The sequence below is a fragment of the Nerophis lumbriciformis genome, linkage group LG26 (genome assembly GCF_033978685.3).
Source record: "Nerophis lumbriciformis linkage group LG26, RoL_Nlum_v2.1, whole genome shotgun sequence".
NCBI classification, from domain to species: Eukaryota; Metazoa; Chordata; class Actinopteri; order Syngnathiformes; family Syngnathidae; genus Nerophis; species Nerophis lumbriciformis.
In genome coordinates, this window is record NC_084573.2 from 22,450,001 (window position 1) to 22,580,000 (window position 130,000).

Here is a 130,000-nt window from a genome sequence, read left to right on the forward strand (position 1 = left end):
GGCCAGCTCTAGTGTTAATTTGATATTGCCTCAAGGGCCAAATGAAATTACACGGCGGGCCAAATAAGGCCCGCGGTCCAGAGTTTGACACCCATGGTATAGAGGAAGTCTAAAGTCACTTTAATGGGAGACTATTGTCAAAATATGTCAAGTCTCTTCTCATATCAATCACACACATCTGGCTTCACAATAATAGCGCTATGCTTCACATCCAGTTTAACCAACAAAAAGACGAAAAATCGTCTTACAATACGATCATGCTTTGTCAAAGATGTTTTGTAATGTTATTCTGTGATACTTCTACCTAAATAAATATTTTCTGGCAGACTGAAAAATCACCTGAGAGTCATACCAAAAACTACAAAAATGGGACTCATTGCCTCCCTGCTTGGCACTCAGCATCAAGGGTTGGAATTGGGGGTTAAATCACCAAAAATGATTCCCGGGTGCGGCCACCGCTGCTGCCCACTGCTCCCCTCACCTCCCGGGGGGTGATCAAGGGTGATGGGTCAAATGCAGAGAATCATTTTGCCACACCTAGTGTGTGTGTGACAATCATTACTACTTTAATTTAAAAATGTATTGTAACAGCGGCGGCAATATGAAAGAGGCCAGCTGTCTTTGAACAAGTCAGCCTTTTATTTATGTTCACAAATAGCACTGTCGGACTAAATAAGCAAAAGTGTGACATACACACACGACGGCTCCTCGCACACTTTCTCATCTTCTTCTTCGCTCGCACTGAGAGGAGGTCTAATACTGCCACTGCCCTCTACAGCCCACATCGGGTAATTACAATTCACAACACAATATTCCCATCGCTAAAGTATGTTCATTGATAACCTGTTCTTATTGATAGTCCACAACTACAGAATGTTTAGCAGGCTGCATATTACATTTTATTAGTAAATAGAGAAGGTTAAACCACTGTCATGCAGAGATATGAATACCATTAACGTGTACAACATATAATTTAAAGAATATTAAAAGCAATTATTCAGGTAGAAATATGAAAGATTAAATAAGCAAACATCTTTGACAATCAAACCTTGATCGCAACAATACACATTTTGTGTTAATAATGCGAGAAACTGGTATCTAAACAGTGTTGCACCCCATCTTAATGCAAGTGCTCCTATAGCAGGAATACAAATTGCGTATTCCTACTCAATACAAAATCCAGCAAGACATCAACGCACTGCAGGGTTGTTGTTTTTTAAATTCGCTTTAAAAGCGTGTTTGTCCTTTTTGTGTTGAGCTGTTTAAAAAAAGCATCATGTTTTTTGTTCTTTTTTAAACATTTCAATAAAGCAAACTAATCGTCCATTCATGGTATTAAAACTTGAAAATGATTTGTCTAGGGTACACTTATTAATGATTAAAAATTATAATTATCTGCGATTAATCCCGACTAATTTTGAGATAATTATAAACAAAGTGCAAATATTGCAGTGTATATATATATATATATATATATATATATATATATATATATATATATATATATATATATATATATTAGGGCTATCAGGTGATTACTTTAATCTAATTAATCACCCTCTAATTCTGTGATTAATCATGATTAATCAGTTTTTTTTCCTTGCCAAAATAAAAAATGATTGATAAAAATATCCTAATATTTGGATACAAATACAATTTGGTACTCAGAATGTCATACAGAAACAGTTTCTAAATGTTTTACTGAACTGCAAGTCATTAATTTGCTCAAAAGTTGGTGACAGTAAGTACAGTAAGTAATTAAGTGCACATTTTTTTGTCGTAAATACAAATATTTCCTGCTTAACTTAACAGAATGAAAAAAATAAAATGTCTTTAACAGAGGCATGTCCTGCTTAACTTTAAACTGAATGAATTTAATGTGCAGCTTTATGATAGAGCAGGTCTGCAACTTTCAGCACTATGAAAACTACTGTGACAAAAATGAGAGGTGAGATATTTGTTTCGTTAATATGACTGTCAACTTTGAAATTGGGCTTTATTTATGAAGGAGTTCTCTCAGTGAGAGTATTGTCCTCCTGCTATGTTGTGTAATGTATCATTAAATAAAATAATCACACACACACTCTCATAACTCATTAAAGTGGAATAAATGACACGCCACATACCGCTCTTCACCTAGCGAAGGGAGCAAACTGCATGTATAATATCCTCATTAAATGACCACGTGTGCTTGACCTGGGACCAACTGCACTCAGTAACAAAACAAACACTCACATAAATATTGCGATTATTGCACCCATAGCAGAACACTTGTATTTTAACTTTTATACACTATAGTTATCTGCTGCACTGACAAGATGCCTGCTCGGTGCGTGTTGGCGACTGTGGCGAAACTGCACAGTCAAAACTGGCGCGTGACGTCACAATTTACCTTTTTCTTTTACAGGGCGCACCAACCCGGAACATGAAAACAAAATAATTGGCTCCGTTGGCCACTTAATAAAAATACTGGACAAAGTACAAAGTGTGTCCCTTGACAGCTCAATACGTAACGTGTACTTTTATTTCTAAATATGGGACGATTTCTTTTTTAAGGGATCCCAAACTTCCGCCATCTTAGTCACGTCCTTTGTGTCCTTGAGCAGACTTCACCCTTGCCTTTGATGGGTCGTGGTTAGGGCCTTGCATGGCAACTCCTGCCAACAGTGTGTGAATGTGTGTGTGAATAGTGTCAAAGCTCTGGAGTACCTTGAAGGTACAAAAGTGCTATAAAAGTACAACCCATTTACCATTTATATAAACAGTATACACATACAGTATTTACATGTATATACACATACACACGCACACATATATACATGCACACATATATACACATACATATATATATTAAAAATAACTATGGCAATATACAGTATATTTTGAAATATACAAGCTAAATAAAATTGTAAAAGTTGATTGGCTCACCGCATTGCTTTAAATATTGCGGCTTCATCACATCAAAGATGTTTTTGTTTTGTTTTTTTACAGCATATTTTTGCCATAGATTAAGCATTTCAATCATAATATGACTAACAATATCAATACGACAGTAGTATTGGCCATTTGAAGAGACAAAACCAATCAGATCACGCTGTTCAGTTTTGTGGCCAGTGATTGACTCAGTCTCAGGCAGCATTACTATATTGGATTTAAAGTGTGTAAAGGTGACTAAAGGGTGTTATTTTTGGCAATAGGGCTCTCATAATGTTGAAAATGTATTTAAAAATATATTTCTTTATGCTGTAGCTTTGAAAATATTTGATTAATAATAGTTCTTACTTCATAGAATTTAATTTATCATGGTAATGTCTGAAACCAATTAACAGCGATAAACGACAAATTACTCTACACTACAGTTCTACAGTTTTTACAGTGGGCACCTTTAAATGTGTCACGGTCTGTTTCATTGCAGCCATTTGCTAAAATGAAAAAAAGTTAATTTTATTTATCATTAATGTACACTTAGCACCCCATCTTGAAAAAAAAAAACAGAAATGTACTCCTTTTTGCAAATTTATCAATAAAGAAAATATAAAATATCACATTGTCATAAGTATGCAGACCATTTGCTCAGTATTGAAAAGCACCCTTTTAAACTCATACAGTCATGACTCTTCTTGAAAATGATGCAACAAGCTTTTCACACCTGGATTTGGGGATCCTCAACCGTTCTTCCTCGCATATTCTCCAATTCTGTCAGGTTGGATGGTGAATGTTGGTGGATAGCCATTTTCAGGTTTCTCCAGAGATGCTTAATTGGGTTTAGGTCTGGGCTCTGGCTGGGCCAGTCAAGAATGGTCACAGAGTTGTTCCAAAGCCACTGTTATTTCAGCTGTGTGCTTAGGGTCATTATTTTGAAGGTGAACCTACAGCCCAGTCTGAGGTCCTGAACACTCTGGAAGAGGTTTTCTTCCAGGACATCTCTTCATGTGGCCACCTGGGAGTCCTTCATGTGTTCTTTGGCAAAGACTATGCAGGCTTTCATATGTCTTACACTGATGAGAGACTTCCGTCAGGTCACTCTTGTCATTAAAGCCCCGACTGGTTGAGGTCTGCAGTGATAGTTGACTTTGTCTCTACTGCGTCTCCGGAGCTGGGCCACAGTGGTTCTTCTTTATCTCTCTCAGCAAGGCTTTTCTCCCTCAATTGCTCAGTTTGGCTGGACGGCCAGGTCTAGGAAGAGTTGTGGTCGTTCCAAACTTCTTCCATTTAAGGATTATGGAGGCCACGGTGCTCTTAGGAACCGTGAGTGCTTTTGTAATCTTGGCCAGATCTGTGCCTTGCCACAATCTTGTCTCCGAGCTCCTTGGGCAATTCCTTCGACCTCATGATTGTCATTTGCTCTGACATGCACTTGTAAGGTCTTTCAGTATATAGACAGGTGTGTACCTTTCCTAATCAAGTCCAATTAGTTTAATTGAACACAGCTGGACTCCAATGCAGGAGCAGAAGCATCTCAAAGAGAATAAGATGAAATGGACAGCATGTTAGTTAAATATGAGCAAAGGGTCTGAATACATGTGGCCATGTAATATTTCAGTTTTTCTTTTTGATAAATTTGCCAACATTTCTACATTTCTGTTTTATTGTTTCTGTCAAGACAGCTGAGTGTACATTAATGAAAAATAAAATTCAGCAAATGGCTACAATAGGGATGTCCGATAATATCGGACTGCCGATATAAATGCTTTAAAATGTAATATTGGAAATTATCGGTATCGGTTTCAAAAAGTAAAATGTATGACTTTTTAAAACGCCGCTTTGTACACGGACGTAGGGAGAGGTACAGAGCGCCAATAAACCTTAAAGGCACTGCCTTTGCGTGCCGGCCCAGTCACATAATATCTACGGCTTTTCACACAAAAAGGGTGAATGCAAAGCATACTTGGTCAACAGCCATACAGGTCACACTGAGGGTGGCCGTATAAACAACTTTAACACTGTTACAAATATGCGCCACACTGTGAACCCACACCAAACAAGAATGACAAACACATTTCGTGAGAACATCCGCACCGTAACACAACATAAACACAACAGAACAAATACCCAGAACCCCTTGCAGCACTAACTCTTCCGGGACGCTACAATATACACCCCCCGCTACCCTCTCCCCCTTCAACCCCGCCCACCTCAACCTCCTCATGCTCTCTCAGGGAGAGCATGTCCCAAATTCCAAGCTGCTGTTTTGAGGCATGTCAAAAAAAATAATGCACTTTGTGACTTCAATAATAAATATGGCAGTGCCATGTTGGCATTTTTTTCCATAACTTGAGTTGATTTATTTTAGAAAACCTTGTTACATTGTTTAATGCATCCAGCGGGGCATCACAACAAAATTTGGCATAATAATGTGTTAATTCCACGACTGTATATATCGTATCAGTTGATATCGGAATCGGTAATTAAGAGTTGGACAATATCGGGATATCGGCAAAAAAGCCATTATCGGACATCTCTAGGCTACAATGAAACAGAGTGAAAACTTTAAAGGGGTCCAAATACTTTCCGTACCCACTGTATGTGAGACAAGAACATGCATCCTTCTCTTTTCTGTGCGTTGTTATTGTAAATAGTGGGAAAACTGCTAGCAATAGGTGGCTAACAATGCAGGTAATGGGGATTGTCCTATTTCCCCTATGAAGCCTTCTAAAAAACAAAAAACCTCCAACATTTTGTAAGTAATTTGTAACAAGCAAATTTATAACAACATGTATTATTTCTATTATTTTTTTCATTTGAATCATTACCGTAACTTCTTTCCTGCAGGGCGCTTTGATTTCACAGAGGTTGACTCTGTGAACAACAGCATCAAGAGCGTGTTTTGTATTTGCTACCACTGATCATAGCAGACTTTGTGAGAAATGACGATGGCAACTAGTTTGGGATAAATATGGATCCAGAACTTTATCTTTTTAGCCTGAATATGCGGCGGATGAGTTGCAGGTTATAGATGCCGAGCGGGCAAGGAACATTGAAGCAGACGGGTGCTGAGAGAGTCAGGACAGCAGCAGGGGATACATGTGGAGCTTTGTTTGGTATCTGGCAAAGAGGACATGCTCTACTCCAGGAGACAACGAATGAAGACATTTTTGTGCTAACAAAATGTAGAAACCTTTTCCCCCACATACCCAAAACCAACTAGAAAAGACAACTGAGGCCTGCTGGACCAGATGAACAACTGTCCATCGAGTAAGTCACCATATTGTTATGATACATGGAGCACATAGTCCTTGATATCCCAGCTATATACACAGCCGAGATAGCCATGTACAAACAAAACATGAAACTTGGGCTAATACTTTACAGATAGTTTGGTTGTCTATTCGTAGTAGTTCATAGGATTGTTCTTGTTTCTCAGTCAGTCCTATTGCATTGTATTGTGAGTGAGGAGCAAGGCGCTGTGTTGCTATGCAAGAAGAGTCAGTGTTAGCTCCTACAACTTGGTTATTATGCAGGTCACGACATGTAAATGGAGCGTTGGTTGTGTTTTTTTAGAGGGCTTTATAGGCGAAATAGGGCAATCCCCATAACTGCATTGTTAGCTGCCTCTTGCTAGCAGTTTTTCACTATTTAGAACACAGACAAGAGAAAGACATACTGTATGTGTTCTTGTCTCACATAAGGGCTGTGAATGGCAGGCAAAATTCCAAAAAAGTGCAACTCCCCTTTGACGCTCGACCCTAAACAAAATAAATAAATGATGAAATAATATTTACTTGACTTGAAACTTACTATCTAATGCACAGGTGTCAAACTCAAGGCCAGGCCCGCCACCTCATTCTATGTGGCCCATGAAACCCTGGAAAAAATGGGTTTCAATAAAATACTTTTTTTTTTTACTAAATGCATTCATTCTTTAAATTTTGACAGAAAAAAAAAACATAATATTATCTGATCATGCCAATTATGTTATTTACTGTTTTGCAAAACAATTTTTGTGGGATAAAAACAGTTAAATACCTGCTTGTTACCTTTATTTATACTTTTAAAGCAAGTTATACATTAAAAAAAATCTAATAATCAAATGCATATGCATTTCGATTAATCATAATTAATCACAGGTTATTACCCGCATGCATAATGTATTTTTATTTTTTTTAAACGGCCCTCTGAAAGCAGCCATTACTGCAATGCGGCCCTCAATAAAAATGAGTTTGACACCCCTGATCTATTGAAAACACAGAAGGTAATCAATGTACAGTAGAGTATACTGATTTACTTGCAGACCAATGATTGCATGAATGGTAACTGAAAAGCCGACCATGTCAGTCCAAGAAAATGTGCAGGAAGGCGTGCCTTAAACAGAAATCAAAATATAGCACAACAGAAGATAAAAAAATACCCAAGTATCCAATCTGATTAATGTCCTCCGTGTGCTACTCACAGCCAGTAAGGGGAATATTTGAAGCATATGAGTGAATTGCTATGAGATGCTGTGATTTCTCAAAAAATATTAAACTTATAGCCCTTCTGTGTTTCCTTCTTTGTCATTATAGCTCTCATCATTCACACAAGTACATATTTTATTCATTGGTGGAATTGTAAACTACAGCTGAACAAAAAGGAGCTCAGCTCAAGTCTGACCTCTACTTTCCTCTGAGCTCGTTAGCTCAACGGGAATTGCCTTTGACTGTTGGAGCCAAGAGTGCAAGAAAACATTGTTATTTGAAGAGCAGCTTAGTTAACACTGCTCCATAATCAAAAGTTTTGTTGGAGACTAAATCAACGTAATGTTCAAAAGACTCAAACTTTGCCTGTTTACACATGCAGTGAGCACATTACTGGTCATTACCATCCCCACCCAGCCACAGCGCAGAGATACAGACCATTATACCAAACTATCGTGGTGCAATTCAGTGTTGGAATTTAATGTTGCTCATTAGCCACTGTGCTGATTACGAGGTCACTCCTGTTAAAAATAGCACTAAATATGGCTTTTTTCATAAATTAAGAGTTCCTAGATATCTCAATGTTATGACTGTGATATGCTTCAGTCAAAATAACCCAAGGATCAAGAATTAGACTACACTTAAAACCCCCTCCAAAACAGACCTGTTTTTTCCAGGTCAGTTCCGTCTCAGCAAATGAACCACTCATCTACTGCAGGAGCAGTCAGACTCTTCAAGGGGTGAGTGATCTGTAAGCACATGAGTGATCAATCAATGTTTATTTATATAGCCCTAAATCACGAGTGTCTCAAAGGGCTGCACAAGCCACAACGACATCCTCGGTTCAGATCCCACATCAGGGCATGGAAAAACTCAACCCAATGGAACAATGAGAAACCTTGGAGAGGACCGCAGATGTGGGGACCCCCCCCCCAGGGCGACCGGTGCAATTGACGTCGAGTGGATCTAGCATAATATTGTGAGAGTCCAGTCCATAGTGGATCTAGCATAATAGTGAGAGTCCAGTCCATAGTGGATCTAACATAATAGTGAGAGTCCAGTCCATATTGGATATAACATAATAGTGAAAGTCCAGTCCATAGTGGATCTAACATAATAGTGAGAGTCCAGTCCATAGTGAGGCCAGCAGGAGACCATCCCGAGCGGAGACAGGTCAGCAGCGCAGAAACGTCTCCAACCGATGCACAGGCGAGCGGTCCACCCCGGGTCCCGACTTTGGACAGCCAGCGCTTCATCCGTGGCCACCGAACCTGTGCCCCCCCCCCTCCACGAGGGAGAGGGGGTCAGAGCAGAAAAGAAACGGCAGATCAACTGGTCTAAAAGGGGGGTCTATTTTGGGACTTAAATGCTTCTACTGAGGTAGCATCTCTAACTGTTACAGGGAGGGCATTCCAGAGTACTGGAGCCCGAATAGAAAACGCTCCATAGCCCGCAGACTTTTTTGGGGTTCTGGGAATCACTAATAAGTGATGAGCGCTTTGTGAACGTAGTTTAAAAGGCATAAACGTTCCACTCAGAAACAAAGGGAAATAATTAGCCCTGAAATCAGGACATTACAGACAGATTAAGTTCTAGACCCCCAATAGGAACTACCCTGGAGGTGGGAGGAAGCAGAGTACCCAGAGTCACGGGGAGAACACAAACAGAAAGAGGCACCAGCACTAACCACTGCCTCACTGTGCTGCCTGCCTGTCAACATCCATCCATCCATTTTCTACCGCTTGTCCCTTTTGGGTTCGCGGGGGGTGCTGGAGCCTATCTCAGCTGCATTCGGGCGGAAGGCGGGCTACACCCTGGACAAGTCGCCATATTTGGAGATAATAATAGGAAATAGACTTATTGTCTACTCAGCAATGCCATTTTATAGCTGATCGATGCCTTGAAGGTGTGATTGAAGCCAGCAAACACCAAAAGGAATTTGATTAATTTGGTGTTGGCTGGCAAATATTTTAGTTTATTTTTTAAATTGGCATTTTTTACAGAAGATATCGATTATTAAAATAGAGATGTGCCGATCAATCATGCAATTTTCGTGAAAAAGTAAGCCATTGCCAATTACCAGAATGCCTTTTAATACTGATTATAAACACCAATCCCCCATTTACTTTTAGCGGCTCGCGGCTAATTATGTGTCTTTACACACAGAGTGGAGCAGCTCCACTAAGCTAACTATTATCACTCCCATTACAACAAATAAACTGCATTTCTTAGTATCTCAAGTATTGTATCATTATCAGGTACCATGATCACTGGAAGACGAGGCTAGACATGTTACACACCGAGAACAGGCCAGAGGCAGGCATGCTAATACTTAGGCTAACCACTAAGCTAGCTTTAAACAACAGCAAGAAATAGGCGCTTAGTAAATTTCAGTGTAGATGGAACCGCATTACCGCAGAAAGTAAGCAGATATTAACAAGTAGATTAGTAGGAGATAGAGAAAGGATAATATAACAACATCTGCTGGTGTGTCAGCATTGTCGCAGTCAGTACACAACAAGCAAAAGGACTGCGGAACGATCCATAAATTGGTGGTGTCGATACTAAGGGTAGTATCAGTATATGATCGATATTAGAGTGAATAAGTTGATATTTTGGTTTGCTCAAAATCTTTTTCTTTTTTTTTATTTGTGAATGCTTAAACATTCAGGGAATAATTCCCTGGATACAGGAGGACTGAGAGGGCAAAAACCAAATTATTTAAAAAAGTAGTAGATAGTAACGTATTTTCCGGACTATAAGCGGCTACTATTTTTCCTAAGCTTTGAACCCTGCAGTTTATACAAATGTGCGGCTAATCTATGAATTTTGTTTTGTTATTGGCTAAATTATGGAATGGAATAAACAGATAAATCAAACAATGTACAAAAATGTATGACATTGTTTAAACTCAAAGTGTTTACAAAGTACAAGGATGAAGAATCCTGATAAACATCTTGAACCTTATTAAAAAAGAACAAATCTTACTAATCTCATGAGGATGAATAAAGACATCAATGACTTTTCCGTTTTGTGTGATCAGCGTTTTCATTGCCATGTTACAGGCACCGTTTGGAAACAATTAAAGGTGCCATATGTAATAATTTCATGTCAAGTCATCATTAAATGGCCCTGATATGTCAAAAGGCCTTACTAAATCATGTTCTTTTCAAATACCTTTATAACTGATAACGGTAGTTTAGCTTGGATATGCTCTTCGTAGCTGAGATAGGCTCCAGCGACCCCCGTGACCCCCGTGACCCCAAGCGGTAGAAAATGGATGGATGGATGGATAGATGCTCATTTCAAAATCAGATTTACAGCCCCGAAACATTGTTATTGTTTTCATTTCAATGTCCCGCCCTCTACCGTTTGACCAACTAGAAAGTCAGTGAGTGTGTCACATCCATGTTTCCAGTTACACACGCTACTGCCACTGGTAAAGTTGCTAAACATGTCAGACCTTAGTAAATCTAAAAGGCGTCGTTACGATTCTCAACTTACTCATGACAAAGCCTGGAACAAAACGAGAATTTGTATCGGGGATGCCTTTGAAAGATGGAGTCAATTGAAGGCGGAGAATATTTTTTCATCTGACGCCAAACTTGCTCATTTCCTTCTTGATAGGTAAATCAGGCATGTATGTTTTCTTATTACTTGAAATAAATGGAAATGGACATTTCGTATGTAAACGATATTGTCCAATACAGTCTATGATCTTGTAGTATGTTCGTGCAACGAATGCTTAGGAGCGAAGCACCATCACACTAGTGTAATGCTTAGCCTATATGTCGATGTGTCATTGACCAGGCGAGCATGCTAACGGGGGAAATATATGCCCGTTAACCTGTATGTCAATGTGTCGTCCAACTGACAGGGCAAAATATCTATTGGACAAATAAAAGCTATGTGGATATGAGTAGTGTCAGTGCCTATTTCGTTCTCAATATGCTGATACACTGAAGAAATGCGTTCCAACTTTAGCACGGCTAATTGCGGTTTCTGGTACTGTATGTGCATCAGGCACATATGGGGTGGTATTTGCTTGGCACAATATAATGCATTCCATGTAATGATTTTCTACTTAGTGTATCGACATGGTAGTAGGCTATATGATTTATGCTTAATTAGTTTTTTGCGTAAAGTGGGTTGACTCATAGAATTGCACTGAAAGATGGTGTTGTGCGTACATGGAAGAGAACGCAGTGCGTCAGGTTGGATGCAACATGGGAGTTATGCTGAACGAAATGTAATTTTACTTTTGACCTTGGCTTGCCATCAAAGTAGGCCTATGCGATATATAATATATTATATATTATTATATATAGTTATTTCGATGCTGGTCCGTGCGGTCAAACTAGACATTTTAGCAGGGTAATGCCAACAATCTGTCCCGACTCCCGACGAAAATATTGCTGCCTAACTTTACAAATACATTTGGCTAATGGACATCAGTAAAATGTGTCATAATTACGTAGTAAACCATCTTGCAAGAAGCATAAACAAGAGAAACCTACAGCGTAAGACTTGTCGATTGCCATTTGAAGTTCCTTGGAGTAGGATTTGGATTCGGCTGCATATCTGGCAACCTCAGTCATGGCAAGTGAGAGGGTACTACAGTATTTTGACCATGATTACAGTACCATTTCTGGCCACATTACTACATATTGCACCTTTAAGTTATGTTAATAAACATTTACAAAACCTTTCTATGTAAATATTTCATTTCACAACGTGTTGGAACATATCTGCGGCTTCTAGTCAGGCGAGGCTAAACCATTTTTTTCCTTCTAAAATATAGTGGGTGCAGCTTTTAAACCGGTGCGGCTTATAGTCCAAAAAATAAGGGAGTTTGTGCTTTTAGTCAGTTTTTGTCTACTATTGCCTTTTTTGATCGAATGTTTTAATGTAATAAAAGATAAACTAGTTTTAATAGGTTGTTGTTGATAGTTACACTGTCAAATGCATTCGACATAAATACATTTAAATATTTATAGTTAATACATGTGATCGATATCAGAATTGGCAGCATAAAACCCTGATCGGAACATCCCTAATATTAATAATGATATCCTATATATACAGTAAATATATAATAATTATATCTATGAACAAACTTTTTCCAAATGCATTTTCTAGCATATGGATCATTCCTGGACGAACCTTCACAACTCTGCTGTGCTTCGAAGTGTGGACGTTCGGCGTGCTAAAAGTAGGTTCTGTTGTCTAGATTCTATATTGTGAAAAGTGGTACAGATTTATAGTTGTGAGCTGTATCATGTGCCACACGTACTGTATAGTAAAACAGCACAGTAAATGACTGTCCCCGTGGTAACAGCCGATAGTACACGCAAAAAACTTGCACCAATTTTGCACTCGTTATCGATTGCGCATGCAGTCCTGACAGATCACCTGCAACACGCTCACAAATAGTACACACAATTTTATAGTGTGCGCACACTATTGAGCGTGTTATCTGGGATCTTAAAAGATCAGACCTATTTTCTGACATCGGCAGGTAACGTACAAAATTACCTGGTTCCATAATTTCACACTTGATTGTTGAGCAGGTACTCAAGAGACCCAATAATGCTCATACAAGCAATTCAAAAAGGCATTTTTTTCCTAATTCTGCCATAGCGGCAATCTGCAAGTTTCTGCTGATTTTCAGGCCAGAAAATATGATGTAAGGAAAATAAAAATAATTTCAGCGGTAGTGTGGACAAAATGTACCATTTAGGAGCTGCAGTGCCACTCTCTGCTGCTTCAGTTCCCCTCTCCACACTTGCTCTCTGCCACTAGTCAGCATGTGTGTCTAAATGAGCATTTTCATCCTGGTAATCTTCCCCCGAACAAGGACTACTACCTCACCTACCAAGATAATCACTCCAAATTACGATACGCTCATTTTTCACCTCTCAAAATCCAATTTTGATGATTTCATTTTGTGGGTGCACAATCTATCGCTGCTTCAGAAGCTCATTTGACGTTGCCGGGTAATGGACCCCCGTCTTTACGTGTGCACCCTCTCACACACACACACACACACACACACACACACACACACACACACACACACACACACACACACAAACAAGCAGCAAAGTGCAAATTGTGCTTAACATTTTGACTATGGCTTTTTCATCTTGTCATTTGCTTCACATAGGGACTGTTTGCTGTAATTTCCTTTTTTTAAATTGAGATTTTAACCTTTGGCTTTGCATGATGAGCTAGAATTAATTGTGCAATTTATTTTCAAGTTGTTCTGTAATTTTTCTTGATAAACAATGGCATAGGTTTTATTTTGAAAATCCATGACTCATTTGTCTTTATCGTGCTGACTGGAAATTTTATTTTATGGAAGTCATAAAGCAGACTAACAGTGAGTTGTATATCTAAGCAATACAAAATCATTGTAAAGTAATTATAGGGCAACATTTTGGTGCATTCTAAATGTAGTTCATTTGGTCCAGTTAAATCTGGGATGAGGTTAAACAGGGTTTCTGCGGGTATTAACAAATCTAATTTAATGCCATTTTAACGCAACTTAAAACAAATGTAATGCCCATGTCACTGCAGATCGTTGGTATATATAGTCTAAAGCATACAATTGTCTTTAAAGACAAAATAGTAAGCATTTGACAATGATAATGTTGAATAGTCAATTAACTGGCCAAATGAATCACTAATGTAAGTATAATATATAATAACAATGCAAGTAACCCTTTCAAACGCAATAAACATATGTTTCATTACTGTTGTATTTTTTGTATAGGCCCGAGCAGGGGCAATGCAGAGCACTGCAAGGGCCCTATTGCAATTGCTGTTTTTTCTAATGTTTGGACACCGTTTTAAGGCCCTTAACATGTACAAAAAGTCCCCATATTTTGCAGGTGCGTCAGGTGTGTTGAAAAATGTTATATTTTTGTGATCCCAAAACGAAATTTCAAGATTAGTTCTCTAGCGCCACCTTTAAAATTAGAAAAAATTAGCCCCTCCTACCAGTTTCAAGTATTGACAAAGTCGCAGGAGACGCCTATCATGCAGGACGCACATCAAAGTCTCAGGAACCCATACCTGAAAACAAACAGAAAGTTGGCCATCTTGGTTTTCGTCTTCCATTTTTCAACGAGAACAAGGCGTCGTACTTTAACGATCACATCCTAAGGGACTTTGACCAAATGAGTCGCGGTTAATATTACAGATACTACACATATAGGCGATGATAAATTGCGAACACATTTTCCCTACGCCATAAGATGTGGGCGTGGTATGGCGCCAAACTTGGCTCTGTTGGTTACACTTTAATGAACTGCTCCAAGGGACTTTGGCCAAATGAGTCGCAGTTAAAATTACAGACATTACACAAAGAGGTGATGATAAACTGTGAACACATTTTGCCAATGTCATAAGATGTGGGCATGGCATGGCGCCAAACATTGCTCCAATGATACACCACAAAACACAAAACGTTAATAACTCGGCCACACAAATTCAGATCTTGATCTTATTTAGTAGAAATGATGACCTGAAGTGCCTGATTGGTCAGTACCTGTTTCTACCTTCTCGTTGTGGGTGGAGCCTAGCGACGAAAACCGCCCCACGCATTCACCAACCTGTCATTTCTACACTTTAGCTGATCAAAGACGGATACTAAATTGATGGATAATGATAAATTGCAAAAACATTTCACACGTTCAGCTCTTGATCCTAATTGCAAAAAATGATGACAGTATGAGGTGGCTTTATTTTATTGTATTTTATTAGGGCCCGAGCAGCGGCGCAAGCTCCGGAGGGGCGTTGCAGAGCACTGCAAGGGCCCTATTGAAAGTGCTGTGTGTTTGAACTCCTTTTTGAGGCCCTTAACATGCACAAAAAGTCCCCATACTTTGCAGGTGTCAGGTATGGCAAAAAAATGTATACTTTGGGGATCCCAACATTTTCGGTGGTGGGTAAGGGCATGACTGCAAGCGCCATGCGAGCCAACTCGCATGAACCCCATGATATAACAGGGGCGAAGGCCCGTTCAACGCTGCTCGCAGCATTACATTACCATTGTAATTGGAAAATCAAGAACGTTATTATGCTAAGTAGATAAACAAATCTCTGTTCGCAAAAAAATGCACTTCAATAAGTGTTGAACATTTTGAAGTGCGTTTTTTTCACAATTGAAAAAAGGGGACAAGTGGTTTGTTTGGTTGTATTTTGTGTTGCCAATTTCAATTGGATTAAAATTGTTTTAATGCCTCTAGACATTGTCATTATTGCTTTTTAATGCCATTTAAGGCCTTCATTTTTACAAAATACCTTTATTTAATTTTATTGTTTTAAAGTGACCTGCGGAAACCCTTTTAAAGGTCATTTTCTATTCGGGCTCCAGTACTCTGGATGCCCTCCCGGTAACAGTTAGAGATGCTACCTCAGTAGAAGCATTTAAGTCCCATCTTAAAACTCATTTGTATACTCTAGCCTTTAAATAGACCCCCTTTTAGAACAGTTGATCTGCCGTTTCTTTTCTTTTCAGCTCTGCCCCCCTCTCCCTTGTGGGGAGGGGGGGTTCCGGTGGCCATGGATGAAGTGCTGGCTGTCCGCTCGCCTGTGCATCGGTTGGGGACATCTCTGTGCTGCTGACCCGTCTCCGCTCGGGATGGTCTCCTGCTGGCCCCACTAAGGACTGGACTCTCACTATTATGTTAGATCCACTATGGACTGGACTTTCACAATATTATGCTAGATCCACTCGACGTCCATTGCACCGGTCGCCCTAGAGAGGGGGTGTGGGGGGTCACCCACATCTGCGGTCCTCTCCAAGGTTTCTCATTGTCATCCCACTGGGTTGAGTTTTTCCTTGCCCTGATGTGGGATCTCAACTGAGGATGTTGTTGTGGCTTGTGCAGCCCTTTGAGACACTTGTGATTTAGGGCTATACAAATAAACATTGATTGATTGATCGATCGATCAGTACATGTTTATGTACTGATTGTACATAAACATGTATTGTTGTTTTTTTTAACAACTTTTTCCTTATCAGTTATTCCTCTCTGGAACTGTTTCGAATTGTCGGGTTCTCTTAAACTGTTACATTTTTGTTTTTTAATTTTCAAAAGTTGCACAAGATCTTCATTGTGCATGTTCTTTCGCTTTAGTGGCATTAGATAAAATGGCCCTTGACCGATTTTGTTCGAAAGGGTGGATAATTGGCCTGAAAATGCCAATAAAGTGACTCACTATTGCCTCCTTTGTTAACAGCATTACAAGAAAAAGTAGTCGCCTATATTCAGTTGTGACTGTAGATTTGAACAATCTGTTCTTAACATAAATTAAAGTTAACCTGCTGTTTCTAAGGTCTATAAATAAACTATAATGGAAAAAAGTGTATGGAAGAATGCATCCATGACATTTTAGTATGCCTATTTAGTAAGTGTACTGAAATTTTGCAATTTTGTTGACATTTTCCTGAATATCGGATTTATTTTGTGTCTTCTGCGTCATGTTTCCGCAGATCGTGCTTTGATTGAACGCAAAACAGCATTTAAGCTATTGTTAGTAAGGCCTGACTGCTATTATTATAGTGCAATCATATCATGTGCATGGTTATTCATAATTTTAACTGTGTTTTGAAGGCGGAAACAGCTGGCAGGGAGAAAGGAGAAGTCCTGCATGCCCAGATAGAGAGAGAGAGATGGACCCATCAGTAAGAGGAACACAGATGATTATACCCCCTTTTCAAATTCATTATCCCAAAGATTTGTCCTCCACTGCTGCTTTTTTTTGCAGCTCTCTTCTGTTTACAGCTAATATGTTACATAAACTTTGCTTGTAAACACTTTTCATGCACAGAGTCACTAATGTTTCCATTATCAAGCGGATCTCATTTTTAGAGATACATTACGAACGATATTCTCCATTCAGTTGTTCATAAACAAATATGTCATATGTTTTTCAAAACAAGGAATCAAAACTGCTTGACCTCCGGGCTGCCAAGGTCTTGCCAAGGTCCGAGGTTCATGGTGACCTTTGAGGCATGGGACAGACCAACATCACATGCTGCCAGCTTTATAGAAGTGAGAGTGGGAAGTTACTGCTCATATGTTGGCGACCTGGCACACGAGGTGACACCGAGGGCACGGCTTTGCTTTTTTGGCTAGATGGCTTCACATACTGACCGCTGTGGGAAATGCTCACATTTGGCATTATCTAATGGAGGGACCCAAAGACATTAACTTATTTGGACTAGGATGGGTTTATACATGTGATGGTAGGCCATAGGGTTGTACAATATTGCTTGTATACTGACAAGTGAAGTGAAAACCAGTGGTGGTCAACCAAACTAAAATGGCTGTGGTACTGCAATCTAAGTACTGGCCTATATATGTCAGGACTTGGACTGTGGAGTTTTTGTTTTCCCAAGATGCAAGAGAATTTGGATCGGACATGTCTTGAAGGTGGGTACATGATTTATTTATCAAACAAAGAATAAACAAAAAGCGCGCACTTTGGCGGAGGTAAAAAACTTGGCGAATGAAAACAAAACTTGCACAAAGGCAGAAACTGAACACGAAATAACAAAACACTTACTGTGGCATGGGACCGTGAACAGGGCTTGAAAACGCGAGGATAGCAGGGTGAGAAAGGCTATGACTCCAGGACGAACAACAGAAAATGAAAAGCTTAAATAACACAGACATGATTAACAACAGGTGCATGACTCAAAACAGGTGCGTGACATGACAGGTGAAACTAATGGGTAACTATGGTGACAAGACAAGGGAGTGAAAAGACAGAAACTAAAGAGTCCTATAACTAAACAAAACATGATTACACAGACATGACAATATATTCCTGCAGAATGCAAATATGAGCAAAAAAATCCAACAATGCAATGGAATAGATCCCTATACTTTATCACTCAAAAAAAATATCTTTTATTTTTTTTATAAAAGGATTATTTGTCAGTGGAGTTCCCAAACATATCGAACTATCAGGTGGTCCAGACATCATTCTACACGACAAAACTAAAGAAAACTTGGAAAAGCATGAAGGTCTACAACTTATTTGTGTGTGGCTGAGTCAAGGGCATTGGTATCGAGACTCTCCCCCATCATTATTGTCCGGGTAAGTTTGCATTTCATGATTTAGGTTTGTTTCTACTGCCATGTTTGTTGCCTGCCCTTGCTGTTGCACGCACCGTTTACGAGTACGCGTGTTTTTCCCCGTCTTCATCAAAATATGACTATAGATGTCAACATTGTGTATGCGCTGAAAGCTTTATGATTGTTGCCTTTGGTAAAAGCGGAACTCTTTTAGGTTTTGCTCACATTAGCTTTCTTTTAAACTTGCCGAGTTGGTGCTTTACAGAACACTAGTAAAGCTCAGTGGCCTTGTGGTTAGTGTCCTGGGATGTCATGGGTTCAAACCCCGGCCGAGTCATACCAAAGACGACAAAAAATGGGACCCATTGCCTCCCTGCTTGGCACTCAGCATCAATGGTTGGAATTGGGGGTTAAATCACCCAGTGATTCCCGAGCGCAGCCACAGCTGCTGCTCACTGCTCCCCTCACCTACCAGGGGGTGAACATGGGGATGGGTCAAGTGCAGAGGACAAATTTCACCACACCTAGTATGTGTGTGACAATCGTTGGGACTTTAACTTTTTAACTTTAGTAATAAAAATGTGTCTTAAGAAATACAAATGATATCAAGATAATACTTACATGGGAAACGCTAAACAGTAAAAGTATATCAAACAAACCTTTAACGGAGTGGTCACTGCAAACTCGTGCATTTTGGCTGTTCTCCCTTGGACAAGAGTGCGTGGTACTTTTGTTGTCTTTTTTAAAAAATAAAATCTTGCACTCTTCTGCCTATCTTGATAACCTTTCGAGGAACCTACATCGCAAAAAGGATGAACGTTTCCTTAAACGATTCGTACAGCCGAAAACAACACAAGCATATGGCATTTTTCTTTGAGAGAGGCTAAATGGCGCCTAGTACTCATTGAGAACAGACGCTGACTTGACCACCACGCGTATTCTATGAGCTGTACATGAGCTGGATGTGACGGCATTTTGAATCCAAGCAATACCAGTACCACAAAAACGGTACTCTACTGCCTTTGAAAAATACCGGTACTTTTGGTTTTGGCGGTCACGATGGGGCGCCATGGTGACATTGCTGGTAATATAGGCCGAGGCACATGCGAGTCAACACACACACACGGAGCACTTACCAGCGGAACCAGCCTGGAAACAGAAGAGGGAGAATGGACGTATTTTGCTTTTGAAACTCACAATAAAGGTGGCGCTATACACACTGAAGCATCGCTTTGCAAGCAGTGCTTTAAAACACAGCTAGCAGCTGACGTTAGTCAGTGTTTTAGCTGCTTCTAAATCACTAATCTTCGCCTCCAGGGCAACAAATAAACTCAGTTTCTTACAAGTACCATTCCTGCAGGACAAGGAACAGCTAAACATGCTTCACTACACCCCGTAGGAGGATAAAATAGCTAACCACTAACAGCAAGAATGCAAACAGATGGATGGATCTCTACAAATTGACTGTAATAATACCAAATACAAGGGCTGTGTTTAGTCGATACTACAATTATTACATTGATATTTTTTGTTATAACAAAATCTTTTGTCATAGTAGTTGTATCACCCAAAATGTATGAAAAGTGTCCAAACAACAGAAGAATAAGTGATTATTACATTAATAGAAGGGTAGATAGGACATGTTTAAACGGAAAGTAACCAGATTAACAGTAAATATGAAAGTAGATTAATAATCCATCGATCTATTATTTTTTATACCGCTTGTCCTCCATCTTTTTAACAAAATAATACAGTTGAAAATGACAAAATGTTAATGCATAAATGAGCAAACAGATTAGGAGCCTTTGGAATTTGTTTACTTACTACTAAAAGTGAAATTGTCTAGTATGTTCACTAGGTTATTTAATGCCAAAATTGTTCTTTAATTGCAATAAGAAACGTGTGTTTAATGTATCATAAGATTTTCTGTTAAAATAAAGCCTATAAATGTGGTGCCTTTATGTTGACAAGTATCGGAATACATTTTGGTACACTGACAAAATATTAGTATAGGGACAACACTAGAACTGAAGCTGTATTTGTTCATCAGACTTGTGAAAAATTCTGAATTTGAGAATTCAATTCAAATAATTCTACAATTATTTCAATGAAATTACATTGTACATTACAATTCAGAGAAATCCCTTATTTGTTTGTTATGTTTACTAAAGGTCTTGGCTTAAATAACAACAATGTTTTCTAAACACTAAAACTAAACACAAATGCTATCCATTTTTACTACTTGGATAAAACAAACAGTTCTGGGAAATAAAATATTTTTCCACTATTTTGCATAATTTGAAAGTTAGAATGCATCAAATAAATTATAGTTATTTTAAATTGTCGACGAAAAACATCTGGTGTTATTGCAATATAATGTGTGTATGAGGTTCTTAGTACATTGTTAAGATATATTTTTAAAAGTCACGTGTGGAATATACAGTAAAGCATCGTCCTGTTGGGACGTGATAGTGTTTCTTCACCTGGCTCCTCTGCACTCATCGTTGTGCATGCATTCATCCGTGTGTGTGTGTGCGTGTGTGTGTGTGTGTGTGTGTGTGTGTGTGTGTGTGTGTGTGTGTGTGTGTGTGTGTTTGTGTGAGTGTGTGTGTGTGTGTGTGGCTGATGATGGGGGAAGGGGGTCATCGGGACATTGTTTTTAAGTCTGTAATGCACTTTGTGTTGCATTTATTTTATGTATGAAAAGCGCTTTATAAATAAAGCTTGACTTGATTTGATTCAATTCAAATTTGGTTTACAAAAGTAACAGAAATAGATTTTTTCCTCATTTTTGCTAAAAGGTTATGAGTTTTGTTGAGGGACTATGTGGATTTTGGTGCCTTAACATTGCCAGATTTTCCTAATTTCATAGATCCCAATAGTTTTGTAGATTTTAGATTTGCACAAAGTGGATGTCTCTAAAGATGTGTTACTTGAATTATAGCCTTACTTAATGTCTGCACTCTAATGAGATCCATTATGAATATAAAATCAAAAGTTAATTTTACAAGGGTGCAATGTACATATTGGTGTTTGGTCCATATACCTTCCGTTCATTCTATTTTCAATTCTTAAATGCAAATCAAAAAACAAATTCCGGGCCAATTTTTTCTATTTTCATTTCTGAAACAAAAGTTGGACAATTATTTAATGACACTTTTTAAAAACGACAATAGGACTCCTGCTGAACAAAGGTGTTACCGTTCTGCTAAAAACATGCTACACGCAAAGGAAAAGCTAAAATACTGCTTCCTGTTCAATTTGTCATCACACAGACAAACACGCATTTTTGCACATATATTCAATATATCATATATTCGATTTTTGTGTTTATCTGGAAAAATAAAAACCCATAAAAGTAAAACAGCACAAAACAAATTTTATGGCAATATTTTAATGAAAATCAACCCTTTTTTGTTTATTTAAAATCTGCCATATATAATAAAAATAAAAAAAACGGCCCTAATTTTGTTTTTCGATTTGCGTTTCAGAATTGGAAATAGAATGAACAAAAGGTACACGGACCGTGTTTGTGCTGCTCATCCCATAAATACATGTACATGATCATCCTTTAAAAAAAAGCTAATTAAACACACTACAACATGGATTAACAATATACAAAAATATAGAATAATCTGAATGGCAATTTAAAAACAAAAAACAATTGGTTTATATGAATTTCATTTTGAAAAATTAAAATTGAAACTTTTTTTCACTGCCGAAGAGCCTTAACTAAATCTTTTTTTTTTTTTTTATGTTTGATTACTATTTTGTATAGCAAAAATGTTAATCCTCTGACCAAAACAGATGTTTTTTCATATTCTGACAACGGAACTGGCCTGTAGGAAAAACAGTGTGGTGCTCTATCCTGCAACAGGAAGACCAGATTATCATGGATCAATGTTTATGTATAAACGCAGCATACAACACCATACAGGTTTTTCCAACAGGTTAGTCCGTTGTCTCGTCTTATATAGCAACTGCCCGTTCTGGCGTCGGAATATGCTAAAAACATCTGTTATCAGTTTTTTCCATTTCTGCTGACTGATGTTTTGTTCAATGGAAGTGGTGCCTTTTCTGCTCTGCTGCCGCCCATCTGCTTTCTTTAGCAGCACCTAGTTTTGGGGATCCGGGGCGGAGCCACTCACTCACACCTGCAGTCAATTCGTAATCTTGTCTTCCTATACCTGTGCTGCCAGCTACAGTCTTTGCCATTGTTGATTGTTTAATGGTACACCCCTTTACCAAGGAGGTCTCTACTTGCTTGGCTGCTCCCCGTGATCATCTCTCCCTTTTAGCTCGACAGACATTCACCTGATCCAGTGATTTCGTAACGGTATTTATGTGCTGTTGTTTTGTCCTCTCCTTTTGAGTATTTTCTCTTATCCCCCACTCCTTGCTTATTAAACTTTGTTTTATTTATGGGACTTGTCTATCTACTTTGGGGCCGCGGTAATAATGAAACATAAAATAAAAATTAAACCGTTTTTTAGATGTGGTTATTGAGTTTAAATTAGTCCAGTGTGCACATAAGAGGAAGAGAGGACCAAAACAAAGAGCCTCAAAGACACTTGAGGCATCATTAGCAAGAGGCTGAGGACAAATAAAATTCATTGGTATTCCTTGGATGTATTTTTGTCTAAACTTTAAGTAAAATAAAAAATGTAACATTTTGATGCATCTCACTTTGTTATCACAAGGAAAATAAATACAAGTTTCTGCTGAAAGTTAAAAAAGTAGACAATCTTTAAATTATTTTTGTAGAATTGAGATGTAATATTCCAAAATGAAGATACAGTTTCTTCGGGATTTCACAGGTATTTTTGGGGATTGTTGTGGCCTGAGATGCCTGAATTTGCGGCAACTGTTTCAGAAAGTTTTGAGGCTTTACTTTGTATGACATTGAAACAACTTTTGATTTTACGGTTTTGTTCTCAATCAAAAGGTTGATAAAATATGTGTATCAAGTGTTGTAACCATAACCTCAAAAAGCACAGAATTTCAACAAAAATTGTGAAAAAAATACTGTGTTGACGTTTTACTCGTTTTATATCGCACAGACTTAAAAGTAGACACTTGATGGCAGTAAAAGCATATACCGTAAATTCTGGACTATAAGCCGCTACTTTATTTCTTACACTTCGAACCCTGCGGCTTATAAAAACGGTGCGGCTAATTTATAGATGTTTCTTTGCTGACAGCCATAATACAAATATTGCTTGTGTTTTCATAAAACACAAGCAATGTCACTTAAAATGTGTGTTATTGTTTGTGCTATATTTTCGAATGAATCGCAATTCTTATTTGTAACGATTCTTAATCGTTTGAAGAAAATCAAGAATCAATTTTTTTTTAATACAAAAATATAATTTAATATGTCCTGTCCAGCATTTCAGGTAAATCACATTGTTGATATAAATGCCCATATCTGCTGTACAGATTTACTTTAGAAAAAAGAAGTGTGAGATACTTGCCTTAATTGTATTTGACCTTATTAAATGTTTGGGTAGAATTGTATTCAACAAAACCATTTATTTAAGTAATATACAACTTCATCACAACTGTTTATCTATTTTAGGGAGGAATGTAGTTAATCATAGAACTGGCACCCGATGTTACTAAAAAGTATGGATTTTAAACTGAGAATCGTTTTGAATCGATTCTGAATCGAATCGTTAACCCCAAGAATCAAATAGACTCGAACCATGTGGTGCCCAAAGATTCACAGCTCTAGTACTGTATTTCCTTCAGTTCAGAGCTTTCAACTGGAAGTACAAGTGCCATTCCGTCTTCTATTCGTCCATAGTGTTTCTACTCGTATGCATTCTTCATTTATCACTCCAAGCAACATTTCTACGTTTTACAATATAACTGAAACAATTCTTACTTACTAAACCGTCCCATGTTTGTCTGTAGGAGTGTTTTCATGCATATTTGTAGGTGCTATCGTAATCCAATGAAGTTAGCGTCGTTAGTATTAGCTATTATGCTAACACGTTTATGAGTGTCTGTGTTAGTATTACTAACTTCCAATGACATTCATTTTGTATTGTTTTAGTTTTGTAAATTCACCAAAAGTTATTGAGTCCTTTTAAGAAATTGGAGAGCTAACTTCCGCACCGAGTAGGTCCATGACGATGACGTCTGTTTTGTTTGGTCAGCCGCTTTACTGCCGTGTTACAGACATCGTTTGGAAACAATGTGTGTAAAAAAACATTTTCAAAATCCTTCTGTGTGAATAACTCATTTTAAAACATAAGTATCTGCGGCTTATAGACAAGTGCGGCTAATATATGGGGGATGGGGGGGAATTATTCTAAAATTTAGTGGTTGCGGCTTATATACCAGTGACTCTATAGTCCTGAAAATACAGTACTTGGAGCTCCTTGACAAATTGCTATATTTTGTCCATTTTAAACAATCATTTATGTTTCAACACATTTACCCATGCCTGCACGTGTTTGTGAACTGTTTAGAGCAGGGGTGTTAAACTCATTTTAAATTGGGGGCCACATGGAGAAAAATCTACTCCCAAGTGGGCCGGACTGGTACAATCACAGCACAATAACTTGAAAATAGAGACAACTTCAGATTGTTTTCTTTGCTTAAAAATAGAACAAGTACATTCTGAAAATGCACAAATCATAAAGTTGTTTTTTTTACACTTACATGCTGTGGTTAATCGTATCATACCTTTCTTTGTCCTTCTTTAAATTTTCTGAATAAATTATGTGATAATGTTCATCAGTCAACTCATTGGTGATAATTTTCAATCTATCAAATTACAGGATGTTATGTAGTTTTCTCATTTTCCTCGACTGGTGCACTAACGTGGTTTATTTTTTGTTTTTACATAAATCGCATAATCTACAAAGATACAAATAATTGCTATTGCGACATCTAGTGGACACATTTAGAACAGCAATTTTTTCATTAAAAAATTTGGGCTCATTTTCATACTTAGCAAACTCATCCCGTGGGCCGGATAAAGCCTGTTTGCGGGCCGCGCCTTAAGTTTGACACCCGTGGTTTAGAGCAATCTCTAGTGGTATATTTTGTTGGTAAAATAGAGACGATGAGAGATTATCATTATCATTATCATTGCACATCGACTCTGTCATGTTGCCTCTAGATCACCATTGCAAATGAGAATCTGGTCTTAATTGTCTTACCCTGTATAAATAAAGGTTTGTGCACATGCCGGTGTATTGCTAAATGTTTTTATACTACATGGCCCAGATGGCTTAGCGCTGTAAACAAGAACCGGAAGTGATGATGACTATTGACCACGGACTGACTACAATCAGCAAAAAAAGTGTTTCATGTTGCTATTCCTGCTCTGTCTACACAAGAAACAAACATACGTTTGTTGACAAATATGATTAGCGAAAATTACGCTGATTGGCCAAAATGAGCGGGGACTTTGCAGGTTTTGGAAAAACCTGCGAGGCAACACATAATTCGCAGGGATTTATTGAATTTGAAGACCTGGAGAGACTGAATATATAATGAGTCATGCACTGTGTTGCTATTGATACATGATACAAATGTGTGGTTGAGATGTTTCTTTCTAAAGTCAATAATGATCTAATTTTTTATTATAGTAAAGATCAGGGGATTTGGCACACAGCCCTGTGGGATACCACTGATATTTTTTATAATAGTGACAAATCACAAGAATGAAAAATGCAGTAGATTTCGGCTGTATAATGGAATGGTTTGGTGAGGTTTAGAGTACAAAAATGCTTGGATGACGCCAGTCTCCCTCATAGTATTACCATACTAGATAGAATAAACAAGTCTCAGACATGCTGAAACGTACATAAATTTACTCCGAAAAAGAAGAAAAAAAACTACAGATGGAAGCATTCTTTTGATCCGACGAGTCAAGGCCAGACCAGACTGCGATCTAGAGATTTATGTCTCTAGATTTATACAGCTGGATCTTTACCAACGATCTATCATATTTTTCTATCAACTAAAGCACAATTTTGCATATTGCAAAACGATAATTTAATATTAAAGAATGTACAAGGTTTAAAATTGTGGGTCGTTTTGCCCAAACCGACAATTCTCCAAAGTGTCCAATTAAATGGACAACAGTCAGAATTCACTGCCAAACAACATAAAACATCTAACAAGATGTTTTATGTTGTTTGGCAGTGAATTATACGGAACTGATTTACAGAGCTCTTGGCCTAAGATATGTTGTGCATTTGTTATAGACCCAAAAAGTACTTGTCTCATTAAAAAAAGTAGGTCAATTAGTTTGATCTGTCTATTGTTTTTACATTAAGAGTCAAATTATGTGGTTATGTTTTAGTTATGCCACAGTGCTACAAGTCTTGAATTCTTAAAAACAGGTCAAATTCACTCTGTTTTTTCTTTTCAAGGAAAATTATTTGTGACTTAAGAGGCTGTTGGCAACCTTCACGGATCTTCCAACTTCCTAATGTGTTGTAAGCTATTATAGCCTGCTGCTCTTCTCTTTATATAGAGCATATCATTAGGTAACAACCATTCACGTACCACGCATATCTTTAAGCAAGTTGCAAACAGCTTCTTTAATTATAAGACTACCAGAAAAAAAGCAACAAATCAGAACTGCAATTGACTCACTGCTCTGTATTACAGAAACAAAACATTGTACAGATACCAGCGTCCAGTATTTAATAGCCACCTATTAACCTGAAGTCTGACCATAAAGAAGTAAAAGTTCACAGAGTGTAAGGGAGTGTGTGAGCGTGCGTGCGTGCGTGTGTGAGAGCGTTAAAGAGAGACAGCAGAAAGATTTGCATGTCATTTTTTTGGATTTTCGTTGCTGGTTTCCTGCGATAGACTGAAGTGGTTATTTACTGCCGCTGAGTTCCGTGCCTTGCATTCTCTCTTGGTACACGTTGTGATGTGGGAGTATTGTAGCTCGACCGAAAAGCAATTAAAACCATCCAGACTAAAGTGTGTAACTGTACAGCCCACACAGTTATTTAACGTTTAATTCTGAGAAATGATAATCAGCTCCTTTATTTCTTTGTTATTTTAGTGGCTTTGCAGTTTGTTTGATGGCGGCTTCTTAAAATAAAGCATGTGAGATGAGAATAAACCAAATGTATCTGTTTTCCAGAAGACACGTGTTCTTCCATGTCTGTCATTCCAACTCCAAATCATCAGCTTCTCTCCTGGGAAATCATCTTCCTGTTTCAAACCAGGGGGCAGACACTCTACGTTTAAGATTAGATCTAAAACATTCCATTGATAAGGTTTATGTTTAGGCCTGTCCAGTTCTCATTTTAATTCCACAGGCCCAGACCTTCCAACTGCCCATTTTCACATTTCAAAATACATGTTAAAATCACAGGTGAACCTTCAAAGCTGAAGGTTCAAGGTAATAGAAATCGGAAATGTATCAAAATTCCCTTTGAAGCAAAAAACTTCAGTGGTTGACCCACTGAGAACTATTGTAGAGCTACTGTATTGTAACAGTGGACTACCTCCACACGTGTTTTGTTTGTTTTTTTATGGCTTGTCATATTACACTTTTCAAGAAGACTACACACAGGAAGTTTACGCATGACGGACTAAGTAGACTAGCATTCAAAGCAGTAACAGTTTGTTGATAAAAATGTATATCCAAAGAAAAATAATACATTTGTTAGGTTAAAAGTCGCAATGTCATAAGTTGTAATGCCATAATTAGTTAGCAAATTTAGGTAATGTGCTTTATTGATTTACATGGCTGACATATGGCAAATAAGAACATAAAAAGTGAGATTTATGAAGCACATCTGTGACACAAACAGGGCCGGCCCCTGGCATAAACTCCATGTGGTTGTTTAGGGCCACAACCACATGATTATAGTGACAGGTCACTTCAGTGTAATGCCTCATGGATACAATTGTACTTTGTTTCTGCTAAACTTCCATACAGCGGTAAGTCAACATGTCTTTTGTAAGAGGCTGATAGGTCCAAGGGGAAAGACAAGTGTTTGATAGCTCCTACAGCAGTGAGGTCAATTCTGAACACCTAAGCCGGTGTATCTTCACTCGCAGCCAAAGTCAGCTGGGATAGGCTCCAGCTCACCTGTGACCCTGAACAAGATTAGCAGTCGGAAGGCACTGATCCTGGTTATTGGTGTCAAACATGCTCAAAGTTGGACTATTGATAACTTTATGGACTATTTAGAAAAGGGTTGTCAAACTTGTTTTCATTGAGGGCCACATTACAGTTTTGGTTACTCTCCGAGGGCTGCTTGTTACAGTGCATATATATGAATTTTAGTGTATATATATGAATATTAGTGTATAATATTATTATATCATTACACAATTCCCTATGCATTTGATTATGTACTTTTTCTAAGTACATATTGATGGATAACATACTTGCTTTTGAAATCATAAGTCTGGGGAAAAACATTTAAATCCAACAAAATTTTTTGGAATATATGTTTGTAAAGGGGTGTCCAAACTTTTTCACCAAGGGCCACATACTAAAAGTATGCGTGGGCCATTTTGATATGATTTTATTTTGAAAAGGAAATGCTTAAAAACACACATTACATTATTTTTTAAATACAAAACTTAGTGTGAGCTTTGTGTTATGGGGGACAAAATGTACTATTATTACAAGGGAAAAAAACAAAAAAAACTGTAAAAATGTAAAAAACAAAAAGCAAAAAGACGCGATGTAGTGAGAAAAAGCTGAAATTTTAATTTATAACACACTCACTTGTAACACAAAAGCTGACTCGAACTCTTGTCTTTAAATACAAACCATATTCCTGTTTTTCATCTTTTTTTTTTTATCAAACTAAAACAATTTTAAAATGGCCACCACACCCTTTCACTTTGCCATATGCGACCCTCAGTGGAAAAGGTTTGGACTCCCCTTAGTTATTCGTACTAAATTGTCAGCTTTTTTCTCATTACATTCCAAATTTGTGGTTGTTTTTTTTTTTTTACATTCTTACTATTATTTTGTATCCAAAACTATTCTGCAGGCCAACCGCACTTCGGACAGTCCATGGTTTTTGCATGGTCAGATCATTCTCAAATTTAATAATAATAATAATAATAATAAATTAGATTTATATAGCGCTTTTCTAGACACTCAAAAGAGCTTCACAGAGAAGTGAGAACCCATCATTCATTCACACCTGGTGGTGGTAAGCTACATTTGTAGCCACAGTTGCCCTGGGGTAGACTGACGGAAGCGTGGCTGCCAGTTTGCGCCTACGGCCCCTCCGACCACCATTCATCATTCATTCACCAGTGTGAGTGACACGACACTGGTGGCAAGAGGCGGGGAGCGAACTTGCAACCATCTGGCACGGCTGCTCTACCCACCACGCCATGCCGCCCCAAAAAACATGCAATTGTATGCAGTACATGCATTTTCCTGTCAAATTTTAAGGAACAAAGAAAGATAAAGTGTTTTATTGACAAACATTATTTCCAGGCTTTCGCAGGCCACATAAAACCATGTGGTGTGCCAGATCTGGCTCCGGGGTCTTGACACATTTGGAAACTTTTAGAAGTGTATCCTGTAAACAACATAGAGCCAATCACGGGACAAAATAATGTTCCCGATACACAATAATTCTGCCGATTTTCTGCCTTGGGGAATCCATAAAATCAAGTGATTGTGTTTCTCCCTGACTGAACTTAAAAGCCATTTAATGACTTGGCTTAGTTTCCCTTTTTGCAAATGAATCACGCCATCACTGTCGAGTAAAGGAGATGCAAGACAAGTTTATGAGGTTTTGTTTTGATGCAAGCTTTGTTGCTCCCTGACAGATTTAAAGTCCACTGGTCACAGTTCAGTTTCAGACATAGATTAATAAGGCGAGACGTGACTCACTGGTAAACACACAACAGTATGTTTGTCACTGCTGGTGAATTACAGTGATCCTGGAAAAGCAGCCACACAGTCTTTCCATATTGTGTACTTTATATATATTTTTTAATTGTTTATTACTTCTCAACCTTTAGAGAGACAATACATCATATCATAAGCTTGCTTGATCAAGATCAGCATATTGTTCACATTAGAAGCAGCAGTTATGATTTAAATGTGTTTTGTTAAATAGTTACCTGTGGCCTTGTGATAAATATGAAAAATACACCCCTGATAAAATAGTAATAATGAATTCCTGGAGACAATCAAATCCTGATGTCCCATAAATTACTATTGATCAGCGAACCCTACAGTAAATGCTCTACTTGCTTATAAATGCAGTGAAGGCTGTTGAACAAACTCAGTATTGTATTATAAAGTTACACTGCCGCCTAGTGGAACTTGTTGTCCCCTACACCAACAAAAGACCGCATCAGTGATGACGTCACGGGAAGTAGGGGACAGTAGATATGTAGCACTGTAGTGTACATGACTAAATCATTTGGGAATTAGTTCCTTAAAAGTAAAATATGAACAACATTAAACGCCATATGATTGAATAGGTTGTTATGGTTTTATCCTACTTGGAATTTAATTAACAACAAAAACAAATGCCTCCACAGGGCCTAAAATTAATGAAATGTATTGGTTAATATTTTAGTACATCACTAAGTAACGGTTAGTTTTGCCTACATAATTCAACAGTATCTGATATAATTTAAATTAATTGATTCTAAGTTAATTGTATGTAAAACATTGGTAGTCCCTTTAACTTAACAGCATTGTTTTGTCATCCATTAAAGACATGTTCAGAAAGTCCAAGTTTTATTATGATAAACTTAGAAGATGTTTCCCCCAAATAAACTGTCTGATTATTTTAATGTGCAGCAAACACACTGTGACATTAGAGCTGACGTTAATGCTAACCATACTTGCCAACCTTGAGACCTCCGATTTCGGGGGGTGGGGATGGGGGGCGTGGTCGGGGGTGGGGCGTGGTTAAGATATATATATATATATATATATATATATATATATATATATAAGAAATACTTGACTTTCAGTGAATTCTAGCTATTTATATATTTTTTTTATTATATATATATATATATATATATATATATATATATATATATATATATATATATATATATATGTATGTGTGGGAAAAAAAATCACAAGACTACTTCATCTCTACAGGCCTGTTTCATGAGGGTTTCCTCAATCATCAGGAGATTTTAATGGGAGCATTCACATACCATGGTTTATATAGGGCACAGAGTGGGTGGGTACAGGCTGGCGTAGGGGCGTGGTGATTGGCTCATGTGTTACCTAGGAGGTGTTTCCGTCTGTGGCGGCATGCTGATACAATTTCGCTGCGCTTGTTGAGGGATGACAGGTCTGGACGGTATATAATAAACAGTTTCTCTTTCAAGCATAGGTTGCATCTTTTATTACCACTATTGTAAGGTGTGCTGGATGCAAGAATTTGCCATGTTATTGAATATTCAACATTATTGTCTTTGAGGTCCCAAATGTGTTTGCTGAGTTCTGTGGTATTCCGCAGGTTTTGGTTCCTGAAAGAAGCCTTGTGATTGTTCCATCTGGTTTTAAACTCTCCCTCGGTTAATCCTACATATGTGTCGGATGTGTTAATGTCCTTGCGTGTTACCTTAGATTGGTAAACAACTGATGTTTGTAAGCACCCCCCGTTGAGAGGGCAATCAGGTTTCTTGCGGCAGTTGCAGCCTTTGTTGGTTTTGGGGTCGCTCTGTCCGGGGGCCGACGGCTCATTTGCAATTGTTTTGTTGTGGTTTGAGATAATTTGTCGTATATTGTTCATACAGCTGTAGCTCAGTTTAATGTTGTTCTTGTTGAATACTTTTCTTAGGGTGTTGCCTTTGGGGAAGTGTTTGTCAATCAGACTGAGGAATTTGTGGCCAATGTTAGTTGAGACGTTTTTGCTGTATGGGGGGTTGTACCAGATGATGTTTCGTTTTCTGTTCTTTTTTGGTTGGTCTCCTGGCGTGGGTTCATAGGTGAGGGTGAAATTGTATCCGCTTTCATCAAGGGCTTTTTGGTACGGGGGGGTTGCTTGGTCAAATTCAGCTTTGCTAGATGACAGCATCGATAGCCTTTTATTAATTCCGGTAGGTATTCTTTTCGTGGTGGTGGGTGGGTGGTTGCTGTCATTGTGCACGTATTGGAGTGTTGTGTTGGATTTCGTGAATGGTTGGTAGCTGTTATTTCTCAGGTTGAAAGTGACGTCGAGGAAGTTGACGGTTTGCTTGTTGGCTTCAATCGTGATCCGTAGGCCGTTCTCTTTGAAAATTTGGCATATGCGCTTCTTGGTATTCTCGCTGCTCCTTGGCGAGGCGCGACACACTGCCAGTCCGTCATCACGGTAAATACCAAGGTTCAGGTTGAGGCTAGCAAGCTGGGAGAGGAGGAAACACCACTCAACCAATGGAGAAATACAGCAGCAGTAATCAAATGGTTCAACAACATCCAAGACAAACAACAGCACAACTTTATCTCCTTCGATATCGAAGAATTTTACCCTTCCATCACGCAAGACCTACTGACTCAAGCACTAGACTTCGCCTCAGACTACGACTCAATCACAGGCAACGAAAGAAACATCATCATCCACGCAAAAAACTCCATACTCATCCACAACAGTACACCATGGCAAAAAAAGAACAACTCAACATTTGACGTCACTATGGGAAGTTTTGACGGAGCAGAAACGTGTGAACTCGTTGGGAGTTTCCTCCTCTCCCAGCTTGCTAGCCTCAACCTGAACCTTGGTATTTACCGTGATGACGGACTGGCAGTGTGTCGCGCCTCGCCAAGGAGCAGCGAGAATACCAAGAAGCGCATATGCCAAATTTTCAAAGAGAACGGCCTACGGATCACGATTGAAGCCAACAAGCAAACCGTCAACTTCCTCGACGTCACTTTCAACCTGAGAAATAACAGCTACCAACCATTCACGAAATCCAACACAACACTCCAATACGTGCACCATGACAGCAACCACCCACCCACCACCACGAAAAGAATACCTACCGGAATTAATAAAAGGCTATCGATGCTGTCATCTAGCAAAGCTGAATTTGACCAAGCAACCCCCCCGTACCAAAAAGCCCTTGATGAAAGCGGATACAATTTCACCCTCACCTATGAACCCACGCCAGGAAACCAACCAAAAAAGAACAGAAAACGAAACATCATCTGGTACAACCCCCCATACAGCAAAAACGTCTCAACTAACATTGGCCACAAATTCCTCAGTCTGATTGACAAACACTTCCCCAAAGGCAACACCCTAAGAAAAGTATTCAACAAGAACAACATTAAACTGAGCTACAGCTGTATGAACAATATACGACAAATTATCTCAAACCACAACAAAACAATTGCAAATGAGCCGTCGGCCCCCGGACAGAGCGACCCCAAAACCAACAAAGGCTGCAACTGCCGCAAGAAACCTGATTGCCCTCTCAACGGGGGGTGCTTACAAACATCAGTTGTTTACCAATCTAAGGTAACACGCAAGGACATTAACACATCCGACACATATGTAGGATTAACCGAGGGAGAGTTTAAAACCAGATGGAACAATCACAAGGCTTCTTTCAGGAACCAAAACCTGCGGAATACCACAGAACTCAGCAAACACATTTGGGACCTCAAAGACAATAATGTTGAATATTCAATAACATGGCAAATTCTTGCATCCAGCACACCTTACAATAGTGGTAATAAAAGATGCAACCTATGCTTGAAAGAGAAACTGTTTATTATATACCGTCCAGACCTGTCATCCCTCAACAAGCGCAGCGAAATTGTATCAGCATGCCGCCACAGACGGAAACACCTCCTAGGTAACACATGAGCCAATCACCACGCCCCTACGCCAGCCTGTACCCACCCACTCTGTGCCCTATATAAACCATGGTATGTGAATGCTCCCATTAAAATCTCCTGATGATTGAGGAAACCCTCATGAAACAGGCCTGTAGAGATGAAGTAGTCTTGTGATTTTTTTTCCCACACATACATATATATATTGCGCTCTACTACGGTATCGAGCACTATTTTTTGGATAACCTTAAGACATATATATATATATATATATATATATATATATATATATATATATATATATATATATATGTATATATATATATATATATACATATATATATACATATATATACATATATATATATATATACATATACATATACATATATATATATATATATATATATATATATATAAATAAAAGAAATACTTGAATTTCAGTGTTCATTTATTTGCACATATACACACACATAACACTCCTCTACTCATGGTTGAGTTAAGGGTTGAATTGTCCATCCTTGTTCTATTCTCTGTCACTATTTCAGAACACACACATTATACAAATATACATTATAAAATCAATAAGAAAACGGGAGCTCTAATTTGGGAGTCTGAATTAGGATCAGAAGTTCCTATATAAACATTGCGTACTCACGTCGCCATTTTGTATAGATTACTGCAGCTGTGCACTGGATTCATTCACAAATACAAACTACAACTCACAAACACTTTAGAGTTAGGCTCCACCATCAGAATGTGTACTTAAACTTATAAAGATCACATGGATATTATTCAGTGAGTTGATTCACCAAAACTAACCTGTTATACAGGAGGAAAAAGCACAAAGGACGTTTCAATTGTTCACAGACTGGTCGCTCTCATCAGAATGACAAGACACTTCCGGTCTGCAGGTGATAGCATTCAATTGGGAAGAAACGCCCTACTGCCCCCTACTGACCAATGTGAATACTGATAAATGTGGAATGACAGCTCCAAAAACGAATTCAAACCACAAAATAAAATAAATAAATCAACACAAAAATGTGACACATTATGGGTGGGTCACATACAGTATGCATGTACAGTAGATGGCAGTATTGTCCTGTTTAAAAGTGTCACAACATTGCTGTTTACGGCAGACAAACTGCTTTACAATAGACGAAAACTTGACTGCTGTTGTGTGTTATTACTGCGCTTGGAGGACGTTAATGAAACTGCCTAACAATAAACACACATAAGAAACCAATAACTCGCCCTCCATCATTCTACAGTTATAACGTGATTGGGAAGGCATTGTGGGAAAGCAGACGTGAGAACAGGCTGTCAACACGTCACTCAGGTCCGCATGGAGCTGGAGGGGGCGTGGCCTCCAGCTCCGCCTGAATTTCGGGAGAAAATTTGTCCCGGGAGGTTTTCGGGAGAGGCACTGAATTTCGGGAGTCTCCCGGAAAATCCGGGAGGGTTGGCAAATGCTAACAAATATGATAGATGTCCTGGCTGGTCCACCAAAGACACTATTTATCCAATCAAAAATCTGTGTACAAAAAAAGGTATTCTTAATGTAACTAACAATACGACGCATTATTTTATTATGAACAAATAATGAAGTACAGCATTTTAGGTTACTTGGACACAGGCCGGGGTCTGATTACCCCCGGCTGGGTCGCCCGGGCGAGGGTGTCTGATGATTAAAGAGTCGAAACACCCTATGACTCCGGGGTTTATCACTGATGACGTGTCCAAGCATCACCGTGAGGTTTATTCAAGTTCTACAGGATACAAATTACAAATAGAAATACATAAGGAAAGACTATAAATCAGACTAGAAATCAGTGATTCTCAAACTTTTTTCACCAAGTACCACCTCAGAAATAACTTAGCTCTCCAAGTGCCACCATAATGACTGACATTAAAAAAAAAACAGTAGCGTAGTAGGCTTACTGTTAATTTTCATTAAAAACAAGGCAAAGGTATTATTTAACAAGTATATTTAGAAATGCACCTGGGGATAGGTTGATTGGCAACACTAAATTGGCCCTAGTGTGTGAATGTTGTCTATCTGTGTTGGCCCTGCGATGAGGTGGCGACTTGTCCGGGGTGTACCCCGCCTTCCGCCCGAATGCAGCTGAGATAGGCTCCAGCACCCCCCACGATCCCGAAAGGGACAAGCGGTAGAAAATGGATGTATGGATTTAATATATTTGCTCACTGTAACATTACATACAGTTTGAACAGTAACACTGAATATAGGAAAGCAAAACACTGTACTAATCACGCGATTCTTTGACGTACCACAAAATGGAGCCCGCGTACCAGTGGTACATGTACCACAGTTTAAGAATAATTGATATAAATGATTATACTACAGATGTTCCGATCAATGTTTTGTGCTGCCAATTCCAACATCAATCATCCATGAGTGTGATTGGTCGATACCAATACCAATAACATGCATTAACTGTAGATTTTTCTATTTATTTAAACTACTTCCTTATCTTTTATTACATACAATCGAGCGGAACAAAGTCAATAGTACACAATAACTATCAATCAATCAAACAAATATTTATATAGCCCTTAATCACAAATGTCTCAAAGGGCTACACAAACCACTACAACATCCTCGGGTCCGATCCCACATAAGGCCAAGAAATAACTCAACCAAATGGGAACAATGTGAAACATAAAAAAAGTCGACTTTGACATAATTGCGGCAACTTTTTTTTAACCCTTCACGAGTATTGCGATAGAATCTTCATCTAAACAGAAATATGTGAGCGTCCTGTCGGCCAGCATCCCGGGAAGAGTGGAAATTGACAAATAAGCGTTTGTTTTATTATGGTTTACTATGGTTAGTTTGTATTTTTAGCATCTAGCAATGCTATAGTGTTACAATAAAGCTGCATCCGTTAAGCACATGGCTTCTAAAACGTATTACTCATCCTCTTGATGTTCGGGCTCAAAAAAAAGTTCTGGATCATATTTTTTTCCCCAAAGTAATTGTTGTTGGCTCTCACAAAGTCTGCTTGATTAACATTGTTGTTGATGGACAAGGGATCTGTGGTTCCTAACTCTACGTCACGGATCACATGACTGGCTTCCTCGTTAACTCTTAAAAACGGCTCAGGGATATCCGTGAAATTTATACAATTTTGGTCATATATATTTGTTTGCAAACTTTGAAAGTATTTTGGTGTCAAAAATCATATATATATAAGATAATAGCTTCAGTTATAGAGGCGACTTGTTTTTCCACTCTACTGGTACTTTAACACGGCACAAAGTCATGCACTCTCATGCAAGGAATATAAATAATAGTTTTTTCGACATCCAATGGACATATTTAGAACAGCAGTATCTTTCACCCATTTCAGCCCATGTTTATACTTGGCAAACTCATCTCTCAGGTCAGATAAAAACCTGTTCAGGCCTGCGGGCAGTACATTTGACACCCTGCTCTAGACTCCTATTAATCTACTTCCCACTTCTAATCTACTAACATTTTCTGTTAAAGGGCCCTATTATCCAAAACCAACTTTTCTTACCTATTGGTACCTGTTTTTCTGAGTTTGGGATCTGCATAAACCCCGAAAAATTTCATTGAAACCATTGAGGCATTGCGGAGATATTTATAAAACAATCTAGTCTTCTTTTATACTTCAAAGAAACAATTTGTTAATAACTTGCCCCACTGGTGACGTTTTTGCCATTGGTGACGATTGGGTAAATCTCTCCCATATATGTATAATCCGCTAGGTGCTTTGCATGCGTCCGCCATTGTAGTCTGACGCTGTAGTAAATAGGCTCCTTCTTTTTCGCAATTCATCTAATTTCTAATACAAAGTAGTGTGTAGTTTAAACTTAATGTGTCAGTGGATTTGCTATAGAAGCGCTAAAAACTACAATAAAGATGGTGGGAAGACACTGTTCAAATGAAGCCATGTAAATAAGACTACCCACAAGACGGCGTATCCTGAAGAGACTGTCAGAAAGCGACTGGAAAACGATCTGTAGATCTGTTCTGACCGCAGCCTACAACACAGTGTGGCACCAAGACCTGATTCTGAAACTTTGCCGGATTATCTCTAATCGCAACCTAGTGCGATTCATGGCCAACAACCAGTTTCATACTGAAGACAAGCAATGGCCGTAAATAGACGCCTAAGAAACAGAGTTCCTTGCTCTTCTTTACCCTGACAGATGTTGGTCAAAAGTAGAAGACATGGCACTGGTAGCAGCCTATCTCAAGACCTGGAGACTGAAACGGACCTGGCAAATAACACCACAACAGCTTTCCATCTCAACAACAAGGAAGCTTGGCACCAGCTTACAGTCAACCTTTACTGGACACCTCTGTCGTAAAACCCCATCTCAACATACTAGATGGCAACTGACCTTCATGCAACACCTTGAATCTACATGCCAAAGTGTCTTGTAAACAACCTCCGTCATTTGGCAGGCTCATCCTGGTGAGCCAATACGTTCACCCTTCGCACTGGCGCCCTGACCCTCGTCTACAATGCCGCCAAATATCCCGCTCGAGCATGGTGCCAAAGTGTACACACTAAAGAGCTGGACACATCACTTAACGACACCTTGAGGATCATCATCACTGGCTGTCTATGAATCAATCAAAGATTTTACGACCCACCCCATCTGAGTTCCTGACAGTGTCAGTGCGACTCTTCACAGAGAAGACCACTCAGAGAGACTGGTGAACAAGGCCTTGCTGAACGTGAACCATCATCTACCCAACCTTGTCGAGAACTCTAAACTTTACCACCTATGCCTGCCTTCTCCCCGCCCTTTCTCCCGCCATTGGCGCCGCGAAGCGTTGCAGCTCCTATGTCAACACCCTTGACAGATGGAGAACTGGTTAGAAGGAGACACCACGCCCCACTTAATTCACAGTATGCCCTAACTAGGGATGATGTTCGAAACCGGTTGTCCTGGTTGTTCGATAAGAAAAGAACCGTTCGATAAGAACAGAACCGATTCCATGGCCTCGAATCCCCCTTTTTTTTTTTTTGTCCTGTCCAGCTTCTGAGGCAAATCATATAGTTGATGTAGATGCCCATATTGGCTGTTCAGATTTACTTTACAAAAGAGAAGTGTAGGATACTTCTCTTGTTGCCTTATTTGTATTTGACTTTATTAAATGTATTTATATTATCATTTGATGCAGCCAGACCAGAGCAGGAGGGGATACAAAGAGAAAAAAAGGAAGAAAGAGGGGGAATTGTGGGGACAATAGGGGGATTAGACAGAGAGACAAAAACAACAACAGCAAACACAACAACAACAACAACAACAATAGAGACAACAAATATGATGGTAAAAGTGATAGCAAAGAAGCAATTAACAAAATAAATACAGAAATGACAATGAGCATTACTACACTACAAATGGAGCAATACAAATACCAATAGAAATAGCGCTATTGATAACGAACAATACCAATAATTTACCTCTATTATCAACAATACAGTTGTTCAAATGCAACAATACATATACGTAATGGTAACTAGAGATACAAAATAATACAGAAAAATGGAGGGGAAGAAACAGAAGCAACCTATATTAACCTTGTAGATTGTTATAGTAACAATAGGTTAAGCTTTGTCAGTGTGCCATGTGTTACCCAGTTTCCCCTAGAGCAACAACGTTAATATATGTTTGATGAAACGTGATTATGTGCATGAGTGTATGTATGCATATGTACTTGTATATGTACAGAATGGGTATATGTATGTTTGTACAGTGAATGTATATGGACAGTATGTATATATGTATGTTTGTACAGTGAATGTATATGTACAGAATGTGTATATGTATGTTTGTACAGTGAATGTATATGTGCAGCATGTGTATATGTATGTTTGTACAGTGAATGTATATGTACAGTATGTGTATGTGTGTACAGTGAATGTGCGTGTGGATGTACGAACTTTGAGTATGTAGGTATGTACTTGTGGAGAGGCGGGGCCGGCGGTCCGACACCGGGGCCCGCTCCAAGATGGCGGCGAGGAGGCGTGGCCTGCGGACCCGCGTCGTGGGTCGGGCAGCTGGGCACAATCAGATGATCTGTCTGTGTATAAAAGCGTGACAGCCGAGAGACGAGAAGGGAGGCGGAGAGCCAGACGCACAGTACACAGCGAGAGCGAGACGACGAAGACGCGGCCGGCTGAAAAGCGGGAAGCGGATCGTGCAGCAGGTGGAGCCGGAGCTGAAAAGCGGCCAGCAAAAGACTTTCTTGTATTGAAAAATAAAGAAGTCTAACCCTGCTCACGACGATGTCGTCCGTTGATGGTCCTGAGAACTCACCCGGAAGCAAGGGTCCTCCACAGTACTGTATTTGTGTATGTATGTGGGAGCGTAGGTATTTATGTATGTATGTATGTATGAATAACGGTATGTATGTGAGTATATGTGTGTTTGTATGTACAATATATTTGACTCCCAGTGTGTGTGGGAGTACGGCTCCAGCCACCCATAGAGCCCAACCCACAAACAGCAGGTGTGGTTCCCAGGGAACCAGGGACCACCGGCCCCACGCAGCCAGGCCGGCCAGCGACAGGAACCCCAGAGCCTGGCCCACCGGGCCGCCCGTAAGAGCCAACAGCAGGCCGCAGACAGACGCACCCGGCAGAGGACAAGGCACGAGAGACGCAGGGGACAGCCAGACCTCAAGCCAGCGAGAGACCACACCCCACACGGGCAGAAAGGCGGGACGCCCCGCCCGGGGGCCCCAGAGAATCCCCGCAACCGGACGGGAAGACCGCCCCCGCCCCACCAGCAACCGGGCCCCCACGAGCCCACCCCCACCCCCGGAGAGCACGGCGCGGCCCGCCACCCCACCCAAGCCGACCGCCGCAGGACCGCCCAGCACGGGGCCAAGGGAACCACCCACCCCACCCGCAGGGACCCCAACGATGGAGATGGAACAACCAGCAACCACCCTGTCGAGTTCCCCCCGTGAGGGAGGGGAAAAATAAAAAATAATCGAATCCCTTTTTGAGAACCAGGTCCCGTTATCGAGGCCACTATAGTAAACAAAAAGAGTTGGTTCTTTATTCAAATCCCTGGGAACGAATCCCGTCCCACAGGAAATGCCCTGTGACACGTCCCAGGAAATGACGTAGCTCAGTCATTAGGCGGCAGATACAGAAGCAGCAACAACAATGGCCTGGAAAAAAACACCTCAAGGCATGGCTTCATTTACAAAAAAATACGACGAGGAAACGGCTATCTGCAATTATTGCCAGGCTTCGCTCTCATGTAAGGGGGGGGGGGGGGGGGGGGGAGTACAACAAGCATGATGAAACATGTTCAGGCCGTACATAACCTGAAGGTTAGAGAAAGGTGTCGTGGAGAAGCAGCGACAGAGATGACAAAGCAAACCCCTCTTCCTCTGCTTCAACCTGCAGCGCCAATTCCAGTGATAGTGCTGGTGAGTAACTAACGTTAACTGTTGCCGGTTAATTTCCATATCTGCTCACTCGTAGCCTTTAGGCTAAAATAACGTTACCTCTTATGTCAACGAGAACTGCAGTAATGTTAGGTAGACTAACGTTACCTAAGCATCAGTGGCTAACGGTAACGTTAATGTTAGCCTTTTTGTATGTGTCTGATAACGTTAACGTTAGCCTTTTTGTATGTGTCTGATAACGTTAACGTTATCTTGTAGCCTACACCACTCCAGAGATTGTAGGTCTGTCTAATAAACTAGTGCTTTCTTTCTTTCTTTAGTTTATTTCGTACATGAACACACTCACAGCATAACACATCAGTTTCATATCATTTAACTTTACATCATGTCCGAAAAGGAGTAGTTAGAAGTAAAGCTTATTTAATCCTACCACTTTCCCAATTCAGAGCGTTTACAAATATATACATCATTTACTGACCTTTTTATAATAAAATAACATCTGTGAATTAGTATATACAACAGTTTTGTAACATGTAATTAATTAATTCAGTCATTATTAATATACTGAGATGAAGAATATCTTATTTTCAATAAGGTTGAAAGTATTTCTCATAATTCTTCTTTGTACTTTGTAAGCACTATTCATTTGAACAACCTTTTAAAGTGGATCATATCAGTACAATGTTTAACTTCATTACTTATTCCATTCCATCATTTAATTCCACATACTAATGCTAAAGACTTAATAACAGACACCCTAGTCTTCCTGGAGGAGGCCACACTGATGGACCCCAGAAGGATGTTCCAAAAGCAGCAGAAGTGCACTTTTTGGAGAGCTGTATTATTTTCAGTTTCGTGCCCAAGGGACTGACTTTATTTAATACTATATTATTATTTATACACCTATGGTGATCACAGAGACAGGTTGTTTTTGTGTTACTGTATATATTTGATTTTCTGAAAAATCCCACTTAATATACTTTGGGTAACAACAGTCAATTATTATTTATTTTATATTATTTTTTTAGGGGGGTAACAACAGTCAATATTTATTTATTTTATTGTATTTTATTCTCATAAGATAAAAGTGATCTTTTGTTAAACCAAATATTGTGGGGTTTTTTCCATATAAAACAACCTATCTGGATTTGATAAGAGAATCGATAAGGAATCGGTTCAATAAGAGGATTCGATAATGGGCTCGAACTCGATAATTTCTTATCAAACATCATCCCTAGCCCTAACACATCGTTGCCTCCAGGTGCAAACCTGCCTTGCAGACAATGGGTTACTATAAACCGGCTACGAACTGAAGTTGGCCGTTAAATTTCCAACAAGTATCGCTGGGGGTTGCGCCAATCAGCAGCCTGCATGGAAGGCCCCACTGAGCAGACGCGCACCACATACTCCCAGAATGCCCCACGTTATGCCCCGCAGAGGACACAATCAATGACTTGCTGAACCCCAACCCTGAAATATTGAGCTGGCTGCAACGCCTGAACCAAACTGCATAGCTACCTCATACGCAAGAAGAGCTATGTGCATGCCTGCTTGATATTTTAAGCATCATCCTCCAGTTATAACGATACTTTACAATGATACTTAAGATACTAAGAATTGTAGTTTATGTCCCACAATGAATGTGATTATTAGTTTAGGGGAGCGGCTTCCCACTGTGTATAGAGGCACATAATTAGCTGCGAGCCGCTTGTCAGTCACAGATGATTGCAGTTTGTGATCGGCATTAAAGGGCATTACTTGTCAATACTTTCCGAAAATCAGACGGTATATATATATATATATATATATATATATATATATATCGTTATTTTGGAACAATTATTATTTTCTCCTCTCTGAGCTGCCACCTTAACGTGGTAGAGGAGTTTGCGTGTCCCAATGATCCTAGGAGCTATGTTGTCCGGGGGCTTTATGTCCCCTGGTAGGGTCTCCCAAGGCAAACTGGTCCTAGGTGAGGGATCAGACAAAGAGCAGCTCGAAGATCTCTATGAATAACACTGACAAGGAACCCAGATTTCCCTCGCCCGGACGCGGGTCACCGGGGCCCCCCTCTGGAGCCAGGCCCGGAGGTGGGGCACGATGGCGAGCGCCTGGTGGCCGGGCCTGTCCCCATGGGGCCCGGCCGGGCACAGCCCGAAGAGGCAACGTGGGTCCCCCCTCCAAAGGGCTCACCACCCATAGCAGGGGTCATAGAGGTCGGGTGCGATGTGAGCTGGGCGGCAGCCGAAGGCAGGGCACTTGGCGGTCCGATCCTCGGCTACAGAAGCTAGCTGTTGGGACGTGGAACGTCACCTCGCTGGGGGGGAAGGAGCCTGAGCTAGTGCGCGAGGTGGAGAAGTTCCGGCTAGATATAGTCGGACTCACTTCGACGCACAGCAAGGGCTCTGGAACCAGTTCTTTCGAGAGGGGCTGGACTCTCTTCCACTCTGGCGTTGCCGGCAGTGAGAGGCGACGGGCTGGGGTTGCAATTCTTGTTTACCCCCGGCTCAGAGCCTGTACGTTGGAGTTCAACCCGGTGGACGAGAGGGTAGCTTCCCTCCGCCTTCGGGTGGGGTAAAGGGTCCTGACTGTGGTTTGCGCTTACGCGCCAAACCGCAGGTCAGAGTACCCACCCTTTTTGGATTCACTCGAGGGAGTACTTGAGAGTGCTCCCCCGGGTGATTCCCTCGTTCTACTGGGGGACTTCAATGCTCATGTTGGCAGCGACAGTGAAACCTGGAGAGGCGTGATTGGGAAGAATGGCTGCCCGGATCTGAACCCAACCGGTGTTTTGTTATTGGACTTTTGTGCCCGTCACAGATTGTCCATAACGAACACCATGTTCAAACATAAGGGTGTCCATATGTGCACTTGGCACCAGGACACACGAGGCCGCAGTTCCATGATCGACTTTGTAGTTGTGTCATCGGATTTGCGGCCTCATGTTTTGGACAGGGTGAAGAGAGGGGCGAAGAGAGGGGCGGAGCTTTCTACCGATCACCACCTGGTGGTGAGTTGGCTGCGATGGTGGGGGAGGATGCCGGACAGACCTGGCAGGCCCAAACGCATTGTGAGGGTTTGCTGGGAACGTCTAGCAGAGTCTCCTGTCAGAGAGAGTTTCAATTCCCACCTCCGGAAGAACTTTGAACATGTCACGAGGGAGGTGCTGGACATTGAGTCCGAATGGACCATGTTCCGCGCCTCTATTGTCGAGGCGGCTGATTGGAGCTGTGGCCGCAAGGTAGTTGGTGCTTGTCGTGGCGGTAATCCTAGAACCCGTTGGTGGACACCGGCGGTGAGGGATGCCGTCAAGCTGAAGAAGGAGTCCTATCGGGTTCTTTTGGCTCATAGGACTCCTGAGGCAGTGGACAAGTACCGACAGGCCAAGCGGTGTGCGGCTTCAGCGGTCGCAGAGGCAAAAACTCGGACATGGGAGGAGTTCGGTGAGGCCATGGAAAACGACTTCCGGACGGCTTCGAAGCAATTCTGGACCACCATCCGCCGCCTCAGGAAGGGGAAACAGTGCACTATCAACACCGTGTATGGCGAGGATGGTGTTCTGCTGACCTCGACTGCGGATGTTGTGGATCGGTGGAGGGAATACTTCGAAGACCTCCTCAATCCCACCAACACGTCTTCCTATGAGGAAGCAGTGCCTGGGGAGTCTGTGGTGGGCTCTCCTATTTCTGGGGCTGAGGTTGCTGAGGTAGTTAAAAAGCTCCTCGGTGGCAAGGCCGGGTGGATGAGATCCGCCCGGAGTTCCTTAAGGCTCTGGATGCTGTGGGGCTGTCTTGGTTGACAAGACTCTGCAGCATCGCGTGGACATCGGGGGCGGTACCACTGGATTGGCAGACCGGGGTGGTGGTTCCTCTCTTTAAGAAGGGGAACCGGAGGGTGTGTTCTAACTATCGTGGGATCACACTCCTCAGCCTTCCCGGTAAGGTCTATTCAGGTGTACTGGAGAGGAGGCTACGCCGGATAGTCGAACCTCGGATTCAGGAGGAACAGTGTGGTTTTCGTCCTGGTCGTGGAACTGTGGACCAGCTCTATACTCTCGGCAGGGTCCTTGAGGGTGCATGGGAGTTTGCCCAACCAGTCTACATGTGTTTTGTGGACTTGGAGAAGGCATTCGACCGTGTCCCTCGGGAAGTCCTGTGGGGAGTGCTCAGGGAGTATGGGGTATCGGACTGTCTGATTGTGGCAGTCCGCTCCCTGTATGCTCAGTGCCAGAGCTTGGTCCGCATTGCCGGCAGTAAGTCGGACACGTTTCCAGTGAGGGTTGGACTCCGCCAAGGCTGCCCTTTGTCACCGATTCTGTTCATAACTTTTATGGACAGAATTTCTAGGCGCAGTCAAGGCGTTGAGGGGATCTGGTTTGGTGGCTGCAGGATTAGGTCTCTGCTTTTTGCAGATGATGTGGTCCTGATGGCTTCATCTGGCCAGGATCTTCAGCTCTTGCTGGATCGGTTCGCAGCCGAGTGTGAAGCGACTGGGATGAGAATCAGCACCTCCAAGTCCGAGTCCATGGTTCTCGCCCGGAAAAGGGTGGAGTGCCATCTCCGGGTTGGGGAGGAGATCTTGCCCCAAGTGGAGGAGTTCAAGTACCTCGGAGTCTTGTTCACGAGTGAGGGAAGAGTGCATCGTGAGATCAACAGGTGGATCGGCGTCTTCAGTAATGCGGACGCTGTATCGATCCGTTGTGGTGAAGAAGGAGCTGAGCCGGAAGGCAAAGCTCTCAATTTACCGGTTGATCTACGTTCCCATCCTCAATTATGGTCATGAGCTTTGGGTTATGACCGAAAGGACAAGATCACGGGTACAAGCGGCTGAAATGAGTTTCCTCCGCCAGGTGGCGGGGCTCTCCCTTAGAGATAGGGTGAGAAGCTCTGCCATCCGGGAGGAGCTCAAAGTAAAGCCGCTGCTCCTCCACATCGAGAGGAGCCAGATGAGGTGGTTCAGGCATCTGGTCAGGATGCCACCCGAACGCCTCCCTAGGGAGGTGTTTAGGGCACGTCCGACCGGTAGGAGGCCGCGGGGAAGACCCAGGACACGTTGGGAAGACTATGTCTCCCGGCTGGCCTGGGAACGCCTCGGGGTCCCACAGGAAGAGCTGGACGAAGTGGCTGGGGAGAGGGAAGTCTGGGCTTCCCTGCTTAGGCTGCTGCCCCCGCGACCCGACCTCGGATAAGCGGAAGAAAATGGATGGATGGATGGATATATCGTTATTTTGGAACATGACAGCGACAAATGAATTTCTGTGAAAAAGAAATCAATTATAAGTCAAATATTTATTGAATTTAATAATAAATCAAATATTTTCATAGCCAGAAATCCATTTACAACCTTATAAATACGTTATGGGAGCCCTTTAGACATGAAAAAAACATACTTTAGTCAACTTTACACGCTTTTAATCAATATAGTAATGCTGAGCCAATCAGTGGCCACGATACTTTACAGCGCGCTCTGATTGGTGTGTTGCCCTTTACTGGCCAATACTTTGATATTTTTATTTATATAAAAATTTGTATTTTTATTATTTATTATATATTATTTTTATTTAGCATTTTTATGCTTGAAAATGGTTAATTTAGGACCAACATGTTTTATCATATAAATATAAACACATATAAATAAAAAGATGTACCCAAAAATACTCGATATAAATATTTGAAGCACGATGTGGTGAGAGACGACTGTATGCCTGAAATACCTTTCAAAATGGGTGCCACCATCGGTAACATCGTCTCTCCAACAACCAACAGAAACGTGTGTGTTTGAGAGGGCAATACAAATGTCTCAAATAATGATTTACAATATACTCTAATGGTACAGTCCTGAAGCAATATACACAGCCCCACAATATTGAGGGTGACTTAAATTGTGCGTTTCAGTAACTTTTTTACTTCATTTTTGACCACTTAAAAACATTGCCCCAATCAAAGCAATAGTGTCCAAAACAGACTTACAAGACTAATCTGTGTCGCTGTCTTCAGCAGGTTAGACTACTCACTGGGCTCTCTAAACAAGCTGTAAAGGAGCTGCAGTACATCCAGAATGCTGCTGCTTGAGTCCTGACTAGAACAATATTAATCCAATGCTTAGGTCACAGCACTGCGTGCTTGTGCTTGTGTACAAGTCTTTTCACGGTCTTGTGCCAAATTACATCTATGACATGTTAGAACCATATGAACCATCTCGGGCTCTCAGAACCTCAGGTGCCCAGAGTCAGGACCAAACAGGGTGAGGCTGGGTTTTTGTGTTATTAATATCTGGAATAGTCTTGCAGAAGATGTGAGACAGGCCACAATTTTGGCAATGTTCAAATAAAGGCTGAAAACACATTTAATTGTGCATAGGACAACTGAAAGTATTTCATCTACACCAGGGCAGCCCAAATTTTTTGTCCCAATGGTCTGTGGGCAAAACAACAATTCTTACCATGCAACAGCAACACTAATGAGGACTTTAACCTCATACTGCTATATAATGTATAAGTAATAGGTAGTAGAGATTGTTAGGTTAAATAGATGGTAACTTAACCAGTAGAAAAAAAAAATATTGGCTGCTCAGTCACCTGAATTTGACTGTAAAATGTACGGTGTTTTTACACCAAATTACTGTAAATTGAAAAACTCTACCACTGTTGTTTCTATGTTAAAATTCTAGTGACTGAGCTGCCATGTTTTTACTGTATAATCTACGGAATTTTTTTTCTTTACAGTGTAGCCTTACGGACATGCCAATTAATGATTGTACAGCTTGAAAGAGGTCAGTATGTAGATGTATTAAATTTGGTCGCCACCCTTTGGTCCCCACTTTGAGCATCCCTGATCTACACTCATTTTACATTGAATTATGATTATATTTGTGATTTTTTTTATTTTTGCAGTTTTCTGTAAACCACTTTGAATTGCTCTGTGTACAAATTGTGTTTTATCCAATATACTGTGTAACACAAATGTCTTCATAAAATTGCAGAACCGGGAGAGTTATTTAAACCCCTGATCTGGTCCCTCCACACACTTTTGGCCACGACTGTGCTGTATATATTAGAGATGCGCGGATCGGCAATTATTTCATCCGCAACCGCATCAGAAAGTCGTCAACCATCCGCCATCCACCCGATGTAACGTTTGATCAGAACTGCACCCGCCCGCCATCCGCCCGCACCCGCCCGTTGTTATATATCTAATATAGACGATGCAAGGCATTAGTGAGGCATACCTGCCAACTACTCCGGTTTTCCCGTAATTCGTACGGTTTTCATCAACCTATTCCGGGTTACGGTTGCAGTGATAAAAAATACGGTTTTTCATTAATTAAAAAAAAAAAAAGGGTGAAAACTACGCAAATTGCACCTTGTGCAGACAAGATTTTTCGATCGGACACGGAGGAATTAGCGATGTAAAAGACCACGTTGGGACAAAAAAACACAAGTCTAATGCCGTTGCTAGCGATACAAGTGGAAAACTTTCAACGTTTTTCGTCGCCCAAACAGATTCTTTGGATGTGATAAATGCCGAAGTTTTATTTACGGAGGCAATAATTGAGCATGGAATTCCAATCGCACTGGCTGATCACATGGGACAGTTAAATGTTTGTAATGCAACCTTTAAAAATCATTACGCGGTGATCGCGGTCCCAAAAATAAACTTTTCTTGCATGATAATGTCCAGAAAAATTCGCTTTATATTACTATAGAGTCCTTTTAACGAATGAGTTTGATGGTTTATCACAAACCTTAAATGAAAGAAGTCCTTTGTTCTCCTGCACCATGCATGCACTTTGGCCTTGCTTCGTGTTTGGTGCGCAATCCTGTCGGCTGTATTTCACAGCACGACATACTGTTAAAAGTGTTTATACTATTTATGCTTTCAAGTCCAAGTTGAAGAAATCTTGTTAAATGTTGACAGCATAACTACCAAAATACAGAAGTATGTCCTTAATATTTTTGCAGTGCTATTTCTGTTGAAAAGTTAAAATGATTACATTAGAGATGTGATGTGCCACTTTTCAAGTGTCTGATGGCTTAAATTAATTTTCATTAATTTTTCATATTTTGAATTCTTTTGAAAGGCTTACAAAAAAACTACATTTGAATTGTAATTCCATGCTATTGACAGGACTATTAATTTTAATGAAGTTAGCTTACCATGTTTACAGTATGATAATTGTGATAGAAATGTGAATTTTAGGCACAGAATATTTTTTACAATTGAACAAGGCAGTAGATTATACAAGCTTGGACAGAAAGTTAATGACACCAATTTTTTTTTTAATGGAATTGTTTAGTACTGTTTTACCATTTGTTTACTGTAAAAAGTGTTTATACTGTTTATACTTTCAATTAACAAATTGAAGTCTTGTGAAAGGTTGACAGGATAACTGGCATTAACTGTCAAAATAATTTCAAACTATTGAAGTTAGCTTACAGAATAAACATGCCAATCAACCCATATGATTTTTGTTGTAATATTTTTGTTTTGAAAAGTCACTGTGACTGATAGAAAAGTGATGGTTTTAGCAACATTTTAACCTGTCTGAATGCTAATAATCATTTTGCGTCGGGGGGCGAAGCCCTGAACCCTCCACCAGGACTTTGTCCTGGACCTACCGGGGCCTGCGGCCCTTGGACCCTGGCTACTAGGTTTTTCTGATTTCAAAAGTTGGCAGGTATGGTGAGGTTATAAAGCTTTTGCCTGTTAAAGAAAGGAGACTGATCCAATGCAGCACAGACTTTCGCGTGCCACGCTGTCACGACCCAGACGCACACCAGTGCGCAATCATATGGGAGCCGCGCTGATCGCACCTCCAAGCGCGTCTCGCTGCCGGCGACGGCCGGGTATGGGCCCGACGCTCCAGCGCCATCCATTTTCAGGGCTAGTTGATTCGGCAGGTGGGTTGTTACACACTCCTTAGCGGGTTCCGACTTCCATGGCCACCGTCCTGCTCCCTATATCAACCAGGGTGAGCCCCACCCCTTTCGTGAGCGCACTGCGCGCGGAGTGACCCCTGTTACGTGCCCCCGGCAACAGGGGTGGCGGGCAGGTAAGCTGCGCGGGCGGAGCGCGCGGAGTGACCCCTGTTACGAGCCCCCGGCCACGGGGGTGGCGGGCAGGTAAGCTGCTTACCTGCTGCGCGTGACGCCGGCCGCGGCGAAGGCGGACGAGGCGGGGTGTCGGTCCGGTGGGCGCGGTGGTGACCCTGGACGTGCGTCGGGCCCTTCTCGCGGATCGCCTCAGCTACGCTCCCGGTGGGGCCCTCTCGGGGGAAGGGGCCTCGGTCCCGGACCCCGGCGAGGCGTCCCTTCTCCGCTCCGTAAAAGTGTCCATCTCTTTTCTTTTTTTTTCTTCTGTTGTGGCATATGCAGCAGGTGCCTGCTCGTTTTTCGTATGTGGGTAACAACATTTAACTATGTATATATATTTCCGAATTGGTTTAACTGCCACCCGCCTGAATCTATTTAAAATCTAATTTGTTTTAATTTCAATCGCCCGACCCGACCCAACCCGCGGATAAAATCTAATTTTTCTTAATTTCATCCGCCCGATCCGCGGATAATCCGCGGACTCCGCGGTTGTGCCCGCAAACCGCGCATCTCTAGTATATATATATACTTTAATACTGCTTCCGGGCTATATACCGTAAATCATGAAGACAGACAATTGCATTTCCCCTCAAACACACGCATACGTGTTAGTCGGTTTAGACGACTGCTGGGTTAATATCGATTGAGATAACCATTTTTAAAGGAATTTTAGGCATATAATCATTTTACACATTATATCTAAAGGTAGAAAAAAAATATACTTTTTGATGGGATTGCTCCAATGCTGTAATTTAAATCAACCACACACACAAACACACACACGGTTAGATGTTGATACAATGGGAGGAGTTCAGTGAACTGTAAGACACTAATGGGATCCCTGACAATATAATTAACTAATGAGGCTGATGGAAACGACAGCACTCCATCACCAGACACCACCCCCCTCCCCCCCACGAGTCCTCCCTCCTTGCCCAAATTGAACCTCTCACTGCCCCCATAGTGGATGCACTCCTTTCCCATCTGCTGCTGTTTGCCTCCATTTCAGTCATCATTATGCACATTCATTATTTTACGGATCACTTACAGGCTCTGTGGTTTGTTTCCACACTCATTAGCTACAATAAGTGGAAGTCAGATACGCCTATTGGGAAGTTGCTGTTGTATATCAGGTACATTACATAACATTGAGTGCATAATGAAATAATTTTTGGAGGTTTAACAGTGTGACCACATACCAATATGTATTGTTTTCAGTGTAGCCATAAAATAAACAGTTCAGTATTATGCAATGCCGTTTAACAAAACCACACCCGCTAAAAGTGTCAGTTAAACATCATTATCTTTGTAAAAGCGTTGCATCTTATTATATTGAGCAAGTCATTACAACGCTGCCAGTGTTTTTGTTATTAAATGCATGTTTTTGCACTATAAGCCACAAGCTCATGAAGTTAAACATTAGTATTTGCAGCTACTAAGTGTGTGTATGTCGCTTCCCAGTGTGATCCCGACACCAGCTGGGCCATAAATCCTTGTGTGTGATGTGTGTGTACCGCTGCTTTTACCACCTGCCCGTTGTGATTACAACTTGCGCTCAGCAGGGCGACACATTTGGCCTAAAGACTGGGCCTGCTGTGTGCATTTAAACCCCTCGGAGTCTGAGCTGCAGGTGCACAAGTTCATTGAATTGTGACTACATTTCACTTCTATTCGGTTTAAAGAGAAAAAAATATTCATCAAGGCTTAACAGGTTTGATTTATAATGATGAAGAATGCAAACGTGAGGTTCATAAGTGCTGGTTAATGGTTAACCTCTGGCCATGCTTAATGTGATGGTTAACACAAGAGTACCTTAAAAGTCTTCGCACTTAGGTCACCAACCAGCGAGATGCTAAAGTGGCCAGCCTGGCTGTGGCTAGCGACACAAACATATATTGTGCACCAGTGTTACAGGCTTTGACGGCGGCTGCTGATTTATAGCCGCAAAAAGGTTCCCTTTGTGCGACGGAATAAAAGCCTGGAATGTTGAACACTCCATTGATGGGATAGCTTGTTGTGCTTTAACATGGGGTCACAGCTAATCATTAAGCCGCCCCGCAGTCCCATTAGACGCAATTATTTTAATGAGTGTGTTTAATGTTTGCGTTGAGGGTATATTCCCAGAAACACTGGCTGACATATAATGCTGGACCCATTGAACTGTCTTCCATTTCGATGAGTCCTTTTTAGCTAACCCCCCCATCCAAATCTTTTGACCTCTGACCCTGATGAGGGAGATTGACAAAGACTGCAGGGTTGTATTCTAACAGTAGGGGGCAGTGTTATCAAGTGTAGCAAGCACACAGCAAGTGTACTGTACTGTCAATGAAATCTGATGCTGCAGATTATAAATAGACATCTAAATGCTGACATCAGTATCCACACATTAGTGTTGTATGTATCTAATGATGCATCAATTGCACATCATTAACTTTTGCTTGCATGTCCAGTTTGTGTTCACACTGATTGATTTGCTCTTTTGTTTGACCTGAAGAGGTTGTCCCAGACTAAACGCACAAGTGATGCTGGTTGCTAAGCAACTCAAACCATCCAGGAGAGGCAAAAAAAAAATCTTAGTTGCAGAACATTTACAGTAACTCATGTGCCTCCGATCCTTGTTCTTCATTACTTTTGCTACCTCCACCAAGTTGAGAAGCATCAGGGTGACAAGATGTGTCCGTGTGTTCTTGCTTTGTTAAGCAGGATTAAGCAACAAGGAGGGGTGGCACATGCCCAGTAGGCTATTACGTTTGGTGAAGAGCAGAATAAAAGGCATGTTTTGCTGTTATAGTCCACTTTAATCGAGGCCAGGGTTGTACGTCATTATTTTTAAATTATTTGGCATTGGAAAAATTCTGCACTCTAATATATAGTAAAATAAATACATTATTGTGTTTTTCTCTTTATCCCAGGGGTAGGAAGGGGTACCTGGAAATCGATACCAGTAATCAACAGTTAAAATGTTCTATACTTATGTGTTCATGTGTTAAATTGTTTGATATGATCTAATTTTTTCCATTTATTTATGTCAGACCCACTCGACATCCATTGCATTCGGTCTCCCCTAGAGGGGGGGGGGGGGGTTACCCACATATGCGGGTCCTCTCCAAGGTTTCTCATAGTCATTCACATCGACGTCCCACTGGGGTGAGTTTTTCCTTGCCCTTATGTGGGCTTTGTACCGAGGATGTCGTTGTGGCTTGTGAAGCCCTTTGAGACACTTGTGATTTAGGGCTATATAAATAAACATTGATTGACATTGATTGATTTAACATTAAACAGTGAGCTGACATTGATAACTATGCTGACCGGTTGTTGAATCTCCATTTCTTACACTTTCTCATTTGCAAATATTATATAGTAGACTTTGCTTGCAGTTGCAATTCAAAGACGTTAGATGGCAGTCGTGCATAGGCTACAGTGTGTTCTTTGGTCAGGGAGTAGTCTTTGCCATTAAGCTCAATCTTGCCCTAAGAAGTTTTTGTCCTCTAAGTATTACATTTATTACACACCATATGTTTGATTGTAACGTGCATCCTTTTTCGGTGGCAATGTTTACGGAATTAAACATGGCTTCCCCCCTAGTCGTCCCAGTAATGGCCCATTTGTGGCAATTTCAAGGATTTTGTGCAATCAAAGTCAACATTTACAAAATTGAATTATTGTGCGTAGAAAATCAAGAGGGAAGAGGACAACTCTTTTGGCTCTGGCAGTTTTACGGGATATTTTGCTTTGATGTCTGTTTGTGGGCAAGCAGTCAGAGACAGGAGTAGTAAATCTCTTAAGTGAGTTCATAAAACATATTTTCACCCGTTTTCTGCTGCTTTATTTTGTAACAGTCTATTTTGGCTTATCGCTTTTTGATGACGTTCTGGTCAGATGAATGCGTCCTGAGCGCGACAGCGCTCACATTGAGGATGTATCACATACATGATTGATTTATATCCACATACAAAAGAGGCCTGGGTCGGATATCAAAAATTCAGAATTGCACTGTTCAAACTGACATGAAAATATCTGATACAGGTCAGTTATAGGCAAAAAAAATCTGAATTGATTTGCAGTGAGAACATGGCCTTAGTTGTAGTTTTCTTAACCAAATTTGGATATGTTAACCTTTCCATGTAAAATCGCTAATGCTAATCAGTAGCATGTCTACGGAAAACCCAATGTAAATTAGCATTGAGCTAGCACATTTTGAAAAGTGGAGTCTTACTGTACTTTCAAGTGTTTATCATCACTTGCTTTGTTGACATGAAAATTGACTAAGCACTAACCCCTCTCTTAAGTGATTGTTTGCCCGCCATATGTTTGAGTCTGCAATTGGACGTGAAGTCACGGGCAACAAAAGGTATTGAAAATGGCACCGTTTGAGTTTACATAAATCGATGCCCAGTAGTACCAACAAATTTCGGTCGGTGCCTATAAGAGTACCAAATTCGTTAGCCATTCCCACCCATTTGTGTCCAAAGTGTGGCCATTTTTGGGGCCTTTGACATGTACTGGAAATAAAATGAATTTCTTATTAATGAACTATATTTAATATAACACTAACAACTATTTGTTTTGTGACCATAACACAAAAGCTAATAACAATGGGGGTTTTTTTCCAATAGTTTAGCATATATTGTATGGATGTGAGCCTTTTAATGTTTTTAATGTGTATCTGCTTAGATACTAACATTAGCAATAATGTCCAGTCAGCAAGGTCACAATATCAGCCCTCTAATGGAATAATCTAATAACCAAGCAACATGTTAAGTCATGCATTCATTCTACATGTGACAGCAAAATCAATTAATGGGTTGTACTTGTATAGCGCTTTTCTACCTTCAAGGTACTCAAAGCGCTTTGACACTACTTCCACATTTACCCATTCACACACACATTCACACACTGATGGAGGGAGCTGCCATGCAAGGCGCTAACCAGCACCCATCAGGAGCAAGGGTGAAGTGTCTTGCTCAGGACACAACGAACATGACGAGGTTGGTACTAGGTGGGGATTGAACCAGGGACCCTCGGGTTGCGCACGGCCACTCTCCCACTGCGCCACTTTCCTCAACAAAGCCTACAGATACATAGTGTTGTAGTCTAGTAAAATATTGTTTGTAGCCTTCTTCCTTTGTTTCGTGTGTGAGAGTAGAAACCTTACCCCAGTTTGACTGTAAACTTACTGACCTTCTTTGCAGCAGCAGCCATGCAGATCGCTGTATTGACTCCTTCCTTTTGCAGAGAAAAATCAATAGGCAAGGGTCAAAACAGGCACTGAGGAAAGGAGTATAGGTAACAACATAAAACCTTTCAACACAGGATTTATTACGTCTGCCAGGTGTTTTGTTTTTTTTACTTCGGTTGGCATCAGGAATATTCAAAATTGACCAAACCACCTAACACTGTGACTGTGCTAACATACAGACACACATGCAAAAGGCCTTTTTTTTTTTTTTTTTTTTTTACTTTAAAAATAGTTATCATAGTGGTTTATTTGTGTAACACGTGCCAGAATGAAAAATTGTCTGTTACCTGTTGAGATCCTCCATGAGGAAGTAGACTGCTACATAACATAGGGACAGACAAAAAAAAATGTGGGGGTTTCAAATTTAAAAAAAATAAAAACTTTTGTTTGAGTCAGAATGGAATTGTTTCACTCACCACAGAATGAAAAATTGCATTTTGGTGATCCTCCATGTAGTGGCCATTGGTCAATGTTATTTCATTCTCCAGGAACCAGGAAGTAGCCTGCCAGCTAACACAAACAAACAAAAATTGAAGAAAAAAAACTTTTTTGGAGGAATCCTACTTTCATTTTTAGTTTGAGACACAATGGAACTCTTCCACCCATCCCAGAAGGAAAAATGATAGGCCTATTATCCCATTACCTTTGATCATCCTCCCTGAAACAGGAAGTGGCCACCGGCCATCGTTATGTCATTCTTCATGAACCAGCCTGCTAGCTAACATACGGAAAAACAGAAACCTTATTTTTCCTTTTCTTTGAGGTCTAATTAGTTACAAGGTAACCAACTATTAAATTGTACTAACTGCTTTGCAGTCCAATCTATCACAGGATCCTTTTTCACACGTAAGACAATAGAATACTATGGCCTTTACAACATTTAAAAAATAATAACATCGGTATACTAGTGTGTGTGTGTGTGTGTGTGTGTGTGTGTGTGTGTGTGTGTGTGTGTGTGTGTGTGTGTGTGCGCGTGAATAAAAGGCATTAAGTTAAATCAACCTATCCCCAGGTGCATGTCTTTGGAGGTGTGAGGAAGCCGGAGTACCCGGAGGGAACCCACACAGTCACGGAGAGAACATGGATGGATGGATGGAAGTTAAATCTCTTTGTAAAAAATAAAAAAATTTAAAAAAGCAGCAGGAAACAGGAAGTGGCTTTCAGTCAATGATGTAGTTCCCATTCAACCAGGAAGTAGCCTGCTGGCTAATATACAGACATACATGCAAATAAAAAGGCCTATGCATTGCTTCATGTTTTTTTTTTTTTTAAACCTTAAAAAATGTATTAATTTAAATTGTTTCTTTGTGAAACGCATGTCAGAATGAAAAATGGCCTGTTACCTGTTGTGATCCTGCATGACCCAGGAGCTAGCCAGCTAACAGCTAACATAGGGACAGACAAACAAAAATGTAGTGTTTCAAATAAAAAAAGATGTACTTTTTTGGAGGAATTATTCTTTCTTGTTTAGTATAAGTTACAATGGAAATGTTCCACCCACCACAGAAGGAAAAATAGCATTTCGGTCATCCTCCACAAAGCAGGAAGTGGCCATCAGTGAGTGTTATGTTATTCAACATGAACCAGGAAGTAGCCTGCTAGCTAACACATGACAAACAAAAGTGTCGTTTGAAGAAAAAAAACACAGCACTTTTTTTTAAATTTATATATATATATATATATAAATGGAGGAATCCTTTCATTTTTAGTTTGAGTCACAGTTGAACTGTTCCCACCACCCCAGAATTAAAAAAAATATTGTACCTTTTTAGTCAAACTCCATGAAGCAGGAAATGGCCATCAGTCAGTTATGTCATTCTCCATGAACCAAAAATCTATTTTATTTTTTTTATTTTTTTTTAAGAATAATTATTTATTTTCTAGTTTTTGAGTCAGACGGCAACTGTTCTGTTCTGTTTTTCAAATAATTCATTTTAGAGACGTCCGATAATGGCTTTTTTGCCGATATCCGATATTCCGATATTGTCCAACTCTGAATTACCGATTCCGATATCAACCGATACCGATATATACAGTCGTGGAATTAACACATTATTATGCCTAATTTTGTTGTGATGCCCCGCTGGATGCATTAAACAATGTAACAAGGTTTTCCAAAATAAATCCACTCAAGTTATGGAAAAAAATGCCAACATGGCACTGCCATATTTATTATTGAAGTCACAAAGTGCATTATTTTTTTTAACATGCCTCAAAACAGCAGCTTGGAATTTGGGACATGCTCCCCCTGAAAACTGGTGTTTGTCACCAGTCTTAAAAAAATTGGTACAACTTTTGCTCATTTTATCTGGGAATTTGCCTGAGATAGGCTCCAGCACTCCCCGCGATCCAGAAAGGGACAAGCGGTAGAAAATGGATGAAATGATAGGTTGCTGATATATGTAAAAGCTTATGAAATCTCTTCAATAATCTTTTTTTTTCATTTCCATACCAATGTCGTTACAATCAGTTGAGGTCTTCAATTTACCTTCTTTCACAATATTGATTATTTCCTCTTTTGTCACTCCTTCGAGGAACAAAGAGTTGGGGTTTCTATCTATAGCAGGGGTGGGCAATTCATTTTTACCGGGGGCCGCATGAGCAACCCGAGCACTGCTGGAGGGCCACATCGACAATATTTCAATTACATTTTGCTCAATATTATTTTTGATATATACCGTAAGATAAATAATAATAATAATAATAATTAATAATAATAATAATACTTTCATTTAACCTAACTTAACTTTATACCAAAAGCACTGCTTTGGAAATAAATTGTACCCCTTTCAGAGATCACATTTAGTTCCCCTTAAACATCCTCATGTTGCACAATGAAATGTAAGCATAGGATGAAGTGTGCATTCCTGTAACTTTCTCTAGTAACAGCATTCCATGATTAATATCAATAAATTAACATTAATAATAAATGACAGTAAAATAAGCACACGTATGACTGAGGAGTCATAGCGTAACTTTGTGTGGTGTTTGAGTTGTCCGACTTTTTGTGTGGCCATAAAGGCACCAGTGGTTTAGTGGTATGCGTGTTGGTGACAGAGGACAAATTGGTTTTGGCCTGGTTTGTACGACAGAAAATGACTAGTTTTTCGAGATAAGTTTTTTACTCATGTTTTTGGTGTGGTTATGGCCGTATATAAACAGTTTTGCTCAATAAAGTGATCGATATAATTCCTGGCCTCGAAGCATCTCGATAGACGTTACAATAATTGAACGGTGTTCAATTGAACGGTGTTGACGAACACCGTTAGGGCCGCTTGTTGTTACTGTCACTCAGAGTTGCATTGCAAAATTACACAGAATAAATGTATTTATTTTGTTTAGAATTCAGATGGGTTTGATTTGGTGCGCGGCATATATTTGCTGTGCTCAGAGGATGCTTGAGCAGTGCGCAATTGCGCAGGCGCGCACCTTAGAGGGAACGTTGCTTGGCAGTCCACGTCTTGTTGAAAACACGCCATTCGTCATCAACTTTTCTCTTTTAAGCGTCTCGGGTGTAAACCGTGCATCACTTGTCGCTGTGCACCTTCACTCACACAAACATACGCCCATAAATAACACTTTTCAAAATAAAAGCATCACCGTTGTATTGCGCACACGACATAGATGTTTTTTCAACTTTATTTTGTAATTTGTGATTGCAGCTGTTCACATTCACTCACAATCACGCACGTGCATACGTCCACACGGAAGTAATACAAATAACGCTTTTCAAAACAAAAGCAGCACCGTTGTATTGCACACTCGACATAGATACTTTTTTAAATTTATTTTGTAATTTATGATTGGCCTCACGCGGGCCGGACAGGGACGCACAAAGGGCCGGATGTGGCCCGCGGGCCGCAGAATGCCCATGCCTGATCTATAGCGTCATTCAAGTCCTCAACTGACTCGGGATCTGGAATCTTTTCCTCCAGATTTGGTCCAATGTTCACAAAGTACTTATTGCAGCTTTCAACTACTTCGTTCATATTGTAATTTTTAATTTTTCCATCTAAGAAGTATTTAGGATAGTCCTTTTTAGCACTATTTTAATCATGCTATTTAGGATGCCCCATGTTGCTCTCATATTGTTTTTGTTCTGGTTCAATAATTGACTGTACTATTCTTTTCTACACGTCCATAGTATGCCAGTTAGCTTGTTCTTATACGTTTTGTACTTGTTTTCTGCTTCTGTAGATCTTTGTGTTATAAATATTCAAAATAACGCATTCTTTTTGCAAGCATTTTTCAGTCCTTTTGTCATTCATGGTTGATTATTTTTCTTTTGCTTCTTACTAAGTTGTTTCAATGGACAGCGTTTTTCATAAAGCATCTCGAAGGTGTTAAAAAAATACCTAATGCATCATCTACATAATTTTCACTGTAGACATTGTCCCAACTCTGTTTTCTCAGATCACTTTTGAAAGTTGTCATACTTTGTTCTGTACATATTCTTCGAAAAGTCTTTTGTCATCAATGTTCCACTTCTTTATGAAAACTGGCAGATGATCACTGATGTCGGATATTAGCAGGCCACTTGTGGTATTGTTATCATAATCATTGGTAAAAATATTATTAGTAAATGTGGCACTGTGTCCTGCGATGCTGATTGGCCTTCTGATTTTAGGATATAAACTCAGGCTGTACATTGTGTCAATAAAGTCATCTATAGTAGTGGTCCCCAACCTTTTTGTAGCTGCGGACCGGTCAACGCTTGAAAATGGGGGGGGCTATGGTATTTATTTATTTATTTTTTGTCATAAAGAAATACAATCATGTGTGCTTACGGACTGTATCCCTGCAGACTGTATTGATCTATATTGATATATAATGTATATATTGTGTTTTTTATGTTGATTTAATTTAAATCAGTGGTTGGGGACCTCTGATCTATAGGCTTTTGTTTGTTAGGCTTCAAGGGGTCAATGTTGAAGTCTCCACATAAGGAGGTTATTTTTTGACTGATTTCAGTAAAAGTTGCCTTAATCCAGTTCTCAAATGTATCAATGTTTGACTTCGGTGATCTATATGTATACACAACTGATCAGTACGTTTTGCTTTTTTCATGACATATTTCAATGGTTATACATTCTAAGATATTATTAATAGTTAGTGACATATTTTTTTACCACTGTGTAGTTCAGGTTCTTCATCACATACACAGCTACTCCCCCTCCGTTTATGTTGATTCTGTTGATATAATTTAGTTCGAATCCTCCCATGGCAAAATCCATTCCTTTTTTAGCATCCATCCATGTTGCTGAGATAGCGATAGCTTTGAAGGGTTCGTTGAATTGTTCCAAAAAATGCTTCACATTGTTGTAGTTAGCATACAAAGTTCTGCTCTTTAAATGAATAATTGACAGTTTGTTGTCTATTTTAATGTTTCCGTTATGTTGTTCGTCAGTATAAAAAAAAAAAAATTATTCCTTGTATGAAAAAATTTGTTACCTGGTGTTACCTTTTACTAACATCCACAAACCGGCATGCTGCAGTTAAACATACCACAAAACACAAATATCAGGTTTATCCTAACACTTAGGAGTAGGCCTACTGCAGAATCATTTACCGACTAGTTGACAAACACAGGAAGTCTCCAAGAGGCCTCATTTGAAGACATGAGCCTGCCCCCTTTCCACACATGCCTTTCACCTCTCAGCACTCTCAGCCCTCATCGTGAATGCGTCGCCATGGATTTATCTTTGGCTCCACGCCTGCTGGTGTCCGAGCCACGTTCAAGCTTTTTATCAGGTGTCTGCTGTGGGTTTAGTGTCACCGGAGTTGTGTTTGTTTCCGTTCACACCTACAGTGAAGCGGAAGTATTCAACTCTCTCGAATAAGGTCTCTTAGGAGTGAATAATATTTTGTCAATGTGTGTTTGACCAAGAAAGAAACCGTTGGTAAAGGCTGGTGCAGCCTATATCTAACAATGGGCGAATCCCAACTGTGTGCAGGGTTTGGAAAGTCCCACGGTTGGCCGTGGGAATAATAGAGATGAAAGGATGAGTGAATGGATACTTCAAATGCAACACGGTCTCGTCCACATTATTGCATTTAGCATCTGATCAGCGGGCAGGAAAGTCGGCAGACAGTGTGGGAATCTCACCAATGAACGGCTAACTACATCTTGATACGACGTGAGAGAATAGCTGATTGTCCACAACCTTGTAAAGGAAGTTCATGGGTTCTCCCTACAGTGGTGAAGCAGTCTCTACTCCTTATCAACATAATTAATCTTAGAAAAACAACGATACGTTCCCTTAATCATCCACAAGGCCCGTTTAAACGACACTTGTCTATGATATCCTGTACTTTTTACTGTGTTTCAGTTACTGCCTTCCCTTGTTGTTTTCCATAAAACCACTAAATAAACATTTGATAAGATTAGACCAATTGCAACCAACTGTCTGACCGAGTTCCTCTTCCCAGGAGAGAACGGTAGCTGAAGAGAGAAGCAAACAGTTGTTGTTTTTTACAACATTAAAAGACAGACGGCCTCGTCACAAAGCAGTCCCGTCCGACAGAGAAATTGGAGCTGGACTTGAGAGGGGAGTGTAATGTGGTTAAAGGTACCATGAAAAAGGCAGCTGTAACAGCATTTTGTCCTGCATGGAGCTCAAGACTGACTGGTGACATGAGGCCAGTCATTACGTTGAACTCCACGCCTGTGCATTTCTGTGTCTAATTCCTGATAATGAAATTAGGTACAAAGGTATTTGGACAGTGATAAAGTGCTTTTCCTTAGTTTAGCCTTTACAAAGAATCCAAATAAAACCATCAAAAGAACATGTGGTGTTTCACCCTTAGGTGATGTATTCACTTGCTTCTTGTAAGTGGATCTTACCCTGGTTTGAGATCAGCCCAGTGACTTGGGCAAAATTGGCCTTTTAAGGATCTTACAAAATTAACAATGTCCATAGAGCCTGTTTAGGAGCACCAGACATGAGATTCTATCATCTCAATCACTTGTTTGCTCCACTTTCAGAGGAGGCGCTTCAACGGTTGATTTGGAAGTTCCAGGTTTTCAACACATCAAACGGGAAAATCTTAATTCCTCATTGACGTGATACCACCTTTGACTCACCACATGCTACTGTAGACAAACCTGCCCCATTTAATGCCCACCACTTTCCAGAGGACAGCTTTGTAAAAAGAAAAAAAATGGAGGCATCGCTACACATCTTATATTTAGGCCTTGAGCTCTGCCGACTGTCTGTCAATTACCGTATTTTTCGGAGTATAAGTCGCACCGGAGTATAAGTCGCACCTGCCGAAAATGCATAATAAAGAAGGAAAAAAACATAAATCGCACTGGAGCCCGGCCAAACTATGAAAAAAACTGCGACTTATAGTCCGAAAAATACGGTATCTACAAATAGTGGAGGTCTAAGTTTAAATCAGCGATTTTAATATTCACGTGAATACCCCGTCATGCCACGCTCGGAGGGTCTACCCAGACTATGATTGACAGTTGTGGTGTTAATCAAATGACCTATGAACCCACACAGGGCAAAAGTAATACGTTCAAACTAGTCCTGGTCCAGGGTGTTACCGCCATTTTAAGTTTTGGTATTCCCATACAACAAAGTAATGTCCAATCACTACTTCATAAAATTTGAAGTTCTTACCAATTGTCAACGTCCAAAAAAATAATGCTTTAGCAGCCTGTGACTAAGACTCTCTCTGACCTACTGCCCTCGGTAATGACACGGTTCCTCAATTATGTGGGCTCTATCGATAGCCTCACCGACGACTTTTTTGATGCCGCAAGGCCATTGATAGTATAGCACCGTTAAAACTAAAAAAGGCCCCTGAGAGGGGTACCCCTTGTTTCCTGGAAGAAACCAAAGCTCAAACAATCATGTATAGAGAGCTGGAACGCAAATGGCGTGCAACTAAATTAGAGGTATTTCTTCTGGCATGGAGTGATAGTTTACTCACTTATCAACACGCTCTTGCCTTAGCTAAAACTATTACTCCAATCTCATCACAGTAGCATCGCTAACTCAACAAGGAACTTCTCCTGGTAGCTCTACCATCAGTATTAAATATCGCTAACTTATCACTCTTCTCTTGTACTGTTTCCCTTGCATTCAAAACAGCGGTCATTTGTCCTCTGCTTAAAAGACCTAACCTTGACTCTAACCTCCTGCTAAACGACCTCCCTTTTATCTCCAAAATTTTTGAATTTTTTTTGCAGGGCAGCTCAATGAATACTTGCAAAAGTGACCAACGATTTGTTACCAATTATAGATGCTGATGCCTCTTCTGATTTTAATGCTACCTTCGATACGGTCGATCATAAAATTCTGTTGGCATGCATAAAATCACATATTGGTATGTCAGACTTTGCTTTTTTCGTAGTTTAACTCCTACCCTACTGAAAGGATACATTGTGTTTCTCATAACAACGTGACCTCGGAGTATGTAATGTTAGTCGCTAGCTGGCAACGTGGGCAAAATCATTAACTGGCAACTGACGCACTATTTGCTGGCTGACAACTAGCTTGCTGATCGCTAGCTGACAACTAGGTCATTGATAGCAAGCTGACAACTAGCACGCTAATTGCTAGCTGATGTAACACGGGCCAGCCAGTCTGGCTGCGCCAGCTGTATGTTAGTAAACCTTGTTCCGCAACAACTTCAAGGGTAGTGCTGGCTGCTAGTGTGGCAGCTTGGGCTTTTAGCCCGGTGGTTAGCACACTCCTCTCTCATACAAACGACCAGGGTTCGTGTCCCGGGCGGAACAGAAAGCAGGGACTGAACCGGGCGTGTTACATTAGTGCCGGGACCTGGATGACAGTGAGGTTTAGGGGGTGAGTCTAACAGGGGTCAGCCAGTGTGTACGTTAGTAGACCTCGCTCCCCGACAACTTAAAGGGTCGTGCTAGCTGCTGTGCTGCCCGCTCAAGCTTCTAGCCCAATGGTCAGCACACTTGCCTCTCATACGAACAACCAGGGTTCCAGTCCAAGGCAGAACAGAAAGCAGGGACTGAACCAGGCGGGTTACACTCGCAACTAACACGCTAATCGCTAGCTGACAATCAATACGCCTATCACCAGCTGCCGACTAGAGCGCTAATCGCCAACTGGAAAACAAGAGTGCTAATCGCTAGCTGGCAACTAGAGTGCTAATGGCTAGCTATCTTAAATGTTACATTAAAGTAAAATAATTATGAATAAATTCATGTCATACGTTATTTATTCATGTTCAACTACATGACATTGTATTGGCTCAATGTTCATGTGTATTTAAAGACATTTATATTTGTGGCAAAATTGGGGGGGGAATATAAAAAAGTATATGTAAAAACAAATCTGCCAAAAATGTCACGGGCCCCGTGCACTACCTCTGTGGACCCCCTCTGCTCTATGTTGTCAATGCTGCAAAGACCTGCTCCTGAATATGTTGACTGCTTGATTTTTAAAAGCATTCAAGCATCGTAGCAAGGTGACTGTACATAACGTTGAAAACAATTTTAATAGCTTGTCGCCAAGGTCAGCGCCGGGGTTGTGCTATGTGCGGAATGAGCAAAGTCGTGTGCTGCTCTGCCTTCAGACGACTCCAGAGAGTCGCGGTCATTGTGTGGCAGCCGAGAGGGGAACAAAGACATTTCCACTGGAGGAACTTTGGGTTCCTGTCGATAAGAGGGCAGCATTCTGAGGCCGACTGTGTTTATACGCCAGTGTACAGTGAGGACCTGGAGAGCAACACTGCCTCGCACTTTCCAGACAACAAGTGGCGACTGTATAAATAGTCACCCCTTGGAGGAACATCAAAGCCAAGGCGAAAAATTCCAGCCCAAGATCAAGATTCTCCCCTTGGAATTAAGATGATTTATGTGCCTCAAACCTGTTCAGAAATAATCTCTCAGTGTATGTGTTTTAGAATTGTCTCTTTATCACGATTTTCCACTTGCTGTTCTACGGTCATCATCGTACTTTTTTTCCTGTGGCCATCAATATACTCCTGTGGTGACATCCCACAAAAAAGCTAAAGAAAAAGCAAAGCACACTTGTGATGTCAACACTTTAGTGCTCGACTAATTTAAATATTGAGGTGCTCACTTTTACCGCTACAGTAATTTTCATAATTTGAACGGGATTTAATACAACATTTAGTCCATTTCTACAAAAATTACCCAGGAAAATGAATAAGTAAATTAAAAAAAAGCTTTTCCTCAACATCAAAACTTTCAAGACTTTTCAGATTAGTCGTATCTCTTGAGGGCCAGTGCCATGTGCTGAAGGGCCCGTTAAATCCAACATAATTGCTGTCAAACAATTTCAATGTTTAATCAGATTAATGTGGGATACATTTAGATTAATCACAATTAAATATAATTCATTTTTAATCTGTATAATTATGTTTGGTTTTGCTTGAGCAAACACACTGTAGATAAAAAGGGAACCTGTCCAATCCTGTTGGCGCTCAGGTGTTTTTTTCTTACGTGCTTAAAGTTACGCTTGTTTCTCTTATTCGAATTCTTCCATCCAGCCTGCGGACACGCCTAAGCCCACGTAAATTAGGCAAAACTGTGTAAATCTGGAACAAAGACAAGCTTTTTATAAACGCAACGGACTTTGCTGTGATGCCTTTTCTTCTCGGTTGTGTGAACATGACATTGTATTGGAGTTTTCACTCGCCAATGTGGTTGAAAACTATGATGAAGATAACATTTAAGTCTAAAAAAATAAAAATAAAATAAAGGACTATCAATTCAGGCAGTGTGTGTTGCCATGGTGATGTGTGTATGCACACTACAACAGCTTCTTCTTCCTGACTGCATGTGGATACCAACAATTGAGTATTATATATATTTTTTACATACTGTAAAAATATTTTAGATTTTACTGTAAAAACTGGCAGTGTTATTTTTACAACCTATTACAGTAGGTAAATGGAAAAACGGTAACCTGTTTTTTACGGGGGGGAAAGTGGCAGCTTAGTCGCCAGAATTTTACTGTAAAAATTGTGGTTGATTTTACAACATGTTACTTTAAATGGCGAAACAGTACCACTGTGTTTTATTTGTAATTCTGGAAACTATGCTGCATAAATTTTTTTTACTGTTTTTACGTAATGCACCGTATAAACAACTATAGATTTTACGGCCAAAGACGGGCAGCCCAGTCAACAAATTTTACTGGAAATAAACAGTAGTAGTTTTTTTTCAATAGAATATGCTGTAAAAACCATCTTGAATTTTACAATGTAATTTTGTGTGTACAATTTGCTTTGAAATCATAAGTCAAGCAGATACTTAAGTATCTATTTTATGTCAACATAAACAATTGTATGGAACATATGATATAATATTTGTTGCAATAAAAGATACTATTAAAGTTTAAGAAGGTATGCATTTTCATGCAGTACATATTTGTTTTCTGTCAAACTGAAAAAACGATTACATTTAGTTGTTGTATAAAACTTTGACGCATACAATTCCTATGTGTTCGCGAGCCATATAAAAAAGATGGGCGGGCCAGATCTGGCACCGGGGCCTTGAGTTTGACACCTGTGACTTTTTGTTTCACTTATTATAACCAACCTGGTGTTATTTGTGATGTTAGGAGTTCTGTTTAGTAGAAATGTTTGTGAAACCCTGAAGCATTAGAAGGGCTTGACAGCTGTGTGTGTGTGTGTGTGTGTGTGTGTGTGTGTGTGTGTGTGTGTGTGTGTGTGTGTGTGTGTGTGTGTGTGTGTGTGTGTGTGTGTGTGTGTGTGTGTGTGTGTGTGTGTTTTAGCGCGGGGGAGTGTGACAGTTTAATATCAACTGACCAAAATTTTTTTATTGATTTAGATTAGATACAGCAAGTATTTGCTATTAAAGAGTCTTTCAATGATCACGGTCCAGATGAAATTGTTGTTAACGTCCGTTAGTTCAAACACAGCCGATATACGCGCAGTGCACTTTTCTTTTTGATATAAATTCAGAGTGTCATTACGGTGCTTTTTCTCCTCATCTCAATGGACATTTCCGGGTGTCTCAATTGAAGCCACCAGAATAGATTACTTGAAGTTTCTTTTATCATTTTATTATGTGTGGTGGACACGGCATCCAAACTTCAAGTGCAGTATAGCGTTTCAGCTTCTCAGGGCGCTGGACTTATTCCAGCCTGAGAGAACAAAAGCACTTATTTGGATGGGAGAATACACAGAAAGCCAGATTTGAAAGGAACAGCCATAATTAATGGTTGTTCCACTAAAAGTGAGCATCTTGGATGAATGAAACACGGCGCATGCATGGGAGAATCTGGCGTTTAAAAAACACCTTTGACATGTTAATATTCAAGGATTTTGAACGTGCCCGTACACGTTTCACCTTGTATCCGATCTCTAAGCTTTCTAACGTTCACAACAGGGCTTTTGTTGATTTTTTACAGGCTACTCACCACACAATAAATCAAGGAACGGATACGTTCACACTGGCATACGTTACATAGTACGCCCATTTATAAAGTTAAAATAAGGTGGGTCCACGTATGTTCGTATCCCTCCCTCTCAGTCAATCAACACAAACTACACATTTCACAACTGTGTTTTAGCCTTCAGTGCTAATGCTTAGCCCTATTATGGCTAAGGATGGGTAACAGTCACATTTGAATCGATACGGTACCAATTCTCAGTACCTGGGAATTGATATCTGTACTCAACGTTACCAATTTTTGGTACTTTTGTGAGTGTTAATTGTTTTGGATAACAAAATCTAACTTTTTATTGCAACATGTAAACATGAGCTGATTATGATAACCACTGTCCAGTTATACCGTGTTTTTCGGACTATAAGGCGCACTTAAAATCTTTTCATTTTCTCAAAAATCAACAGTGCGCCTTATAACCCGGTGCGCCTAATATATGGATTCATTCTTGTTGTGCTTACCAACCTCGAATCAGTTTTATTTGGTACATGGTGTAATGATAAGTGTGACCAGTAGATAGTAATCACACATAAGAGATATGTGTAGACTGCAATATGACGCCAGTAACCAACACCAAACTTTAAATGTTCCATTGAAAATATAGAACGTTACACACGGCGCGTTTAAAAATATGTCAAAATGTTTTATTACGACTTTGGTAAGCTATGAAGCCGCACACCTTGATGGAATTTCGGCACATCACGGCTACCGTGGTCAGACATACAAGTATTACTATGGTGTGTGTATAAGGGCCGCAAAACGGTACCCATTAGCAGACATTATCTGGTGTTTTGTTTCGCAAAATTATGCAAAATCAACTTCTTACTTTCTGGTACTTGCTGATCTGTATTTTGGATCTGCATACATCCTAAAAATGTGCACGCGTCCGCCATTGTAGTCCGCCATAATCGATAAGCTTCTTCTTTTTCTCTAGCTTCTTGTTATGGGACATTCATCCTCCGTTGTTGCCATTTCAAAAATAAAGTACCGTAAAGTTCTAACTTATATCTGTCAGTAAACTTGCCACGAAAGCGCTAAAAACTACCGGTGGAATGGGTTACATAAATCACCCACCGAACTTTAGTTATTAGAGAGTTCCGGTCGGACGGTTTTTCATGAGACACATTTCCGGCGTTGTTGTTGCACTAGTGAGCCACGGATGAGGAGATGCTTCTCTGTTAACTTAAGTAAAGTCTGAATGTCATTAAAACAGTTAGCTCCATCTTTTGACACTTCTTCCACTGCCGTCCTTGCACGCTACACCGCTACAACAAAGAGGACGAGAAAAGACGCTGCCGAAGGTGAGCCACGTAAATAAGACAGCACACTATCAGAAAGTGACTTGAAGATGATCTGTAAAACATAATCTATGCAACATTTGAACCAAAGAACCACCATTGCATGTTATGTAGACCACAAAGAAGTGTTTCAAATTTATAAAAAAAATCATAATGTGACCCATTTAATGCGCCTTTTGTATGAAAATAGACCTGAATAAACCCGCTCATCGGCAGTGCGCTTTATAACCCGGTGTGCTCTATGCGCCGGAAAATATGGTATCTTGTTTTAATATCACAATTTTGAGCCACATTTGCAGGTATAACATTAAGTTGCAAACCAAGTTCAAAACATTAGATGGCAGCCGTGTATAGTTTATTGTGTGTAGTTTAGTTTTTGTTGGCTAGTCAGTTCAGTCTTTGCTGTCTTTTGTTGCGCCCTAAAAAATGTTAATATTGTGAGTATTGTACTTATAATGCACCAGCTGTTTCATTGTAACGTGCATCTTAGTTGTAGTTTATATTAACGCATTTGGAGGTGTTGAAATCGACATGGCTAATGCTAATCAGCAACATGTCAATAGCAAAACCAATGTATATTAACATCAAGCTAGGGCTTTTATGGAAAACTTAACTTATGTCGGAGCGCTCTTTGAGTCAATTTCTTTGTTGGCATTGAAAATTGCAACATTACCTAGAGCAGTGGTTCTTAACCTGGGTTCGATGGAACCCTAGGGGTTCGGTGAGTCGGGCCCAGGGCTTCGGCGGAGGTCAAAACACACCCGACTCATCGTGTAAATAAAAACTTCTCCCTACCGGCGTATTACGGATACAACAACAGCAGAAGTCACACTGATTTGCAGGTGTGTAATTTGTTGTGAGTTTATGCACTGTGTTGGTTTTGTTCTTTGAACAAGGTGATGTTCATGCAAGGTTCATTTTGTGCACCAGTAATAAAACATGGTAACACTTTAGTATGGGGAACATATTCATCATTAATTATTTGCTGAGTAACATGCACATTAATAACATATTGGCTCTTAACTAGTCATTATTAAGTACTTATTAATGCCTTATTCGGCATGGCCTTATTATAACCCTAACCCTGGCCGTAACCCTAACCAAATAACTCTAAATTAAGTCTTTGTTACTTAGAATATGTTCCCCCAATGTCCAAAACACTCTAAATTAAGTCTTTGTTACTTAGAATATGTTCCCCATACTAAAGTGTTACCAAAAACATAACTTTGTCTTGAATTTGAAAAAAACAACAACATTTTATTCTTCACTAAAGAAGGGTTCGGTGAATGCGCATATGAAACTGGTGGGGTTCGGTAACTCCAACAAGGTTAAGAGACACTGACCTAGAGGTAGCTTGGCCAAGTGCAGGCATGATGTCACGCACAACCCAGGTACTGAAACATTGCGCCACTGGATTTACGTGAATAGGTGCCCGGTAGGATTGATGGGATTAAGTCGATGCCAAAAACATACCAGATACGGTACCTATCCCTAAAATGGCATTACATAGCCCCCCCATTTAGAGTTCAGCAAAATAATATAGAAAATAGATGATTCGACAGAAAAGCCTCTCACATCAGGAGCTGTCAGAGCGTCTACAGCAGGGATATTCAATGAAATTGTTTTGTGAGGGCACATTACCAGATTTCTCCTTTCACTATTAGTCTTATATTGCATATTCCGGACAGCCAGCGTCCTTGATTGTTGTCAATTTATTTTGTCATAGTTACAGGAGCAGGCTTAAGGACCTTAAAAAGTGAGTTTATCGCCAGTTTTTTTAACTGGACTTGCGTGCCACCAGTTGAATAGCCCAAATGACGAAAACGGGAGGATCTAAAACGGAACCTTGAGGAACACCAAAGAAGTTGAACAAATGACTACTGACTGCATCGGAAGTAAACAACACCTTATTACATAAATCACATACCTGACAAAAAGGGAGAGGACTTAAAGGGGTTCCATGAGGAACGCCTAAATCACAAGTTTGAAGTGTCCCCCGTTTGCTAGCAAGATTAAAAAAATCAGTGCAAGGATCAGTCGTTCAAGGCTCTTCCAACTCTGGTGTTTTTAGGAATTTGCTGCAAAAAATGTTGGTCTGCCAAGTATTGAACAGACCTCGGGGGATGGTACGGTGTCATTCCCAGGCAGATTCAGCCGTTTGAATAGCCCTGGCCTGCAGACAGAGATAGCGTTTATTCCACTTATTTACTGTATATAGGTGAGTTAGTTGTAAAAACCTCACTTCCCGACACCTTAAGAGTTGTGCTGGTCAATGATTCGACAGCCTGCAGCATTTCACCACACCTAGTGTGTGTCGAACAATCATTGGTACACATTATTTTGCTGTAGCCGAGTGGCTAGCGCGGCTCGAATAATTCTAAAATCGGTTGGGATTTGTGGTCGCCGGTCTGTGCTCATGGTCTGCAGGGCTGGACCTTGCTGGGTTACACAACTCCCCCGCCCAGTAGCCATTATTGACGAATGTCTTTCCAGTACCCTTCTCACTTATTGCTGCTTGTTTCATTGGAGCACAGATGGACCCCTCTCCCCCCTCCCCCTCGATCCGTTTTTGGGAAGGTCACCCCAGTCAAGCGTTAAGTCAAGTCAATTGATTAAAGGATCAAATAGGATTCCAATTTATTGACCTGCCCTCCCCCCTTCCTCCTTCACCCCATCTCTGTCAGTGCCTTTGTCTAAACACAGAAAAGGTGAAATGTCTAAAAAGAACTGTTTACTTTAGAATTAGTGCATTACTACCTAAGCCTCTAATTTACAACAAATATAATATTGCACACACACGTTTTAGTATTGCCTGTAAAAGCCATTTTACGATGTGCACACCCATTGCTAAGATACTCATTCACGAATTAGTGTTCACCTTGAGCAATCCCTAATTCTTCGGCTCTTGTGACAACATTAATCCTAAATGGAGGGTGAAAATACAGCCTGAGGATATGCATTTTTGGAGTACAGTCCGACCGGATTAGCGTGGTTTATTTAGTGATTATGATTCAATCTTACTATAATTGACATAGTTCAACAGTATTTTGTGACATGCCCCAACCAACACAGGAATGAGTCATATTGCAAAACCCCTCTATCGTTCCTATTGTGATTTCTATTTCACTAAGAATGCAATGAGTCAAAGCTGCATTTCATTTAATCCACGGGTGAGGTGAGGTAGGTGTGGGCATCTTTTTGTTTTTACTCTCTTTTGACTGGTTTTTATGTGAACACTATTATTTATGAGCACAAGCAACCAATGCCAATACAAATCAGCAAGATTGGTGTTAAAATAATCTGTATCTTTATTTTATTTTTTGGGGGGTGGAGGGGGATTTTTAAATTCTCTTTTTATTTTAATCTTTTTTTTTTATTTATACAGGCAAATATTTCAGTCTGGTCAATTTCAGGTCTTTACTTCTTTGTTAGTGTCTTAACCAGGGGTTGATTGAGACTTTTATTAGTAGATTGCACAGTACAGTACATATTCCGTACAATTGACCACTAAATGGTAACACCCAAATAAGTTTTTCAACTTGTTTAAGTCGGGCTCCACGTTAGTCAATTCATGGTACAAATATATACTATCAGCATAATACAGTCAACACACAAGTTAATCATCAGAGTATATACATTGAATTATTTACATTATTTACAATCCGGGGGGTGGAATGTGGAGGGAGTTGGGGCGGGGGTTAAACTTTGCCCAAACTTTTTCCGCTGAGGGCCACAGACTGACAATTCAAACGATGCGGAAGCCATTTTTGGTAGTTTTCACCTTCAAAACTCCTATATATATATTTTTTTTTCCCAAAGAACTAGAAAATGCAATTTTGGTAGATCTTTTGTGTGAATGCTGAATAGCCAATGCCGAACTAAAATGCCTACAAGTAGCAAAAACTTAGCAAAATAAGATCCATCCATCCATCCATTTTCTACCGCTTGTCCCTTTTGGGGTCGCGGGGGGTGCTGGAGACTATCTCAGCTGCATTCGGGCGGAAGGCGGGGTACACCCTGGACAAGTCGCCACCTCATCGCAGGGCCAACACAGATAGACAAACATTCACACTCACATAAGATAAAACAAAAATATAAAAACTAGCATGGTAACATTATGCTAACATGCTACCAATAGCATGCTTTCAGTTAGCATTTGTGAAATACCAAAATATATAAAACTGGGATGTATACCTGCTAAATTAATTAAAAAAGCTAGCATTCTAATCTTAGCACGCCAAAATGCTAACTGTAACGTACGTCAAGTACCAAAATATTTTACTCAGAAGTGTGTAATTTGTTTAAAATGCTAACATACATCAAGTCCCAAAATATGACTGAAGTATTTACTTACAAAACTAGCTACAAAAAAAACAAAAAACAACAACAACTAGCATGCTAACAGATATCATTCGTCAAGTAACAAAATATTTGACGCCGTGGTGTAAACCGGCTAACTTTGGAAAAAAGATGGCATACTAATATTAGAATGCTAGCTACAGGATGCACTTTGGACACCCCTGGTCTAAACCATCTGAAAATAAAATAGGCCTAAAATAAAACAACCTTTATAGAAACATACTAGTTTAAATACAAACCCCGTTTCCATATGAGTTGGGAAATTGTGTTAGATGTAAATATAAACGGAATACAATGATTTGCAAATCCTTTTCAACCCATATTCAATTGAATATGCTACAAAGACAACATATTTGATGTTCAAACTGATAAACTTTTTTTTTTGGAAATAATCATTAACTTTAGAATTTGATGCCAGCAACACGTGACAAAGAAGTTGGGAAAGGTGGCAATAAATACTGATAAAGTTGAGGAATGCTCATCAAAGACTTATTTAGAACATCCCACAGGTGAACAGGCAAATTGGGAACAGGTGGGTGCCATGATTGGGTATAAAAGTAGATTCCATGAAATGCTCAGTCATTCACAAACAAGAATGGGGCGAGGGTCACCACTTTGTCAACAAATGCGTGAGCAAATTGTTGAACAGTTTAAGAAAAACCTTTCTCAACCAGCTATTGCAAGGAATTTAGGGATTTCACCATCTACGGTCCGTAATATCATCAAAGGGTTCAGAGAATCTGGAGAAATCACTGCACGTAAGCAGCTAAGCCCGTGACCTTCGATCCCTCAGGCTGTACTGCATCAACAAGCGACATCAGTGTGTAAAGGATATCATCACATGGGCTCAGGAACACTTCAGAAACCCACTGTCAGTAACTACAGTTGGTCACTACATCTGTAAGTGCAAGTTAAAACTCTCCTATGCAAGGCGAAAACCGTTTATCAACAACACCCAGAAACGCTGTCGGCTTCGCTGGGCCTGAGCTCATCTAAGATGGACTGATGCAAAGTGGAAAAGTGTTCTGTGGTCTGACGAGTCCACATTTCAAATTGTTTTTGGAAACTGTGGACGTCGTGTCCTCCGGACCAAAGAGGAAAAGAACCATCCGGATTGTTATAGGCGCAAAGTTGAAAAGCCAGCATGTGTGATGGTATGGGGGTGTATTAGTGCCCAAGACATGGGTAACTTACACATCTGTGAAGGCGCCATTAATGCTGAAAGGTACATACAGGTTTTGGAGCAACTTATGTTGCCATCCAAGCAACGTTACCATGGACGCCCCTGCTTATTTCAGCAAGACAATGCCAAGCCACGTGTTACATCAATGTGGCTTCATAGTAAAAGAGTGCGGGTACTAGACTGACCTGCCTGTAGTCCAGACCTGTGTCCCATTGAAAATGTGTGGCGCATTATGAAGCCTAAAATATCACAACGGAGACCGCCAGACTGTTGAACAACTTAAGCTGTACATCAAGCAAGAATGGGAAAGAATTCCACATGAGAAGCTTAAAAAATGTGTCTCCTCAGTTCCCAAACATTTAGTGAGTGTTAAAAGGAAAGGCCATGTAACACAGTGGTGAACATGCCCTTTCCCAACTACTTTGGCACGTGTTGCAGCCATGAAATTCTAAGTTAATTATTTGCAAAAAAAAAAAAAAAAAGTTTATGAGTTTGAACATCAAACATCTTGTCTTTGTAGTACATTCAATTGAATATGGGTTGAAAAGGATTTGCAAATCATTGTATTCCGTTTGTATTTACATCTAACACAATTTCCCAACTCAAATGGAAAAAGGGTTTGTATAAGATCAATACTTTTCAAACAACATCAATATGTGGAATTAAATTATTAAACAGTGCAAAGATGTACTAATAGTGTTTAAGGTGTTTGATACGTCCATCATAAAGCTTATAACCAAATAAGGCATTATATAACATCTGTTTACTATTAACTATAGTCTTCACATTACTGCACAAACAATCCACAAACTATTGTATAAAATTACCCCCAGGGTATTTTGTTCTAAGGCGGTCTAAAATGATGAGGGGTGACAAGAACTGAGGCTTAACAATTTTTCTACAAAACAGGACTAAGTACAAACAATAGAAATGCCAGCGCTGAGAAAGTGAACTGAGCTATTTATAAAATGGACACCCTACTCATTTTGTCCTCCTTGTTTGCTTTACCTTAGCAGATACCGAAACTGAAAGTTAACTTGACGCATGTGCCAAGCGCACACACACCTCTTTCTTCTCCCTCACTGCAGGTTGCTAGGTCATGACGCCATTAATAATAATAATAGTGTGTGTGAGTGCATGAATAAGGAAACCGGTAAGCTCATGGTGTGTAGCTCTTCAATTCCTCAATTACATATCGTTATCATTTTCTTACCTCATGACAAAAACAGGGTAATATTACAAACTATATACAGGAAGTGAATGCATTTATTATTAATTAACTGCTGTGAAACAAAGAAGTTGCAGGTTGAAATGAGCTCTGATTCTTCCTGCTCCTTTTCAGACATGTGGGATTGTGAAACCAAACATGTGACTATGTATCAGGCTTGAGCAAAATTTTGACTCGGGGGGGGGCCACATTTAGAGAAAGAAATCTGTCTGGGGGCCGGTATATCTATTTTTAGGAACACTAATACAAAACCTCACAATAATGTCTGATTGAAAGGAATTAAAACAATTTTTACTGAATGAGACGACCAGATTGTCCATGAAAATCAAGAATGTGGGATTTACAACATTAACTATGAACGATAAAACACTGAATATTGACAACATATGAACGTCACACCCTCTCCATCCACATATTTTACAATCATTCAAAACGTAACAAAAATGCAACAAACAGCGAAATATGAACGCGAAGGGTAAAAAAAAGAACTTTGTTGTAAAAATCTCCTTCCACGTCTGTCCCTGACACCACGATTTCAGGCTCACTCTGGAAACACTCTGTGGAAACGCTCCCCACCCACACTGCTTGGTGCCTGGTCTGAGCTGCTGTGACTTAGATGACCATAGTAACTAGTACATCATGCAAAAGCACAGATTCCAACCATTGAAATACTTTGTATAGTTCAAGACTTACGGTCATTTGAAAACATCACTGCACATCATAATGGCAGCTAGTTTCCATCTTAAAGATCTAAAGAAATTATTTGGGAACGTCCAGCGGGCCAGATTGAAAAGCTTAACGGGGCGCTTGCGGCCCCCGGGCCTTCATTTGCCCAGGTCTGATATATATGCATGTTCGAAATAAATCAAAACCGTGACCATGAAGTTTATAGATAAACAGAATACATTAGGCCCTTTTCCACCGCACAAACTTTTTAGGAACTTTTTTAGAAGAGTTCCCCCTGTGCCTTCACCAAAAACTACCTGAGTAGATTTAGTTCTTCAGGAACCTTTTGGAGTTCCTCCTAGCTAGGTGGAACTTTTTGGGGGCGGGCTGTGCTGTCGAACGCTGATTGGTTGAACACAGTTTTAATGAGGCCTTCCTAAAACTTATTTTTCAAACACCGGCAACTTGTTTATTTCTTTTTTTGTGTGTGTATTTCTATTGCAACAAACTCGACAACAGAGAGAAAGAAGAGGGAAAGGAACTTTCAAAATGCAGGAACTTTTGTGGGGCATCTTTGTGCTAAAGAATGCTGATCAGTGGAACTATTTGAGTGTTTTAACTCCGCCGAAGTCTTTAAACTAAATGCAGTTTATTGTTTAATTTTGTTACGCGAAGCTACAAGAAGTGGACGGACTCTTTAAAACGTATTTACGGAGGAGTATGAAGCGGCGACCTCAGCTGCTTACTACTCTGACTTTGTTGGATAAATGTGGAAAAAAGGAGGCAGCACACGAGTGGAACAAAGGTAAATGACATAAAAACATTAATTATTTACTTTAATACATGTTGTAAAAGTAGTCAGTGACACTCCATTAGCCTCCATGAACAGTGTTTGTGTTGTCGGAGTGAGATAAACACTGACATTTATCATTTATATAATGATGTTTACAGCTGAAATGGACCAAAAAGAATAGTCAGACTCATGAATTCATCATTTACTGAGAGGACGCCTTTCTGACTGTTGGACATTACGTGACTTTTTATGAACAATTCGGTTTGCTTTATTTTTTAAATCATATCGTTTTGAATATCTGGGTTGCAATCACGTGACATAGAGGAACATTTGGGCACTTCCAGGTTTCAGGCGATGGTCTGGAATCCCACATAGGCTACTGTTTATTTACCTGAATCGGTGCAGATTTGGACATATTTTGAAAGGCAAATACATATACAGTCGTGGTCAAAAGTTTACATACACTTGTGAAGGACGGCGTGGCGCAGTGGGAGAGTGGCCGTGCGCAACCCGAGGGTCCCTGGTTCAATCCCCACCTAGTACCAACCTCGTCATGTCCGTTGTGTCCTGAGCAAGACACTTCACCCTTGCTCCTGATGGGTGCTGGTTAGCGCCTTGCATGGCAGCTCCCGCCATCAGTGTGTGAATGTGTGTGTGAATGGGTAAATGTGGAAGTAGTGTCAAAGCGCTTTGAGTACCTTGAAGGTAGAAAAGCGCTATACAAGTACAACCCATTTATCATTTATTTATCATGTCATATTGCAAACAAACAGCTCAATTTTTGTTTCATCTGACATCACATGGACAAAGATAAGACCTTCTGGAGGAAAGTTCTGTGGTCAGATGAAACAAAAATTTAGCTCTTTTGCCACAATACCCAGCAATATGTTTGGAGGAGAAAAGGTGAGGCATTTAATCCCAGGAACACCATTCCTACCATCAAGCATGGTGGTGGTAGTAGTATGCTCTGGGCCTGTTTTGCTGCCAATGGAACTGGTGCTTTAAATGGGACAATGAGAAAGGAGCATTACCTCCAAATTCTTCAGGACAACCTAAAATCATCAGCCAAGAGATTGGGTCTTGGGCGAAGTTGGGTGTTCCAACATGACAATGACCCCAAACACACGTCAAAAGCGGTAAAGGAATGGCTAAATCAGGCTACAATTAAGGTTTTTAGAATGGCCTTCCCAAAGTCCTGACTTAAACGTGTGGACAATGCTGAAGAAACAAGTCCATGTCAGAAAACCAACAAATTGAGCTGAACTGCACCAATTTTGTCAAGAGGAGTGGTCAAAAATTCAACCAGAAGCTTTTGGATGGCTACCAAAAGCGCCTTATTGCAGTGAAACTTGCCAAGGGACATGTAACCAAATATTAACATTGCTGTATGTATACTTTTGACCCAGCAGATTTGGTCACATTTTCAGTAGACCCATAATAAATTCATAAAAGAACCAAACTTCATGAATGTTTTTTGTGACCAACAAGCATGTGCTCCAATCACTCCATCACAAAAAAATAAGAGTTGTAGAAATTATTGGAAACCCAAGACAGCCATGACATTATGTTCTTTACAAGTGTATGTAAACTTTTGACCACAACTGTATGTATAAAATATTTAAAATGGAATGTAGTGGATCTATACAGTCATAAGATTTTTTTTTCATATGATCTAAACCATTTATGATCACAAGTTACTGCTCGCTCCAGCTCGATCACTTCATTTGACACTTATGGAATTTAGAGAAGAAAAGATTGGAGGCACATCATGTCTTTACATCTGAGGGGTCCACAAATTAAACATTAATTTGTGAAAGACAAAGTTGGACTTATTCGTGCATCGCTAAGTAACGTATTTGATTGACATAACGAGTGCGGTGCTGATGTGATCATGACGTCGATGAGAAAAAGGATTGATAAGTTTGTTTGCAGTTGAGTTCCTGCTACAAATATTAGTCTTATACACAATTTATGTCTGCAGTTGTTTTAAGATGTGAAATTCATATTTTGTCTCATTATTTAGCTATAGATGTCACTGTTGAGCAATGTTTGCTAGCGATATCAAGATTCAGTATGTGCTGTTGAGCCTACGAGAGATGGATTCATCTACAAAACCCAAAACCAGTGAAGTTGGCATGTTGTGTAAATGGTATAAAAAAAAACAGAATACAATGATTTGCAAATCCTTTTCAACCTATATTCTATTGAATAGACTGCAAAGACAAGATATTTAACATTCGAACTGGAAAACTGCAAATACCTCATTTGGAATTTGATGCCTGTAACATGTTTCAAAAAAGCTGGCACAAGTTGCAAAAAAGACTGAGAAAGTTGAGGAATACTCATCAAACACTTATTTGGAACATCCCACAGGTGAACAGGCTATTTGGGAACAGGTATATGAACAGGTATATACCCATGACTGGGTATAAAAGCAGCTTCCATGAAATGCTCAGTCATTCACAAACAAGGATGGGGCGAGGGTCACCACTTTGTCAACAAATGCTTGAGCAAATTGTCCAACAGTTTAAGAACAACATTTCTCAACGAGCTATTGCAAGGAATTTAGGGATTTCACCATCTACGGTCCGTTATATCATCAAAAAGGTTCAGAGAAGTTGGAGAAATCACTGCACGTAACATCGAATGCCCGTGACCTTGGATCCCTCAGGCGGTACTGCATCAAAAAGCGACATCAGTGTGTAAAGGATATCACCACATGGGCTCAGGAACACTTCAAAAAACCACGGTCAGTAACTACAGTTCATCACTACATCTGTAAGTGCAATTTAAAACTCTACTATGCAAAGCAAAAGCTATTTATCAACAACACCCAGAAATGCCGCCGGCTTGGCTGGGCCCGAGTTAATCTAAGATGGACTGATGCAAAGTGGAAAAGTGTTCTGTGGTCTGACGAGTCCACATTTCAAATTATTTTTGGAAACTGTCGACGTTGTGTCCTCCGGATCAAAGAGGAAAAGAACCATCCGGATTGTTCCAGGCCAATGGTTCTTAACCTTGTTGGAGGTACCAAACCCCACCAGTTTCATATGCGCATTCACCAAACCCTCTTTTTTTTCAAAATCAAGACAAAGTTATATGTTTTTGGTAACACTTTAGTATGGGGAACATATTCTAAGTAACAAAGACTTCATTTATTGTTTTTTGGACACTGGGTCAACATATTCTAAGTAACAAAGACTTAATTTTGAGTTATTTGGTTAGGGTTTGGGTTAGGGTTAGGGCCAGGGTTAGAGGGTTAGGGTTATAATAAGGCCATGCCGAATAAGGCATTAATACGTACTTAATAATGACTAGTTAAGAGCCAATATGACTAATTTGAATGTTAATAGGCAATTTATTAATGGTGAATATGTTCCCCATACTAAAGTGTTACCATGTTTTTTTACTGGTGCACAAAATGAACCGTGCATGAACATCACCTTGTTCAAACAACAAAACCAACACAGTGCATAAACTCACAACAAATTACACACCTGCAAATCAGTCTGACTTCTGCTGTTGCCATATCCATAATACGCCGATAGGGAGAAGTTTTTATTTACACGATGAGTCGGGTGTGTTTTGACCTCCGCCGAATCCCTAGTGTTCGATCGAACCCAGGTTAAGAACCACTGTTCTAGGCCCAAAGTTCATGGGTAACTTACACATCTGTGTAGGCACCGTTAATGCTGAAAGGTACATACAGGTTTTGGAACAACATATGTTGCCATCCAAGCAAAGTTATCATGGACGCCCCTGCTTATTTCAGAAAGACAAAACATATGTTCCATTAAAATAATGTGACAACCAACCCCATGATGGGGCTGCTTGTCACAACTGTATCAAACTGATAATTAATGACATCAGTGTTGCAATGAGTCGTAAAAAGGAGACATTTCATGCTTTAATGTCAGAATCAGAAGTGACAAATGTTTTGATGATGAGGAATTGACGACCAACCCCATTCTATACGGCATGTGCCTGGGAGGTCGTCTTCACTGATATTATACTGAGCAGCCACGACGCAGACTTCTTCTATGGTTATCATCACGCTCCCTCCCAACACATGCTTATGTTCTGTGTAAGTGGTCTTCTATAAACTCCTGGGAGTATTTTACAGCGTGTAACGCCGGTCAAGCCCGGGGAGGTGCAAATGGACCTGGCGTATCAGCCCACGGCGTATCGGGTTGCGCTGCACGCCGACATGTGAGCATGCACTAACAGACATGCACGCAGTATGTGGCGGCAAACATATCAGGCGACACGCATGTATACTGTATGTATGTGTGTCGCTTGATATCCGATATACTGCCTCTCCGCCAACATCAGCTGCTGAAAGACAAATGTACGCCACTTACTATTCTAAATAGTCTACTAGCGAGTCTGGATGAAAAAATGGATGCAAATTTAAAGTTTGTTTACCCAACTTTTCCCTTTTAACTCTAATACAAAATAATTGTTGTTAAACTAACTATAAAACTGCCCGCCCAAAACGGGGCCTAAAGTAAGTGGATCTTTTTGGTTGTAAAAAGGTAGCAGAGGATGCTAATACCCACTAACATAAAACTGGAAGATGTATTCTTTTCATAATGTTCAGACTCACAAATTTGACCTAAAATTAACTGCAATTTAAAAATTGTATCTTATATTTTCACTGGGTTTTTTCCTTTAAAAGGGTTGCCATCATTACTTTAGAGCAGTGGTCCCCAACCACCGGCCCGCGGCCCGGTACCGGTTCGTGGACCGATTAGTACCGGGCCGCAGAAAAAAATAAATAATTTTTATTAATTTAAAAAAATAAATATAAATGTTTTTATTTAATCAACATAAAAAACACAGTATATACATTATATATCAATATAGATCAATACAGTCTGCAGGAATACAGTCCCTAAGCACACATGATTGTATTTCTTTATAGCCAAAAAAAAAAAATTTAAAAAAATACCATAACCCCCCCCCCCCCCCCCCAAATATATTACCTCTGGTAATTTACAAGCGTTGACCACTGCTTTAGAGCATCCATCCATCCATTTTCTACCGCTTGTCCCGTTCTGGGTCGCGGGGTGTGCTGGAGCCTATCTCAGCTTTATTCGGGCGGAAGGCAGTGTACACCCTGGACAAGTCACCACCTCATCGCTGGGTCAACACAGATAGGCAGACAACATTCACACTCACATTCACACACTAGGGCCAATTTAGTGTTGCCAATCAACCTATCCCCAGGTGCATGTCTTTGGAGGTGAGAGGAAACCGGAGTACCCGGACGGAACCCACGCAGTCACGGGGAGAACATGCAAACTCCACACAAACATACCGAGCGCAGGATCGAACCCAAGACCTTTGTATTGTGAGGCAGATGTACTAACCCCTCTTCCACCATGCTGCTTTGCTTTAGAGCATCCATCCATTTTCCATCCATTTTCTACCGCTTATTCCCTTCGGGGTCGCGGGGGGTGCTGGAGCCTATCTCAGCTACAATCGGGCGGAAGGCGGGGTACACCCTGGACAAGTCGCCACCTCATCGCAGGGCCAACACAGATAGACAGACAATATTCACACTCACATTCACACACTAGGGTCAATTTTTAGTGTTGCCAATCAACCTATCCCCAGGTGCATGTCTTTTGGAGGTGGGAGGAAGCCGGAGTACCCGGACGGAACCCACGCAGTCACGGGGAGAACATGCAAACTCCACACAAACATACCGAGCGCAGGATCGAACCCAAGACCTTTGTATTGTGAGGCAGATGTACTAACCCCTCTTCCACCATGCTGCTTTGCTTTAGAGCAGTGCTTCTTAATTATTTTCAGTCACGCTCCTCTTGGAAGAAAACAACATTATACATCGTATCCATCATTTTACTATCATTTTTACACCTCTGCATAACATGGTATCCTTATTAACAAAGAAAACCAAAAAATGGTTTTAAAATTGTCATTATGGGGTATTGTGTGTAGAATTTTGAGGACAAAAATCAATGTATTCCATTTTGTAATAAGGCTTTAACATAAAATGTGGGAAAAAAAGAAAGCGCCGTGAATGCTTTCCGAATGCAGTTTATCTATTTTTTTGTGATTGTTCACATGAGTTAAATAGTTAGTTTTGACAGCCTTACTAAATAATACATCTCATGAAACTCAGTGTAACCGAGTAAACAACAAAAATAGTCAAGTAAAAGCCAAAAGTATGTTGCATTAAAAATGACTAAAAGCACAATTTATCCCCAAATTTACTGGAATAAATATAGCCTGTTACTACCCACCTCTGTTAATATCTAATAATTAAGGCTGTCAAATGATTCAATTTTTTAATTAGATTACCATTACTTACATTTTTTAATTTTGATTAATCACAATTAATCACATGCGATTAATCGCTTGCATAATTGAAATTAGCTTAAAAAAAAGACAAGTGAAATTTATTTTTTGGTAACAGATCTTGTACGATCAAAATATATTGCATGATTAATCTGAGTATGTACATGATTAATGTGATTTTTTTTTTGGTGATTACTCACACGAGTTAACAAGTTAATAATAAGTCTCATGAAACTCAATGCAACTGAGTAAAAGTAGTTTTTAATCTTCACCAAAATAGTCAGGTAAAAGTAAAAAGTAACCATTTATCCCAAAATCTACCGTAGTAAATGTAGCACTTAAGCACCCACCTCTGGTAATATGTAATAATTAGGGCTGTCAAATGACCCATTTTTAATCAGATGAATCACATATTTCAGAATTTTAATTAATCATGATCTATCATGTGAATAATCACTTGCACAATTGAAATTTGCTTAAATAAAAAGACAATGTTTTTATTTACATATTTTTAAGGTAAAAAATATTGTACGGTCAAAATTAATTGCATGATTAATCTAAATGTGCACATGATTGAAGCGTGATTTTTTTTGTGATTATTCACATGAATTAGGGCTCTCAAAAGATTTTTTTTTTACCTTTAATCACATTTTGGAATTTGTATTAATCATGATTAATCACTTGTGATTAATCACCTTGGGAGGTACAAGATCTTGTACGGTCAAAATAAATTGCATGATTAATATAAGTGTGTACATGATTAATGCAATAATTATTTGTGATAATTCACGAGTTAACTGGTTAATTTTGACAGCCCTACTAATATGTCTCATAAAACTCGATGTAACTGAGTAAAAGTAGCATTTAATCTTCACAAAAATAGTCAAGTAAAAGTAAAAAGTAACCATTTATCCCAAAATTTATCGTAATAAATGTACCCACCTCTGGTAATATAAAATAATTAGGGTTCTCAAATGATCCATTTTTAATCAGATTAATCACATATTTCAGAATGTGAATAATCATGATTAATCGTTTGTGAATAATCACTTGCATAATTTAAATTTGCCTAAAAAAAGAAAATTTTCTAATTATATTTTTTTAAGGTAAAAGAGCTTGTACGGTCAAAATAAATTGCATGATTAATCAGAGTTTGTACATGATTAAAGCGTGATTATTCACATGAATTAAGGCTCTCAAAAGATTACATTTTTTAAAATCAGGTTACTTTTAATCACATTTTGGAATTTGGATTAATCATGATAAATCACTTGTGATTAATTGCTTGCATAATTAAAATTAGCTTTAAAAAGTTTTAAGCTACTTTTGACAGCCCTACTAATATGTCTCATGAAACTATGTAACTGAGTAAAAGTAGTTTTTAATCTTCACAGAAATAGTCAAGTAAAAGTAAAAAGCAACCATTTATCCCAAAATATACCGTAGTAAATTTAGCACTAAAGCACCTACCTCTGGTAATATGTAATAATTGGGGCTGTCAAAATATTTTAAAAAATGTTTTATCACAATCACATTTTGGAATTTGGATTAATCATCATTAACCGCATGATTAATTGTTTGCATAATTAAACTTACCTTTAAAAAGTTTTTTTTGGGGGTAAAAGATCTTATACAGTCAAAATAAATTGCATGATTAATCTAAGTATGTACATGATTGATGCGATAACTCATGTAAGTAATCACAAAAAATTAACTCGTTAATTTTGACAGCCCTACTAATATCTCATGGAACTCGATGTAACTGAGTAAAAGTAGTTTTTAATCTTCACAAAAATAGTCAAGTAAAAGTAAAAAGTAACCATTTATCCCAAAATTTATCGTAATAAATGTACCCACCTCTGGTAATATAAAATAATTAGGGTTCTCAAATGATCCATTTTTAATCAGATTAATCACATATTTCAGAATGTGAATAATCATGATTAATCGTATGTGAATAATCACTTGCATAATTTAAATTTGCCTAAAAAAAGAAAATTTTCTAATTATATTTTTTTAAGGTAAAAGAGCTTGTACGGTCAAAATAAATTGCATGATTAATCAGAGTTTGTACATGATTAAAGCGTGATTATTCACATGAATTAAGGCTCTCAAAAGATTACATTTTTTAAAATCAGGTTACTTTTAATCACATTTTGGAATTTGGATTAATCATGATAAATCACTTGTGATTAATTGCTTGCATAATTAAAATTAGCTTTAAAAAGTTTTAAGCTACTTTTGACAGCCCTACTAATATGTCTCATGAAACTATGTAACTGAGTAAAAGTAGTTTTTAATCTTCACAGAAATAGTCAAGTAAAAGTAAAAAGCAACCATTTATTCCAAAATATACCGTAGTAAATTTAGCACTAAAGCACCTACCTCTGGTAATATGTAATAATTGGGGCTGTCAAAATATTTAAAAAAATGTTTTATCACAATCACATTTTGGAATTTGGATTAATCATCATTAACCACATGATTAATTGTTTGCATAATTAAAATTACCATTAAAAAGTTTTTATTTTATTTTTGGGGGTAAAAGATCTTATACAGTCAAAATAAATTGCATGATTAATCTAAGTATGTACATGATTGATGCGATAACTCATGTAAGTAATCACAAAAAATTAACTCGTTAATTTTGACAGCCCTACTAATATCTCATGGAACTCGATGTAACTGAGTAAAAGTAGTTTTTAATCTTCACAAAAATAGTCAAGTAAAAGTAAAAAGTAACCATTTATCCCAAAATTTACCGTAGTAAATGTAGCACTTAAGCACCCACCTCTGGTACTATGTAATAATTAGGGCTGTCAAAAGATAAACTTTTTTTGATTGTATTAAAAGCATTTTGGAATTTGGATTAATCATGATTGCAGCCCTACTAATGTCTCATGGAACTCGATGTAACTGAGTAAAAGTAGTTTTTAATTTTCACAAAAATAGTCAAGTAAAAGTAAAAAGTAACCATTTATACCAAAATTTCCGTAGTAAAAAGTCCTTGGCTACTAAGTCTGGTGTAAAAAGGAAGCATTTATCCCAAGATATAGCATTTAAGCACCCACCTCTGGTAATATGTAACAATTAGGGCTGTCAAAAGATTACTTCTTTTTTTTATCAGATTAATCAGTTTGGAATTTGGATTAATCATGATTAATCACATGTGATTAATCGTTTGCATGATTAAAATTAGCTTTAAAAAAAGTATTTTTTTTTCATTTTGGGGGGTAAGAGGTCTTGTACGGTCTTGTACATGATTAATGCGATCATTTTTTGTGATTACTCACATGAGTTAACTCATTAATTTTGACAGCCCTTCCAATACCACATCTCATATTATACAATACTTTTATTTAGGGTAAATAAGTGAAAATGGTTCCCAGGCTGCACTTTGAACACCTTTACGCAGGCTTCACTACCACACACAGTGTATATATATATATATATATATATATATATATATATATATATATATATATACACACACACACACACACACACACACACACACACACACACACACACACACACACACACACACACACACACACATTGTATATATATATATATATATGTATATATATATATATACATACACACACATATATATATACACATATATATATATATATACACACATACATACATACATACATACATACATATATATATATATATATATATATATATATATATATATATATAAATATATATGTGTTTAGCCTGTTTAACTTTGGGGTAAACAAGAGAACATTCTTACTTTAAAAAAAAAAAATTACCTAAAATGGTCATTAGAAAAATAACGGTACAAATAAATAATTTATATGACTTCCGTGCTCTTTTCTGCGGTAAGAACTATTGAGTCATGTGCCGGAGTACTGCAGGTCTCTAAGTACTGGCCGGGTGTAGTACAAAGACGTCCTTGGCTACTAAGTCTGGTGTCGGCTTTCTGATGAGGTATTGATGCACACCACTACTTTTGGCGGTGAGAAGGTTTTACACTGACAAGTAAAGCTGGGACAATTAGACCTCAACAAAGACCCTTTTTTTTCCATCAACATTATCCTGCTCCTTGTAAGTGGATCCCGTCTTAAGAAAAGGTCTCGGGAGTCAGGGGGGCCGAGAAGGGTCCCGCCCCATCCTGCTTGCCATCACATCCCTCATGAAACATTCACATCTTCACCGAGATCACGCCAGCCTCCGATTGGCTGAGACCGCATGGGCCCAGAAGAGGAGGCCGGCTTCTATTGGCGCACTCGGAGCGATACGGGAGAGGATGCCGAGGGTGCTCGGGGATCGATCGATCCTGCCCAGTCAGCCCACGCAGACGTGGGCCAAGGATGAGGAGAGGTGGGCGGCTGAAGCTACTTTTCATCATTTTGAGTGTGACACTGCATGTTGAGGAGCTGAGTGCAAAATAAACAATCATTATCTTTATTGTTTACTAAAATGTAATAAATAGGCCCATTTTTGTGAAAAAGTATGTGATCTCCTGTGGTTTCTAACTAATTATGTGTCTCCATGCACAGTGTGGAGCCGCTCCCCTAAGCTAATAATAATAACCTCCAATACGGAAAATAAACTGCATTCCTTAGTATCTGATGTACCATTATCATCTACCAATATCACTGGAGGACGAGGCTAAACATGTTGCACACCGAGAGCAAGCATGCTAATCGCTGAGCTAGCTTTAAAAAAAAAAAAAAAAAACACCAGGAAATAAGTGCTATGGAAAGTTTAGGAAATGTAAGTAAGTACAAAAGCAGCTATTAACAGGAAGTTGACAAAATAAGAGTCTAGCGAGAGGATGACAACTGTTGGAATGTCAGCATTGTCACAGTCAGTACGCGACACGTAAAAGGAGGGCAGATCGATCCATTAAATGGTGGTGTCGATACCAAGGTTGGTAACAGTATGGGATCGATAATAGGGTGATTAAGTCGATATTCTTATTTCCTCAAAATCATTCTTTGGCTATTCATGGTAATGTTTACAATGTCAGGGAATAATTCCCTATACACATGAGGACTTTGAGAGCATTGGTATCGGCCGATCTCACGCATGGATGATCGGTATCGGAACTGTCAACATAAAAACCTGATGGGAACATGCCTAGTTATAAATATATTTTTTATAAAAAGACCAATTTTGTAAAAATACATTTTGTTCAGTTAAAATGGCTGATTTTGCACATTTCCTGTTGACTATTTGACTCAGTTGTGCGTTTCATATTTCTTTCTTCACAGATATTTGTTTAAAAATAAAATAGATGTATTTGAATTAAAAGGTGGCGGATGACCATTATGAAACACTGCCAGTGTCAATGCAGCTAGTAAGTGTGCCACACACTCAATGAGGCGTCACTACTTTATACTACAGTGTACTATAGTTGTATGGTTAGTTATGTCTCTGTTCAATCCCTCCGTGACCAATTATTTCATAATCAATAGCCGGAATCTGCAAGTGAGGGTCCAGACTCACTTAAAACCGCGACTTCCTGTCGGCCCGCCGGGGATGTCGTGTAGTAATACACTTTGCTTTTATGTCAACAAACATGCCTATGGGTCAGGTTCTGCTGAGGTCAGCATATTGGAAGTAAGTAAATGTGACTTATTATCACACTCCCTGGCCTGTTTGGAGCAGAAGATTAAATAATTACTAGAGATGTCCGATAATATCGGACTGCCGATATAATTGGCCGATAAATGCTTTAAAATGTAATATCGGAAATTATTATTATTAAGAATGTGTTGTTGCCGGTGCTGTAGCCGTGGCTAACCAGCGAGCTCGCTCTGTGACTGACTAACGACACCATGTCTATGGTTTGGGATTATTTTAAAGTGTCTCTGACGGATAAAAAAAAATGGCAATTTGCGATGACTGCAAAAAGTTGGTTATGCGAGGAGGAACCAAGACGTCTTCCTTTAATACGAGCAATTTGATCTCCCACCTCTTCAAGAATCATAAGGAGATACATGATGAACACAAGCAGAAGATGGATGAAAAGCAAACACCGAAAAAAAGTAGTACCACACAGTTGTCGCTTAAAGACTCCGCCCAGAAAATACAACAAAAACCACCCCAAGGCGAAAGCCCACGTTGTTGTCAGGGACAACGCACGCAGTATGGCAAAAGCTACCGTGGAGTTTGGTGTGGCGAGTCTACCCTGTATGGCGCACACTTTGCAGCTTGCAGTGAACAGAGCTGCCTTGTCTCAACGCAGCATTTCAGAAGCTCTGACTGACTGCTAGGCCACTTCAAGCACTCACCACTAGCTTGCAGCACATTTGTGTTACTCATACAAATACGTTAGAGCAAAGCAGATTGAGCCCAGTTTATAATTTCATGTTATACAGTATGCCAGGCAGTCTTGCACTAAAGGAGGACTATGTTATTGTTTACTTTATGTTGTTTACTATGTTATTGTTTACTCTAGTATACTCTTATACAATGTGCCTTCATTGTTTTTGTAGATGTTTTGAGGCATGTTTAAAAAAAATAAAAAAATAATGCACTTTGTGAAAGTCAAAGTATAGTATTTCCCATAGTTGTAGTGGGTATCAGGATTATCTCAGGGAGAGCATGTCCCAAATTCCAAGCTTCTGTTTTTAGGCATTTAAGAAAAAATTATGCACTTTGTGACTTGAATAATAAATATGGCAGTGCCATGTTGGCACTTTTTTCCATAACTTGAGCTGATTTATTTTGGAAAACCTTGTTACATTGTTTAATGCATCTGGCGGGGCATCACAACAAAATTAGGCATAATAATGTGTTAATTCCACGACTGTATATATCGGTATCGGTTGATATCGGAATCGGTAATTAAGAGTTGGACAATATCGGAATTTCGGATATCGGCAAAAAAGTCATTATCGGACATCTCTAATAATTACTCTTCATTGGTTGCATCAGGAAGGACAGCCGACGTAACCAAAACCAAAGTGGAGTGAAAAAAATATGTAAAAATTAGATTTAGAATATATTTTTAAGTACAGTTCTTAATTATTTTTTATTTTCTTAACTATTTTATTTAATTTAGTTTTTCGAATTATGAAACATTTTTAATAATACAGTGGATTTTTACTGTAGAGTCGTACACAAGTAATTGGACAGGGGCATTGTGTAACGTTCATGATACACACACACCTGTGGTTTCTCTCTTCATGTACGCAAACACTTAATACAATGATTTTTTCTTTTTTTTTAAACTGCAAACCATTTGTGGTCCTAGCTTAATTTGCATGTTGAGTCGATGCACTCATCCTTCTTGTTTTAGCGCCTGAGCTGTGCTTCGTTGTAGAAAGATGGCAGCGACGGTGGATTTGTGCACTTGGCTGCTTCTTGAACAGGGTTCGTAACGCGAAAAGTTTGTATAGTGAAGCAAATGTCTCCTTAAGAAAAATTGCAAAAACTAATAATTGGTTCCAGCCTCGTCGAAAGTCCAAATTTTAGTCAAAGTTTGTACACTTTGAACTAGGGCTGGGCGATATATCGAATATACTCGATATATCGCGGGTTTGTCTCTGTGCAATATAGAAAATGACTATATCGTGATATTCGAGTATACGTTCTCACGCAGTTGCTTTTAGCTGCAGACATTAAACTTCAGGCTTTTCTCACTCTTTCTACTCTCTCCTTCTCACAGAGACTTAAAACAAGTGCACCTTTTTACATACGTCACATACTGACGCACGTGCAAGGTCACACGCTCTCGCGGAGCAGAGAATTAGCGGCATGGGTAACGTTAGCTGTGGTGCTAATGGTGCGGTGCGAGTGGTAATACGAGAGAAAGAAGGAATCTGGTAACAAATGAAGGAAGAATTAATTCCCAAAAAAAACAGCACGGGGTCCATCGTCTGGCGGTGGTTTGGCTTCAAGCGGGAAGATGTTGAACAGACAACCGTAATATGTCAAGTAGGCGGCAAAAGTGTTGCTACAAAAAGTAGCAGCACTGCTAATTTGTAGCATGCCTTGAAAAGTCACCCGCTAGAGAATGAAGAGTGCTTGAAACTCCGCATGTCAACATCTCCGGCCGGTGCCATACCAACAAAATGCCGTAGCAACAAACACCGTATGAAAAAAATAGTTAACAACAGAAGGAGATAACGTCCGCAGTAACCTACCACATAGCGAAGAACATACACTATTTGATTTCCTATTATGCAGTTCATTTTTATTTGACACTTGTTGAAATATATTGTGTGACATCATGCACAAAAGTGCACTTTATTAGTTTTAAACAAATGTAGCGGCGTTCTGTACAAAAACTGCACTTTAATTTAGTGTTGTTTTGATATGTCATCTTAGTGACATCATGCACAAAAGTGCACTCATAGCTTGTTTTAAAATGTCTGACAATCTTGCACTTTGTTTTGGAAATGACATGAATGTTTGTGCCACTGTTTAATAACTGTTTAATAAATACAGTTTTGGTAAATTGACTTAGTTGTGATTTCCCTCTCTGCATTAAAGAGAATATATTAATGCAGTATGAACAAGAATGTTTTAATGTAGACACATAGAATCATCATACTGCTGTGATTATATGCATTAAGTGTTCATTCAAGGCTAAGGCAAAATATCGAGATATATATCGTGTATCGTGACATGGCCTAAAAATATCGAGATATTAATAAAAGGCCATATCGCCCAGCCCTACTTTGAACACAATAGAAAGTGCTATACAGTACTGTATATCAATCAAACATAACTTTCTATTTAATAACAAGCCAAAACAACGACGACAAGCTGTGCTGTATGCACTGCTCTGCCAACATGCGCGCACACACAGAAGTCCCTATGGCGCCCTCACAAATGATCAGAAATCACACAAATAAGCAAAATACACTTTACACTGTTATCGGCAAATGAGCAGCTGATAAGAGGAGAGAAAGGAGCAGACAGAGAGGGAGAAGTGAAGGGAGGGGGGAGGAGGGGTCGTGTGTGTGTGCACGCTCTTGAAAGGACACAAGTCCGCTTTGGCATCTTTTTGCATATATATATATATATATACATATATATATATATATATACATATATATATATATATATACATATAGGTAAAAGCCAGTAAATTAGAATATTTTGAAAAACTTGATTTATTTCAGTAATTGCATTCAAAAGGTGTAACTTGTACATTATAGTTATTCATTGCACACAGACTGATGCATTCAAATGTTTATTTCATTTAATTTTGATGATTTGAAGTGGCAACAAATGAAAATCCAAAATTCCGTGTGTCACAAAATTAGAATATTACTTAAGGCTAATACAAAAAAGGGATTTTTAGAAATGTTGGCTAACTGAAAAGTATGAAAATGAAAAATATGAGCATGTACAATACTCAATACTTGGTTGGAGCTCCTTTTGCCTCAATTACTGCGTTAATGCGGCGTGGCATGGAGTCGATGAGTTTCTGGCACTGCTCAGGTGTTATGAGAGCCCAGGTTGCTCTGATAGTGGCCTTCAACTCTTCTGCGTTTTTGGGTCTGGCATTCTGCATCTTCCTTTTCACAATACCCCACAGATTTTCTATGGGGCTAAGGTCAGGGGAGTTGGCGGGCCAATTTAGAACAGAAATACCATGGTCCGTAAACCAGGCACGGGTAGATTTTGCGCTGTGTGCAGGCGCCAAGTCCTGTTGGAACTTGAAATCTCCATCTCCATAGAGCAGGTCAGCAGCAGGAAGCATGAAGTGCTCTAAAACTTGCTGGTAGACGGCTGCGTTGACCCTGGATCTCAGAAAACAGAGTGGACCGACACCAGCAGATGACATGGCACCCCAAACCATCACTGATGGTGGAAACTTTACACTAGACTTCAGGCAACGTGGATCCTGTGCCTCTCCTGTCTTCCTCCAGACTCTGGGACCTCGATTTCCAAAGGAAATGCAAAATTTGCATGGTTGGGTGATGGTTTGGGGTGCCATGTCATCTGCTGGTGTCGGTCCACTCTGTTTCCTGAGATCCAGGGTCAACGCAGCCGTCTACCAGCAAGTTTTAGAGCACTTCATGCTTCCTGCTGCTGACCTGCTCTATGGAGATGGAGATTTCAAGTTCCAACAGGACTTGGCGCCTGCACACAGCGCAAAATCTACCCGTGCCTGGTTTACGGACCATGGCATTTCTGTTCTAAATTGGCCCGCCAACTCCCCTGACCTTAGCCCCATAGAAAATCTGTGGGGTATTGTGAAAAGGAAGATGCAGAATGCCAGACCCAAAAACGCAGAAGAGTTGAAGGCCACTATCAGAGCAACCTGGGCTCTCATAACACCTGAGCAGTGCCAGAAACTCATCGACTCCATGCCACGCCGCATTAACGCAGTAATTGAGGCAAAAGGAGCTCCAACCAAGTATTGAGTATTGTACATGCTCATATTTTTCATTTTCATACTTTTCAGTTGGCCAACATTTCTAAAAATCCCTTTTTTGTATTAGCCCTAAGTAATATTCTAATTTTGTGACACACGGAATTTTGGATTTTCATTTGTTGCCACTTCAAATCATCAAAATTAAATGAAATAAACATTTGAATGCATCAGTCTGTGTGCAATGAATAAATATAATGTACAAGTTACACCTTTTGAATGCAATTACTGAAATAAATCAAGTTTTTCAAAATATTCTAATTTACTGGCTTTTACCTGTATACACACACACATACATATATACATACACATGTATACATATACATACACATATATATATATATATATATATATATATATATATATATATATATATATATATATATAAACATACACAGATATACATACACATACATACACATATATACACATACATTCATATATATATATATACATAGACATATACATATATATATATATATACACACATATGCATGTATGTGTGTATGTATATAGTATAAAACGTGATAAAATATATGTACATGTACAACGTTAATTTTAGTTATTCTCCAGTGTGGACGCCTCGAATGTGGCGTTTTACCTCAAATCCTCAGTGCCATGCCATATTTAGTTTTTGCCTCGTTTTTGTCAATAGTGCTGTGCGTGCGTGTTTGTTTTCTTCTATTATTGTTGTTTGTTTTGTCTTGTACAGCACTTTGTGCTTGCCACTTGCCTGTGCATGAAAAGTGCTACGTAAATAGTTTGATTTGATTTGATCTTTTCCCGGAAACGTCCAGTCTCATCACAATTGAAAAACTTGCTGTTTTTCCTCTTCAATACGAGCAAGCACAAAAGGGCCGCCAGCGGGACACAAAATGAATGAATGAAGCATTTGCACACAGAGGCATGGCCGGCTTGATGTTATAGTTTGTAAATGGAAAAAGGGGTTCATGGACTGCATTTTACTTTCTGATTAGCAAGAATGACGACGTCACACTTTCGTGAAGTACACAACAAAATGTTTCAGCAAAATACACATCATATGGGCGACAGGCTGACAGAAAGGTGAGTTAGGCAAATGAGCTTAACTTGTGTGGTGTTCATATTGTTGTTACTCAGCCAGCGTTTGTGGGTCTGATGGACCCGTTGCATTTTGTGGCTTTTAATGCCTCGCAATCAAACACTTTTATGTTAAAATACTGAACAGATGTTTACCTTATCCCAATAAACATCTGTTCAGTATTTTAACATAAAAGTGTTTGATTGCGAGGCATTAAAAGCCACAAAATGCAACGGGTCCATCAGACCCACAAACGCTGGCTGAGTAACCACAATATGAATGTTGCACAGAAAATTTCTCTGCCAGTTTCTGCATCCCACAGGGATTCTTCTTTTGTGTTTCTGCACCTGCGGTTCCCACACAAGGTTGCAACATTGTTTGCCAACACAGTCTGCTCTCATTTTCTCGCACATTTGACCCTACACTCTGTCCTCCTCCTGTCTAGGCCTGCTGTGTGTGTTCTGGCAATGCTTACTTAATGGGGACATCGCTCTGTTTACACAGTCACCTTTAGAGGTATCTGACGGTATGGGGACAAAAAAACAGGTCCCCTAAAGGGGAAACTTTTTAAATGATAGTCAGATCCATTCTGAAGATGCCTAAGTGATTTTTAAGCTTTGGCCCATAAAACATGTAGGGTTAGGGTTAACCCTAACACGTACAAATGTGTGTGAATTAGGCAAAACTATTTAAATTTGGTCCCCATGAACCATATTAACTCTTTTTCCCCCAGAGCCCCCAGTAAGAATGATCAGCACATTACTTAATCAATCCAGAGATTTAAAGACATGTATGAGCTAACTGGGCAGTGGCCATTTTACCTATTTTTTTTTTTTAATGCCTCCACAACAGTGGTTCTTTACCTTGTTGGAGGTACCGAACCCCACCAGTTTCATATGTGCATTCACCGAACCCTTCTTTAGTGAAAAATAAAATGGTTTTTTTTTTTTCCAAATTCAAGACAAAGTTACCGGTATATGTTTTTGGTAACACTTTAGTATGGGGAACATATTCTAAGTAACAAAGACTTAATTTAGAGTTATTTGGTTAGGGTTAGGGCCAGAGGTATAATAAGGCCATGCCGAATAAGGCATTAATAAGTACTTAATAATGACAAGTTAAGAGCCAATATGTTACTAATTTGCATGTTAATAAGCAACTAATTAATGGTGAATATTTCCCCCATACTAAAGTTTTACCATGTTTTTATACTGGTGCACAAAATGAACCGTGCATGAACATCACCTTGTTCAAAGAACAAAACCAACACAGTGCATAAACTCACAACAAATGACACACCTGCAAATCAGTCTGACTTCTGCTGTTGCCGTATCCGTAATACGCCGATAGGGAGAAGTTTGTATTTACACGATGAGTCGGGTGTGTCTTGACCTCCGCTGAACCCCTGAGCCCGACTCACCGAACCCCTAGTTCCATCGAACCCAGGTTAAGAACCACTGCTCCACAACCTGTAGAAAGGGTGGTCCCCACAAGTGATGATCAAAAACTTGGTCCCCATTCCTAAGGATAACCTCTGTGTGTGTGTGTGTGTGTGTGTGTGTGTGTGTGTGTGTGTGTGTTATACACAGAACATCAATTTCCACACTTCTATTAGCCAGTGGACCCGGACACATACTTGCCAACCCTACCGGATTTTCCGGGAGACTCCCGAAATTCAGCGCCTCTACCGAAAACCTCCCGGGACACATTTTCTTCCGAAAATCTCCCGAAATTCAGGCGGACCTGAGTGACGTGTCGACAGCCTGTTTTCACGTCCGCTTTCCCACAATATAAACAGCGTGCCTGCCCAATCACGTTATAACTGTAGAATGATCGAGGGCGAGTTCTTGGTTTCTTATGTGGGTTTATTGTTAGGCAGTTTCATTAACGTGCTCCCAGCGCGGGAACAACACACAACAACAGCAGTCACGTTTTCGTCTGCCGTAAACAGCAATTTTGTGACACTCTTAAACAGGACAATACTGCCATCTACTGTACATGCATATGTGACAATAACATCGAGGGCTTTTAGAGAGTGCAGTGCACAACTGCGCACACAACAAGGAGACGAAGCAGAATGCATCATCAGAGAGGGTGTTCAGCATGGTTAGGAAAATAGTGACAGAGAATAGAACAAGGATGGACAATTCAACCCTTAACTCAACAATGAGTAGATGAGTGTTATGTGTGTATATGTGTAAATAAATGAACACTGAAATTCAAGTATTTCTCTTATTTATATATATATATATATATATAGCTAAAATTCACTGAAAGTCAAGTATTTCTTATATATATATATATATATATATATATATATATGAAATACTTGACTTGGTGAATTATAGCTGTAAATATACTCCTCCCCTCTTAACCACGCCCCCCACCCCACCTCCCGAAATCGGAGGTCTCAAGGTTGGCAAGTATGCCGGACATCTTATATGTAATAGAAATGTGTACGGGGTGTATGGTGTGTGGTCATTAAATATGTATTCTGATATATGTTCTTCACAGAAAATGAGCCAAAGTCCGTGAGTCTCAGTTTGAAAAATGTATTAATTGTATAATTTTTCTTTTAATAAAAAATTAAAACGGGTCCCACAGACCCGAACACCACAGAGGGGTTAAGTCTGGAATTACTAACTCGCATCATTGAAACTGATAATTGAAAGAAAAAGTCCTTATCTGTTGTCGTGATCCGAGCAGGCAGAAGCGGCGAGCAGGCAGGAGGTCGTTTGATTAGGAAGCAGCCATTAGAACGGCAACACAACACTTTGGTATACACAACAAACATAACGAGGCTGGAACTAATTAGCAGTGATTACTGAGTAACAGGTGTGCTGGCGGGGCAAGGAACAAAAAAGTGAAGGCGCTGTAAAACACAGACACCAAACAGGAAGCAATGACAAAACAAAAGCACCGGCACCGGAAGTGACTCCGAAACCATAAAAATACCTGATGGTGTTAGGAGTTGTGTTTAGTACACACGTTTGTGTTGATAGATGCGACGTTACTTATATATTTTATATTGATTAGTCAGAATTCATTGATCACGGTCCAGATGCATTAAAAAAACGTCTGTTAGTACCCGGATGTTCAAACACGGCAGATATTCACTCACAAAATGTGCTTTTTATTTAATTTCATTTTTTTTAAATTAAATACAGAGCGGCGTTATGGCCCTTTTTGCCCCCAGGTGTCTCAATTGAAGCGGTGGGAATAGATTTTGATCGTTTTCTTCATCTTTTTTTTATCATGTGTGGCGTACATTGCGTTCAGGCGCAATATAGTGTTTCACTTGTTTGCAACATGTACACAGATGCTAACTTTCCAATGTATTTATTTCCACGGTCTATCCCGCCCTCCTACTGCTTTATGACGTGGTTGTGCGCCTGCGTGACACGTGCACGCGCATAAGCCTTGCGCACGTGCACATACAGAGTTTTTGATTGATTGAGACTTTTATTAGTAGATTGCACAGTTCAGTACATATTCCGTACAATTGACCACTAAATGGTAACACCCGAATACGTTTTTCAACTTGTTTAAGTCGGGGTCCACCGTATATCATGATACAGATATACGGTATACTGGTCGATATATACTATACGAGTCACCCAACTGGACAATGAGTCAAATGAAATAGCATTTGGATTCACTTTTTTTTTTTAAATTATGAATTATAATTGTTTTTATTTACTGTAGCCACTTTTCTGACGTGTCATCTAATTCAGGCGTGTACACAGTCACATTTTTATTACGTCTTTTGGTACATGTAAACCAGAGGTGTCAAACGTACGGCCCGCGGGATGAGTTTGCTAAGTACCGTATATAAATGAGCCGACATTTTTGAATGAAAGAAACTGCTGTTCTAAATGTGTCCACTAGATGTCACAATAGCAATTCTTTGAATCTTTGTAGATGATGCTACATTTGTACAAAATAAACCACGTTAGTACATCAGTCGAGGAAAATAAGCAAACTACATAAATAACACCCTGTAATTTGATTTTATTTGTTTATCTCGATAGATTGAAAATGAACACCAATGAGTTGACTGATGAACATTATCACAATTTATTCAGAAAGTATAAATCACGACAAATAAGGATAGAATAATATTAACTGCAACATGTAAGTGTAAAAAACAAACAAACCCAACAAACATTATTATTTGTACATTTTCAGAATGTGCTTGTTCTATTTTAAACAAAGAAAACAATCTGAAGTTGTCTTTATTTTTAAGTTATCGTGCCGTGATTTCACTAGTCCGGCCCCACTTGGGAGTAGATGTTTCTCCATGTGGCCCCCGATCTAAAATGAGTTCGCTCCTGCAAATGCAAATGCGAATGCTCCTGCACTGCAAAGTCTTTTAGACAGGGAAAGTTCCAAATAATGTCGCCGTCAAAGCATCTGGCGCCGTCTTAAGGAATGTTTACAGTGACAACCAAACAAATAAAGTCATAGTAAGGCCAATATTTCAGAATAATGTTTGGTTTAAATTTAAATGATTCTGTCCCACGTCTTAGTGATTTATTGGTAAAAAAAATAAATAAAAATAAAGTATAATAACAAACCAATTTTTTGAACGGCTCTTTGAAAGGAACGGCCTCTTAAAGGGGAACTGCACTTATTATTATTTTTATTTTGCCTATCGTTCACAATCATGAGAGTAAAGAACACGAGTCCTTTTTTAAACTATTTTAAAGATGAGAAAATCAAGCAGTAGAGGGTCATCGTTGTAGCCTTCAAAGCCCTCCATCAATGTTTTATATACACACTGCAAAAAAATAAAAAATAAAAAAATAATAATATATATATATATATATATATATATATATATATATATATATATATATATATAATGTAGTAACAGACACATTCATAACAATATGTACTATATTCAATATTTACCATATTTTAGGCATTTTAAACATTGCCGGAACAAATTATTTGGCGCATTTATTTCCATTTCCATAGCATCGCACTTCCGACAATGTGTGTTCCGACTTCCGGATGCAAAACGCGAGTGTGTTGTAATCATGGCAGACATGCTAACAAACAACGAAGACGTCTATTTTTGGACAAATGAGGATTCACAACCTTCTCTTTTTGAAGCTGAACATACGGAGGATGAACTGCTGCTTCTAGGTGTGAGCACGAAGGAAGGCTGAGACGTTGGAACGGACAGAAGCCGAGAGAGTGAGGTGAAAGCGACTCGAAGCTGCAACATGTGGAACTTGAAGCTTAAAGTTATTTCGATATGTTTGTGGAAGGTCAACTAAGAAATGCACGCTAAAATACAGAGATTTTAAAAAAACAATTGAAGATCTGAAGTGAATTATGATATGAATTTTTGTTGCATGTGATTTTTTTTGCTGCTGTGTAAATTGTGACGTTTCGGAGCAAGTGACCTCAGGGTCTTCTTAAAGTTAAAGTTAAAGTAGCAATGATTGTCACACACACACACACACACACACACACACACTAGGTGTGGTGAAATTTGTCCTCTGCATTTGACCCATCCTCTTGTTCATATTTGGTGACCTTACATTGTTCTTTTTTCTCTGTGTGTGTGCACATTGAAAAAAGTTGGCACATGGGTATTTTTTACCACTGCGTTACATAGCCTTTCCTTTTAACAACACTCAGTAAACGTTTGGGAACTGAGGAGACCAATTTTTGAAGCTTTTCAGTTGGAATTCTTTCCCATTCTTGCTTGATGTACAGCTTAAGTTGTTCAACAGTCCGGGGGTCTCCGTTGTGGTATTTTAGGCTTCACAATGCGCCACACATTTTCAATGGGAGACAGGTCTGGACTACAGGCAGGCCAGTTTAGTACCCGCGCTCTTTTACTACGAAGCCACGCTGTTGTAACACGTTCAGAATGTGGCTTGGAATTGTCTTGCTGAAATAAGCAGGGGCGTCCATGATTGCTTGGATGGCAACATATATTGCTCCAAAACCTGTATGTACCTTTCAGCATTAATGGCGCCTTCACAGATGTGTAAGTTACCCATGTCTTGGGCACTAATACACCCCCATACCATCACAGATGCTGGCTTGTCAACTTTGCGTGTAGAACAATCCGGATGGTTCTTTTCCTCTTTGGTCCGGAGGACACGACGTCCAGTTTCCAAAAACAATTTGAAATGTGGACTCGTCAGACCACAGAACACTTTTCCACTTTGAATCAGTCCATCTTAGATAAGCTCGGGCCCAGCGAAGCCGGCGGCGTTTCTGGGTGTTGTTGATAAATGGCTTTTGCTTTGCATAGTAGAGTTTTAACTTGCACTTACAGATGTAGCGACCAACTGTAGTTACTGACAGTGGTTTTCTGAAGTGTTCTTGAGCCCATGTGGTGATATCCTTTACGCACTGATGTCGCTTGTTGATGCAGTACCGGGATCGAAGGTCCGTAATATCATCGCTTACGTGCAGTGATTTCTCCAGATTCTCTGAACCTTTTGATGAAATCCCTAAATTCCTTGCAATAGCTTGTTGAGAAATGTCGTTCTTAAACTGTTGGACAATTTGCTTACGCATTTGTTGAAAAAGTGGTAATCCTCGCCCCATCCTTGTTTGTGAATGACTGAGCATTTCATGGAAGCTGCTATTATACCCAATCATGGCACTAACCTATTCCCAATTAGCCTGTTCACCTGTAGGATGTTCCAAGTAAGTGTTTGATGAGCATTCCTCAACTTTCTCAGTCTTTTTTGCCACTTGTGCCAGCTTTTTTGAAACATGTTGCAGGCATCACATTCCAAATGAGCTAATATTTGCCAAAAATGACAAAGTTTTCCAATTCGAACATTAATTATCTTGTCTTCGCAGTCTATTCAATTGAATATAGGTTGAAAAAGATTTGCAAATCATTGTATTCTGTTTTTATTTACCATTTACACAACGTGCCAACTTCACTGGTTTTGGGTTTTGTAATTCTAAGGAAACAGTTTCGGGTTAGAAATTTACCTTTTTGTTTGAGCTAGTCTGTGCGGAACTCCAAATATCACAAGCGTGATGAGAAAGTGTCAAAAGAGCTTTAATAAGGGCCCATGAAACATTCACGAAAAGCTTTCCTTTGTACAAAAACCATATAGAATGAAAAATATGCATATTCAGTTTTTAAACCAGCAGTGATGCCGCTTGAATTCTTTATTTTTGCTGCGTCCCGTGAAACAGAAAATATGATGATGGTCTTACATGGTGTGGAAAAAAAGGGGGCGGGGTTGAAACTTTTTCTTTTTTTTTCTTTCTTTCCCGTGTGGACTGAGTTGGTAACTGAAACAAAGACAGCTGCAGGCTCGCTGCAGCAAACATGGTCTCCTTGGTTAAAGCCGTGAAACCCAACATTTGACCCGACAAGACGTCCACATTCGCGACGCGGAAAAAAAGCACCGCGGTGGACAAGTGTCTTTTCATCTCCATCCCGAAAGCAAAGCGAGACAAGGAAAGCACTTTACTAAGGCGAATAAAACACGCCACAATACAACACAGTTGTTTTTTTTTTTTTTTGTTTTTTTTTTTTTTAAAGAGTTACTCGTGAAAACAAACCAAAAAAAGCATAAAAAGATGACAACTCATGACACAAATAATGCATGATTGGTTACATTAAGGCACCTGAAACAGAAAGGGTTTAATGACGGGCTTAGAAATGGCTTTTAAGGCCGAAATAACTATTGACTGTTTAGCTATGAAAAGTCGGATATGAGTCTGGATGAAATCAAAGCATTTTTTTTTTTAATTAAAAAAGAAAACAAACAAACCATTTTTAAACCCTTCAAAAAAGTCCTTCATGGGTGGTACCTCACTGTAAAGGTTCTTAACTGTGGGCCTGTTGACGCTTTATAAAACCTTCCTATTTCCACTGGCATAAATAAAAGGAATGGCGTTGTAAAAAAAATAATATTACTCATAATAACAATAATAATAATAATAATAATAAAAATGTGTGACTCGTCTTAAGTTACTTATTTCAAATATACACAGCGACTCCTCCTTTTTTTTTTTTTTTTGTATTTACAAATATGTACAGAGTGTTCATTTCTGTTCGGATCAAATACCTTGAATGGCGTTGCTGTGAAATGGAACTCTTTAAATGTCCAAAGCGAGGAGGTCAAACTGGGCAGCGCGACTTGGAGTGAGAAAGGCACTTGCTACCAACTCAAATACTGCAAAAAAAATAAAAATAAAATGAATATGGTAAAAAAAAAAAAAAAGAGCTCAGACGACTGAGAAGACGGGATAAAATGACTGAAGGCCACAAAGTAGGCACTGTGGGGTTTCTTGGCCGGAGCGACAAAGAGCAGGGGTAAGGTTTTTCCTTCCTGGCCCGGGACGTCCAACAGAAGTCTGATGGGACCACAAGTCATAACAGTCTGGAACGCAAAAAACAAAAATCAGAATACGGATTTTTCTCCTTGTTTCTTATCTGGTACATCAACGTAAATCGCAGCGAGCTTCTTTTACCGCCTGACAAAGAACTGAGGGTGTCCACTGTGCTGCCTGAACCTAAACATCACGTCAGGTGACGAAAACTAAATAAAAATGGCTTATTTAAAAAACAAAGCCTTTTTAGTCCCAAAAGACTTAAAAAAAAAAAAAAAAAAAAAAAAAAAAAAAAAAAAAAAGGCCGCCTCATGGCGAGTCTTTCCTTGAAATGTCTCATACGCAATGATCTCGGACGTCCTTCTGGCCCGTCGTGACGGCGCTGACATTTTTCCAGCGGTTGTCTTTGGGGTTGTAGCCGGGGGTCCGGTGTGGTGCCTTTAGGGGCGAACTGGAAGTGTGCGTGGTGCAGATCAGACCCGCGCTCGACTGCACGGCAGTCTTGGAGTTCTTAGGAGACGCCTCCGCCCCGCACATCTCATCCTCCTCCTCTTCCTCCTCCTCCTCCTCCTCCAGCTCCTGCTCGCCTTCCGTCTCCTCCTCCTCCTCTCCTTCATCACACGTCCGATAAGAAGGCTCCATGAGCTTTTTGCGCTCCTGCTCCGCCTCCCTGTTGCTCTCTTTCAGCTGCGACTGCGGCTGCGGACGCCCTCCGACGAGCCGAAGAGGCTCCCAGTGGTTGTTGACGTCGGACGGGAGGTGCGCATTCCTTTCGCGCGCTTTTCTCCGTTTGCGAGTCCACCAGACGCAAACGATGACGCAGGAAAGGCAGAGTAAGCTGGAGATGCCGCAGAGGAGAGGCAGCAGGTAATCTGTGGACATGAGAGGAGACGTTAGCCTGGGAGGACTGACCATCAGCCATCAGTATCGTTTTGCTGGGTATTGTGGCCAAACAGCTTCATTTTTGTTTCATCTGACATCGCATGGTCAAAGATAAAACCTTTTGGAGGAAAGTTCTGTGGTCAGATAAAACCAAAAAATGGGATGTTTGGCAACGATACCCAGCAATATGTTTGGAGGAAAAAAAGTGAGGCCTTCAATCCCAGGATCACCAGGCCTACCGTCAAGCATGGTGGTGGTAGTATTATGCTCTGGGCCTGTTTTGCTGTCAATGGAACTGGTGCTTTACAGAGAGTAAATGGGACAATGAAAAAGGAGGATTACCTCCAAATTCTTCAGGACAACCTAAAATCATCAGCCCGGAGGTTGGGTCTTGGGAGAAGTTGTGTGTTCCAACAGGACAATGACCCCAAACACACGTCAAAAGTGGTAAAGGAATGGCTAAATCAGGCCAGAATTAAAGTTTTAGAATGGCCTTCCCAAAGGCCTGACTTAAACGTGTGGACAATGCTGAAGAAACAAGTCCATGTCAGAAAACCAACAAATTTAGCTGAATGGCACCAATCTTGTCAAGAGGAGTGGTCAAAAATTCAACCAGAAGCTTGTGGATGGCTATCAATAGTGCCTTTTTGCAGTGAAACTTGCCAAGGGACATGTAACCAAATATTAACATTGCTGTATGTATACTTTTGACCCAGCAGATTTGCTCACATTTTCAGTAGACCCATAATAAATTCATAAAAGAACCAAACTTCATGAATGTTTTTTGTGGCCAACAAGTATGTGCTCCAATCACTCTATTACAAATAAATAAGAGTTGTAGAAATTATTGGAAACTCAAGACAGCCATGACATTATGTTCTTTACAAGTGTATGTAAACTTTTGATCGCGACTGTATATACACATACATATTTATATACATACATTACATACACATATATACATACATATATATTTACACATATATACATACATTTTAATATATACACATAACATACATACACATACATACAGTATATACATATATACCATACACTTATATACGTACATACATTTATACCATACATATATACATATACACACATACATACATACTGTACATATATACCATACATATATATATGTATGTATACACACATACATATATACCATACACATATACCATACACATATATGGTATATATGTGTATGGTATATACACACACACACACACACACACACATATATGGTATATATGTGTATGGTATATACACACACACACACACATATATATATACATACACACACACACACATATATATACACACACGTACATACATATATTTACACATACATATATACATACATACATACACGTACATACATACATACATACACATACGTACATACATACATACATACACACACACATATATATATATATATATATATATATATATATATATATATATATATATATATATATATATATACGTACATACATATATACATACATACATACATACATACGTACATACATACATACATACATACGTACATACATGCGTACATACATACGTACATACATACATACGTGCATACATACATACATACATACATACGTACATACATGCGTACATACATACGTACATACATACATACATACATACGTGCATACATACGTACATATGTATATACATACATACACACACATTTTTACACATACATACATATATACACATACATATATACACACATATATGTACATATTTACATACATACATATATACACACATATGTACACACATATATACACATATTTACATACATACACATATACACATACATATATACACACATACGTACATACATATATACACATATTTACATACATACATAAATATATCACTGGATGTGGAGGCTAAAATGTCACACACCAAGAAAGAGCAAGCCAGAGGAAGAGTGACAGTCGGTACACAACACTGAAGAGGAGGGCGGATCCATGCATAAATTGGTGGTGTGGATACCAAAGTTAGTATCGATACAGGAGTAATTTATTCGATATTTTTATTCTCTGTGAATATATATCATTTTGTTAATGTTTACAAACTCTGAAAAAAATCACTGGATACAGGAAGACTTTAAGGGGAAAAGTGAAAATATTTAAAAGTAGTAGACAGTAGTTTTATCTTTTGTTTACTTCTTGTGTACTATTGACTTTGTTTTGATCCAGCTATTGTATGCAATACATGAGAATACTAGACGAAATACTGTGTTGATATTGTTACACTGACAACAGCACTCAATCGAAATAAATAGAAATACTTTGAGTTAGTAGATGCAATCTCACTCAAACACATAAAACCTGATGGATCACTGATCACTACTGAATATACCGTACATAAAGTCACCATAATAGTTTAAAGGGGTCGGATTAAATAAACTCTGCTTCTTCCTACTCCTTTTCGGACAAGTGTCACAATCCTCACAACAAGCAGAGCTGCTTCAGATGTGAAGAAAAATTCATGCAGAGCAGTGACGAGTGTTCTTGAAGTGGCACAAACCATGTCGTTGCTCACCTAATGAAGCAGACGTGACCTGCGTCTCCACCTTCACCTCAATGACTGCCAACATGATGGTGCTGTTGTGGCGCTTGGACAAGGTGCCCACGATGGCGTTGGCCGTCTCCTGAATCAGACTGTGGTCCGCAAGATCCTCGGGCTGGAAGGACTGGAAAGCAAGTCAGAAGAGATGGGAGGAGTTGGGAATCAGCATTAGTGACATTTTATCGTCTGACAAATATAAATCAAGTGATCTCGAAAGGATATCAAAGGACGGTGCTATTCAACTGGCGGCCCGGGAATGACACCAGACCGGCACACCAGCTAAGTCCAAAAAACTTGGAAGAGACTGATATCTTTGCAGCAGATCCTTAAAAATGCTAGAGCACGGTCATATAGATCAGGGGTGTCCAAACTTTTTGACTAGGGGGGGGGTGGGGGTCGCATAGGGCTTAAAAAATTTGGCCGGCGGCCGAAAATATTACACATACATACATATATATGTGTGTATACATACATACATATATATATCTACATATACACAGTGTTGGGTTAGTTACTGAAAACCAGTAACTAGTTACAGTTACTTTATTTCAAAAGTAACTCAGTTACTAACTCAGTTACTTACACCAAAAAGTAATGCATTACTGTGAAAAGTAACTATTTAGTTACTTCTTTTTTTTTTTTTTAAGGCTCCCATTAATGGCCTTTTAGCCTTCATTTCAGTACTGTTATTGCACTGGAGAATAATACAATCTGTTGATCAACTTGACATGCATTTGCATCACTGAACTCAGAAAGCAATGCGGTCTACATACAACACACAAAGACAAAGATATGTTTCAAAGGGCCAATTTATTTCAGGCCAGAACAAATTGACAAAACTATTTTAAATAGCTGCAACATAATGGCACTTTAACTTTAACTATAAGTAGATAGGATCTTTGATCCGAGACACAACTTACATTTAACTAAAATGTTATTTTCTCTGTGCTCGACAAAAGAAAAGTATTGAGAATGTCTCCATGTTAAAAAACTCGATTTCTGGCTTCGCCATGATGTCTTGTTGTTCGTTGTTATGAGAGTAGCGTATGTGCGTGGCCCTTTAAGATATGACAGCATGTGAGGTGAGTGACGTCAGTGAGTGAGTGGGCGAGAGAAGTGAGGGAGCGCAACAGTGAGTGCGTGCAGGTGATCTAGCTTGGTGGATCTCCTGCCTGTGAGGCCAACATTTGCTTCCTCACATATTTGCAATTTTATTTTCTCTGCTTAAAATTGCAAATCATTTGATTCCCTATGGTAAATCAAATCGAAAGTGGTTGAGTGTCGCTTATCCACAAGAAAGAAGCGAGTGCTATGGCCATGAAATCAGCAGCAGAGGGTGCTGTTTCACAAGTCAATTTTACTCAACATTTTCCAGCAGGAAGATATTTTGACAAGACGTGTAAAAACAACATACAGAAGCATCAATGTATCACAGTATTAGTGCAGTGTCGATACAGGTAGTGATTGTGCAATACACTCACTGAGGCATATGTATGCCTCTAATTGTTTCTTAATGTATAAATCTGAATTTAAGATACATTTAGCCACTTTAAGAGGCATATTATAGGAATTTTAAGGGATATAAACGTGCCCATTCATGTTTTGTCACTGCAAATAGCAATGATCTACTAACATTAAAAACAACCTTTCTTCCTGTAGAGAACAAAAAGAGCAAACTAACATTTCTTGCTCTACTATTAGTCTTATTTTGTGTATTCTGAAGAACCGGGGTCCTCTACAGTGGACACTCGATTTTGGTTTATTTATTTTGTCAGAGTTACGGGAGCACTCGGCTGTTCTTAAGGACCTTCTGCAAAAAAGCTAGTCAAAGATCATCTCCATGACAGCACTCTAGTGTTTTTAGGAATCTGCTGCAAAAATTTGAGTCTATCACACGTTTTTTCTTTCCCCTGACCTCGCGGGCCACCAGTAAAATAACCTAAATCAGGGGTGCTCATTACGTCGATCGCGAGCTACCGGTCGATCGCGGAGGGTGTGGTGTGTCAGTCGATCACCAGCCAAGCATGAAAAAAATAGTCCTAAAAATGAGCGATCATAAATCTTCACTATGACGTCACTTTCGTCACTTGATTGACATTCACGGCACCCGAGGGTCTTCTGAGATGACGCTGGCTGCTGCCAGCTCATTAAAATTACCGACTGGAAGGCGATAAACACTTTATTTCAACAGACTCTGGCGCCGTACCTGTCGTCAAAACTCCAAAGACCGACTGCACAGTTGCACAGTTGCGCTAACAAAAAAAGAGTCTCAGAAAGCTGGCGTGCACAAGCTAGCAAGCTACGGAGTTTGCCGACAATGTATTTCTTGTAAAGTGTATACAAAGGAGTACGGAAGCTGGATAAATAAGATGCCAAAAACCAACCACTTTAATGTGGTATTGGACAGAAAGGAGGACTTTTTTTCTCCTCCATTCAAAAATGCGGACGTTATCAGCACTACTGTCTGATTAGAATCAATGCAAGTCATCAGAATCAGGAAATACACCAACTTATATTCTTGTCTTCATGAAAGAAAATAATCTATATGTGTTAAACATGCTTGTATTATCTTTAAACACCTTTAACTTATTAACAATATTAACTAAATGTATTAAACATGCTTGTATTATCATTAAACACCTTTAACTTGTTAACAATATTAACTATATGTGTTAAACATGCTTGTATTATCTTTAAACACCTTTAACTTGTTAACAATATTAACTATATGTGTTAAACATGCTTGTATTATCATTAAACACCTTTAACTTGTTAACAATATTAACTGTGTGTTAAACATGCTTGTATTATCTTTAAACACCTTTAACTTGTTAACAATATTAACTATAAGTGTTAAACATGCTTGTATTATCTTTAAACACCTTTAACTTGTTAACAATATTAACTATATGTGTTAAACATGCTTGTATTATCTTTAAACACCTTTAACTTGTTAACAATATTAACTATAAGTGTTAAACATGCTTGTATTATCTTTAAACACCTTTAAGTTGTTAACAATATTAACTATATGTATTAAACATTCTTGTATTATCATTAAACACCTTTAATGTTTTAACAATATTAACTATATGTGTTAAACATGCTTGCATTATCATTAAACACCTTTAACTTGTTAACAAAAACATATATTTCATAAATAAGTAAATATAAATTATATATATGAATGAGGTAGATCCTCACGACTTGATCAATTGAAAAGTAGCTCGCCTGCAGAAAAAGTGTGAGCACCCCTGACATAAATGATGAGAAAGAGAGGACTTAAGATGGAACCTTGAGGAACACCACTAGTAAACTAAAGAAGTTGAACAAATAATTACTGGCTGTATATGAAGTAAACAAGCTACGGCAACACCTTAGTAATGTAAATCTCATTATGAAAAAAAATGCTAAAAAGGAGAGGACTTAAAGAGATGCCTTGAGGTAGGGCTGGGCGATATATCGATATGCGCGATAATCGCGGGTTTGTCTCTGTGCGATATAGAAAATGACTATATCGTGATATCGGAGTATACGTTCTCACTCATTTGCTTTTAGCTGCTGGCATTACACGACAGGCTCTTCTTACTCTTTCTTGTGTCTCCTTCTCACAGACAGCAAGCGCAGCTTCTACATCGTCACATACTGTCACGACATACGTCACATACGTATACGCCCTCGCGCAGCATGGCTAACGTTAGCTGTGATGCTAGCGGTAATACGAGTGAAAGAAGGTGCGAATCTGGTAACAAATGAAGGAATAATTAATTCCCCAAAAAACAGCAGGGGGTCCATCGTCTGGCGGTGGTTTGGCTTCAAGTGGGAATATGTCGAACAGACAACCGTAATTTGTCAAGTGTGGGGCGAAAGCGTTGCTATAAAAGTAGCATTACTGCTAATATGTAGCATCATTTGAAAAGTCAACTGCTAGAGAATGAACAGTGCTTACTCCGCATGTCAACATCTCCGTTCGGTGCCACACGCCCACACCATCAAAATGCCGAGGCAAACATTTCCACATCAACACCGTATGAAAAAAATAGTGATTTTTTTTGTTGTGATTTCCTTCTCTGCACGAAAGTTTTAAAGTAGCATATATTAATGCAGTATGAAGAAGAATGTTTTAATGTAGACACATAGAATCATCATACTGCTGTGATTATATGCATCAAGTGTTCATTCAAGCCTAAGGCAAAATATCGAGATATATATCGTGTATCGCGATATGGCCTTAAAATATCGCGATATTAAAAAAAGGCCATATCGCCCAGCCCTACCTTGAGGAACGCCAAAATTAAGTAAATCACAAGTTTGGACCTTAGTGTTTGCTAGCAAGGTTAAAATGTCAATGTAAGGCTTTTAGTGTTTTTATAGTGGTCCAAGTTCTTCCAGCACTCTGGTGTTTTTATAATCTGAACTCGGGGGCCAGTATGGTGTCATTTCCGGACCGGATTTGGCCCCCGTGCCGCCAGTTGACTCGGTCTGATACAAACGTTTGGAAAGCGTCTGCTAATCACATCTAAATGACAAGGCCAGGATGTGATGGTGTGACTTACTACGGCCACTTCCACAGCGTCCTGAGTGGAACGAGACAAGTCGCAAAGCAGCAGGAGATTGTGGTCTTTGGCCAAAGTCCGGGTGTCAGGAAGATACCTCAGCTCAAAGCAGATGTTCTCCACTGTGGTCCCCTGAGAAAGTATTCGTCAGTGATGATGATGATGATGATGAGACGGGGAAATATGAGTGTACGATTAAGAACTCACTGGCGGGACTTTGTCTTTGTTGAAAACCAAGGTGACGCGGCCGCAGTTGTTGTCCAGGTGCCCGCCGTTCGGCTGGCACTTGGTGCTGGTGGTCTGTGTGAGAGCCAGCGACGTTCTACCCACAGAGCAAACCCCCCACTGATGGCAAGGAGGGGCGAAGCACGTCAGGTATCTGTGGGGAACACACTTCCGTCCGGCAGGGCAGGACTGCTCCGACTGGTCCTGGTCTGATGACAGGAGGCGGCAGGGCCGGCGACCGCACAGCACCTGGGGTCAAAGGGTCAAATGAAGAATTCCGATCTGATCTTGTATGTTGACGTCACTATAACAGAGTTTATCTTTTATTTTTATTTTTTAAAGGTATTAATTAATTTCAATTTTCATGTGAACAACTTAAATCAATAATAAAATAAAGAACACATTGCAATACGGCCTTAATTTCATGTTTATACATGCATATATATTTTATAGAATATGCTGCATAGAAAACTTCTATACCATGTCTACATATGTATATACACAAATACATGTACATTAACACACATACAGCACAGACCTTCTCGTTTCAATGCGTTTTCTTTATTTTCATGACTATTTACATTGTAGATTGTCACTGAAAGCATCAAAACTATGACACCTGTGAAGTGAAAACCATTTCAGGTGACTACCTCTTGAAGCTCATGGAGAGAATGCCAAGCAGTAATCAGAGCAAAGGGTGGCTATTTTGAAGAAACTAGAATATAAAACATGTTTTCAGTTATTTCACCTTTTTTTGTTAAGTACATAACTCCACATGTGTTCATTCATAGTTTTGATGCCTTCACATCAGTGACAAACTGCAATGTAAATAGTCATGAAAATAAAGAAAATGCATTGAATGAAGTGTGTCCAAACTTTTGGCCTGTACTGTACATATACATACACATAAATACAGACACATATATACAGTCGTGGTCAAAAGTTGACATACACTTGTAAAGAACAATGTCAGGGCTGTCTTGAGTTTCCAATAATTTCTACAACTCTTACTTTTTTATAATAGAGTGATTGGAGCACATACTTGTTTGTCACAAGAAGTTTGTTTCTTTAATGAATTTATTATGGATCTACTGAAAATGTGACCAAATCTGCTGCGTCAAAAGTATACATACAGCAACATACATTATCCATTTTGGTGATGTAGAAAAGTTACAATCAAATCAAATTAGCTTCATGGCATGGCCTCTTAACTTCATGTGAGTGATTATGATTGACGACAGCTGTTGACTTCTCTGAGCCCATTTAAATAGGGCTCATGTGATGCAGGCATTAGACTCGGTTACAAACGCGACGATGGGAATGTCAAAGGAACTCAGCACAGATCTGAAAGAACGAATCATTGACTTGAACAAGTCAGGAAAGTCACTTGAAACCATTTCAAAGCAGCTTAAGGTACCAAGAGCAACTGTGCAGACATATGCCCGTAAGTATAAAGTGCATGGCACAGTTTTGTCACTGCCACGATCAGGAAGAAAACGCAAGCTATCACCTGCTGCTGAACCGAGAACCACCAAAAAGCAGGTCTGCAATGAATTAGAAGCTGCTGGAACACAGGTGTCAGTGTCCACAGTCAAGCTTGTTTTGCATCGCCATGGACTGATAGGCTACCATGCAAGAAGGAAGCTCTTGCTCCAGAAGCGACACCTTAAGGCTCCTCTAAAGTTTGCTGCAGATCACATGGACAAAGACAAGACCTTCTGGAGGAAATTTCTGTGGTCAGATGAAACAAAAATTGAGCTGTTTGGCCACAATACACAGCAATATGTTTGGAGGAGAAAAGGGGGGGCCTTTAATCCCAGGATCACCATCCTACAGTCAAGCATGGTGGTGGTAGTATTATGCTCTGGGCCTGTTTTGCTGCCAATGGAACTGGTGCTTTACAGAGAGTACATTGGACAATGAAAAAGAAGGATTACCTCCAAATTCTTCAGTACAACCTAAAATCATCAGCCCGGAGGTTGAGTCTTGAGCGCAGTTCGGTGTTCCAACAGGACAATGACCCCAAACACACATCAAAAGTGGTAAAGGAATGGCCAAATTAAGGTTCTAGATTGGCGTTCCCAAAGTCCTGACTCAAACCCCATTGAGAACATGTGGACAATGCTGAAGAAACAAGTCCATGTCAGAAAACCAACAAATTTAGCTGAACTGCACCAATTTTGTCAAGAGGAGTGGTCAAAAATTCAACCAGAAGCTTGTGGATGGCTACCAAAAGCGCCTTATTGCAGTAAAACTTGCCAAGGGACATGTAACCAAATATTAACATTGTTGTATGTATACTTTTGACCCAGCAGATTTGGTCACATTTTCAGTAGACCCATAATAAATTCATAAAAGAACCAAACTTCATGAATGTTTTTTTTTGTGACAAACAAGTATGTGCTCCAATCACTCTATCACAAAAACACAAGAGTTGGAGAAATGATTGGAAACTGACAGTATGTTCTTTACAAGTGTATGTAAACTTTTGACCACGACTGTACATATATACCTTTATTAGCAGACTTGTGATTAACAAATAACATGAGTAATTTCACTGCATTACATTTTTTAAATGCCTCTGGACATCAAATTTAATGCTTTTAGATGCCAATTAAGGCCTTAATTTTTTGTCAAATTTAATGACTTTCAATGCTTTTTAGTGGCCCGCAGATATATTGTATTTCAACTTAATACTTCATTGGTGTAAAAAAAACTTTTTTTTGTTGATGTGGCGGCCATTTTCAGCATTGTATCCAAGTTATTAAAAAACATGTTCTAAGGCGAATCATTGCATTCATATTAGTTATAACATTTGAGATGTTAAAAAAAACGACATGAAATCAAACACTACCTTTGTGCAGTCCACTTTTCCGTTGCTGCAATGGCAGCTGTTGCACTCTTCCTCCCAGCGGCTGCCGTGAGGAAACTGCAGATCGACGTACTGACAAGACTTCCCAATACCTATGACTTAACATACAGGAAAACAGCCATCAAATATAATAATAATAATGATAATAATACTACAAATACATTAATCATAGTTATTATTGTATGATTCAAATAAATCAACAAAATATTAATATTATTTATAATAACAATAATAATTATTATTACTACTATTCTTACACTATTGTAATAATAATTCTTAATAAAATTATAATATTAATAATGTCTTAATCAGGCCTATGCAAAACTCCAATTAAATTTCATAAATTTGAAGTAAGCTTTCAAACAGGAAATAGAATTCAAATTGAAGAAAGTAGAATAAAAAATCCATGAATTAATAATTTTAGCGTATTCCAGAAGCATGTTTTACAGCATATTCCATACTGTTTTACATATTACTAAGAAATATTCATATAAACCTCATGTAATCTTTATATGTTCAGTTTCTTATATATTTTAAGTATAATACATGGAGTTTTTTTTACTCTATACTTGACATTATATTTTAATAGAAGCACATTATTTAATCAACAAACAATAATTACAAAACATTATTTTATTTGACGTATTATCAACTTTCATCAACTTTCATCCGTCGCGAGGGGTGCTGGAGCCTATCCCAGCTGCATTTGGGCGATAGGTGGGCTACACTTTCAAATAATGGAAAATGGTGAAAATATACTTAATTTCCCAGAATGCTTTACAATATAAACCGTATTTTTCGGAGTATAAGTCGCACCGGAGTATAAGTCGCACTGGCCGAAAATGCATGATAAAGAAGGAAAAAAACATATATAAGTCGCACTGGAGTATAAGTCACATTTTTTGGGGAAATTTATTTGATAAAACCCAACACCAAGAATAGACATTTAAGAGGCAATTTAAAATAAATAAAGAATAGTGAACAACAGGCTGAATAAGTGTACATTATATGAGGCATAAATAACCAACTGAGAAGGTGCCTGGTATGTTAACGTAACATATTATGGTAAGAGTCATTCAAATAACTATAACATATAGAACATGCTATACGTTTACCAAACAATCTGTCACTCCTAATCGCTAAATCCTATGAAATCTTATACGTCTAGTCTCTTACGTGAATGAGCTAAATAATATTATTTGATATTTTACGCTAATGTGTTAATAATTTCACACATAAGTCGCTCCTGAGTATAAGTCGCACCCCCGACCAAACTATGAAAAAAACTGCGACTTATAGTCCGAAAAATACGGTATATGCTTTAATGCTTTTTTTTTCAAAATAGAGGCCATTTCTGTTTAATTTTAGTGTTTAAAAACTTTTTTACTTTTTTTTAATGAGCCAAAGTGACACTTTCTTCCTGTTACTTGGCTGTACGGTAAACTCTTGTTTATTGCTATTAAATTAAGGCATTTCCGCAAGTGTGGAATAATGAATCATAAGTCAAATATTTTCCAAGCTAGAGCATAGGCAACCTGTTAACTAGCTTTTAAATACATTTTAAAACAACGTGAGAGCCCTCTAAACATACAAAATAACATCGACATACACTCTTTTAATCAAATATAATAATGCTGCCTGAGGCTAAGCCAATCAGTGGACAAGATACTGAACAGCCTGCTCGGATTGATTTGATCTCTTTAAGTGGCCAATGCTATTGTATTATTGATATTTATAGTACATTTAGACACTTGTCTGCTGGGGAATGATTAATTTACGCCAAAAATATGTAGAATATGCATTTGACAAGACATGATTAATTGCAATTAATTAATTGACAAGATTAAATTAATTGCATTTCAATATGCAATTAACCTAATTACAGTTGAAATTCTTCAAATGTATTATTTTGAAAATTCCAAATTTGTAATTTAGTACAAACCTGCTCTAAATATGAGTACCTTTGAAAAATGAAATATTTATAATGATAACAACACAAAAGTATTTACACTCTTGACATCTGACTCCAGTTCTGCCAAGTGGACAAACGCAGCGGAAGCCGTTGATCTCGTCCACACAGGTGGCGCCGTAGGCACAGGGTGATGACTGGCACTCGTTGATGTCTAAAAGAAATGTAGAAAGTTAGACAGAATGTTTGTTTCATGAGTAGGGATTGTACAAACCCCGTTTCCAAATGAGTTGGGAAATTGTGTTAGATGTAAATATAAACGGAATACAATGATTTGCAAATCCTTTTCAACCCATATTCAATTTAATGCACTACAAAGACAAGATATTTGATGTTCAAACTCATAAACTTTTTTTTTTTTTTGCAAATAATAATTAACTTTGAATTTCATGGCTGCAACACGTGCCAAAATAGTTGGGAAAGGGCATGTTCACCACTGTGTTACATGGCCTTTCCTTTTAACAACACTCCGTAAACATTTGGGAACTGAGAAGACACATTTTTTAAGCTTCTCAGGTGGAATTCTTTCTCATTCTTGCTTGATGTACAGCTTAAGTTGTTCAACAGTCCGGGGGTCTCCGTTGGGGTATTTTAGGCTTCATAATGCGCCACACATTTTCAATGGGAGACAGGTCTGGACTACAGGCAGGCCAGTCTTGTACCCACACTCTTACTATGAAGCCACGTTGATGTAACACGTGGCTTGGCATTGTCTTGCTGAAATAAGCAGGGGCGTCCATGGTAACGTTGCTTGGATGGCAACATATGTTGCTCCAAAACCCGTATGTACCGTTCAGCATTAATGGCGCCTTCACAGATGTGTAAGTTACCCATGTCTTAGGCACTAATACACCCCCATACCATCACAGATGCTGGTTTTTCAACTTTGCGCCTATAACAATCCGGATGGTTCTTTTCCTCTTTGGTCTGGAGGACACGACGTCCACAGTTTCCAAAAACAATTTGAAATGTGGACTCGTCAGACCACAGAACACTTTTCCACTTTGTATCAGTCCATCTTAGATGAGCTCAGGCCCAGCGAAGCCGACGGTGTTTCTGGGTGTTGTTGATAAACGGTTTTCGCCTTGCATAGGAGAGTTTTAACTTGCACTTACAGATGTAGCGACCAACTGTAGTTACTGACAGTGGGTTTCTGAAATGTTCCTGAGCCCATGTGGTGATATCCTTTACACACTGATGTCGCTGGTTGATGCAGTACAGCCTGAGGGATCGAAGGTCACAGGCTTAGCTGCTTACGTGCAGTGATTTCTACAGATTCTCTGAACCCTTTGATGATATTACGGACCGTAGATGGTGAAATCCCTAAATTCCTTGCAATAGCTGGTTGAGAAAGGTTTTTCTTAAACTGTTCAACAATTTGCTCACGCATTTGTTGACAAAGTGGTGACCCTCGCCCCATCCTTGTTTGTGAATGACTGAGCATTTCATGGAATCCACTTTCATACCCAATCATGGCACCCACCTGTTCCCAATTTGCCTGTTCACCTGTGGGATGTTCTAAATAAGTGTTTGATGAGCATTCCTCAACTTTATCAGTATTTATTGCCACCTTTCCCAACTTCTTTGTCACGTGTTGCTGGCATCAAATTCTAAAGTTAATGATTATTTGCAAAAAAAAAAGGTTTATCAGTTTGAACATCAAATATGTTGTCTTTGTAGCATATTCAACTGAATATGGGTTAAAAATGATTTGCAAATCATTGTATTCTGTTTATATTTACATCTAACACAATTTCCCAACTCATATGGAAACGGGGTTTGTAACCTGAACATTTCACAATATTCACGATTACAGTGACCGAAGTTACCATGGTCCTCACAGTATTGTTGAATGTGCTCAAAACGTACTAATACACACACTGACATCTTTTAACCATGTTTTATTTTTTAATAAAAAAATAGCTAACTAGGGATTAGTACACTAGCCACTAGCTAGCTATTATAATTAAGAAACGCTCTAAAACCTTTAACATTTAAACACTTAAATAACAAAAAATATGGCTCTTAAGAAGTCTAAAAATATTTCAAGTTTATTCTTCCAAGGAAAGCCTTATTTAAATATTGCATACAGTGGTACCTCAACTTAAAAGTACCCCGAGTGAAGAGTGTTTAAAAATAAGAGCTATCTCAGGCAAATGTCACAGTGAACCCTGTAAGATACAACCAAAGCTTCTGGTCTTACTCGCTAGCATTAGCTTATAGCTAGAGAACGACATAACTTTGTTGTCCAACCATGGGAAGGAAGAAATAAAAAGAGAAATCATTTGGTGTATCACTGCTAGTTTGCACCGGACTGAAGCAGAATGGGCCTAATGTCAGCCAAGTAAGTTAAAATAATATCTAAATGGCAGACATTTAACCATGAAAATATAGTGAAGCTGCTGATGGTGTGTTTGACAGAGAAGAAGCTGAGAGGAGATAGAAGTCCACTCTCCAAGGTAGATGCTATACATTATTAACACATTACTTCATAAAACTACCATAGTTGCACTTACTATACTTTCTATTGGAAAGGTTTTTATCCAACATATCTTATATAAACGTTTGCTTTTCTATTAGGCTTGTAAGTTGAAATACTCCTGGACAGTACTACTGTATTATGTGTTTGTTGTTTACTTATTGAAAAAATGGTCAACAGATTTCAGTGTACACATTTTGAGCACATACCAGCTAATCATCTAATATAAATGGAAAAATATTTGTATCTTCTAAAATTTAGTGGGTGCGGCTTGTATACACGCTCTATAGTCCAAAAATATGTTTTTTTTTAACAATTGTTGAAAATTAGGAATCGAGTTAGAAACGGGTGATCTGCATCAATTTAGTCACGTGTCATCAAAAAGTAAAAATGCATTTCTTTCAATATGCATCATAACAAAAACGGTAATTTAAAAAAAATGGATAGATGTTGATAGTCCAACTCATACTGACTGGTATACACAAGCTATGGAGATAATGTCAGCAGAAAAAAATGCATTTAGTTCAGATAATAATGAGTCTCGTATTGGAATATGGGATCCATTATTTAAATATGTTTTAACTATTAAATTAACCTAAAACATGACTTATTTTATCTTTGTGGAAAATATTGGACACAAACCTATGAGATGCGATGCAAGTGTAAGCCACTGTGACATTATTGTTCTTTTTTATTTTTTTAATGTTTTTATTTTATTTTTTATAAATGGCTGTGATGATAATGTTAATGAGGGATTTCTAATCACTGCTATGTTGGAATTCTTCTTAATATTGATACTGTTGTAGTGTTGTACCGGTACCAAAATTATTTTGATACTTTTCGGTACTTTTCTAAATAGAGGGGACCACAAAAAATTGCAATATTGGCTTTATTTTAACAAAAAATCTTAGGGTATATTATAATGACAAATGATAAATGGGTTGTACTTGTATAGCGCTTTTCTACCTTCAAGGTACTCAAAGCGCTTTGACACTACTTCCACATTTACCCATTCACACACACATTCACACACTGATGGCGGGAGCTGCCATGCAAGGCGCTAACCAGCAGCCATCAGGAGCAAGGGGTGAAGTGTCTTGCCCAAGGACACAACGGACATGACGAGGTTGGTACTAGGTGGGGATTGAACCAGGGACCCTCGGGTCGCGCACGGCCATTCTTCCACTGCGCCACGCCGTAAACATGTTTCTTATTGCAAGTTTGTCCTTAAATAAAATAGTGAACATACAAGACAACTTGTCTTTTAGTAGTAAGTAAGCAAGCAAAGGCTCCTAATTTAGCTGCTGACATATGCAGTAACATATTGTGTCATTTATCATTCTATTATTTTGTCAAAATTATTAATGACAAGTGGTAGAAAATGAATTATTAATCTACTTGTTAATTTACTGTTAATATCTGCTTACTTTCTCTTTTAACATGTTCCATCTACACTTCTGTTAAAATGTAATAATCACTTATTCTTCTGATGTTTGATACTTTACATTAGTTTTGGATGATACCACTAATTTGGGTATCAATCCGATACCAAGTAGTTACAGGATCATACATTAGTCATATTCAAAGTCCTCATGTGTCCAGGGACATATTTCCTGAGTGTATAAACTTAATATACATTTAAAAAAAAGAAAGAAAAAGAAGTTGTGATGCCAAAAAATATTGGCGTAATCATATTAGTATCGACTAGATACGCTACTGTACTTGGTATCATTACAGTGGATGTTAGGTGTAGATCCAGCAATGGTGTTTGTTTACATTTTGACGCCGGTGAGCTACGGTGTGTAGTGAAGCATGTTTAGCTATTCCTTGTCCTGCAGGGATGATACTTGTAAGAAACTTACTTTATTTGTCGCCATGGAGGCGAGGATTAGTGATTTAGAAGTAGCTAAAACACTGCCGACTGGGGCTGGACTTTAGCCGCGAGCTCGCGAGCCATGTCTTAAAGCACCTCTTCTGGCGGGTGTTTCAGTGTTATAACTTCACCTTTATCTTTAGTTTTTAAGCCAAAATGCGCCGTTCTCCCTTTTCTGTCTACACACTGTGTCTGTTTGTAAGTACTCTGTGATTGTGCACTGCCGAACATGCTCCTCTGCTTGTAAACCAACAATGACACAATGTGATGACGACCGGGTTGCGGGGCCGGTACTTTTCAGAAGCGGTATAGTATCGAATATGATTCATTAGTATTGCGGTACTATACTAATACTGGTATACTGTACAACCCTTTACTGTTGATATCAGTGACGTGCAGTCAGGGGAGGCAGGTGAGGCGGGGCCTCACGTGCCATCATGGAAAGAAAACAAATATAAAAAGAAAAACAAAAATTAAATTGTTATATGTATCCAGTGATTATACTATAAAGTTATTTTCCATTTAACTTCACCAGTTTTAGATCATTTTTATTCAAAATCGCTGAATTTTCACATTTCCCGTTCAAATACTGAGAATAGACTTGCGGTGATCAGCAGCCAGTTGAACCTCACCATGGATTGCGCAATGACTCGGCTAACTGCTGGCCTGCTGTGCAGTGAGACCGTATTGCTTTATGAATTATATTATACATTTCCATAGTTTAGTTAGCTGAGGTATATAATGTACAGTGTATTTTGTCAACAACTGTATGTGTGTAACATATTTCTTGTGCTGAGCAATCATAAAACGGCTGCGAAGACGCACTGGCTGAGGCTCGCAGTCATCCCGCCTCATGGTGGTAGAGGGCGCTAGTGATCCCAGCGATCATTTTTGTGACTACTCGGCTGCAGAATAAGTGACAACAAGCAGCAACAGTTAGCGATCGTTTATTTATTCCTCTCGCCTGGGCTTTTAACATGGAGGATTACATATCTAAAATAAAACAGTTTTCTAAACTGGACTTTCAATCGAAGCAGGAGGTAATAATTAAAGGAAGATCTCCATCGAGACAGAGAGACTTTTAAAACTGTAGAAAAAAGACTTCTATAAACAAGTTATCGATGCTTTTGTTCAGAGGGAGCGGCGCATGGACTTCATTTATAAGTAAAGGTAAGACCATAATAAAGTTTTTTTTATTAAATGTGCTTTTTTGTGTGCTACAGTTTGTATGTGTAAAGTTAAGTTAAAGTACCAATGATTGTCACACACACACTAGGTGTGGTGAAATTTGTCCTCTGCATTTGACCCATCCCCTTGATCACACCCTGGGAGGTGAGGGGAGCAGTGGGCAGCAGCGGCGCCGCGCCCGGGAATAATTTTTGGTGATTTAACCCCCAATTCCAACCCTTGATGCTGAGTGCCAAGCAGGGAAGAATGCTGGTATGAGCTTTTAAACATAACCCGTTAACTGCTGCCAATCAAATGGTGAATAAGATACTCTTTAGGGTTCATATGTTTGTAAATCTGACTGTGATGAAGTCAGTGCCTCACCAGTGATGAACCTCACCGCACGATACTGGTTGATATTATTCATTTTTGTTTAACTACTTTTAGATTGTTTTGTGTCATGTTTGTGTGTCCTCTCAATTGCTCTGTTGGTTGGTATTCTGAATGTTGCTGGGTTTTGGAATTGGAATTGTATTATTATTGTATATTATTTTGTTGGATTGATTGAAAAAATATATTAAAAAAATAAATAAATAAAAGAAACGGGATGAATAAGAATTGTTTTTTATTTAAAAAAAAATTTGTGCACCCCCTATAAATAACTTGTCCTTTCCTAAGACGGGCGGCCATTGTCATCTGAGATTCCCGCAAACAGAAAGCTCAAATTTAAGCCGGACAGAAAAGGTGAAGACTTTCAGACCAAAACAAAGGCGAGAAGAAGAAGAATTTCAGGGTCACTGGTTAATTTGTCTCCTGTGGGCGTTTGTGTGACGGTGTGAGTACAGAGGAGGGGTGACCTATGACCCCAGCGAGACGTTTAAGGACGGAAGGAAAAAAAAAAAAAGAGGTCGAGAGGGCGGCGTCGTCTTGGCTCTTGCATGTCGGCGTTTTTGTGTTTGAAGCGCGCGGCTGAGTGTGTTGCATAATGAGGCAAGCCCCACGTCGGTACTCACTGATCCTGCAGTCGGGACCGGCGAACCCGGGGGCGCACTCGCAGCGGAACCAGTTGACTCCGTCCACGCAGATACCGCCGTTATAGCTGAGGGACAGGGAGACATAAAAGATGATTAGATGAGGGGGCGTAAAAATAAAACACATCCTTTCCAGCTGCAACAAAGCACAATGTGTGTGTGTGTGTGTGTGTGTTGGGAAGGGGGGGGGGTTACAAAGCTCAATTCAACTCATCAATACAAGCTTCCACCTTTCAGATGCTAATAGGCGTGTCCACTGCCTCCCCTCATCCAACCCAGCATCCAGAAAGAAAAAGGACTTATGCACCCCCCCGCATTCACCACAGGGTAGTTGCCATTACTCCACCTCTCCCTGTCCCATTCAATTCCCTGCCCCGCGAGATTCCCCTTTGAGGCTTGATTTAAGGACAACTTCCACTCCTTTTCGGGAGTCCCTGCAACCCCCCCTTTGCGAGCCCGTGTGAAGTGTGGTGCAGGAGGGAGGAAGGGTGCGGGAGGTCGGACTACAGTGTGAGGCAGGAAGCGATACGCACCATGGATGAGGGTTGCAGTCGTTGATATCTGTTAAAGAAGCACAGGGGATATTGCGTGAAAATCCTCGCATCCCGTCACACGTTTTACCATGCAAGTTTGACCTTGATTTAGCGATAGAACTACACACGTGATGTACTGAGTACTCAAAAGTGCCAAAAAGAGCTTTTGGCTGGCCCGATAGAAAAACGTACTTTGGCCGCAGGTGGGACCTTCCCAGCCCTCTTTGCAGATACAAGAAAAGGTGTCTCCTCCTCCCACGCAGGTTCCACCGTTGGAGCACGGACTGGAGGCGCATGTGCTGTTCTTGGCTGGGAAAGCACCATCCAGAGAGCAAAGAGTGTTTGTCAGAGAGGAAAATTTAGAACAAAAAAAAAAAAAGAAATCACACCCATACTGTATTGACTTCAGCAAGCTTATTTTAATCACTGTTAGTGCTGTCAAAGTTAACGTAATATATATATATATATATATATATATATATATATATATATATATATATATATATATATATATATATATATATATATATATATATATGTCTTAATAAGGTTATCCAAAAAATAGTGCTCGATACCGTAGTAGAGCGCAATATATGTATGTGTGGGAAAAAAAATCACAAGACTACTTCATCTCTACAGGCCTGTTTCATGAGGGGTTCCCTCAATCATCAGGAGATTTTTTGATATATATATATATATATATATATATATATATATACACACACACACACACACACACACACACACACACACACACACACACACACACACACACACACACACATACTAGAGCTGTCAAATGATTATTTTTTTTAAATCAGATTAATCACATTTTGTAATTTGTATTAATCATGATTAACCACAGGTGATTACTCGCTTGCATTATTTTATTTAGCTTAAGAAAAGGCCCCAATATATGTGCACAAATGCAATTTTATTGTCACAATGTCATCCAAGGACAGTTTTAAATGTTTTACTCGGATGCATGTCATTTATTTGCACAAAACTTGGTAACTGTTTTATCGAAAGTTCTTTCAGGGTGTATTTTGGGGTAAAATGCTCTCATGTTGGTACTGATGTATCCATTGATCAGATCACTGGCCATTTAGCGGTAAATAAGATTACATGATTAATTTAAGTGTGTACATGATTCATGCGATAATGTTTTGGGATTAATCACATGAGTTAACTCGTTAATTTTGACAACACACATACAAATATACTGTATATATATATACACACACACAGTACATACATATACACATACATATGTACATGTATACATACATATACACACATTTATATACACACAAACATATATACACATACATATATACACATTTACACACATATACATACATACATACACACGTATATATATATATACACACATAAATACATATATACATATATATATATATATACACATATATATATACATATTATTATACACACATATATATATATACATACACACATATTTTATATATATATATACACACATAAATACATATATACATATATATATACACATATATACACATATATATATACATATACACACACACACACACACATATATATACAAACCCCATTTCCTTATGAGTTGGGAAATTGTGTTAGATGTAAATATAAACGGAATACGATGATTTGCAAATCCTTTTCAACCCATATTCAGTTGAATATGCTACAAAGACAACATATTTGATGTTCAAACTCATGAACTTTTTTTTTTTTTGCAAATAATAATTAACTTAGAATTTCATGGCTGCAACACGTGCCAAAGTAGTTGGGAAAGGGCATGTTCACCACTGCGTTACATCACCTTTTCTTTTAACAACACTCAATAAACGATTGGGAACAGAGGAAACTAATTGTTGAAGCTTTGAAAGTGGAATTCTTTCCCATTCTTGTTTTATGTAGAGCTTCAGTCGTTCAACAGTCCGGGGTCTCCGCTGTCGTATTTTACGCTTCATAATGCGGCACACATTTTCGACGGGAGACAGGTCTGGACTGCAGGCGGGCCAGGAAAGTACCCGCACTCTTTTTTTTTGAAGCCACGCTGTTGTAACACGTGCTGAATGTGGCTTGGCATTGTCTTGCTGAAATAAGCAGGGGCGTCCATGAAAAAGACGGCGCTTAGATGGCAGCATATGTTGTTCCAAAACCTGTATGTACCTTTCAGCATTAATGGTGCCTTCACAGATGTGTAAGTTACCCATGCCTTGGGCACTAATGCACCCCCATACCATCACAGATGCTGGCTTTTGAACTTTGCGTCGATAACAGTCTGGATGGTTCGCTTCCCCTTTGGTCCGGATGACACGATGTCGAATATTTCCAAAAACAATTTGAAATGTGGACTCGTCAGACCACAGAACACTTTTCCACTTTGCATGAATCCATCTTAGATGATCTCAGGCCCAGAGAAGCCGGCAGCGTTTCTGGATGTTGTCGATGAATGGCTTTCGCTTTGCATAGTAGAGCTTTAACTTGCACTTACAGATGTAGCGACAAACTGTATTTAGTGACAGTGGTTTTCTGAAGTGTTCCTGAGCCCATGTGGAGATATCCTTTAGAGATTGATGTCGGTTTTTGATACAGTGCCGTCTGAGGGATCGAAGGTCACGGCCATTCAATGTTGGTTTCCGGCCATGCCGCTTACGTGGAGTGATTTCTCCAGATTCTCTGAACCTTTTGATGATATTATGGACCGTAGATGTTGAAATCCCTAAATTTCTTGCAATTGCGCTTTGAGAAACGTTGTTCTTAAACTGTTTGACTATTTGCTCACGCAGTTGTGGACAAAGGGGTGTACCTCGCCCCATCCTTTCTTGTGAAAGACTGAGCATTTTTTGGGAAGCTGTTTTTATACCCAATCATGTCACCCACCTGTTCCCAATTTGCCTGTTCCCCTGTGGGATGTTCCAAATAAGTGTTTGAAGAGCATTCCTCAACTTTATCAGTATTTATTGCCACCTTTCCCAACTTCTTTGTCACGTGTTGCTGGCATCAAATTCTAAAGTTAATGATTATTTGCAACAAAAAAAAAAGTTTATCAGTTTGAACATCAGATATGTTGTCTTTGTAGCATATTCAACTGAATATGGGTTGAAAATGATTTGCAAATCATTGTATTCCGTTTATATTTACATCTAACACAATTTCCCAACTCATATGGAAACGGGGTTTGTACAGACATATACAAATACACACACACATATATATATATATATACATATATATGTATGTATAAATATATATACACAAACATATACACACACACACACACATAAATATACACACATTTACACACATATATACATACATACACATACATATATATATATATATATATATATATATATATATATACACATTGTCAGGCTTGTCACTGACAGTTTGGTTATGTTTTAGTTTTCCCTCAGTTTGTGTTTTATTTCCTGTCAGCACTCTTATTTTTGTTCAGTTTCCTGCTTGCCTCCCTTAGCGCTGTTTCCCCTCAGCTGCGGCTGATTGGCACCTGGCCACACCTGGTGTCAATCAGTCGGCTGCTATTTATACCTGCCTTGCCCTCCAGTCAGGGCTGGAGTATTGTGTGCTGTATGCTGTGGACTGCTTGCTGTCTCCAGTTCTCCCTGTTTCTTGTATGATGTGAGCTATTTCCTTTGTTCCTGTTTGCCGTTTCCTGCCTCCTGGTTCGTGTTTTACAAGCATTTTTTGGACATTAAAACCATGTTTTCCTGCACCGAGCCTGCCATCTCTGCATCTTGGGGTTTGTCACCACCACTTCGTGACATACATACACACACACACACACACATATACACACACATATATACTGCATGCATATATACACACATATACAAATACACACATATAAATATTTTTAATTTCAATATATTTTTTGAAAAGTCACACAATGACTGTTATAATGCTAACAATGATATGACAGACCACCTCAAAAAACAGAATAGAAGTTTACAGTTTTTTGACTGAATAAAACACCCAGAATATACATGAAAATAAGAATGTGGGATTTACAATATTAATTATGAACAATAAAACACTGAATATTAAGAACATATGAACATCGTTTGTCTTTTACTTCCAATATGACCTCCTCGATCAAGCAAAACAACTTAAATGCAATAAACACGGCAAAACATGAACACGATGGCTAAAAAAAAAGTCCACAATCTGATGTTTTATGCCTAAAACAAGTGATTTACAAAAGTACACCTTCACTAATTGCTCAGCAATATTATTCCAAAATAGCAGAGCTATGTTGACAAAGAAAAGCCCCTTCACTGTTGACTGTGAAAATTCCTTGCACCAACACGCAATGTGTGCAAAAGAACAATTAAACTGAGGCTCTGTGTATTTATCATTAGCAAGAACGTTTCCCAACTCCAAATAAACACAGCCTACAAACACTGGCGGCCTTTAGAGTAGCAGTGGTGGTAAATAATGTTTAAATGAGTATTTGTATACACCCGATTATGGCCGTAACTATCATTGAGGACACCGACGTCATGTCCTCTGTACTTTTTAAGTGACAAAAAGAACATGATATGACTGGCTGCAAATGTACTTTGTGTGCGCTGTGCATCACCTTACGGGAGATCATCCTCTCTCAATATACAAAATATTTGGTCATTCGCAGCCTGCTACAAGTAAGTCCAGATAAGGTAACGCAATGAAATCCACTTTTACAGTAAACATAATTCAATCCGATCCAAAATGTGCTGTCAACATAAGGAAAACCGGAGTAAAACCGTTCTGTTCACAGAGATAGAAGAAATGTTGGCAAACATGAGACGGGAAGGGGATGGGAAATATGGACAGTGACACAGAAAGAAGTCAAGCACAGTGCACCACGTACACAAACTGTAGTAAAGATTCGTTTTAACAATGATTCCATTCAGAATATGAAGTTGCCGATACGATTCAGGGACAATATTAGTTTATCCATAACAATAAGAATGAGATTCAGTGGGTTGAAATCTATTCAGTAACTTTTTAGCAAAAAAAATTAACCAATGTGACTGAAAAAGAAATACTGAATATTTAATAAATTAGATTTCTCTCTGGGTGGCTGGGGCCGTACTCTGGCTTCCGCACATACTGGGAGTCAAATATATTGTACATACAAATACACATATATACTCACATACACACAATTATTCATACATATACACATGCACACATAGGTACCTACGCTCCCACATACATACACAAATACAGTACATACTGTACCTACACACTCAAAGTTCGTACATCCACATGCACACTCACTGTACAAACATACATATACACATACTGTACATATACATTCACTGTACAAACATACATATACACATTCTGTACATATACATTCACTGTACAAACATACATATACACATACTGTACATATACATTCACTGTACAAACATACATATACACATACTGTACATATACATTCACTGTACAGACATATATACATACTGTACATATACATTCACAGTACAAATATTCATATACACATACTGTACATATACAAGTACATATACACGCATACACTCATGCATATATTCACAATTCATCAAACATATATTAACGTTGTTGCCCTACGGGAAACTGGGTAACACAGGGCACACTGACAAAGTTTAACCTATTGTTACTATAACAATCTACAAGTTTAATATAGTTGGCTTCTCTTTCTTCCCCTCTGCTTTTTTTTGTATTTCAAGTTATCATTATGTATATGTATTGTTGC

General features: G+C 39.2%; 1 protein-coding gene and 1 long non-coding RNA gene across 3 annotated transcripts in view; both read right to left on the reverse strand.

The window, feature by feature from the left end:
• Positions 1-29,916: 29,916 nt before the first annotated feature.
• On the reverse strand, positions 29,917-97,187 carry LOC140679845 (uncharacterized). The gene is made up of 5 exons (XR_012051179.1): positions 97,020-97,187; positions 56,429-56,522; positions 56,300-56,330; positions 55,955-55,999; positions 29,917-30,027 (listed from the first exon to the last, which is right to left on the reverse strand). It is a non-coding gene; the product is annotated as an uncharacterized lncRNA (long non-coding RNA).
• A 5,551-nt stretch (positions 97,188-102,738) lies between these two features.
• The window catches only part of jag2b (jagged canonical Notch ligand 2b), a 158,445-nt gene continuing 131,183 nt past the window's right edge, over positions 102,739-130,000 (reverse strand). For both annotated transcript variants that reach the window (XM_061987176.2, XM_072916273.1), the window contains 9 exons: positions 124,435-124,551; positions 124,243-124,270; positions 123,692-123,777; positions 117,200-117,313; positions 115,173-115,288; positions 112,301-112,567; positions 112,094-112,225; positions 107,511-107,661; positions 102,739-104,923 (listed from right to left, as the gene is read on the reverse strand). In XM_061987176.2, coding sequence (XP_061843160.2) covers positions 104,388-104,923; positions 107,511-107,661; positions 112,094-112,225; positions 112,301-112,567; positions 115,173-115,288; positions 117,200-117,313; positions 123,692-123,777; positions 124,243-124,270; positions 124,435-124,551 — 1,547 coding nt within the window. In that variant the 3' untranslated portion in view covers positions 102,739-104,387. The remainder of the gene's footprint in view (positions 104,924-107,510; positions 107,662-112,093; positions 112,226-112,300; positions 112,568-115,172; positions 115,289-117,199; positions 117,314-123,691; positions 123,778-124,242; positions 124,271-124,434; positions 124,552-130,000) is intronic.